This window comes from Tachypleus tridentatus, chromosome 10 (assembly GCF_004210375.1).
Source record: "Tachypleus tridentatus isolate NWPU-2018 chromosome 10, ASM421037v1, whole genome shotgun sequence".
In the NCBI taxonomy this organism is placed as follows: domain Eukaryota; kingdom Metazoa; phylum Arthropoda; class Merostomata; order Xiphosura; family Limulidae; genus Tachypleus; species Tachypleus tridentatus.
The window spans coordinates 89,210,846-89,345,669 of record NC_134834.1 but is presented as its reverse complement, the minus strand read 5'-3'; the positions used below and the strand labels follow the sequence as shown (position 1 = coordinate 89,345,669).

At 33.7% G+C, this 134,824-nt stretch overlaps 5 protein-coding genes across 6 annotated transcripts in view; 1 reads left to right on the top strand and 4 right to left on the bottom strand.

The window, feature by feature from the left end:
• LOC143228396 (ras-related protein Rab-4B-like) overlaps nucleotides 1–5,244 on the top strand; it is a 16,223-nt gene extending 10,979 nt beyond the window's left edge. The window contains exon 5 of the mRNA XM_076459660.1: nucleotides 204–5,244. Coding sequence (XP_076315775.1) covers nucleotides 204–317 — 114 coding nt within the window. The 3' untranslated portion in view covers nucleotides 318–5,244. The remainder of the gene's footprint in view (nucleotides 1–203) is intronic.
• A 5,416-nt stretch (nucleotides 5,245–10,660) lies between these two features.
• On the bottom strand, nucleotides 10,661–11,436 carry LOC143228395 (uncharacterized). The gene is made up of 2 exons (XM_076459659.1): nucleotides 11,404–11,436; nucleotides 10,661–10,960 (listed from the first exon to the last, which is right to left on the bottom strand). Exons 1-2 carry the CDS (start codon nucleotides 11,434–11,436, stop codon nucleotides 10,661–10,663), a joined length of 333 nt encoding a protein of 110 aa, XP_076315774.1.
• Nucleotides 11,437–14,591: 3,155 nt separating this feature from the next.
• On the bottom strand, nucleotides 14,592–38,149 carry LOC143228394 (uncharacterized). The gene is made up of 6 exons (XM_076459658.1): nucleotides 38,034–38,149; nucleotides 36,763–36,850; nucleotides 33,627–33,728; nucleotides 31,063–31,206; nucleotides 30,517–30,612; nucleotides 14,592–30,164 (listed from the first exon to the last, which is right to left on the bottom strand). The coding sequence occupies exons 1-6, from the start codon at nucleotides 38,147–38,149 to the stop codon at nucleotides 29,943–29,945; spliced, it is 768 nt and encodes a 255-aa protein (XP_076315773.1). The 3' UTR covers nucleotides 14,592–29,942.
• A 923-nt stretch (nucleotides 38,150–39,072) lies between these two features.
• LOC143229839 (uncharacterized) lies at nucleotides 39,073–42,574 on the bottom strand. Its single transcript, XM_076462658.1, has 4 exons — nucleotides 42,476–42,574; nucleotides 41,686–41,911; nucleotides 40,245–40,634; nucleotides 39,073–39,186 (listed from the first exon to the last, which is right to left on the bottom strand). The coding sequence occupies exons 1-4, from the start codon at nucleotides 42,476–42,478 to the stop codon at nucleotides 39,182–39,184; spliced, it is 624 nt and encodes a 207-aa protein (XP_076318773.1). The 5' UTR covers nucleotides 42,479–42,574; the 3' UTR covers nucleotides 39,073–39,181.
• A 10,723-nt stretch (nucleotides 42,575–53,297) lies between these two features.
• On the bottom strand, nucleotides 53,298–127,282 carry LOC143229838 (uncharacterized). 2 transcript variants are annotated; one of them, XM_076462656.1, is made up of 15 exons: nucleotides 127,146–127,282; nucleotides 126,056–126,193; nucleotides 105,383–105,555; nucleotides 103,774–104,009; nucleotides 96,968–97,068; nucleotides 73,944–74,182; nucleotides 72,657–72,883; nucleotides 70,259–70,616; nucleotides 65,721–65,784; nucleotides 62,763–62,933; nucleotides 60,399–60,591; nucleotides 56,610–56,758; nucleotides 55,944–56,102; nucleotides 55,189–55,315; nucleotides 53,298–53,718 (listed from the first exon to the last, which is right to left on the bottom strand). In XM_076462656.1, the coding sequence occupies exons 3-15, from the start codon at nucleotides 105,489–105,491 to the stop codon at nucleotides 53,629–53,631; spliced, it is 2,223 nt and encodes a 740-aa protein (XP_076318771.1). In that variant the 5' UTR covers nucleotides 105,492–105,555; nucleotides 126,056–126,193; nucleotides 127,146–127,282; the 3' UTR covers nucleotides 53,298–53,628. The 2 variants fall into 2 exon arrangements, with proteins under 2 accessions (XP_076318771.1, XP_076318772.1); XM_076462657.1 differs by lacking the exons at nucleotides 126,056–126,193; nucleotides 127,146–127,282 and adding an exon at nucleotides 125,699–125,964.
• Between the last annotated feature and the right edge of the window lie 7,542 nt (nucleotides 127,283–134,824).

The window sequence follows — 134,824 nt, the reverse complement described above, 5'->3', positions numbered from 1 at the left end:
AGATGTGAGTGTATTGTGTAAACATTTATTGTGATTTAGACAGTTCATATAATTGGTGACTGTGAGGTTTTTCTTTGGTGCTGTTCATTACGTCAATAACTTTTTTGGGAAAATCTTGATGAGGGAGCTATAACATGTTTTGTACATTTGGTGCTAGAAGTATGCCTATGCTAACGTCAATATTTTGATGTAACTTTTAATTTTTAGGAGAACTTGATCCAGAGAGAATTGGTTCAGGTATTCAGTATGGAGATGCATCTTTTCGGAGATTGAATCGTCAGCAACAACAACAGCGACGCCCTGACTGTTCATGCTAGATGTGTTTCAGTATAATGAAAATTTGAGTATCTGTCACTGTGTTACTAGACATTTATTGGACAACATCACATACAGGGTTTCTTTTCATCTTTTTATTTTAATTGATTTGTTCTCCTTGTAGTTTATTTTAAATATCATAGAATAACAGTGAGTATTTATCATGCTTTAAGCTTCTTATTGAGATTGGCTATATTATAACTACAGACATATATTTTGTGTTACAAGTCACTGACCAAAGTAGATTTGGAAACCCATGCCACATGCATATTAAACTAAGATTTTATGCTTTTAGGTATTGTGATATTTTTGGCGACTTAATGTTAGTTATATTGAATAAAAATGAATGATAGGTACTAAACATTTGAGAATTTTGAAACATTTACCAAATGAAAACTCTAATTCTAGTAAAATACAACTTCTTATTGCAGATTTAGAGTTAGCATTGAAAAATATCATTCCAAAATTTATCTCAGTTCTAACACACAATTAATTTGAAATAGTGTAATTATTTTAGTCATAAACTTTATCTGGTCAAGAATAAAGGGCTTATTTTCAGATACAAGTAGGAACAATTTCTTTTATCTTGCCATATTTGCACAATTTTTTTTTTTTTTTTAAGAATTGGTCATGGTGAAAAACAGTGATATTAGAAGTCAATATTCTAAACAAACTCAAAAAAGTTTATCAGGAAATATGCATTTGCTCTTAAATTACACTGAAGTTTTTTTGCATTCACTGCATATAATTTATCAATGGAAAAGAATTGGAAGTATGGATTTCTTTGTTATCTTAAGTACCTTAACTTGTTTATTAAACATAGGAAATATTTTTTTCACACAGTCATACTCAGGGTTAAAAATGGGCAAGAAGGGGTTTGGTTTGTGTCCAAACATAATTGTTAGTTTATTTTTCTTTCATTTTTGTAGAGAAATGGATATGCTATTTTCTGAGTAACTCTTTCTCCAAATTAGCTCCAAGAAAGAATTAATGTACTGTCTTTGCGTATGTTGAATCATTTAAGAACTAAAAACTTGAGGAGTTTGTAGTTATGATAAAGATATACTTCACTGCTTAAAATCATATTTCTGTTAATATTTGTGTGTGTATGTTACTAGAAGGTATATATATATCAAATTAATTGGATGCTGACATCATTGTTAAAAAAACTCGGCCATGATTGCAAGTTTGCATTTCTTAGCATATGTATAATGGAAAATAGTTGGTTAGTTGTCTATTGACAATACATGGAAAAATAGAAATGTCCCGTTGCTTAGAGAATGTCAAACTGCTTTTATATAATGTTTTTGTCAGGTGTTTCCACTGGTGCAAAAATGTGCAATACATTTTCACTAAAGAAGAGAAACATGTTAACCTAATCTGGTGATGTGTGTTTTATAGTATGCATCTATAAATCTTTTAATTAGAGTAATTACTAGGTTAAGGTTGGTAGAAATGGTATAATTTTCATTAAAGTGCCTCCTTCTCAACTTTTTATTTTAAAAATTAAAAATGATTTTGTTCTTTAAAGAAACAGATTGAAAAGTATGATAGATGTTTTGAATAAACCAAAAAAACTGTTGTTTGAGAAAACAGTTGACACTTCATTCCTCAAGAACACGTAATTAACTGTAGTCTATGGCTGTTATTTCATTGAATGTCTATTTGTAATGATATTGGAAGCAAGACTTTCATAGAACTAGCTTTAAAATTTTAATTATCCTTCATCAGAGTATTTAATAGTCAGGCCTTGAAAATTGCCTATCAGCTACTCTGAGATTAATTCTGGTGAATTACTAATAAGGATTTTATTTCAGTTTAACAGTATTTACACCTGTTGATTTTTATACATTTTTTCACATAAGAAAATCTAGAATTTTGTATTTGCAGAATTTGTTAAAGTTGGACATCATTATATCTTATATTCTATGGTTCAAAAAAAGATTCAGTACATTATTTAACAGAATTTTTTAATGTTGACATGCTCATAGTTTATTCTAATGAACAAAAGAGTAAGTGACAATAAAATATTCTAATGTTTCATATAATTATTTATCAAATATTAGTAATTTAAACAATGTACATCAACAAATTAACTTACAATTTAATGGAAATAATCTATATTTGTGGGAGGTAAATCATCTTGACCAAGAGTATTGTTACCTTGCTTGACAAAGGTAATGGTGACACAATTTAGAAAGGTGAGATCCATTGTTAGTGATAAATCTTGGATAGCTTTTTTTGTGATTTAAAGACTGAAGTGGTGACTGTTGTGATCAGCAAAATAAAGTGTAAAGAAATATATTAGCAAGTGTCAACCCAATTAAAACTGACAGGACACATGAAATGGAACATTCTGATCAACAGTGAAGAAAAATTTGAATTCTAGGTGTAAATGAGTTTTTTGAAACAGTCTCCCAACAGCATTTTGGAAATTTCTTAATCTTCAAGATGAAGGTAATGTTGAATAAAATTATACAGTTTTTGTTTTGTTTTTTAAATTCAAAACTATGTACTATTTAGTATGTTTATTGAAAGTTTCATGTATTTTTTTGTTACTCTGAGAAGAAATGAATTGGAGGATACTTATGACACCTCTCTGATCCTGACATGGTTAAAGTTCTTATGAAAAATTATTTGAATCAGGTCAAAAATGAAGCATCAAAAGTCAAAGTGCTGATTGATACCAATGTTTGTAAACAGTAAAGTAAAGAACAACAAAAGAAATCGAAGAGTTTTATTAAATGGTAAAGGACAAACATATTTGATTGTACTGCAGTTAATTTTATAATTTCATTGATCTACAAGTTTTTGCCTGTCTTGAGAGATGACTGCCCATAAAAGAGATGGGTGAATGGATTGCTGGCTAAAAGGCTTGCTACAATGCACTAGTGGCTTATAGAAAGAATATTCAGTAATTACTGAGTTGTAACCAGCATTTTCCTTTAGCTGTTTAGTAGACTGTAGATTTAAATAAAAGTTTTCATGCAGTTTGACTGGGTAATGAAACAACACTATTATTGTGTGACATTCTGATGAACTTTTGTCTTCCTCAGGTACATTTTTAATGTTTGTTTCTCATTTCCAAGTCAAGCCATATCAAAACTTTTATTTTCTAAAAAGTAGTTTCCTCCTTTTCAAGTTTAAATGACAGAAGTTTACAAGATAGATTATTTATAAATATACCAGTAGGTTATTTCTTCCTATTTTTCTACTAATTAATAAGAACTAATTGTTCGTGAACACTGTATGCCCAATGATAAGAAAGATGATTGTAGAGAGATTCATTGTAACAAGTATCAATGGAGTTTAACTAAACTTAGCAAACCAGATATGGCTATGATCTCTTTCATTCAGAAATATCCTGTTAAAATCTAATAAAAAGCATAAAAACTAACTAGCAATTGACAAAGTAAGATGAAGGGTTTTGTAGTATAATTTTCATTATGTCCAAATTAAATTCAGAAAAATGATAATATTGTACAGGTAGGTCAAGGTAAACTTATATTTAAGATATTAAAATCTGAGGTCAGATTTCCATTGGTGGACAGAGTACAGATAGCCCAGTGTGCACCTTTGTACTGATACAAACAACCTAAGTAGAATAAATTAGTAAGTTGTGTATGATTCTAATTTAGTTGGGTTACATTGAAATAATCAGTGTTTAAATTACAAGATACTTGTGATAATTTTACCAAAAAAACTTTTTTTCTTTCTACAATTGCAACATAAAAAAAGGCGATAAAAGTATAAAACCATATTCCACATAAGTTCCAGTATGTATCGATGCTGTTATCGTAAGAGGTGAGCTTAAGTGAAAATTGATAAAGGGGCTGTCTGAATTTTTATTGACTAAAATCTTAATGTAGTGATTTTTTGGTAACTTTTAACATGTTAATGTTCATCAAGTATGTTGTCCTAAGTGGATCAAAGTAAACAAAACATGCTTTGTACTTGTTTGTATATACTGAACTAAGGAATATATGTAGCACTAAGGATAAGCTTTACATTATTTTGTTCTTAAAACATAAAGCACTGTTGTTACAGAAATAAATGTTCTAGAAATAATTACAACCAGAACATTTTACCTTAATTGCAATATTATTTCCTCTAAGTAAAACTTCTTACTAAGAGCTCTCTTGAGGATGAATTCTAGTGGATGGAACTTCATAAACAAAGATCTAAAAAAGGCCTCAGTATAGAAGTCAAAATTTCAACAAGCAATTGCAGTCTATTAAGATGTATACAAAATTATTAAGATAATCCTTTTAAGATGTATCTAACAAGTGTACAAGTAACTGTAGTAATGTATTGAGTAATCTTGTAAATATTGGAAAGCCTACTTCATAAGTTGATAGTGCTTAAAATATTTGAAGCAATATTCTTAGAAATGTATTCTAAGTATCATAAAATTGTTTTCAACTTGACACTTTGAGTTTAGTTCTGAAGAGGATTTCATTACCATTGTGAATTTTTAGACCTAAATAAATGTTTCGTTATAAGAATCATTATGAAAACAATATAACTTGCAGGTTGTAACATTGGTGAACAAGAGTCATCAAAAGTTGTATTATTTGGAAGCCAATTGTAAATATTTATGATACTATCTGAGGAATAACTGATAGAAATTTCTCAGTTTTTGTTCTATGTTTTTCTTTTCTTAACAATTTAGTAAATTCCTGTAAATATATATATCCTTTTTAAGAGTAATTGATATATTACAAAAACATCCAAAAATTGTGTGTGTATTAATGTGTACTGTTAAAGCTCTCATAGAAAGTTTGCATTTACAATATCATTATAATGGGTTTTCTCTTATTAATTAAAATGTTTAGGATGCAGGTGTGGAAATAAATGTTATGAAAAATCTCATTTTAACTGTACTATGGTTAGTAACCTATGCAGCATTAAAATATTTTTTTGATCCAACTTTCATTCAACCCACTGTTTTTAAATATTGGAATTTATGAAACAAACCACAGAATGCAAACACTGGCAGTAATTTTTATCAGTATTCACCAGTAGTACTTTAGTTCAAAATATTTGACATGATGATTAAATTCCACACAACCAGTAATCAAAATTACATGCTTAATTTCAGAAATACCTGTTTTCTATTTTACTGCACCATTTGTTTGTTCAGTGATATCTTACCTTTCTTAAAGAATTATTTTCCCTCTTTCTAAACACATCATCTTTCAAACTGAATTATGATTTTTTTAAAATAATTATTCACTTGTGAACTTCTTTAGTTTCTAAAAAGGACATTTCCCCATCTCTTATCCATAATGGGATAGAAGTTTAGTTTTATAGGATTATTATTATTAAAATAGCTAAAATTTAACCTAGGAATGGATATTCTCTTGTTTTCATTGTTTTCCCTCTTGGTTTATTTTCTGTCCCTAAGTAGAAGTCTTAGAGAATTTAAAACTGGTTTATCAATGGAGATTACATACTACAACAAAAGCTCTTTGTAGATGTCTTCATATGAACAAACATTTTTGGATTTGTTAATTTCTAGAGATAACCAATAGGATGCTTGCTTACTCTGGTATTTCCAGAACTAGTCATGATGTACAACCTTGATCATGGGTAGCTTACTTTTCATTAAGATTTTCTATAACAAAAAGATCTATCCTTGAACTAGAATAATGTTTCATGGGTTTTCTGTACGTTAATACAAATTTATTAACCAGCATTATCACCAGAGGTTCAAACATCATACACCTTAGGGTACTTTGCAAAATAAAACATAACTATTATAATGTATTTCTTTAAGTTATTCCGGTTTGGTAGCGGACATGGCACATGAATAGTTCATTATTTGATGTTCTATTAATGTACCACCACTAAAGTATTTGAAAAAGTTCAGATTAATGAATTTTCTTGGAGAAAGACAACATTTTTTCTAGCAAGTTAAATGCTAAAAACCAAAAATCGTGAGTGCCTCCAATATTCATTTTTCCTTAAAATATTTTTCAGTTTTTATAATTGGATCTTCTGGCTCTTTTGTAGGCATAGCTCTATCTTTCCACATTAATATCTATTTGTGAGATTGGCTTTTAACTTTTTCTATTTTTGAGTGCATATATTATATCTTCAAGATTACTTATTTCACACTGAGTGTATTTTTATAAATGAGATGTTGAGTCAACATCATCTGTTCTGGTGATTCTGCTCTTTCAACAGTTTTTAACTGTGTTAGTAGTGTGTTATAACAAACAAGAAGCTGGTTCAACATTATCTGTTATGGTGATCCTGCTATTTCAACAATTATTTAGAACTTTATTGTCTGCACAAGCTTCCAAATACTTAAGAGTTACACTATCAACAGATGGTTATAGATGTTTTTGTGCTTTAGAATATGAGAATAATCAAAATGTTAAGTTAATACGTAATGAGAATAGATAAGTATCATGTTACTTAAGAGATGGAGTTTTATCTTCATTTTTCATCAGTTTTTCTTTTTACACTGAAATAATAAACCTTAAATATATGTATATAAATCACATATTTATTTGAAAGTGTATCTATAAAAAACACTGCAAAACAACTGGAACAGCTTCTACCAGAGTATAAATTTATTTATTGCTACATAACATGGATAGAAACAATCTCATGCCAGATTTTGTGATCTCTGAAGATCCTTACAAATTTGATAATGAATAGTCTCAAAATTTTGAGTGTATCCACCATTTATGGGCTTTTTCAACAACAACTTTTGCATTATGGCAGATGATAGTGATTCTAAAATGCATAACTGTTTTGTGTTTTTTTCACATTCATGTGGATACTATGTCTGTTTTTCCATTAAATTGATTTCCAGGCTATTATCCATATAAAAATTTTGTCACTATTTTGATTTTGGATTTAAATTTTATTATCATACTCTTCTGATATTCTAATAAGTATTAGTTTTTAAGATCTATAAATTTGCTAGCCATTTTAATAATTGTACATTCCCACCATTATAAACAAATTGATACACTAAACCTTTAAGTGTATTCTTTTGAGAAGTACATATCAGAACTTTAATTTATACAAATATTTAAAATATAACAAATCACTTAAGTTCAACAGTGCTAAAGCAAAACGTTGCGAGCTTTTTTCTAGAAATTCCATCAATACTAACTTTATTAAGGCCCTCGACATTCATGTACATATATGAAAAAACTGATCCTAACACTGCTTATCTCAGTGGCTTCATGTGACGTCATCTGATAAATTCTATTTCATGCTTTTGTGTTTTAATGATAGAGCTAAGATATGGAACAAACATAGAGACCATTTCACTTTGTCTTTGTTGTCCTCACAGTATTAACTGTTGGAGAAAGTGTATCCTTTAATTCCTCTATAAGGGCAAGTTAGCAAAAGAACTGTATCATGACTATTGTCAGTTACGCTGAATTTCTATCGTGGATTTTCCAAGGTGATAAAGTAACATTTTACTGTAATCTTTCTTTCAAAATAGTTCCAAGAGCAAGACAGTGAATATATTGAACCTTTAGCCAATCACCTAATACCAACAAAATTTGAAAAAAGTTTGATATTTCATTTGCTCTTTATAACTTATTCTACTTATAAAACAACTGCATATTGTACCCTAATTCATTACATTCTAATCGTTTGCATTCTGGATGCTTGATTAACTGAAGTTCCAGTTTTCCCTTGTTTGAGTGTTATAGAAAAGTAGTAAATATACACTGAAGACCACTGACCTGTTATCAGGAATATAAATTCTATTCCCACTCATTTTGGATGTTTCTGTTTCCTGATTAAAAATTTTAGAATCTCCATAGAAGTTAACATTAGATAAAGTTAATACAGTAATATTATATCAGGAAAAATAATTTAATTTGGTTGCATTTTTTAGAATCTACTGGATAATTTTTCAGAATATTCATTCACTTCTACATTCACTGTGCATAATTTGTCTTTTTTTCTCATGTTTTGGTGTGACACATCTCAAGAAAAATGCATTTGTTTTATTTGTCAAATTTGAGATCTCCATTTGTTTTATTTGTCAAATTTGAGATCTCCATTTTTTTTTTCTTTCGTGTTGCACACATTATACTTTTTGTGTTTTAAAAAATATAAAAACTCCTTAAAGGGAAGGTCGTCTAATAAGATGTATTGGCAATTTTCTTGGTAACAGTGAAATTATCTGCACATTTCCTCAAATAATTATTTTTTCAATGTTTTTATAGTTGTCTATAGTATCTCATATCCATAGGGATCATAAATACATTACTTGATTCCCAAATGTGATTTAGATGTGAAATCAATACTGATTTCAGATTTTCCTTTGAATCACATGTCAGAAGCATCATAATTTTATTACACATTTACTGTTATTCCAGTAATGTTTCTTTCAAATTACTGTTCTTAAATTATAAAAATTCAAAATAGCACATAAAATGAGTGAACAATAAAGTTTACTGTAGTTGTAAGTGGAACAAGGCACTATTTCTTAAGCCTTTCATGTGAAAAACTAACATATTCACAGTTTTACACAAACGAGTTTTCTGGAAATGGTATTAATGTAAAATACATTTAAAATGTGAACAGCAAATATATATACATATAACAGTATAGCAAAAAGATGAAAAATTCTGCTATATTGTTACTGTAGTGCTGAATTGCTTAAGTGTAGTCAGAATCACTTTAAGTTGGAGCTTAAGATGAGGATTATCTGTGACTCAGGACATGAAAACAAAAGTTCATCTTTTCCTGTAGTATTTGATTAATTAAAATAAATTTTCTAGAATATATCAATATTTTAAAAATTAGATTATTCAAAGTGCTGTACAACACATTTTATTATTGTACAAAATAAAATTTATTAAACTACACATACATGTTCAAAAGTACTTTATACAGAAAGTTAATTACGCTTTGTATGATTTGCTAATACAAATCTTGTTGCTGCAAATATTGACAGTGGAGGAATAGTTAATAATTAAAGATATACGTATATTTGGTTTAGCACAAATTTCGAATCAGTGCAATACCATGAGGATGTGTTTAGAAAATAGTGAAACAGCAAGAGATGTAAAATGGTAGCATACTAATTTTAAAGACACCTATCTAACAGGTCTGGCATGGCCAGGTGGTTAAGGCACTCGACTCATTATCTTCGGGTTGCGGGTTTGAATCCCTGTCACACCACACATGCTCGCCCTTTCAGCTGTAAGATCATTAGAACGTGATGATCAATCCCACTATTCGTTGGTAAAATAGTAGTCCAAAGAGTAGTTTGCAGTGGGTGGTGATGACTAGCTGCCTTCCCTCTAATCTAACATTATTAAATTAGGGACAGCTAGCACAGTCAGCCCTCGAATGGTTTTGCATGAAATTCAAAACAAACGAAACCTATCTAGCATGCTATTGACAGAAAACTTAAAAAATTATCTTGTATAGGAGCAACGTGAAATTTTGTTTATTTTAAAAAATTGTAAGGAAGTATACATTTTTTTGAGATTTCAAAGTAGGTTTATTTCTCATAACTTTCCTCAAATCGTTCAAGCAATTCACACTGAATAGTATCTAGAAAGAAAGATTAGAACATCCACGTAAAGATATAAGACCACCTCAACAACTTTTAACCATATGTAGAAAGAACTGCCACTACCACTAGTAAAGTTTGCAGCCTTATCCAGAAATTACCCCACCTGAAATATTGCTAAGAAGCTTCATGTCACCCTATCAATTGTAAAGAAGTATGTGTACACCAAGAATACATAAACTTCTCAAAATTCCAAAAAATGTTAGGTCATCAAGAAATTAATGTCGCATTTTGGAACACTTTCATTACTACTCCCACCCCCCAAAACAATAAAACAACATACATCATTTACAAAAGTTAAATGAACCACCTACACATTACATTAGTGTAACCCAATGTTTCTCAATCTTTTCTTGCTCATGGCCCCTTTTGCATTTGATTTATCTCTGTGGCTCCACCCTTCATAGACACTTATGGAGAAAGTTATTTCCACACTGTTGATGTATATTTATAATATTTTTAAATATTTTGTTTGTAACTCACTGTTTACTGATACAAGTAAAAAGTATTCTGTTATTCAGTGTCATTTTATTCAGTGTGATCCTTGAGCCTGATGGAAACCTGAAAAAATTTTAATGTCTTGCAGAATGTTCAGTGATAAGTGAAGATCACCCATCTTCACAACATGAAGATGGGTACATACTTTTGATAGCAAATAACCAATGCGACTAAAACCAGTTTCAACCAGATGTGATGTGGGAAAAGTGGTAAAATACAACTTTCCCTTCTCATTATTTCACTACTTATCCAGAAATAATGTATGTCACGTTTGAATCTAGCTTAGGCCTTTACATAACTCTGCAGTTTGATGAGACATTCTTGTAATGTGATGTCAATATCAACCACATTCATTCCAAATAGATCCACCACCCAAACCAGTATATTCATGTCCAGCAGGTCGCTGAACCAAACTTGCACATCACTATATGAATGCTTTAAATGTTCCACATACACAAAACGGTTATCATCTTGCAGTTCAATGTCAACAGTGGTCAAAAAAGGAAACTGCATGAACTCGCAACATCCAATATTACTCCAGTACAGCTTCAGTTTTTCAAGGAAAGCAGTAAGGACCTCTTTCTAAGATATAAGATTACAGTTTTTTATGTAATTGTGTTTGTTCAACAAATTCAACTTTTCAAAAATATCTGATAGTTAAAATATGTCACACTTATTAGAAACAATCTTTTTCCAAGCTGCTTATCACTTAAAAATGACACAATACTGTCCCAAAGTGCAACAAAACGATGAAGACAATTTCATTTTGATAAGCAACAGACCATTGTAAGCATTACTAGGCATTCAAAATTGTCTTCATTTTCCTTACAAAGTCGTCGCAAAAGACTATTTTGAAATGCATGAGATTTGATAAAGTTGCCAGCCTTTATTACAATGGCAAGAGAGTCATGCAAACGTCCTCCCAAGTTCTTTCAAATCAAATGTCGGTGAACCACGTGGTGTTTGCAAAAATCTTCTGGCTCAGCATTTTTTAAATAAACAATAAATCCTCTGTATCTACCTACCATTGAAACAGCATTATCAGTTGCACGAGCCATTATTTTTTCAAGAAGGACATTGTTTTCTTTGTATAACGCTTCACTTCTTCAAAAACTGTTTCACCTTTGGTGTCTGTTGTAAGCTTTCGTCAAAAAGCAAATCCTTTCTGAGCTGATTATCATCCAAAACCTAACATGTCAACAGTAGGGCTTCATTATCCTATAAACAGGATTCATCAATTTGCAGAGCAAATTTTTAACTTGTAATTGTGTTTTTCAACACTATCTGCCATTTCATCTATACTAATGAGTTGCTCGAAGGAATGAACTGAGAAATTTCATGTGCACTTTGATTCATGACAGTTGAAATTACAACAGATACTGCTGGCAAAATCAAAGATTCATCTCTGTCATGAGGTTTGTCAGCTTTTGCTATTAATTTGGAAATCTCGTAGAATGTAAATAAACCTTCATTCACTATAACTGCTCTTTCACTCAACATTTGTTCTACTGTTGTCCTCGTTTGGAAATTATCATGCAGTTTTTTGACGTAATCTAATGATTTGTCTTTCTATCTTTATAGTGATGGTGCATGATGAGACATATTTTGCATGTAATGCTGTTTGAATATAACAAGGGAATAACACCTCTGTGGCAACAAAAATATCAAATATGTTTATGGAAATGTTTTGAATGTCCATAAGTGTCAACAATGGTTTAGCAAATTTTAATCAGGTAACTTAAATCTTAAAAACTGTGATAAGAGGAACAGATATGTTAGAATTGGCATTGATGCTCTGAAGATGCTTGCTAATTTTAGCCCAAGGCAACACATGCGTGAAATGACCCTGAAATAGCATTTCCCTTGTGAAACATCTGAGGAATATGGAAAAACATCATAAAGAAGGTGTTTGGGTGCCTCACAAACTCTGTGATGACAGTAATTTTCAACATGTACATGTAACTTCATCTCTTCTGGTGCATAATGTGCATGAACCATTTTTGGACAGAATGGATTCTCTCTGTCAATATTAAACACTTAAAACAATAGCACAGTCCTGGACAAAAATTACTTACGAGTTCGAAACCTGGACTCCATTCACAGAAAGTAACGCTTTGCATTTGATGGGAAATCGAAGGGGTAATTCATTTCCAACTCCTCAATCCACAGCAAACTGTCAATCTAGAGATCTACAGTCAGCAACTGGAACATTTAAATCAAGTTCATCATCAGACATGTCATTTACTTGTCAATCAGAAAGGTGTTCTTCCACACAACAATGGAATCCAAATGTGGAACATTTGATGCAACAAAGTTATGAAGTAGGGTTGAAGTGGGAAGTTCCCCCTCCCACCATATTCTCCAGATATGTCACTATCAGATTACCATCTTTTTCATTTACTGCAACACCATCTTAGTGGAAAAATATATGCAAATGTGGAAAGTGTTAAAGACGACATCAAAATGTTTTTGTTTGAAACCAAGTGATTTCTTTAATCAGGGCATCAACAACCTGATTGTAAGATGGAAAAACATCACCAATAAGAATAGAGATTATTTAATAAATGTTTTGTTTTAATATACAAATTGTTCAGTTTTTTTCATCTTGAAAAGAGACATTAATTTATTGATGACCTGATAAAAGTGCACAAAAAATGGAAAAGTATCTTGCATCTCAGAAGATTGTTTCAACATTAGATGAGATGTGGGTATACTTAAATGACAGAAAAAAAGAAATAGTTTGCTACTGACCACAAGGTGAGAAAGACATTTCAACATAGTACAGATAATTTTACAAATTTTTACAGTCTTTTATTGTTATACATTTTCACATAATGGGAAATGTAAATCTCAAAACATGTAGATTAAAACAAATATGAGCTCTTAGTTACTATCAGAAGAATGTAGTAACACTAAGAAGCCAAAATGGTATGTGACTCAATAATGTAAAGAATATGTCCAAGTTTTCTGCCAATGAGCCAAGAAAGTTAAAATGTTCATGTTATTCCTTTCTGTAATACCTTTAAAGTCACCATTGACTTCTGTGTGTACTTGGTTTACTTAAATATGGAAAATGTATGTTTTCCACAAATGACTTTGTTCTTTGAAAAAGCTGGTTGCAATGCATGTTGCAGTATCACAAAATAGTGTATAATTGTGGCTCTCAAACTGAGCATAATTGACAATGTACAAAAACTTCATAAAACAAATAGATTTCAATTATACTTAAAAATAAAATAACTAACATATTTAAATGTCTTTTTTTCCCTTTTTAATCCACTGTTTGTCATTAGTATAAAAATTACTTCAAGTTTTATTAATACAGTTTTTGAAACTCAATAAACTATGTTGACAGATAATGTTGTTGCAAAATTAATTTCCTGTGTGCAAGTCTCTCATGTCTCCCTGTGTGCAAGTCTCTCATGTCTCAACACTTACAAGCAAACTTGCTTTCCATGATGCTCTATCACGTTTTTTTATTTATCCCATTTAATCAACAACAAAAGAAAATCACCATTTTTAAACTGTAAATGTTTATTCAATGGAGAGGTTTATAAATAATGCAGTGAACTAGTCCTGTCATATTAAACATATATATACTGGTTATATTAACTTTTTTTTTTATCTATGTATTCCACTAAAAGATGCCAAAAATTTGTATCCTGTCATTTGTAAGTTCCATTCAAATATTTAACAACTGTTACCATAGAAACATGCAGTTGTATATCATTTAAGTATTACCATATACAGCTCTATGCCTTTTACACTTAAATTTGATATCTATCAAAACGAGTTTGTCCTGAACCCTATGTTACTTAAGATGAATGTTTTGTTGCACATCCTTTGATAAATTTCATTGTTGATTCACTCATTTACAAGCTTTTAGACAATAAAAGTCAATACGTACATGGTTTTCACAAACTGCAATGCAATATAGCCAAAAGGACATCAAATACGTCTAATAAATGATAGTCACGTGTATTTCTGTTTTAATACATCCCAAACGCGTGAAGCACTGCGTTTGATACAAATATTTATCAGTCATATATAGATCTGAATGAAAAAACCTATTAATAAACATATCATTTCAATATGATTCATATAAGGATTAAAACTGTTTTTATCAAAATATTTTCATTTCTTCAGTGAGGTATGGATTGTGTTACTACTTGTAGAAGTTGTTCCATGATCATTGCAAAATATCTTGCACCGCTTTGTTTCGTTTTTTTATTTTCAGATTAACAACAAAGAAATGTAAAGGTTAAATAGTTTAACACTAATACAATGGAATATATTCTCAATGTTATTATGCACTTTAAAAAGCCCTGAAACTGTGTTTCTCAAATGTAGTTATTATGCATGTTTAAAGTCAGAAATAGTGCCTGTTTACAGTTTAAATTTTTGATGGCAAACCCTTCCTTCCAAAGAATAATTAAGTCTTTGCCATGTTTAACAGTCAAGCAACTTCTCTGAGAATTGAGACTGATTATGGAAATTATATCACATTTAAAAAAAAATAAATGTCTTTATATTTTTCAAAATAGCATCCAGTAATAAAACTACATTTCACAACAAAAAATAACAGTAAAACAATCAAATATGAATTTATTTGAGCTAAAACTAGATATTAATTAATATTAAGTATACTATTTCTAAGTTTAATGCATTTTAGTCAAATACACTTCAACAGGCAAAAGGAAAATTTAAAGGATATTAGTGATACCCTCCTGATATGCAAGTCCCATAAATGCACAAATGTATATTTCATCCAATTGATTTACTTTGCATCCAGGGTACACATCTTTTCTAACATGACCACTGACTACATATTGAAGTATCTAGGTCAAATCAAGAGATTAAGTTAAAAGGTAGTTAAACCATTTCATTATTTCAATATATTTGCTGTCTTGTGCTCTACCAGTGTGTCACAACTGACTTTTAGATATGGACTACACAAGACACCAGTGGGTCACAGACAATTATGTTTCAAAGTCCAATTTTTCTTGTGGTGCATGGATTTGGGATACTGAGTCTGTTTCTCAGCACCATTTGAATGTAGCAGTTAATGTGTTAAAGGGACAATGTTCAATTGAAGTTTCATTCAGCATAAGAAGACAAAAAATGTTTTCACATTCCTCCTGAACATTGAAGAAAGGTAGACTTAAATAAATTTTGGGTAGTCTTGCTCCAGAACACAATGATTGAGTGCAGGTGAGTGTGAATATTTGCAGCTTTTTAATTACAAAATTTAAGCATTAACCACACTTTCCCAGCTAAACAATAGTTGTGTGTGTGTTGCATGTCTTTGAAAACTAAATATTGAATAATTCTTTAAATAAATTAATATGAAATTTTTGTTTTGTTTATATAATTAAGATAACATTTTCAGTTTTATTAAACTAACACAATATTTCAAAATTTTTTAGAGTCAATAATACATTAAACTTCATATACAACTCACATGTGAAAGATCAAAATGACAAAAATAAAACATTTAAATGACTGTATGCACTTACTAAGTAAAAATATGCACAATATATATACAGAATTTCATAAAAAATACTAAGTATATCCTAATTTATAAATAAGAAATTTAAAAATAAATACATATTATGCAAGTTTATTTACTTAATACAATTACTTCACGGCATTCAGTAACTCTACAAGTTGGTCATAGCTTAAATGAGGTTTAATTGATAAATTTTCCAGTTCTTGAGAGCATTTTCTCACTAAATCTCCAAGTTCAAAATTGCACAACTTTTTCTGAAAACAGTAATTAATACCTACGGTTTACTTATACACGTTTCTTAATTCAAGATCAAGTAACAACCAGAACAAATAAATTGTATCTTTATGATGAAACAAAGTTGAATGGACAGAAACTGCCTGATGTAGAAATACTAATGTAAAGTACGTCATTTCAAAAGTCATCTACCTTTCGTCCTCAGGTCAGAGTGTCAAATTCATACTCAGATTGTGGTAGGACTTTAGGTTTCAATTTTATTTACCAGGGGTTGGTGGCACCTATCGCTGAAAAACAATCAGGAGTGCTCAGAAGCCCTTCTCTTCATCCTTCTCATGGTTTAAGTTATACTTGGGGGGCAGTATGTTAAGAATTGCCATGAGAAAATAAAATGAATAAAAAATAATTACATAAGATAAGAAAAAAGGAAATAAATTATATGCACTCATGCAGAGGGTGTTCCATTGAGGAGAGTGGCAGAGGTTGTGTCGTAGAAAGTGGAGGACAGAGTGAAAAATTTGGTTGTGGGTGGAAAATGGGAGTACCCAGAGAAAAAACCATTTTCACTAACCAGACACTGAATAATTTATTTGGTTAGCACCTGAGCTGAAAGTAAAAAAAAAATTGGGACATTAAATATATCAACTGTGTTAATGTCAGAGGTTTAAGTTTAGTAAATTATATGGGGACAGATGGGTGTGCCATATTATTGGGGTGTCAGAGAGATCTGTAAACTATTTAATGAGTTACAATCAACTGCATTTTTTGTAGAAATTAGTAGTCAGATTGAGGATTCTGTTCTTAATGTGTAGGATGTCACTAATCTTGTAAACGTAATTAGTAGGAGCTTAGGATGGTTGGCAGAAGGCTATTTTGACTGCTGTGTTTTGTAGGGACTGAAATTTTTTGCATAGATGATCGGACATGTTACAGGACCATACTGCTGTATTCAGTAGTACATCTTATGTACATTTTATAAATGAACATGGTGTTAGGGAAGCATCTTTTGTGGATTCCTCCTATTTTTCCTGAGGTAAGAGACTCTGGTTGATTGTGGGATAGATGTTGTTAATGTGTGTAACCATTTTAATTTTGGGTTGAAATAAATTGCAAGAAAGTTCATGTTCTTGGAAAGTGAAATGTTTGTGTCATATAGGTTAATTTTGACCTTGGGAAGTTTTCTTATTGTTTGTCTAAAACATCTGTAGAATAGAATAACTTGGGTTTTCTTCATGTTGAGTGCCACGTGTCACTTATCACCTCTGTGACAACAATGAGGAAGGTCTGGACTTGCCACGCATCTGCAGAGGGGTTACTCGATGTGCTCCAGATAGCAATGTCGGCAGCATATTGTGAGGAGTGTCCCATGTTAGATTTGAAAAAGCATATTAGTCTGTTTGTGATGATTTTTTCTTATAGTTTACTGAGATTGTTTAGGAGACTAATAGATCTATAATTTGATGGGTCTTTTAATTCTTGGCAGATTTGGGAATGAACCTTCCAGCATGTAGGGTAGTAACCATGGGAGAGAGGATAGTTAAAAAGAATAGCAAGATATTTCAGGATGTCTTCTGACAGGTTTTTGAGAATGGGATTGCTGATGCCACCTTCCCTTGAGGCAGTGTTAAGATGTTTTATATTTACTTTTAATTCTGCTGTTGAGATCAGACAGAAAGTGAGCCTGTATCCAAATGGTGGGTTAATTGTTTCAAACGTGGGTGTGAATAGTGCTTTGTGAGGCTAAAATGTTCTTTACTGAAATTATTGAGGTCTGGCATGGTAAACGATTTTTCAAGGTATTTGGCAAATAACATACATTTGTCCTTATCTGTAGATGGAAGTTCGTTTTGTATTTTATATTATGAATGTTTTGCTGTAGTGCCAAGTGACAGATAGACTTACATCTTGTCCAGAATTTGTAAGGCTGATTTCCGGGTTGATCAATCAACAAATAGAAGTTTTCCCAGTGAGACTCTAGTTGTGTTTTTAATCAGTTGTTTTATAGTGTTTTTCTTATGGTTTATTAGAGTTTTGAGGTGTGGATCACATGTGGTTATGAACAGCCTGAGAGAGAAACATCTATCATTATGTGTTTGTAGATTTCAAGCATTAATTTTCAGTGTTTAGTGTTGATGGTATGGTTTTTTATGGGAATAGTGGCATCTAAGGCAGCTTTGACAGTCTCAGTTAAAGTTTTGGTCATATTATCTAGCATGTCAGGGAAGTTAATGGTTGTGTTTTCTAGATAGTTTTTTTAATGTGTTCCACTTGGCATTGTTGAAGTTGTACATTAGGTGGCTTTTGTAAGTGCTGGTGTTGTGTTTTTGGAATAGGTCAAATGAGATGGGAAAGTAATCTCTGCCAGTGTGTTCATTAACAAGTTAGAGATGTGGTTGCAATGTAGGGGGTGATTATAGCTAAATTGAGGATATTGTCTCCAATGTTTCCATCAGTGTGCATGTGTGTGAGTTGGAAATTGTTAGTACAGATAAAGTTGTTCTTGAGGACAACATTTTTTAGGATAATTCTGTTCTTATTGTTAGTTAGATTTGCATAGGAAGTATTTGATGTTTTGAATTGAGATCACCCAGTGTAACAATGTGGTTATAACTTTAACCTACTGTAGCACATAATTACATGTCAAGTGTAATGTTAGGACTAATGGGTGTGAAGTTTTTGTCGGTAATTTTAGACATAATTAGTTTGTTGTTACATGGTAGAGGGGAGTCAAAAATAGTGACTTTTAAAGAATGTTTGTAAAGTGATACCTCTACAATTGTTAGATTGTGGGATGGTTTTAATTTTGTAGACTGATAAGTTAAAAGAGTAGTGTGTTTTGAAAAGTGTTTCATTTATGGAAATTATGTCCAAGTTTAATTTGTTGGAATGTTCATAAAGTTCAAGCATTTTCCAGATTAGACCACCTTGAATGTTTACATATAAAATAGAAACCATTTTAGTTCACCTGAAGATAGTTCTAGCATGTTTTTTTGTTAATGTTTTCAGTGAGGAAGACTGGATCTGGGTTCTCAAGGTCCAGGTAAAAGTCAGCTGTGAACATATCTGCTTTTACAGCTCCAGGACCACATTCACTGAGCTGGAGAAGCACATCATCAGGATGTTGGTGCTGAAAGTGACCAGACATTCAATTAACCCTTCTTTGATCCTCCTAGGTTTTCTAGAAGTAGTGTCAGTGTGCTGTTGATTAGGGGTTGCTGGAATCGCTTGAAAGCGGGATTGGTTTCCATGTTGATGGGAAGTTCATGCTATGGTGTTGGTGTAAGTTGATGGTCTCGAGAAATTGTTGTGACTTAAACTGGTCTGACGTGGCATGCAGTTGGATGCAGTGGTCCTAGAAGAAGGTTTGGTGTTGTCTGAGGAGTGTTGAATGTCTTTATTTTGAGTTCAAGCACTTGCTGGAATTTAGGGCAGCCACAGAAAGAAGCAGGGATGCCAACCCTGGCAATTACTGCAAGTTGTGTTGTCTTGTGGTTTGTCACATTGGCCAACATGATGAAGGCCACTGCATCAGATGCAATGTGGGGTGGCTTCACTGGCAAATCAGATATGGCCAAAATGTTGGCAGTTGTAACATTGTATTACAGAAGCTGTTGGAGTGGCTTTCATGGGTTCGATAGGATACTTGGTGAACCACGGGATGCTTCTATTCTAGATTAAGTCTTGGGCTGTCTTGTGGTCTTCTACAGAGATCTTGATGAGAGGGGTGAGCTGGCCAAGTTTAAAGTACTTGACTCTCTCAATGCTGAGTTGTTCAATGTTTGCAGAGGCAAGATTTTTCTTGATTTCTTTGAGGGAAATGTCTAAAGCAATTCCCTTTATGATGATGTGAGATCTGGACTGAGGGTCACCCGGAACAAGAATGGTGATTTTTGTCCCTTTGAAAGGAGTACCAGGCTATGGTTGGAGAAGTTTAACATAGTCCTGGGGATGGCAGCATTTGATAACTATGCCACCTTTAATGAGACATTTGACCTCAGAGAACTAAATGCTTGTAAAGGACGATTTAATTTCCCTAGTGATGTCAGGCTGTTTGTATTCTATTGGCATACCTTCTAAGATTATAGCTGGTTGGCTGCATGTAGATATAGTTGACAGTTTCTTGGGAGAATATTTGGCAGGCTCCTGGGTAAGTTGGTTGGAGACTGGATAGGTTACTGTATCACTATCTGCTGCAGAGGAGTTAGCAGGCTTGTCTCTCAAGGTAATTTTCTTCATTTGTTAAGTAGGTAATGACTTTTTGGGCTAGCATGTGTAGTAGAAGAGTGGTTATTGTCGTTGAATTAGTCATTTCTAAAAATTGACAAGGAAAGATCAGAATCTGGTTTTCTTTGATAACTTTCAAGGCACAAGGATGCAGGATTGCAAAGCACTCCTGCAAAGTGAGTGCTGGTCGCATTGAGTAAGTAATATGCTTAGCAATATTACTTAGTAATATGAGCAAGAAGTCCTGACAAGGATTGTTTGCTCAAAATTCAGAGTCAGTACCAAGAACTATGAAGTTGCAGGAGAAAATCCAAGACTGTAGCCGCTGGTAACAAGAGGCAAACTGAGAACCGAAGTTGTGGAGAATGTGTTATGATTAGTTGGTTTATTCATATTTCTGATTGGTGGAGACTTCCTGTAGATTCAACTGATAATAGCCACAGCTTACTCACTTCTAGTCTGGAAATTATTTCTTTCCTATACACAAAATATATTTCTGAAAGGTTCTTCTCTACTCTCACAAGATTAGCTATTCTCATCCAATGCTGCCCTCTATTTTCAAATGTTGTCTTTATATATGCTACAAGCCTTCTGCTCTTTCCAATTGGAATCAAATGATTTCAATGTGTCTCATATAAATCATCATACATCACTTCTTCACCCAAAGGTTGGTTGGTTGATTAGGTGTTTTATGGCACAAAGCAGCTAGACTATGTGCACCAAACATCCAGTAAAAAGTTAAAATTAAAGTAAATTTAAGAAAATTCATAAAAGGAAATTAAGGTAAAACAAAACAGAGTTAAAAAACAACATAATAGCATTAAAACCAATTTTTACATCTAATCTACAATGTTAAGGAAAAAAAACTACTGTAATACAAGTTGTAAAGGACTTTCTGTAGCATAAGTGTAATTATCATAACTTGCCAGGAAGACAAACAGGTAAGTACAAAAACCACCATCAGTCACCTGAAGTTGGCCTTTGCAGTCCTGGTTCCGAGTTGTTTGATGTTATGGCCATTTTTAAAAAGTAATAAAAGTTTTGAAAGACTTATAGCAAAATTTTAATAATAACTTGCCAGGATGACTAACGGGTAGTTCAAACAGCAGCGTTAGTCACCTGAAGTTGGCCTTTCCAGTCCTGGTTTCGAGTTATTTGATGTTACAGTCATTTTCTAATTTCAAATCAAACTAGATGGACTGTGATTCTTAAAAGGGAATCACATTAAAAAAATATAATGTATAAATTAAAAAAAAACTTAAATGCCATTAAAACGATAAATGGCCTTTAAAAAACTAAAAACATTTCCAAGGTTGACAGCATTACCATCACCAATAATATGGTCTAACATTATGGACAAACCCTGGGACAGAACATGTTTAAAATGGTGCCATCATTGAGAGTTGTAAGGCAAGAAAGTTAAATGTGGCTTATAGTGATCTGAGTGTTACATGGAATACACATTGGTGCATCAGTTACAGAAGCATATAGTAAAGATAGTTGCAAACAGCAGAGATGCAGAGAAGGTTCATGAGACTATGTATAAGTTCTGAACTGGGGAAGTGCAGAAAGCTCCAGTGCAGACCTAAAGTCCTTGATGATGAATAGGGTCCAGCATCTTCAAGGTCAAGGTTCTGGCAGAGCCAGAGACCAGTGATCCATAATCGAGTTTTGATCGAATAAGAGCATGATATTTCTTTAGCACAGAACATTGATCTGCTCCCCAAGTGGTGAAAGAGAGAACACAGAGAATGTTCAGTGCTCTTGTACATTTGACCCGTAGCTGCTTGATGTGTGGTATACAGGTCAGCTTAGGTCAAAGATAAGCCCCAAGAACTTTGTCTCACGAATTACATGCAGCACAACTTCACCAACACGGACTTCAAGAGCAGGATGAATACCCTATTAGCAGCAAAAGTGCATGAGAATGGTTTTGGAGAGAGAGAAGTTAAAGCCGTTTGCTGTGGTCCACTTCATTAAATGATTGAGGGCAGTCTGTAGCTGCAGCTCAATATACCTCATGTTCGATGACTGATACAAGACGTGAAAGTTCTTGACACAGAGCCCGCTTGCAACAGTAAAAGGGAGTTATTCAGTGATAACATTAATCTTTATACTGAAAAATGTGACACTCAAAACACAGCCCTGAGGAACTCCAAACTCCTGTGGAAAAGTGTTCAAACCCACACGAACTTAGAATCTCCTGTTCATTAAAAAATGAGCAAATGGCCATGTAATCCATGTATATGAAGGTCTCAGAAAGTGCCATACTTCCATGTTCTATCATAAGCCTTTCTCAATGTCAAGGAATACTGATACAAGATGTTGTCATTTGAGAAAGGCTTCTTTGATTAACATTTCAAGAAGAATCAGATGGTCCACAGTAGAGCACTGTTGTTAGAACCCACACTGGGTGAGTGAGAGGAGGTTGTTTGATTCAAGGAACCAAACAAGATGAGCATTAACTATCCTCTCTAAGGTCTTACAGAGACAGCTCGTCAAAGCAACTGAACGGTAGTTTGAAGAAATCTTGGGATCCTACTCAGGCTTAGAGAAATGTAGAACAATAGCCTGGTGCCAGACATCAGGAAAAACATTCTCCTGCCAGATCCAGTTAAAAACAATCAGAAGAATAGCAACAGAAGCAGGAGATGGATGGTGCAGCATTTTATAGTGTATATCATCAGGTCCAACTGATGTACTGCCAGACCGATGAAGGGCCAGTATAAGTTCCACCGGTGTAAAGGGAAGATTATAGTGATAGAGACAATTAACTTGAAAGGAAAGAGGTGATTGCTTTGCTTGAGTCTTGATGGCTAAGAAGGTGGAGGAAGAAGCAGAAGTGCTAGATATTTGGCAAAAGCTTTCACCTAGAGTATCAGCAATGCTCCAGGTATCAGCTACTTCCTGGCCATCAGAGAGCAAGATCGAGAGAGGGACAGAATTATATTGCCCACTGACTTTTCAAATCTCGTCCCATATGACTTTGGAACTGGTGGTAGAAGATATGCTGGTTGTGAACTTAATCCAAGATTCTTTCTGGCTTTGACGTCTTACCCACCGAGTATGTGCACAGGCTTGCTGGAAAGTGATGTGGTTTGAGAGTGTGGGATATGTACGTAAATTATCTCAGGCCCATTTTTGAGCCTACTGTGCCATGTGGCAGGCAGGATTCCACCATGGATGAGTATATACTGGAAAACGTGTTGAAGATTTAGGAATGCATTGAGCAGCAGCTTGTATAATACAGTCAGTTACTGCTGCCACACAGTCGTCTATTTATGGCTTACAGATGATGACAGGATCAAATTCTGTGAGAGCAGCAAAAGAGGACCAGTTTGCATGATCCAGCATCCATTGGGGCATGCAGGTGGCAGGGTGGCATCGACTACGGCCAGTCTCTTTGAAAATTATAGGAAAATGATCACTACCTCGTAGATTATTGTCAACCCTTCATGAAAATTAGAGAGTAGTGAAGGGGAGTAAATTGAGAGAACAATAGCAGTAAAGGACTGACTAGGTGCATGAAAATAAGTAGAAGAACCAGTACTGAAAAGAGAAAGATTGTGATCAGAGAGCAACTGTTCAATGAGAGCATCAAGGTCTGATTGATCATATGTCTCTCCAGGCAATAGGTAGAGAGAACAAAGAGTGATGGTATGACCCAAAAACACATGGATGTTATGGCCTACAAGGGTGTGGAGAGTAGCAAAGACTGGTTGGGGACATGCTGATCAACCAACAATGCCACCCATCCATGCACTCGTCCATCACACAGCCTGCCATTTCTGTACAAAGAAAACTACCAAAAGGTGACTACTGGTAGATTTCAAAAATGTTTCCTGTAAGGAAAGACACAAGATGGTCGGAAGTAATCAGTGTTTTCATATTGTCCAGATTAGAACATAAACCTCGATAGTTCCATTTTATCAATCATGGTGGCAATTTTTAGTTATGTGTAGACAAATTGGGTGGAGAACCCTTCTGTTTACAACTACATCTTTTTTTCTTTACTGTCTTTATTCGAAGGTCTACTGACCTCCATGGATCTTGCCCTAGTTCAATTGGCCATGTCTTTGCTGTTGGAAGAGGATTCCAGTGACTGAGGACAGGAACGAATGATTGTTTTGCATCTTGGAGTGGGAGAAAATGTATCCAAGGAAATGTCTGAACCCAGAACCAAAGAAAGTGGATCTTTGGATTTGTTGTAATGCATGTAAGGGACAGAGATGGGTGTTGAAGTGAATTTAACAACTTTTTTTTAACCATGGAGATCAAAAGACTTTCATTTGTTTTGAGAATGATTCTTTTGGAGGCACAGAGAGATCTGTCTGCACTTCCACTGTAGTAGTGGAATGAAATGCAGCAGCATATGTCCAAGATGAAGTGGTGGACAGCAACTTTCAAGCCTCAGGATAAGTAATGTTATGAATCATTTCCAAATGCTGCACCTATTTTTCTTCCAACCATTTAGAGCAAGAATGAAAGTAGGATGGGTAAGAGCCATTGCAATTGATACAATGAGGATCCGTTTTACATTCAAAGGCATCATGGTCCTTGCCACCTCAACAAGCACGTCATGGGACCACGACACAACATCTTTGCGTGAACGAACCACTGACACTGGAAACATCTGAGAGGATTTGGAATGTATGGCCATACCTTGCAATTAAGATAACCTGCTTTGATGATGGCAAGTGGACACAGTAATGTAAATGTCAGAATGAAGACAGTGGTCAGCATTATAATTCCATCTTTGCTAGTGGAGATACACCTCACTGCAGAAACTCTCAGCTGGAGAAACCAGCGAGAAACTCTGGCTTGAGGATGGTCTTCAAATACCTCTCAATAATAACTCCTCATGATGAATTCAAAGTAGCATGACCCACAACCTCAATAGTTATATCCCCAATTACCTTTGAATGCACTGTTGAGATGTAGATGTTTCCACCAATATGTCACCAGATTGAAGCTTCTTTACTGACTTTGGAGAGCCAGCAAGTCCCTCTAGTCCCTTCTGAATGAAAAAAGGAATACATTTACCTTGGAGGTTTGTCTGAAAGAGAATGTAGTATAAGAAAATGAGGTACAGGTGTAACAGATGTTGGAGATTGCTGCTCAGAATCTTTCTTCAAGATATGGTCGTTTATCTATGGACTGTTTTTCACTATTTTATTTAAATTTTTATTTGGAGGATCTATAATAAAGAAAGGAATATTTCAGTGCCCATTGACCCCACCCACCATGGAGCCCTACAAGGGGACACACTACAATGCCAAACAAGGACACTGCAGCAACTCCAGGGTTTCGTGAGCTCTATACCCAAACACCAGCATTAGATACAATGCCAAAAATACTTGTTGAAAACATCCAACATTGGTACTTGTTTGACTCTAGCCCAAGTGGACCAGCCGAATGACCCAAGGGGCCACCCTGAGGGTGCCCATCTACAGGAATTCAAGGCCAATGTGGTGTGTTAAGGTTGGACCCATCAACCACCAGGATCCTCTCCTTCCCTTCACAGATCATCATGCATGGCAAACACGTGGGTGGATGTTTAGATCCCAGAGGAGGTGAATTGAAAGAACAGAACATTCCCTCAGAGGTCCTCACACTACATACAGGAGCATGACATACATGATGCATGTGACTATGTGTATATGCCTCTGCTGAACTATTACTTCAAAATTTTGCAGAAGATGAAAGCACTGAAAGAAATTGAAGGGGAAAGGTGGGAAGTACCTATCAAAAATACATTTTCAGTGTAGGAAAATAACTTTCAACACAATACTTCCCTCCACTCATATGATAAGCTATATAACACATTGATAACACCAGTGTGAAAGAATGATGGAAGTTCCCCCACAAGCACCCAAAGATCTGAGGAGGGGAACCTCAATGCTTTTGAATCAGGTGTTCTCTTTGCCCATTCTTGAAACATGCAGTGGAAAAAGAGAGAAGCACATTCAAGTGGGAGATAACTGTGATCTTAACCACCAAAATAGGTGTATGGCATATGTAACTTAATTTCACAATGTAAAGAAGTAGGTAAAACAACAGATGTGTTCCTAGTGTAGAGTGACAAGTGTGAGACAGGCTGTGTTTAGTAAGTCAATTACATCCAAAATCTATGCCATTGAGAATCGACATTCACGTGGGGATAGGATGAAGATCATACCATCTTCACCTCAAATCCAAGAGACCAGGGAGAATCTAGAACTACTCTGACTCCTGAACATGACATGTTAGTTTTGACCTATGGATCCAAGGACCCAACATCCAGTATTGAAAGAATGTCTACATCATACATAAAATTTCCCAACAGCGGAACTGACTGGAACCACCTGAAAAGCAATAACATCTTCATAATAAGATACAATGAGGGACAGCAAATGGGAAAGAACCAGAACAAGCCCCCTTACTTCCACTGTGACTCACAACACAAAAGAATTATGATTGAAGAAAGAATATAAACAATAATAAGCATGTGAAAACTCATGATGATTGGTTTTACTCTAAATTCAGAACATAGCTACAGAGTACAAACATCCACATGGATGTAGGATGAGGGCTCCCAGTTGAAGGAGTTAACTGCAATTTTGTGTTTCACTTTTTTTGTGAGTGTATATTGCATATTGGAGGATAGCATATCATCTACACTCACAGAATACCACCACTATACTCAGCTCTGAATGGTTTTTGTCATCTTTGTGTGGAACCCATTAAAGATGGTGCCTCCATGGTCAACTACCCCAGCAGCTTGGGACTTGAAAGGGGTAAGGACTCCTGTACTCCACTTGAAGTAAGGGGGAGAAAATGCTGTGGAGAGTGGAGGAATGTCATCACATTGAAACCTTATGCTGAAAAGCAGACCATAAGTATTTATTCAGTACAATGTATGACAGTGATGGGCAGCTAACACCTTCTGCTTTACCCACTGTATGATCTGGACAGACACATTATGAAGCAACAACATCATGAAGTTATTCATCTACAAGTGATACTGTAGAACACCCCATCTCAACATCAAACATTATGAAGCCATGGAAGATAAAGTGCAAGTCAATGTGACTGTAGAGTGCTGATTTCAAGTCAAAGAATGCCTATTTTGAAAAGAAGACCACATCAATTTATTCAATACAAAGCAAGGCAAGGATGGGCAGCTGTACCCTTCTGCTTCACCCACACAATCCACAGGTGTTATGGTCTGGAATGGGTAAGTTTATCAAGAAATGATATCATGAGGTTATTCACCTACAAGGATCTTATGGAACACCCCAACTCAGCATTTAGCATTACAGAGCCATGGAAGATAAAGAGTGAGACAACACAGCTGTACAGTGCAGACTGCTATTTGAAGAATATCTGGTCAGGCACCATTCATCACAGAACAAAATTCGTGTATTGAGTAAATGAAGCAAGCACCTATGAAAGGAAAAGAAAGTTGAATATAAACATACTCAGTCAAATTTGTACTAAAACCTGAGGAATGGCCACAGGTGGAAGAAGAAACCATATATCATGATATATATGATATTATTATATGATATCAATAATGGGAGACAAACATATTAAGTGTAGTCCACATACCCAACAGTAGGATTGCCTTCAATGGTTGATGAGGACAAGATGTGAGGGAAAAGATGAGCTTTTGAGTCTAACGAAAAGACACATGGAACAAATTCCAGGAGGAATAAGCCAATCAAATAAAAAGCCGAACGCAACTGCTACTAGATTGAAAGTACTACTCGGAATGTGACACAAAGTGATGATTGTTGTGCATGTGTACCCAATATAATAGTCAGCATTCAAAAACAGAGATCTTGACCTGGTGATTGATATGTGTTACTACAATAGAATTATAAGAATGAATGATTGCCAGGCAATGTATAGCAAGAGGAAGGAAGTGACTCAAAACCTAATGGACTGGGAGAAGCTTGAGAACATTGATATGCAAAGACCTTTTGTCTACAGAACAATACCACAAAGCCTCCTGATGATTGACCCAATCACCCTAGCCCTGAATGGACGTGTCTGAGAAAGATGGAAATTCAAATGAAAATGAGGAAGAGGGATGCCTGCCAATATACCAGTCTTATCTAACCACAAATGCAGATCATCCACTAGGGTAAGAGGAAGGGTGACAAGATCTGAAAAAGGAGTCTGAGCAAGATACCACTGATTGTGAAGAGCCTATTGAATGAATTACATATGAGCACCACTGAGAGGAGTTAGTGACATCATTAAAGACCAAATTCCCAAAAGCAATAGAATCCTCACAAGCAAAATATGAGGAATGTGAAAGGGTGTGACAAACTAACAGTTCATTGGAAAAAAGTTGTAGAGAAGAAGATTGGACACCACTGAGAGAAGTCTCAAAAAAGACACCCAAGTAGACAAGATGTTGAATAGGCTAGAGAACGGCCTTTTCCCATTTGATTAATGACCCCACTCGAACAGCCACTAAAAAGAGGTAATGACTATAGCTAACCATCTCCAGTTTGGCTAAAAGAAGCCAATTATCCACATAATGGTGGAAGCACAACCCTATAGCATGAATATGGTGAGAAAAGCTCTGTCCACCTGGCAGAATTATAAGGAGTAGATGCAAGTCCAAAAGGAAGGGAGCAAAATTAATAACTGTCCCTTGATGAATGAACAAAATATGCAGTTGAGCCTGTTGTCTTATAGGGACATGGGGATGAGCACTGGTGCCATCATCCACAAATCCAAAGAAATGGAAAATAAGCAATCCAACTCCTCATCAATCTGATCAGTTGGTTTTTTTCTGGAAGTGGGATGAGATACACAGACAGAGGATGAACAATATAATGTTCAATCCTGTGGTGAATAAATATGGAGTAATCCTCCACTGGATTGCCAATGCCTAAGATATTAAACATAACACTAGTCACAGTTGTGAATCCTAAAGTGGTAACATGAATTTCTGAATTCATAATGAAGAAAATTCAATCTATAATCAAAAGTATAAACAACACTGCAACAGCATTAAACTGGGATTAAAGTGAAGATACAGTCTTAAGAGAACCTAAAAGTGAAATAAATGAAGACCACTTCATAAATACTGTGATGAAGAAAGCAAAATTTTAGATGTAGAAAACGGAACACGTCTGAGACCAAGCACTGCCAAGCGAGAAATGACAGTTTGGTAAAGGTATATAAATGTAGAGTTACATGCATCACGTGTGTTATGCTCCTATTTGATAGAGAAGTAAAGCGAGTTACATGCATCACGTGTGTTATGCTCCTATTTGATGGAGAAGTAAAGCATGATGATTTGTGAGAGAGATGCTGGAATCATTCAATTCCAACAGAAGAAAGCAGAAGGCTTGTGGCCTGCATTAAGAAAAAAAGTTGCATATAGAGGGCAGTACTGAGTGAGAATATCCAATCTTGTGGAAAGAGGGAAGCACCATATTGGAATCTCTGTTTAGTTAAAGTTTCATTGTGTTAATGTAAAATAACTCTAAATTTTCTTGCCTTCAAATATTTGTCTGTGTCGATGATTTTACTTTCTTCTTGGTTTATTTTATCTCTAGTTGACATGGCGTGTTCTGCAATGGCTAAATTTTGTTTTTATGTCTTGTTTTGTCTTGAGTCTTCTTCCTCGGTATCCAATGTGGTATTACGGGAACATATATTTTCATAAATGACGTTTTTGCATTTCTCATTGGTGTCTGTTTTCACCAGAATGGATCTTAATGCCTTGTAAGAGGTGAGTAACCCATGATTACTACTGGCTGAATCTACAGGATAAACCAACCAGTCATAACACACTCTCCACAATCCACCAGAATACTATAAAGACAGACAAAACTAGACATACACACACTGACCTGAAGATAAAAGGCAAAAACACTTTGAAAACATTGTCCTCCACACTTGCTATTCATTTAACTTAGTTTCATTAAAAATACTCTGCCTAAACAATATACCAAAGAATGTGTATCTTTAATTACCCAAAAATAAGCTATTAAATTTAAGTACAGTTTATGTATTCATGTAAATGATAGTCTAAGTAGGTTGTTCAACTGTACATCTCATGACAACCCACAAATAAATGCTCCAAGTTTTAATTTTTACCTGCAAACATAAATTAAATGTAAGTTTCTTTCAAAATGGTTACAGCACAATAATTTTATTTACTTACTTTAGAATTACCATTCAGCTTTTCTAGTTCAACATTGATACTGTTCATCCTGTGATGTAGATCTTGCTCCTGCAACCTATCCTGTGCACTGTTGAACTAAAGAAACATGCATTGGAAATTTTATATTACTTGCAAATATTTGTCAAATCTTAAATTTCTTCAGTTATTCTGAGTGTGCTATAAACTACTGTGCTGTTGGTAAGCTTATGTTTAGTTGTTTGTTATACAAATATATAAGTGCGTAAGGTCAGTTTCACTTACTTTGCTTAATGAAACTATTTTTATGCAACTGAGATACACACATTATGCATCTCTACACAAAACTTTGTCACTATAAGATAAACATAACTAAATAACTTGCCCCTTTTCAATTTCATTAGTGCAGATAAAATACATAACAAAATGAGAGTTAAATACATCTAAATGCAGAGTACACTCAACAACTACCTCCACATATGATAAAATGTTACTTCTCAAACTACTTAATGGCTGTAAGAGTGGTACAATATGTATTAAAATAATATAAAAGGAAACAGGTAAACATACCTTTTCTTCTGTTTTCTGATAATCATTTTGTCGTAAACACTTAAGTTTATCCTCTATAGATTCCAGAGTATTTTGTTCTTCTTGCGTGTGAACAAATCCCTCTTCTAGAGGCACTGATAGCTGTAATATAGCTTCACTTTCACTCTGAGCAAATAAAAATAGAAGTTGAAACTATTAGTCTTCATGTATTATCAAAAAAAGAAAACAAAAACACCTGAATCTAACCTTTTGGACGGCATAGTAACTAAATATATTAACTTCTTTTATTATGCATGTAATATGTTATTAGTCAGTGTTAAATGATTTTTGAGTAAAGCAACCAAATAAAATCTTGTATACACCATGGTAGTATCAGCCATTTGATTACTTTATAGATATAAAAGCTAAGATGTTACAAATTAAAGAAAACGTAAGATAAACTTAATGTACATGGATTTTAGTAATTTACTTTTTCTTAGGAAGTAATATATTATGAGAATTAGGTAGTTCTTTGGTTTATTTAAAGCAAATATCATTAATACTTCACTTTGCTGTCATTTTATTAATACACAGAAAATAGCATTGATGTGTCATTTTTAAAATACTGCTTGACAAGTCAGAATTACATTGATACTTTAACAAAATATTAGTTATATATGTTGTGTAACACAATAAACTATTCAGATTAAAAACTAGATAGATCCTTACTTAAATAAAATTAGATGTTCAAAATGTGTTACTCAACTTCTCAGCAAATATTACAAACCATATGCAATTACATATACAGTCATATTTCTGTTATGATACATTATGTTGTATATACATTATTACTATTTACAAATACATTTTTAGAAACTTATTTTTCTTAAAACAAAGAATAGTAAACAGAATTAGAGCAAACAATTATCTTTTGTAGTTACAACATTTATCATTTATTGCTACTTGTCATATGTTGATACGCCTTTAGAAATTTTGCATATGGAGGATATAAAATGAAATATTTTTAGGCTATATATAGACACACACACACTCTTCAATAACCATAAAATCATAAATTACTATATAGACACCAAAGAATTCCATTATAATTTTTCATGTTCAATAACCGGACTTTATTTTGGGTTTTCAGTTTAAATAAATATTAAATTTCAAGCAGGCTAAAGACTTAAATTACCAACACAAAGGTTTTTCTTGAAAGAAATAGAGAGACACCATTATATTTGAAAATAATTGAGAAAACCACTTATGGAACATTCATAGCTTTTCAATGATTATTCATACTTCATATATATAATTAAGTGTATGTAAGGGACCATTTCCAGAAATTGAATTAGGTGAGTGGGTCAACTGTCTTTGATTTAGAACATTAATAGTATCTCAGCATATAGGAAAAATAAGAGGTTTCAAGTTTATATTTTAGCTTTTAAGTACTGATAAGTTGAGTTCCTAATTTATACACAAGTACAGAGTTTGTATTTTGCCGTCACAAACATTTAATGTAAACAACTGCAGCATTCAACTTTCCACATGACACAAAAGTCAATGTTTTGGTGTTAGTTTTTAATATGTACTTTTAAATTAAAAAATTAAATAAAGTATAACATGAACATTTGAATTACAATTTCAGTTTGATACCAAACTTAATGACATGAATTCATAAAATAGTTGTTCAGTAAAATTTTGAATGTAAGTCTACAAATAATATTACAAGGCTTTTAACCTGTGACCCATCACAATACTGTTAACACCAATAAAACCTAAGAATCTAAGATTATGGCTACTGGATCAGTAAAATATATGAGCCAACCATTAGGAAACAAAAAGACTAGACTTTCCAGGATCAACTATAACCACTATTATTGTCAATCAAAAATTTAAACTTAATGACCTTTAAACTTATCAATTTTAAATATCATGCACATACAAATTTACATTTTATAATTTAAAGTACTTTTGTATAGATTATTACTGCAATATTCGTTTAGCTTTTAATTATGCAAATATTGCTGAGCACAATTTATTTTCTGCTAGCCTGCTCTGATTGGCCTTGTTTATAACAATCAAATTGTTCACTCTTATGAAATAAGTAATGCCACATCTCATGCTTCCTTTACTGACTCTTAAGTTTAACTACATGAATCTTTGCATAGAATTTCAATAATTTCCATAACAAGTTTCTTTCTTGTAAAGAGTGAGTGATGATTGCAAACATATTTTCATCCAATAATGCTAACAGATTACAAAATGTTTATTTTCAATGTGACCTATTAAAATTTATGTAGAAGTAATAAATAATTTTCATGCAACTAAACCTTGAAAACATATCACCAGTTCAGTATTTAGATTGTCACATATACAAGACAGCATCATAACAAGCACTTTTCCTCACTCTAAAATATAAACTTAGTTTATAAGATATTTATTTTTTCTGAAACATAAGTAATTATTCATAAAAGTACAATGCTGAACATAATTTGATTCTAAGCATATTTTTAACACTAGGAGGAATCATCATCTTAACTTATATGGAGGAATAACTTTCAAATATACTTTTATATTTCAGGAAAAGCTACAATAGTTCTTACACAATCCCTAAGATCTTCAGCAGTCCAGTCTTGCAATAGTTGATCTAATCTCTGGTTTTCTTGTATTGTTGAAGAGAAGAAACCACAAGCATCCCTAACCAGCTACAAGATTTTTTAATAAATCAGAAAATAAAAAGTAACAATCTGCTAATAAACATATAACACAAAACTAAGACTTACAGACTAAATGACAGATTTAGGGGTTTATTCAACATACTGAATAAGCTAATTATTTACAGATTGAACTAAACTGGATTTTTAAACTTTATACTTTTATCTGTTTCCAAATTATTTTTCTTACATCAGTCAAAGGGTAATCTACATTTTGTACATCAAACCAAGCTTAATTTGCATGTATGTGTAAAAATGTAAAGTAGCTAAAAATATATATTATAACACTTGTAAAACATTTATGGTACTAAGACTTTTTTTCTTATTTTTCTTTCAAAACTTTAATTCTCTTGTGGCAAGACATAAAATAATACCAGATTTATAATTCAGAGAGCATTTGAAACCTTTTACTTCAATTACAAATATACCTATGTGTACATCCATACACTACATATGCATACTTGAACAGAAGTTTTCCATTTGTTAGGTAACTACATAAATCTAAATGAAAAACATTCATCACAAATTTTACACTAGTCAAACAAGTTTCTAATAGTCCATAAAAACTTAGAAACTACTGACTCAGTAATAAGGCCAGTAAAAGATGTATGCTGTTACATTTTTAAAGTCAACATTTATTCCATACACATGACTTTACCAACTGCACACAAGAACAAAGAAAATAATTTCTCCAAAGGAAAATAACTTATTTGGTTTACCTATCCTACATGTATTTCATTAATAACTCATTTAACATTGTGAAAAAATAAATTTTTGACACTTATCTTTCAGCCATTGAATACCCTCATTACTACACTTGATCATTGTAGAACTTTTGCATATATTTTCATTAAGACATTTTAAAGTTTTTTTTTTTAAAGAATTAAACCAGAACAGATTTTAATAACACAGTATAATAAATTTTAACTATGTTCTGTAAACATTATCAACATTCCTTATATCAATACATATTATTATTATTGATGAGGAAGTAGTATCATGAAGCAAGAAAAAAAAAAGTATGCGACTGACTTTTTATTATAAATAATTTATTGCTCATTGTATATCTAAAAACTATTTTTTATTAACTTAAAGAGCAAAGATAAACCTTCACTATAAGCAAAGCTACTTCTTAAATGAGACAGTTTCTCACACTGGTATTTGGTGCTATCTCATGCAGCAGCTTAACAAAATAAATATTAAATGAATGAAGAGAAAATTGTCTAGAAATATTCCATCTACCAGACTACCAACTTATGTACTGACATTCAATGCAAATATGATATCTTTTATGAACATATCTGTCAAATATTCAATTTGTTTCTACTATTCCAACATATGTATGTCAATTATATTTCTGAAGTTATTTTGTAGTCTATGAAAATAATTAATTAGTGTACAAGTTGAGGCTCTTTTTTTGTTTGTTTTTGTGTTCACTTTATTAAATGCCTAAGAAATAACTGAGTACAACAATAACAAGAAAACTGATGTTGTCTTCACTATGCAGATTAGCTTGGTTTCATTGGCATTGTGATAGAACAGATAACATTTGTAAATGTTAAACTTTTAACTCTAAATTATATATGTAAAAATGCCTGGTATGGGTAGAGAAAGCACTATGTAGAGGAGTGCACACCAGCTGTTTTTACATGCATAATTTTTCTCTACAAGTGGGTTTTCTCATATCACGGATTTATACCGAGCACCAAAGGCTGATAATTATAAAAAACAAAATCGGTGAGATGAAAAACAAGAATGTGTGGAATAGAAACCTGAAGGAATAAATTCTGCAAACATGTTGTAATTGCATTGCTTTGTTTCCATGCAAAGACATTAACACACATGTACATAAATGACTCAGTGAACACTATATAATGTTTAGAAAATAATTTAAGTAAAAATATATTTCAGAAATTGTTTTATTTGTTTTCATATTTTATTCTTCCTTTCAAGTACCAATGTCATATAGAAAGATACAATTTCTATAAATTACAATAAAATTGTGACAAAACAAGCAACACACTTAATGCTTAAAATAAAATTAATTTTCTTTTAAATGTTTCTACAGACCATCAGTAAGGCAGAGTATTATCCAGGACTTTTAGGTACCAACATTACACTTATTTTAAATGTGAAAACACCCATAACTTGTAATAGGTTTAACTGATGAAATATGTTCTTTATTTTCATAACAGCAAATATTATTTTTTTTACTATTAAATGTAGCTTGTTTTCTTTATATTTTATAAAGTTATTATGGTGGGTTCTGACTTAACTCATACAAAACCATTGATAACTTGGCCAAAAATGAGCTCAACTTCTTTTATAGACTTTACACTGTGTACTACAGGAATTGTATGTACCATATAAAAATAATATCACAATTTTTGAATATTTTACTTTTTCATATTGTAATAGCTTATACAGCCATGTTTGGTCATATTCTGTGAATATTCCTGCAGAATAATTTCAATTTAAAAAAGATCCACATTAATAATCTTGCTTAATTATATTGATACTGGTTCCCAGAACATTTCTTTGAGATCTGATGTATGAATATTTTTGTCAGGATGGAATGTTTCATACTCTTCCAAAAGCAATAAAGTTTTGGTAGCATCATACTATCTTTGAAACACCAAACAATGTCAAAATGTGATTCTGATACATTCCAGAAGTGACTTGTTGATCTGCATATACAAAACTGTTTTTTCTAACATACTCAGCTCTCTGTACTTCCACTAAAATTGTTTAATGGTAAGATACTAAAAAGCAAATTACTTTTCCTGAGCTAAAAGTTACTAATACAATATTCTAATCAGCAGAGTAGCCAAAAGATTTGAATCTAAATAACTATACAGTGTTAAAATATTGCTTGAAGGGCTTTTTAATGTAAAATAAATCTAGAAACTACCAAGAAACTTAGTTGAAATGTATGTGAAAATCAAAATTCAAGTAACACTTGATGCATCTGTAATGTTGTAACAAAAGAAGCATGGTATATTTCTTGTAAGAATACCATACATACCTCAAAATTTCTTTTGATAAAGTTGGTTTCCAAATGTTGTTCTTTGTGTTTTTCAAGTTTCACTCTCTCAACTGTTATTTTTTTTCTTCTTTATTACCTAGTTCATACAGAAAGATAACTTTCTATGAAAACTACAATAAAAATGTTACACAATACCAACAACACACTTAACACAAAGACAAAACTAAATAACAGTGAGCTTTTACTTCTTCTTACAATTTTTTAAAACATAAATAAAGCAGGGTTTCAAGCACAAAAATTAAATTTGTTTGAAATTTGAAGATACCTTAAATTTCTTCAGTTTTAAGTTTCAATCTAAATCATTTATTATCAGGTGGCATTTACTTAAGTTAATATTTTAAATGCATGTGTCACTCTCAGAAACATTTATCTTGAAGGTTAATAACACTATGCAACACAAATTTTGTTCAAGATATTATGTGTTATTTCTTAATTGCTTATGTTGTAAAAGTACAGAAAATGGCCATTATTCCCTTCAAACTTTGCTTTTGTGACCTGGATAATGAAAAGTTATCAAATTAACCTATTTTCTATGTAAAAATGAGCAAATTTGTACATTTTCATTTACATAAGGTCTGAATAAAACAACATGTGAATCAAGATTTGCATGTCTTTATACTAAAGTTATACAAAAATGAACAAAAATTTTGGAAGTCATTTGGTTTTTGAGATTTGCAAATGTAATGTAAATCACTTTCACATATGAGCCCCCAAATATAGTCTCCCATCATGTTTTTGTTATAATGCTCCCAGGTCATAAAAGCAAAGTTTGAAGAGAAAAATAGGTCTTTTACATTTATTTTATGCATAAGCAATTGGAAAATAACACTTTCTGCCCAAGAACAATAAAAAGGAAAACTTTTGTTAAATTGTGTAATTTATTAACTTAATACATGTGTGCAACCTAAAGTTTTTACATCATATATTTTTCACAGTTTACCTTATAAATTTTTCAATACTACTTTTTTCGTAGGAGGAGTTAAGCCTTATTTCCAAAATCACATAGCATAAACATCACAATCAGAAAAATAAACTATATCGAGCAATTGTGATTTACCAGTTAAACATAAACGATTAACAGTTCAAAGTATTTTTTTTTTTTAAAATAAATGTCACAGTGACAAATTAGTAATGACAAGAAAATATAGCAAACCTAATAATGTAATACCTGGCATAACAGAAAACTAAAGATAGGTCAAGTAAAAACATAAAAAACACCAGCATCAAATACAATGTCCACATGTGTTTGCTGTGCATGGTGACTTGTGAAAGGAGGGAGATGATCCTGGTGGTTGAGGGGTCCCACTCTAACACTCTGCTTTGGCCTTGAATTCCTGTAAATGGGTGGCCATGGGGTGGACCCCATAGGGTCAGTCAGCTGGTCCACTTGAACTATGGTTAGACCCCTCAACCACCAGGATCCTCTCCCTTCTTTCATAGGTCACCATGCATGGCAAACACATGGGTGAATGTTTATATCCCAGAGAGGTAGACGGAAAGAACAGAACCTTCTCTTTGAGGTTCCCTCACCATGTACAGGAATCCATACTGAGGAGGCATGGCATTAAGACTAAGCAAGTCCCACAAATGTCTTGAACAAATACATATTATCTATATAACATTCTGTGAACTAGCAAGAGGTTAGTCACACAGTGAGTTGAAAAAACAATAAAGAATAGTTAAGAATGTAGAATTGTTTGCAGTTGGAGAATTGAATCAATGTGTTTTCATGAAATATTTATATGTGTATTTGCTATTGCACTTTGAGTTACATTTGTACTGGTGAGTTAATTTCTCCTTAGTTAACATCATTTTCAGCTTTCTGAAATGTTAAAGGAGGAAGTAAAGTAATTTGTTTTCATTAGATGGATTAAACATTAAATTATTGTTACCAGATTATGTGAAAGACCCAGCTAAGAAAATAACAATGTTACAGCAGTATATCCATAAAAAGTTCTATTTAAAAATACTGTACATAAACTCAGAGTTTTCTAACTTCACACACAACTTATTGTGAGGTATATTATGCTGATAGCTATCATCTTCAGGGACCCGAGTCTGAAAAATTGGCCTTATGCATAAAGCCTGCTTGTTGTCACATACTCCTGTTACAATTATTGAACACAATATAAAATCACCTGACACAAATATGATAATCTATTTATTACAATACACATGTAGCTAGCCAGTCTTGTCACCACTTAATTGCAACTTTCTGTATTCTGGCATCTGTTAAGCTGAAAATGAATGTACTTACTTTTAAAAGATGATTTAATGATTCACAAACAAACCTTAAATTAGTAGAGTGTTGTCTTTAATGTACTGCTCCTGCTTGTTTCTGCGGTAGGACAACATGTCAGCTCCTATACTTAGGTCTTATACATTTTTCAAAAGTTTTTTAACCTAGTTTCAACAGAAACAGAGGATGAGAACAAAAGATTCTTCTTATAGGTTTCAATAGGAGGCCTGTTAGTAAAATCTAATGATGACATTAAATTTTAGTATTTTTAGCCATGTGGAAGATGTTCAAAAACTAAAAAAAAAAGCACTTGTATCGAGCATCAAGGTGGAGAAATTTCTGGCAGACTACCTTTAATTACAGCAAGTGCACAGAAATACATTTGGGTTATTTTAATTTAGGCCCATGTTTATTATACATGGAAATACACTAAAAAAAGAAATTGGATTTTAGGGTATATCTACAAACATACTGCATAAAAGCTAAGAAACATAATTAATTCTAAATAAAAACTGCTAGTTAGGCTACACTTTGAATACTCTGCCTAGATTTGGTCTCTTCACCTAATAAAGAGTAATTGTTCAGAGGGAAACTAACAACAATAATTAAACTGCTAGTTAGGCTACACTTTGAATACTCTGCATAGATTTGGTCTCTTCACCTAATAAAGAGTAATTGTTCAGAGGGAAACTAACAACAATAATTAAACTGCTAGTTAGGCTACACTTTGAATACTCTGCATAGATTTGGTCTCTTCACCTAATAAAGAGTAATTGTTCAGAGGGAAACTAACAACAATAATTAAACTGCTAGTTAGGCTACACTTTGAATACTCTGCATAGATTTGGTCTCTTCACCTAATAAAGAGTAATTGTTCAGAGGGAAACTAACAACAATAATTAAACTGCTAGTTAGGCTACACTTTGAATACTCTGCATAGATTTGGTCTCTTCACCTAATAAAGAGTATTTATTCAGAGGGAAACTAACAACAAGATGATCTTACATAATCAGTTGCCCTCAGTAGTAGTGACAGCCAGAACCTTACAAGATGTTAAGATAAAAAATATGATTTCTTGAAAGATAATGGATGTATTTAAATGTTTTCTTCTTCTCAGAGGTGAGTATACAAGGACAACTTGAAGGGCCATACTGTTCTCTTTACCCATATGCCCAGTTTTCTTAATTAATTAAATGAATGTATACCTTGACAATCAACTTACCTTCCCAGGTGTTTTCTGGTACTGCACCTTCCAAGGTTAAGTATTTGAATGTGTTTTCTCTTTCTTCTTGTGATTCTTTTCTTCCTAACAAATTTAGCTGCTCAAGTTCACTTTTAAACAGTTTTTTAAAGTTTAATCTCTTTTCTTTTAATGTTTGTTCATCTGCCTGTTTCATGGCAAGTTTTTGATCTAGCATCTCTATCTTCAGCAAACCTTCTACAAGTTTTATATCATCAACATCAAACCCATTTACTGAAAAGACACAAATTTCTTTCTTGTTGCTTTCTGTGGCAGTTTTTATAGAAGAAATATCATTCAAACTGCAACTAAAATCACTCTGAATGGTGTAAGTATCATCAGTTATACCAGAAGTGGTATCCAAGTCTTTTCCTGGCAAAGCAATAAAAAGTAAACAAATTAGAAAATATATGAATGTTTTACATAAATTAAAATTACTTCAATTTGCAGATGATAATAAGGTCTTTGGTGTTGCTAGCTGTAAAGAGAATGCTGCTGATTTACAGCAGGATTAAGATCACTTAGTGAATTGGGCATATGAACAGTAAATTAATTTTTATTATAATAAATACAATATAGCGCATGTGTTATCATAAGTTGAATTATAACTACAATTTGGATGTGAATAACCTTAACAGTGTTACGAAAGAAAGGGAATTTGGTGTAATAGTCAAATCAGTCTCTAAAGCCATTCAAACAGTGTGTTATTGCTTATGGTATGACAAATAAGAATTTTTGTTGTATATTCAAAAATATTTAATACAAGTTTTGGAGGTTATAATTTCATTGTAAACTTTATTTGTTAGGCCACATATGAAGAACTGAACAATCATGTTCAGTCATGGGCTTCTTACATTAGGAAAGACATTGAACTCTTGTAAAGGGTTCAGAGTAGGGTTATTAAAATGGCATCTGGGATAGAGTAGTTGTCAAATTAGAAGATATTAAGATACTTAAAATTGTTTTCTTTTTTTTAAAAAAAAGGAAGAGTTAGAGAGGACCTGATTAAAGTATTTAAGAGTGTAAAAGGAAGTGATAATTTTGATGCATCAACACTTTTCACACTTAACAGCAAGAATTACAGAACTAGAGAACATAAATATAGATTTAAGCAAAGTTGAAGCCACTCTCAGCTAAGACAATTTTATTTTCCAAATAGTGTGTTTGGCCTTTGTGATGAGTTGCCTTCCAATGTTGGAGAAGCAGTAAACTGAAGTGAGTTTAAGAAAAGGCTTGATAAGTATATGAATGAGATAAGGCCCGTCTTTAAGATTATATTACTTTAGTTTAGAGGATGGAACAGCCACAATGGACCAAGAGGTTTAATGTTGTCCCAAACCAATGTTATATTTAAAAATAACAACTAGTTCACGAATCCAGCATAGTTTTATTAAAAGCTAAAGTATGTAAGTATAAACCTTACCTTTGATAATTAAATTATGTAATTTATCTTTCACCTGTTCCTTCAGGTAGTATTTTATTTCTTCTGTATTGATTTCTTGTTCAGTTTTAGGTTCAAACATAGTACCTATTATGAATTTTTCAGATGTTTCAAAGTGCTTGTAGTTTTTGGCTTCATCTGCTAAGGCGTACATTTTATCACACTGAACATTCGTTCTGTGCTTCTTTTCTGCATCAGTGTTCTCTTCCTAATGTAATAAAAATGAGAGCACTTAATAAAAAGCAATGACTTTCAAAAATATACATTAAGAAAGTGAAAAAATACGTTTTTACTACAAACTACTTGTTAATAAATGCATATACTTAAGCAAATAAATTTATGTAAACACTCAGCCTGATACATTTCTGTATCAAAAAAGTCATTACTTGTAAAACTCCATCAGGTACTTTTTTTTCAACGCTTTTAAAGTTCCTTAGTTTTCCCCATTTGTGGCCACCCTGTCAAATATAATTATTATAGAAGAACAAACAAAATAAGCTATTTAAAGTTAAGTTTGAGTTATTTCTTTATATGTTAATTTGAAAATAATAATTTAGAATTAGCAAGAACAATAACAGTAGAAGTTAAACTAATCTGTACTCATACTAGTGATACGAATTATGATGGTGGTGTAATATTTTATCATATTATTTACCTTACGTCTACACTAATTACTATTAGTAGTATTTAATCAATGTAAAGTCCATTTCTACATTTCTAGGATTTTTCACAATTTAGGGTTTTACAATACAACAGCTTTTAAAGAACTTACCATAACACAGTCGAAGGTAACTATCCTTTCAACAAAAATATGATAGAAAATTAAAATCTAATGTTTGTTGTTTATAGTTTGTAGCGCTCTCTGTCAAAGTAGTATCCTACAAACTACAGTTTTACTATTATAATAACTTTAAAAATATATTTTAAAAAAGTATTAGCATATCAAGCACACATTAAAATGATACTTATTTAGATACATTCATTCCGTACAATACATAAACACACACAGTTAATAGACAGAAACTTACCAGAATTATATATATGAGATTAACATATATTTTAATCATATAAATTATGTAAATTCGATATTTTCAAAACACATCAAGAATTCAAAAATGTAATCATATTGTAGAATGTAATAAACCTACATACAAGTTTTCGTGAAGATCAACCCATACTCTATAAAGTATTTACGTGGGTGTACAATAGACAGTACTATTATATTTATATAGATTTATTGCTTAACAAATGAACTACAAGAGAACAGGAGGTTAAGACGTTTGATTCTTAATTTGAGGGTCGCGCATTCAAATGTCCGTCGCACCAAACATGCTTGCCCTTTCAGCTGTGGGGGTTATAATGTAACGGGCAATTCCACTATTTGTTGATAAAAGAGTAGCCCAAAAGTTAGCGGTGGGTGGTGGTGAATAGCTGCTTTCCCTCTAGCCTTACATTGCTAAATTAGGGATGGCTAACGATTATAGCCCTCGTGTAGATTTGCGCGAAATTCAAAAACTGATTTTGTTGGACAAGAGCCAAATGAGTACTTGTGTTGGATGTTCTCAGCGGTTGTTGTGGACATTATGTCTGTTGCTGGTTTTTGGATATAATGTTCACAAAGCCCTGACGTTACTGCAATATTTTTTGTTTGTTATTGTAGAGTGTTTCCTATATGTACGACTCCATGGTGCTTTTCTCAAGGCAGGTTATCTTAATTGTAAGGTATGTCCTCTCAGGTGTTTTAGTGTTAGTGGTTTTGTCATTTAAAGGCATCCTATCATGGTTCTGTGACGTGTGCATGTTGTTGTGGCAAGGACCATGACGTCTATAAGTGTTACCTGAACCTTCACTGCGTCAATTGTGATGTTTCATATCCCTTTAATTTTTGTTCCAGTAGTATTCATTCACCATGCTGATGTTCCACATTCCAAGGTAACTTCTCTCTATTTTCCCGGTGTCTTAATGAAACCATTCCAGATTTTACATATTGAAAAAAAACAAAAAACACCTAATCATCATTTCTATTGATATCAGGTTCAGAATCAGATGTAATTGTATCAAGAGTCTCCGTTAGAGTAGGTGCAGGTGCATCAGGTCTACGAAAAACAGGTTTACTAGTAGATTGATTGTCTGCATATTACATGAAAAAATAAAAAGCAGTCATATCCGTAGTTTCTAGGGTCATGCCCGACCATTGAAATTCCAAAAGGCAAATACTCTTTCTTACCTGTAATCTGTTGTCTCAGCTCTTTGATACAAACGGTGCAAACTTTACGCGGAGTCCATGAATTGTCTTGGCTCACAAGTTTTATTCCAAAATACGCTTTTTATGACGAATTTTGTAATATTTTGCCTTTCTTTCTTTACAAAACATCTACCAGAAATGTCCTTTGTGCTCATCTCTGCTGCACAACTGTTAACACACTGTACAAATATTGCTTGATGATTAGTTCGTTGATTATAAACGGACAATAAATTGTATTCAAAAGAAGAAATATTAAACTGGCTTGAATACCTGTAACGTATTTGATACCAGTGCATCAGAACATTAGTAGTTGTTTAAAACGAACCTTAGAAGCTATATCCATCCAATCTTATTGTCTGTACTAAATAACAATTTCTTTTCTATTGCTAGGACTGTGAAAAAATACTGCGTTATTCATTCTTAATTGTTCCAGTTAATTAAGTAAAACACTGCATTACTGCTGGAAGTGAATTCAATATTAAACTAAATTGTGATGGTTGTTTGTATTAAGTAGATCATTAAACTGAATTATCCTAATTATTTGTTTGTTTTTGATGTTAAGGACAAAGCTACACAATAGGCTATCTGTGTTCTGCTCATCAGGGGTATCGAAACCTTGTTTCTAGCTGTACTACTGGGGGCATCGTTATTGTTAGTACTGAACAAAAAACTGTTTGTCCTGGCTGTTAGTAACGATACGGATATCTCGTCAAATATCACACCTGAAAATGCCCTGAATATATATTTCACTGATACGCTAGTTCACTCTGAATCCAAAAAATATTTTTCTCCACATGGTTTTTCATAAAGAAATCTGGTTTGATGTCGAGAAGTTTCATCATTAAATAAATAAGGGAAAATCCCGCTTTACCAGGAAGTAAATCGACATGATCTGGCAATATTTTATTTAACATAATCAGTAAGCTTAGGAAAAAATAATCTGACAGAGGTTGAACTTAAACCTTCAAAAGAAAAAAGAAAAAAAGAAGAAAACACGACGACTTTTGCCCCTGGGTCAAGTTATTTTACTTACAACGATTTTTTTATATATGCTCGTTGCTTGATATCCCCGTGAAAACACAATATGGGGAAAGTTGGTCTAGAATTTAGATTCAGGACATAAAAATACACCGGTAAATATTTTTCTAAGGATTTTTGGGTGAGATAGACACCGAATTATTCGAAAGTGGAGTAGCAGAATAAATTGTCCTTACTGTTGGTAAGGAGAAATAATAAACCACTGTGTAGTGACTGACAGAAGTTCGTGATTGTTCATAGTGTGTGAAATGCTACACGAAACATTCCTTGTTGCTGGTAACGAGTTATACATATGTATATTTATATTATATTATTTAATTGAATGTAGATTGTGAATAAACTGCTATACGAAGCTTTCCTTGTTTCTGTTCACGAGTAGAATATATATACCATATTCTTTAACTGATTGTAAATATAATTTTTTTTTTTTTTTGGAATTTCGCACAAAGCTACTCAAGGGCTGTCTGCACTAGCAGTCCCTAATTTACCAGTGTAATACTAGAGGGAAGGCAGCTAGTCATCACCACCCACCACCAGCTCTTGGGCTACTCTTTTACCAACAAATAGTGGGATTGACCGTTACATTATAACGCCCCCACGGGTGAAAAGACGAGCATGTTTGGTGTAAAGGGGATTCAAACCCGAGACCCTAGGATTACGAGTCGAACACCTTAACCCACCTGGCCATGTCGGATCCCCACATGACATTTTTTTTGTTGCTATTAACAAGTATAATATATACTATATTATTTAATTGAATGTTGATTGTGAATAAACTGCTACACGAAGCTTTCCTTGTTGCTGCTAATGAGTAGAATATATACAATATTTTTGATAGATTGCTGATAGAGAGCAAAATACTACACAAAACATTCCTTTTCCATACTAACGAGTAGAATGCATATTATATTCTTCAATTGAATAACGATTGTAAATAAAATGCTGCACTAAACTTTCCTTGTTGCTGCTAACGAGTAGAATAGATACTACATTCTCTATCGGTTCATTGATAATGAGCAGAGTAACACAGCTGGGAGATTTGATACATCAAATTCTCATAATTGCAAATAGTGATTGTTTTTTGTGGTTGCTGATAATGTATTGATAAAAGCTACTTAATAGACCATTTGCACTCTGTCCTAAGTGGAAAACCGACCTAGGATCTTAGATTTGTAAATTTGTAAATCTACCGCTGTTCTACAGGGAAACATTAGTCATAGAACAAATAATATGCTAAAAACTTCTAAAAGCAATACCCGAGTAACAAAATCAGTGAAACTGGCAAAGTGGGATCTGCTGATTGGTTGTTTGAATGATATATTATCACAATAAGCTTAAAATATATTTTAACATTTTTTTTTAATCAGCCTTATATAAGCCAATACGCTTCATCAGTAAGAGGAAAGATCCCTGGCATCCTGGTTCTGAAAGGACCCCTTCCTCTATATCTCCATAACCCCTTTTTATTTTATATTGTTTAAATTTCTCCTTCTCTCTTTCTCTTCTACCATTCTCCCTTTCTCTCTTTCTTTCCTGTCTTCTCTGCCACATCTTCTCCTTTTTTCCTCTCTCTCCTACCCCTTCTTTTTTTTCTCGGTATGTGTTTTTTTGAGTTTTATTATTATTTTTAGTGGTTTGTGTGTTTGTTAGTTTTTTCTCCACCTCTCTCTTTACTTTCTTTACTTATATCAATGATTCCTGTGATAAAACGTGACGGGCTGCAGTTTGGATCTCTCTGCTTCACCACGAGTTTCATCTTAGGAAGTCCTTTTAATAAGATTTAATCAATTTTCACCGAAATAGCCCAGCTGTCCTGCTTCTCGGCATTCCTGTTTTTTCAGTTTTCTTTAACAAAAATAAATCAAGATTTTACTTTATCCCTCTAGACGGGGTTAATCTAAGAACGCGTGTGAGGCTGAAGAGAAACAACAGTTTCTGAGCGCCTCTTTGTTAGCCTTTTGGGTTTTCCCATGAAGATTTATAAAACCAAAACGACTATCATGACAACTAATAAAAAACAAAACAGTAAGAGGAATATAACAGCACCCCAACAGCAAGAAACTACACGGGCCTAGTAAATAAATATGTCATTATATTATTTTTACTGATAAACCGTAGAGAGCTACTTAAGGGGAATGATATTATATCATGTTTCTTCTTTTTTGAGAAATTATATAATGCTAGTTTGTTTGTTATGAATTTTGGGCAAAGCTACACGAGGGCTATTTGCGCTAGCCGTTCCCAATTTAGCAGTATAGGACTAGTGGCAAGGCAGCTAGTCATCATTACCAACAACCAACTCTTGGTCTACTCTTTGGCCAACTGATAGTGTGATTAACCATCACATTATAATACCTCACGGCTGAAAGGGCTAACATGTTTGGGGGAACTTGGATTCAAACCTACCACCCACAGATTACGATGTTTAAACAACCAGATGGTTAGAAACATTGTAGATATGTTAAATATAATTTCTTTTTTTTATTAGAGACTAAATTGAAAATAGAATTTGTGATGTAAAGTCCTAATATATTTCTGGATTGGTTCTACCCTTTGCTATGGACTACAGTTTCGTTTATTGAAGATTTTCAGTATAATACGTTATACCTCTCATAATATTAAGCGTATAAATATCTATGTGGTTTCGAGTCTGTTTCACTTCACCATATCGTAACCTATATTAACTTAGGTTACTATTTGGTGAAGTAAAACGATCTCGAAACCACAAAGAAGATAGATTCATTTTTTTCAAGATGGTCTGTTGGCTGATCTGTAAAGACAGCAACAATTCCTATTTTCCCTAAACTCTTAACGCACTATTTGATCTGGCAGTTTATATATCTCATCAACAGCGTAATTCAGTTTCGTATATATACTTTTTTCCACTGCGTGTTGACCGATCGATTAAGTGACATTTTTAAGAAGGTGTTTGCACTAATTGTTGATTACAAAGCTTCTGTCCACTTTCGTTTGTGTATGTTTCTTAACTTTTGGTATGATTATGGTATAATCATGTAATTATTTCGTTTTCCACACGTTACTGAATATTTAAAGTAACAGATATTATCAATCACATCAACAGTGCTTGGCATTTAAAATATACTTTACCTCTGATCCTTAGGGCGTGGATTGACCTTGTGGTGTAGCTCTAAGACTTCGGAACTAACTAACCGCGATCGCATTGTAACAGTAACAGTCAAATAATTAGTATAGATGCTAGATGATGTGCTTTTGATTTGATACCTTCTTTCTGACCTTTCGTTCAAAACTATGGATGGCAGCAAACAGCCTTAGCAGTAGACAGGCTTACTATTTTTACCGTAAATAACAACATTCAAATTTCTCATTCCACGGAATCAGAAAACAAACCTTATTTCTTTCTTTGCGTGTTTCAAGTATTTATGCGAGGCTACACAGAAATATATCCTTTAGCCTTCTTTAATGTTTGCCGTGATAAACAAAAGAGAAGGCGACTAGTTAACATCACCCACTATCAACACTTCTTGGGCAAAATCTAATTAAATGTGTGATTTGACTGTCACTCCTTTAACACAGTTCGGCACAGCATACTATCTACTATACTAGTCTCCGTCTGGCTAATAAGATGTCAATTTTTTATATATATTAATTTATAATTTGAATTTTAAAATAAATAATCTACCTATGTGTAGAGTATTTAAATGATCCATTTAACACTACACATAGCCTTTATTCAAATATATCTTTGGACATCAATGTTACCAGTTTGTCTTCCCTGTTAACACGATTCATTTCTTCAGCATTTACATTCGGATATTTCAGGAGGTAATTAATATTCCAATGTCGTGTGCAAAGGAATGCGTTTCTGGAAGATCAACAATTCCATTTCATGCATTTGAAATCTCAAAATTCACGAAATGTTTGATATAAACAAGAGAAAACCATTTCAAATGATCATTACGCTTCATGCTTGACTTATAGTAATAAATGGTCAGAAATTAGTTTTACAGTAAATAATTAAGCTATATTTTTTCATCGTAGTTATGAATTGAACAAAAATGACTGCAGTTAAAAATATGTTACAAAAGACAAGAACACGTTTTGTACATTTGGTTATTTTTAGCTGGAAGAGGGACATTCACAAGCGAACATAAATTTTAAAAGCTTTATGGTGGTAATCTGTAGAAGAACAAAGATCTGAAAAAGTGTTTCTCCGATTAGAAACATGTGTTTCAGGTACACTGACTGACCATTTCCTTTATTTATTTAGAATAAATATCTCTTTGAAATTGCCTGAAGAATAAGAAATGAATTAAAATTAAAAAATTTTTTTGTTGTTGTTTTTTTTTTTTTTCTGAAAAGCATAGGCTCGGCATCGCCAGGTGGGTTAAGGCGTTCGAATTGTAATCCGAGGGTCGCGGGTTCGAATCCCCGTCGCACCAAATATGCTCGCCCTTTCAGTCGTGGGGACGTTATAATGTTACGTTCAATCCCACTATTCGTTGGTAAAAGAGTAGCTCAACAGTTGGCGGTGGGTGGTAATGACTAGCTGCCTTCCCTCTAGTCTTTCACTGCTAAATTAGAGACGGCTAGCTCAGATAGCCCTCGCGTAGCTTTGCGCGAAATAAAACAACAAACAAACCAAAAACTGAAAAGCATACGTTCTGTAACATGTGTATTAACAATAGTAATGGCTCTTCCAAATACAACGAAACGTTATATATACAATACACATGTATATAGCTAACACAAAATCTGTATTATTTACCACATACATGAAAAGAAATAAAACTTTATTAGAACATTGAAAATAATTCAAGCTATTGAAACAGTCGTGATTACCTTTAATATTAGTAAACTAGCGAAAGTACCCAGCTTCGCTCGGGTTATTAGGTTAATTTATTTTAGATGACTATGTTAATGACTCAGTGTGCATATTCGGAACCCATTTTATCGTAAAAGTATAACCCATACACTTTTTTCGCTCCTTTAGAAGCGTCCGGCATGGCCAAGCGCGTTAAGGCGTGCGACTCGTAATCTGAGGGTCGCGTGTTCGCATCCCCGTCGCGCCAAACATGCTCGCCCTTTCAGCCGTGGAGGCGTTATAATGTGACGGTCAATCCCACTATTTGTTGGTAAAAGAGTAGCCCAAGAGTTGGCGGTGGGTGGTGATGACTAGCTGCCTTCCCTCTAGTCTTACACTGCTAAATTAGGAACGGCTAACACAGATTGTGCGAAATTCAAAAACAAACAAACAAACAAATCGTTTAGAAGATGTAGACAGCTAATAAAGGTAACTCCCTCTGAGTTGTCCAGGGTTTATAAATTTAAATAATAAATTTATACTTTCAACACCTAGCCTTTTAATAACAATATTAAGTTATATGATATAAAAACCATTGTTGGAACGTATTATCACCCAAACGAGCTGCCTTTTTCGATATTTTAAAAGCTGTTACCCAGGGAACCATTTTTTTCATACGTATTTTTTCGCTAAATTGCGTCATTAAGAAGATGCGCATGCCCATATGCGCGTGAAAAAGATAAGTGCCAATAACTAGGTGTAAAACATTAGGGTCCACTTAGTATGGGTGCAAAGTTTCAGGTTACTAGATTTATTTTAAGTTGAAACTATAGCGGCCACATATTCTTTCATATGTAGTTTTTTGCTAGCTTCTCTCACAAAAGCGTGCGCATGCACGTGGATAAATAAAAATAAACAGGTGCAAATGCTCAGACGCTACTTATTGTGCGTGCCAAATTTCGAGATTCTATCTTTTTGACTCTTGTACAGCGGTAAGTCTACGGATTTACAACGCTAAAATCAGGAGTTCGATTTCCCTCGGTGGGCTCAGCAGATAGTCCGATATGGCTTTGCTATAAGAAAACACACACGCACAAAAGAGAGAAAAAAACTAATTTTTCGTTCTGGGAAGGAATCAGATTAGTATCTAAAGCAAAAGTGCTTAGCATAGTATTTTATGAATGTGAAGCGTTAACTGACGACATTGACACAATAAAAATTACAAGTTTTATGTAAACATACTTATTGTTTTAAACCAAAAATGTCAAATATTTTTGTAATTTTGCTCTTCTGACATAGTGATTAGTTAGCTTAATGTTTATTTAAAACATGATAAAGACTGCATATTTATCGTTGCTTAATGATTCTCAAACAGACGAGGTTCACACACTGCACGCGGTGCATGGGATTAGTGTTGATGATGCACAATAAAATTATGTAAAAATTGTAAAATACAAGCCTAGTTTTAGCTACTGACTTATTTATTCACACTCATTCTCCTCGCTTCTAGATTTGCCCACAGCCTACGTAGACTTAGTGTTTTCTCTTCAAGTTTACAAAAATCGCACTATATGTTTTTCAATTGTCCTAGAAAACTCCACAAGCAACCACTAGTCCTTAATGGTCGAGTGTTGAAAATATTAATATTCGTTCCTAGTTTGTTTTTAAATTACGCTTGTGTTTGTACATCAAAACGAAGCTTAAATAAAACGTGAGGCTGAAATGTTTCAGAACCATTAGTGTAGCTTACAAACCTATTCAGAGATTGAAATAATGTAGTTAAAATGGAAAACAGAAACATTAGTTTCTTCCACTTGTTAGCATAAACGTAAACTTAGATATAAGACACTATAGTCAATGTTGTCCTACTACATAATATATACTACCATCAGCATTGTCATAAAATTAAGTCAGCGTTATACAAGTTTTTAGTGTGAACAGCCATAAAAAGCAATTTTTAGATGCAATAAAGAACAGTTCGTCTATACCAAACACAACAAACACATTATTACGTAGCAGAGGCACATCCGCGCTCCCATAGATTCGCGTTTTCTAACTTTCCGTAAGTTTATGCATGTTTGTTAAAAACCACAAAATAATGTCCGGAAAATCTTTCAACAATTTTCAGTACGTACATAGAACTTCTTCCCTAATTTTCAAGGAAATCAGATAACCCGAACACTTTTGGTTGTAGTCCTTCCTTTATTTCCAAGGAAACTGGATCATCCAAGTGCTTTCTACTGGTCTTTCTTTAAATTTCATTCACAACGAAAGGAGCTTTACTTTTCAAAGGTGCGAGAATTACCGGCTATCTTCAATCGATGTTTAGCTAATTTTGCGTTGCTTTTGTACTTTCCCAACTTTAAGGCTCTCAGAGACGAAGCGGGTATGTCTGCGGACTTACAATGCTAGAAACCGGGTGTTGATACCCGGGTTGAGTAGATCAGAGGTAGTACTTTACATAGCTTTGTGTTTACTCACAAACCAAACGTTAAGAACATTTTGAATGTTTAAATTTAAAGAAAAAAAGTTAATTAAACCTAATGTCAAAGATAGAATATAGTTTTATGTAGAACGTACAAGTTAAGCTGTAATAAAAATGAGAAGTTTGATAAACGTGTAAAATATATCTTGTTGGTTGTTCATAGGAAATATTAAACACGTGGTAAGGTCCCTACAAGGAACCTCATACAATCACTATACTTGTTTATTTGTTTATTAGAATAAATTGTAATCTCACGGTATGAAGCTATTAAAAGTTTTCTTTTGCTAGAAGGAATAACTTAGTTTGGAACTCCAACTTTAACACAAAGACAACATATATGTGATTGATTAATATTGGTACCGCATTTCTCATAACAAAAATGCATAACTAGATGTGAGGGTCTCTTTTTGTTATTGTATGAGTAAACAATCAATCACACAATTCTTACAAGTCATTCGTTACTTCATTACGATTGTCGTAGGGAATTGTCACAGAGATATTTTATTTACAAGTACCATATGCACTATTTACACACTGAGTCACTTTCCTAAGAACAGTATACAAATTATATTTTGACACAAAATAATTAACGGTAGATCAGTAATAATATTCATAAATATCTATGAAATCAACTGCCAGTTCGTAGTTAAATTATTGTTTATAATAAACAATATAAAATTCACTACTCCTAAGAAAAACATTCCAATTCAATCTGCAATCAAGCTTTGTCAGTCACTTTTTTATTGTTAAATAATTAGTCATATCTGTATTAATCGTTATTTACTTTTTAACTGAAAATGTTCAAAAGTGTAATAAAATGTAATATAAACCTTCTATTAGAATAACACAAAACATTTCTCAACGTTAAATTCAGTGTTATTGAAGAGTGAAAATTTGTTTTATTGACATAATAAATGCAAGTTAAGACTTTAATTATCTGTTTAACTATCGTGGAAAAAACAAACAACTGTACTATTCAGTTACATGTGTAACATATATATATTATGCTTGTTCACACTATAGAAATAAGTAATTTATAGTCCTTGATTCATAACCGTAACCTTTATAAGTTTAAAACATTGTAATTTTGAATTATTGATTAATCAATCAGTCACAGAGATTTGTTTGTTTTCTTGCCTGAAATAATATTGCGAATACTAAATATACGTCTGTTAAGTAATCTAAGTATTGATGTCATTTTTGTGATAGACATACAAACTTTTAGTGTTAAGACGTCCACAACTAATATGTATCCTAAAAAGTACTTTCGCTTCTAAACAATTCATGATGCAACTCAACAACGTATCACCTTGAGAGAAACAAACATTATCACATTCGGTCTCAGAGACCTGAAGGTTCCTTCAATGTTTTAAGTTAGTTTTTTGACCTCAGTAAACGGCTTTTGGAAAGATCCGCTTTACTTGAACTAGCTGAGAAGCCTTCCTTAGGCATTTCACCAATACCCTGGTAATAAAATAAAATTCATGGTTAAAAAGCGTTCTTAACTCTATAGCAACACAAACGAAATCATCTGAGATTAAAACAAGTTCCTACAAAATTAATTTTAAAGTTACCAATTTGTAACGTAACACTTTTTAGTTGAAAAATTTAATAATTATATATAATACACACACAAATATTAAATGCTTTAAACTGTTTTATAAATGTGAACTATTTGTTCAGGTTATTATTTACAGAAAAAAGGATAAATTAATTTTTTGTTTGTGTTAAAAATTTCGCGCAAAGATACACGAAAGCTATCTGCATTAACCGTAAATAATTTAGCAATGTAAGACTAGAGGGAAGGCAGCTAGTCATCACCACCCATCGCTAACTCTTGAGCTATTCTTTTACTAACGGATAGTGGGATTGTATCTCAGAACGTCTCGTATGGGTATTAACATTTTTATTTATAAGCAGAGAACACTACGTTTCGACAGGTGATTTTCAGGTTAACAAAGAAAGAGTTTGCAACTGACCGTTACCGGACTCTTGTCTTAGGGACGAGAGTATAGTGGGATTGATTGTAACTTTATAACGCCCCACGACTGAATGGACGACCATGTTTGGCAGGACGGCTATTCGAGCGTGTGTGTGTGTGTGTTTTCTTATAGCAAAGCCACATCGGGCTATCTGCTGTGTCCACCGAAGAGAATCGAACCCTTGATTGTAGCGTTGTAAATCTGAAAACTTTCCACTGTCCCATCGGGAAACAACGGGTATTCGAACCCACGACCCGCAGATTGAGAATCAAACACTCTAACCATCCGGACACAAAATGTTTGTATTTGTTCTATACCTAATATGTTTGAAGCCCCCGATTGGCTCAACGATTGAAGATTTAAAACACTACAATCCGATTTTGTTACTCCAGGTGGACAGAACATAAACATCCCAATGTGAATATCAAGAAACGTGACTCACTACAAAAATATGAGAGTGTATTATGTACAAAAATATTATTTAACTTTAAAATGGTGACCACACATAACTAAATATACATGTTCGTGTTATCTGCAACCGAAAGTAAAAGTCACTCACGGCCACCGTTAAAACAATTTTCTACATCTTTATAAGATATTTAACGGCCCATTCATAATTTGCTTAGTGTGTGTAGTTAGAATTAAGGATAATGCAAATCAAATTATATCATTTTGCTAACCCTAAGTCAACTTACTTTTATAAATAAACGTTTCACAATAGTTGAGAATTTCTTATATTAATTTGAAAATTGTTTACACACAATATAGCTTAAAAACTACACCAATTACCTGTTTTATGTACTAATGTTTTTTTTAAACCAATAAAAATATCTTAGTGACGTCATGTATCATTCACAACAAAATGAAAAAAAACTTTTTTTTGGTAACTGACAATTAATTATATTCAACGACTATTCAACAATCAACGATGTAAAAAAAATGAAAATTTTACCTTTTTTCTTATGGAATCTAGAACACTACTTATATTTCGAATAGTGTTTCCAGAAACATTCTTGTGTAAGGAACTCTCAAAATCAGGATGTTCCATTAGAATAAAGAAGATTTTTCGTCCATAATACCTGGTATAAACAGTTGGAAGTAAACAGATCATCCGAAAACAAAAATAGAAAACAAACATTTTCATGTTTCAATTTGACAAAACGTAAGTGACCTGACCTATCAAAGGCTCTCTTGTTCATATGTTTAAATTCAGTTTCTCATTCACAGTAGAATATCAAATGACCGAACCATTTTTATGTAAAAAAATCTTTACAGATAACATTCTATTGCTAAAATAATAGACGAAAATTAAAACTAGAGATATTATAATAATTATTGTTACACGGGTTTTGTCTATAAATTATAATTTAAAGAACGTGTAGTTAGAACAAAATATTTACGTTTATCTCCTCATTGTAGTTACTATTGTATCTTAGAAGCATAAAACGAATCATAACAGCTTGGGAAAACAACAAGAGTTTACATTTTATATCAGATTTACTACTAGATTTCACTCCACGTAAAGAATATCGAATATTTATTAAAATAATTATTATTCGGTAAAAGTATAAAATCTTTGTTTGTATAAAATATACTAATGTAATAATTAAGGAAGATATTACATCAGTTTTTTCTTCCTCAGAAAATAAATATTTTAAACAAATTCCTCTTAACGGTTAAATCACAAGATTATGGTTTATTTCTAACCTAGCTAATGGTGAACAATCCATCACAAAGCTTGCAGTTGCTGGCAAAACCTTTTCAGCCACTTCCTTACAGCCTGTTAAACATCTGGCTGAGCCTAATTTCTCCACTGCCATAGAAAGTAACTGAGCCGCTGTCTTCCGAACGGCTGGGTTTCTATGACTAGATATAAAAATTACACTTTATTTTACAAGATTTTTTACACTATTAAAGGTGTGTAGGCCCAATCGTTTCAAATGCATGTATTAGTTTTTTGAAAAGAACATCACAACCTGTCATAATCTGATATAAAGAAAAAAAATTGAAATACACAATTAAGAATTTTTCTCAAGCGATTGCTAACAGTCATTTTTAAAATGATAACTTATAGTTAACAATGAAATTTATACCATTGTCGTTTGTCCAATACACTTTTATTGTCCTCACAGATAACATTAAAGGCCTTAAAAGTAATGTCTTATGGAGAGCCCGAATTTTAATGGATAGACACATTAAAGGGTCATAACGTTATATAATTTACTAAAATGGAGCTTTCCTAGTAACAGTATTGTGTAATTCACATGAGTGCGTGGCCGAATCAACCCAGATCTAGAGGTAATGTGAAGTCCACATGCTGCCATTTGGAACACGCTAGTTTCAGACTACCGTATTAAGTAATCAACTACTAACCTAGCTCCACCTGCTACAATGGCTAACACAGCTTTCTGTGAGGAAACTCCCTCCACTAGATGTCGCATCGTATTGTCGATATCTTCCCGAATGAAACCAACATTCTCACCCGATTTGTGAAGGAGTGTTTTTGTGATCAAGTCCAAATCCTAGCAGAAAGAAACCAGAACTATGTACAAAAATAGGTAAACAGGTTATAATATAACAGATATGTTACAATAAAACAAAGGATCTTTATATAGTTTTTTAAAAAGGTAGATTTTAGTTTAACAATATTCGTCTTCATCAAGTAAAGGTACATTTTGTTAAATGCGTTTAAAAATCATTTGTGGAAAATCAGTAAAGTTACAATAATGTTAATTTTAGCATATACACTTTAAAATATAATTTATAGCTTTGACTTAAATAAGTATTGCAACAACATCGAGTCCGGCATGGCTACATGGTTAGTGCGGCTGACTCGTGATCTCAGGGGCGCTGGTTCAAATTCCAGTTACACCAAACACGCTCGCCCCATTTAGCCGTGAGGACATTGTTGTGTGACGGTCATACTACTCTTTGTTAGTAAAAGAACAGCCTAAGAGTTGGCGGTGGGTGGTAATAACTAACTACCTTCCCTCTAGTTTTAAACTGCTAAATTAGGGACGGCCAAAGGAAATAGCGCTCGTGTATCTTTGAGGAATATTCATAAAACAAAGAAACAGGAATAGCTGAGTATAACAAAAACAAATAGTAATATATGTATTTTCTTTTTCTCATGTGGCTTAGGGTTAATGAAACTGTAGGATTTATTAATAAACTCTATAAATAAATTAAGACTTTCATTACTTCTATTACACCTTCTGTTTGCAAGACTTTTAAATAACTTAGTTTCAGCTGGTTCATTTGAATTGTACACAAGAGTGTTTTACCTCTGGGCTCTGAGTACCTAATACGTCATCACCCGTATATGGCATTTACATAATTACTTAAGTTGTTTAAATACGTAAGCCAATAGATATGAATGAAAACTTGAGACCAGAGAAACTAACACTTACAAAAAAAGGTATAATAAAGCTCGAACATTTATTACTTGATGAGCATATAAGTTTTATTCATAAGTCTCTCTGAAAAACTTAAAAAATTAACTGAAGTGTCAGTTCTTCCAGTAGGTAGACCTATAACCTTGTACAGTTATTCTAAAATTAATAAGAAATCACGTATCAAAACATTAGCTTGGCATGGTTTAGTGAATAGTTTGCCTGGACTGTGAATCCAATGTTTCCTTGTTCGCGTCCCAATTCTCGCAGAAACGATTTCCAAATGTTGCAGCCTTGGGTACACTGTTATTGCGACACTCAAATCCCTCTATTCGGTTAGAAAAGAGTAGTTTAAGATGTTGTCTATGGGTGCTGTTGAATATCAACTTTCCACCTGGTGTAAAACTTTAAAATTAAAGACGACTATACACAAAACTTTTTTTCTGTTCCATATTGTGAAAAATATATAACAAACATTAAACATCGCCTGTATTTTTATCACCAAAAGCATCGCAATTAGTGATAAAAATACTGATATTGCTGGTCGATTAATACATATCACATCTATGTCAATGTCACATTAACATAAAATCATGGGATGGATTTCAGAGAAATGTCATCCAAAATATAAAATGTTTTATAAGAATTGTGTTAGTGACTTATCTGTTGTGTAAGTAGTAGATATTAAAACAATGATTGATTATTTTAGTGTTTCTTTAGTACGGATTGAATTGGATGGGGATTCCTAGCTGTTTTTAGATTGGATTGAGGGAGATAAAAAATTATTAAGGAGATTAAAATCAGCTGCAGTTCTAGTAATGATATCTTATTTATAACTTAAACTGTATATGGAGCTTTATTAATTTAAAATTTAGAACGTCGTGTTTCCTGATTATAGTATGCCTGAATGTAAAGTATAGATGAATGTTTATAAAACTGGTCTATCCATAGTTGTAAGAAATAATTGTGTCAGATAAATGAGGTAATATACCAGGTATGTTGTGTTTATATTAAAAAGTAAGATTAAAGTTATTAGTCTATAGTCTGTTTTGAGTTTTGATTCAACGTTAATCTCATACAGAAAATGTAATGAGATTTATTACTGGATATTATGTTCTCTTGAAGTTGACCGACAAAGATATTGGTCAATTTACGTATCAATCTTTCCCACGTAAGAAAATCAATAATTTATTTTTAATACTGACTATCAAACTAAAGCTGATAAAATTTATGACTAGTTCAGCAGCATTGATTAGATTATTTACTGAAAGCCTAATTGACGATTTATAGTTTCCATTCCGCTGCTGTAGAAACATGTTTTGCGCTTTGAGACCATGTATACGGTCTAATTACTAACATGTCTAATTCTGACCTTTATGATATTGGCTAATTTCAAGGTTTACAGGTAAATATATTTTTGATATATTAAGATCCTTATCTTGAACATCTAACGTTTTTATAACCAGTGAGAAGAATTATTTTAATGACATTAAAACCTCGTATTGGTATTATTGCAGTACACAGATATTAACCGTGAATAAAGAGACAGTGTTTGACAAATAAATAATAGAAAGTTTCTGACAAAGGTTAAAGGTTATATCTTTTAACATGTATGGCAGGCGATTAGTAAATGTGAAGTACTATTCAGAGTTTGAGTTGGAATAAATAAACAAAAGGTCTTGCGAGGAGAAAGTCATGTCCAAACGTAATTCTGAACAAATCTATCAATAGAATAAACTAGTAACATTTGTTATGAGCCTTCCAGTAAAGGCAGCTAATAATTAACTACCCTCTTAGACTACTCTTTTACTAACGAGTAGTGGGATTCACTGTCCCTATGACTGACATGATAAACATGTTTGTTGGGACAAGGATTCGAACCCGCTGCTGTCGGAGTGCGAATCGCCTACCCCAGTCATCTGGTCATGCTAAGCTGAATCAGTAAGATACTCTTAATAACAACATTATAACGATTCACAATGACTTAACTAGCAACAACCGTTAAAATATTTGTGGTCAAATTTATATCTTTTTTGCAACATTAATTCTTTAAATACAGGATTTCTTAGGCCTGACATGAGTTATACAGTCTATATTCGATAAATAGGTTAACACTATAAGTTGTGTGGATTTTTCTCTTTACTTTAGTTAAGGCTAAACTTTACCATACTTTATACTATCAATAAAAACATTTATAACGTTATTATACGATCTAACGTTAGACATTTTCAAAATCTTTGATAAACTTTTCAATACGTTGTTGTACAAAATGTCTATTAAAGTATATTTATATACACGTTTTGGTTACATCCGTTGAAATGAAATGTGCGCGCATGCGCATTTAGATAGTAAGGTGCGAGAGCATTATCAGAACAGACAAAAACTGAGGATATTATAATAGATGCTGAATTATAACTCAACAGGCTCTGGCAACTATTTCGCTCGAATAAAATTGAAAATTTATTTTTTTATGTCAAATTGAAGGTTAATATTCTCCATCTGTCACAACCGTGGTCATGAGAAAGAAGGACAGCAGTTCCTTATTAACTCATTACAAGAAAACTCCACGCTCTGAAGGAATGACGATAAAAAGACGCATGAATAATTCAATACCGGTAGTGACGTACTCAACTTGTCTAGAGTGATTAAATATGATTAACAATACTTGTGACGCAAGGATGATGTCTTGAATACATTATGACGAAGGTAGACGACCAACTGACATCAAGTTATCAGCTAGTCAGGTATTTAGAGTACCAAGCACGCTTACTGTTTCCATGTGACGTTTAAACGTTCGGAAAAGTTCTCCAAGGGTGTTGATTGCCATTCGAGAAACACTTGATCTCAAATTCCGAACTTCTGGCAAAAGAGCTAATACAACAGAATGTAGCTCCACCTGGAGGTCTTGAGGATGATGTGCTGCTAGTCTTTCAATATCGTTCATGGCATCTACCTTTTGTTGCCTATAAGAACAGAAGCAGTTAAACAAACTGTTATGAATTGTAAAGCACAACGCAATCAATCATGTCATCAAATTAAGTTACGTTAACACTGTATAATACAGTATAAAACCATTCACAGCATTTATCTTCCCTAACATGTTAATGTTCACACTGTATACCATGGAACACAACCACTCATGGCATCCATCTTTTGTCACTTGCTAGTGTACACCCTGTACAAAACAATGCACTGTTACTCAGTATAATGTAATACGCAGTCATTCATAGCTCCATCTTGTGTGAATTGTTTTTTAAGCAACTAGAAAGCATATTAACATTTGTATATATATACCATTTCCCAGTTAAAATGAACAATTAAGGATAAATTTAGCTTTGAAACATATTTAAATGGTGAATGCAAGAAACTGATTTTTTGTATGGGAAACTAAATAAAATAGTCTTCAAACTGTCTCACCCACAGTATTTATCAGGTCATCCCATAAGTAATGTCAGAAAATTTAATACAGAAAGTGCATCATCATTTCTGTTTTTCTAGAAGACGTTAATGACTAAAATATGTAGTAGGACGTGTACAAAAATGTTCAGACAAATAAAAGAAACTGACCAAACTACACTTTTTCAGATCTTTAATCAAATAAACCCTTATGAAGATGGATGTGCCTGAGAGAAATATCAGGCATATAATGCTTCATGAGTTTAAAAAAGGCAATAGTGCAGCAGAAACTACACAAAACACTCAAGGTGTTTATGGTGCGGAGTCTCGCAATGAAAGGAAATGTTGAAGGTGGTTTCAGAAGTTCAGATCCGGTGATTACAGCTTAAGTAATGCACAACGTTCAGGTCGTCCTGTTTAGTTTAATGATGACTTACTGCTGGCTGCACTTGATGAAGATTGTGCTGTAACAGTTGAAGAACTATTACAGAAGCTTAATTAAACCCATTCAACAGTTCACCTACATCTGCAACAGTTTGAAAATGTGTCAAAACTTGGAAAATGGGTCTCCCATGAGTCTACAGAAGCCAATCTTAGAATAAGAGTGGACATTTGCACTTCTCTGCACTCTCGTGAACGTAACTCACCTTTTTTGGACATGTTAGTGATTGAAGATGAAAAACGGATATTTTACGAAAATAAGCGCCGCAGACAATGGCTTAGTGCAGGTAAATTGACTAAAGCACAGCCCAAAATGGACCTTCACCCTAGGAAAGTCTTGTTAAGCGTTTGGTGGAATATTGTTGGTGTGATCCACTTTGAATTGCTGCTACTCAATGTAACAACTACATCATACGTCTACTGTCAACAGTTAGAGCGCTTGAATGTTGCACTGAAAAAAAAAGGCCTGCTTCGATCAATCGTAAAGGTGTTGTTTTACAACACGATAATGCACGGCCCCATATAGCAAGGATCACATCTGTAAAAATTGAAGAGCTAAACTGGGAAAACTTCCACATCCTCTTTATTCTCCAAACCTTGCTTCATCTGATTATCATCTGTTTCAAAGTTTGCAGAACAATCTTGATGGAAAAGAGCTTGGAACGCATGACGATGTCAAAACTACTCTCTCTACATTCTTTTCCTCCAAAGCCCAATAATTTTATAGAAGTGGCATTCAAAAGCTTGTGAATCGATGGCAAGAAGTAATTATTAATAATGAAACATACATTATTGATTAAATAACATTAAAAGGGTTTGAAATCTTTTCTACTTTTCTCAACCTAAAAATCGAACATTACTTAAGGGATGACCTGATACATGTAATACAAACAGAATACCAAGCTTTGATTCTGACCTTTAAGATATTGATTGTCTTATTGCAGCCTTTAAAAACCAGACACAGAACACAAGTTCGAGTTCACTGAGGATTAATTAAACAAAATATAGATGTGTTTACTTATAGTGTTAGGCTTATCACACACAAACAACATTTTAATTATTATCTTCATTAGAAAACACAAAAATTCACTATACAATTTTTTAAGGACTGCTCCCTTACAAAAAAGGTGTTTTCACAGCAAGAAAGAATTTTAGATTATTAATGTATTAATATTTAGAAACCGTACTATTCTTTATAATTACTTAGAGATAGTCTACAAATTATTATCTTCGTAATAAAAATTAAACAAACTCTCGGTTCGATATGAAAACTGTATATTGTTGCAGCTGAACTTACCAGTCGTCACTGGTTATTGTTTTCAGTGCATTTTTTAGAGCATACTGTGGATTGGAGAACGGCCCAGTACCGTCATTATTTCCTTTATCACTGAGAGATCCGGAGATCACAGGTACTTTCTTCGGTGTCCTCGTCGGTAAGCTTTGGGATGATACTGCTCTACAGGGTCCACTATGGATGAGTCAGATGTTAAAACAGAAACCTTTTGCTATTGTAAGAATCAGAGGCGGCGCTAAGCACTGGCACACGGGGCTCGTACCCCGAATCCCCAGTCAATGTCTTGAAAAATAAGATTCGAAAATCGTGACATATATCAGAGTGAAACGGCCAAAATCCCCGCTTCTATGGGCACGAACCTCAAATCTTTTAAGCACCTAGCGACGCCTCTGATAACTAATGCATGCAGTGTAAAGTAAAAACATGTCAAAGTGATACATTATGTTTCAGGTTTTGAGAATGCTATATATAAAAAACTCCAAAAAAACCTGCATGGCCAGGTGGTTAAGGCGCTCGACTCGTAATTCGAGAGGTGAGGGTTCGAATCCCCGTCACACCAAACATGCTCACCCTTTCAGCCATGGGGGCGTTATAATGTGACGATCAATCCCATTACACGTTGGTAAAAGAGTAGCCCAAGAGTCGGCGATGGATGGTGATGACTAGCTGCCTTCTTTCTAGTCGGTTCCCTCAAACCAAACAAAACCAAAAATATTATGTCAGTCTGGCTCTGATCAAAGCATGTATTAGCTGAGGCAAACTAGTGAAATAGTATATAATTCGATATGAGAAACTGGGAATAGCAAATTTATATGTCCATGATCATAAAATAGTTACGTGTCTTTTACGTCTCGTTTTGCATACTTATTAATTGTGTATGACATATCAAATTTATTTGTGCAAGTAAATGTCATGAAATTCTAGAAGAATAAAATAAACCTTCAATATACAAAAACCTCAATTTTTCAATTGTTTCTAATGTCATAAAACTTGCACACTATAAGCATGTTTATGTATGGTACTGATTCCAGTTTTGTAAGCAAGTGTGAATCAAACTTTATTGTAAATTACATAGACATTTGTCTTCAATACAGGTTCTTTATCGTTTTTAAACCTATAACGATTGTTTCCCGCTACAAGTTCAATAGCTGCATCACCTTGAAAGTGCCCATTTTAAATTGTAATTTGAAAACTTTATTATTTTATATAATTTCTGTTAGCTTCACTAGATCTCCAATAGATTGTGAAAAGTTGAGAAGTCGTTTCGTTTGAAGATATGAGGTGAACTGTCCGAGTTGTATATCATTTAAAATAACGCTCAGATGAGCCACATGCTTGTGTTCATATTTTCTCTTTCTTTTTGTTATTTAGATTAATGATTGGTTTAAACATATAGTGCACTGTTTTATTGGCAAGCTTTATGTTTCCGCTGTTCAGAGAAACAATAGCCATCACTGAGGTTTTGTCTGCTTGAATCTTTCCTTTTGTTTTTCATTGCGTAGCTTTGGTTGCTTTAGAATTTGTGCTGAAGACTACACAAGGGCTGCAGCTATTTTAGGACTTAACAAACTATTGTGAAAACAATTATTCATCGGCGTCCACAACCAGCTCTCACATCAATTTTATTTGACTGGAGATTAGTGATTGGATGTCAATCTTATAGTGCATCCACATCCGTAAACTGCGAATCTCATTTTTTAAAGCAACGGGGCGTGAACCATAAGTACTCAGACTCACAGTCTAAGTACGCTAAAACCCAAGCCACGCCCACCCCAACTGTTTAACAGAATTGTTATTAACCTCTTCACACGCAGTTGAATGAAACAAATAAACTTCTTTCTTTAAATCACGTGAATGACTGATTACCACAACCCCTTTAATGTGGTTCTATCGTGTAAGAGCTGAAATTATGTGGCACCGTCATACAACGACAGATTAATACTGCTAAATTAAGTTTATGAATTATCCTGAAAAACGAAAAAATTACAGAGTAATTACTCGTTCTAGGTAAATTACAACCCTTACTTATACCTAATTGAATTTAAATAATTTACTGAAAAATATCCATCTCATAAAGTAGGAAACCTTTTGTTGATGTAAAACGTACTGTGTTTAAGTAAAATAAAACATACCATTAACGCGAAAGAAATATGTTATTATATTACGCCCACTTAAAAATAAATAATATTACACTCACTCACTAATATATAATTTTTGACCACTTTAAGGGTGCCTTTGGTGTTCTTCATAATTTATGACACCAGAAATAATGTAGTATGATATTAATTCATAGTTTAATATAGCATAATGTGTAGAGAATTTTTAAAATGAATTTCACCTAAAAATACACAAAGGTTATCTGCGCCTGTCGTCCCTTATTTAGCAGTGTAATATTAGAAGAAAGACAGCAAGTCATCACCACCCACTGTCCACAAGTACACAGTGTATAACTTCTCTGTGTCACTATAACATAATACACAGTCATTCATAGCATCCATCTCCTGTAATGTGTTAGCACATTGTCAGTTTCGTTTGAAATCATGGGATGTTTGGTGTGACGGGGATTGTAACCCGCGACCTTCAGTCGAGCGCCCTAATCAACTGGCCATGTCGAGGCCAGAGGTTTAATTAGTGATTTATTATCATCTTACGTTAAGTGATGTAAATTAGTATGCTTATTTAATACTTATTCGTGAGACGTAAGTTATGGTCTGTTATGTATTGAACTTAGAGCTAACACAGCGTTTTCAAAGAAGCAGAGAGCCAAGTTATCCCAAGCAAACTAAGCGATGAATAAGCAACTCATGGCACAAAGAAGTTGAAAGGTCGGGCACTAAGTGTCTTAATACTACCCTAGTTCGAATGTTGTGACTCATTAAGTTTCGAAATTTTTCTATAGTGATGTTTGTTTTTTTTTAAGTTCTTGAAAAGGAATTCAGCCTCTTATTATATTTTACTTACAAAACTTTACTTCGTGTGCGAGAAGTCCGATTTGAAGACGGCGGTATGGTCCGAGATTTTGCAACTGAAAATAACAGAAATTAAACTTGCATTAAAAAAGAAAGAGTGAAACAAAAACTTGCCTCTAGTTACGAAAAATTAAAAACCAGGCGTAAAAGTATGCGATACATTATCACACGTAAAATATAGTTATTATTTATATTCACCTTTAAATTAAATCATTATACGTGTAGTTACATAATCTTTAATACGCCTTGTGTATATAATTGTTAATTAGTATTTAAAACATACGCAACTATACGAACTTAGTCGCTGATTTTGCTTTTCTTCTTGTCGGGTTTTTGGTCTTATAAACCAATGAGGGTCAGGTTCACCTGGACCTCTTCCTTCTGTCTGTACTATTTGTCTGTTGTAGAATGATGGTGGTGAATCTACAGGCAAGTCGGAGTAAATAGCACTTACTCCTACCCCTTTCAGGGTGAATGTCCATGTGTGTATTAGTTCTTTACTTAATAATAAATGTCAGAGGAAGATAACCGTTTCTTAAGTGTTGAAATGTCAACGTTAAACTAGCGTATGTTTTATAGTCTAGTAATCGGTGGCCTAATGACATTCTTATTTCTAAAATAGATGTTAACTGGAGAGAGGTACTCAGGCCTATTGTCACCATGCATGAAATAACGACCAAGCACACATAATAAATAATCTGTTGGCATTTTTTAAAAGTAATGTACAGAATTATGCAAGAGTCCATTAGCAATAATGGTTTGAATATTTGTATTTTTGTGTATGACTTTTGATGAGGTTTCACAAGGGACTTTGAATGCTGCAGTAATGATTGAACTTTGCATAGTCTGTATTTTGTTTTTGTGTTTACGTGCATCTTAGCCATTATTTAATTGTTTGTTTTTTTATGAATTTCACGCAAAGTTACACGAGGGCTATCTGCGCTAGCCATCCCTAATTTAACAGGGTAAGACTAGAGGGAGAGCGGCTAGTAATCGCCACCCATCGCCAATTCATGGGCTAATCATTTACTAACAATTTGTGGGATTGACCGTAAATTATAACGCTCCCACAGCTGAAAGGGCGAACATGCTTGATATGACGAGGATTCGAATTCGCGTCCTCAGATTGCGAGTCGAGCTCCCTGACCACCTGGTACTTGCTGGGCCACATTATTTATTACACAGGATGCATACGCAAATATAAAGCAAAGTGGATATAAAATCTACTTAACTGAGTAACATCTTACGATAACTTCGACGCTTTGTTAGAGTTTATTCTACACAGTAATTATAAAGAAAATTGGATGTTTAAAATTATTACATCTTAAAAAACTGCATATTCTAATAAACCAAAATCAACCAGAGACACTCCATTAGTAATACGTTTTGTTCAGGAAAGACTGGAAATAGTATAAGGTAATTAAAAACACGTTTCACAGCATGTCTTCAATATGTTTACTGTCATTCCCCACCAGTTTTTGTTAAGAATTAAGCACAAAGCTACTCAATGGGCTGTCTGTACCCTGCTCACCAGGTATACCTAAACTTGGTTTTTAGCATTGTAAGTCTGCAGTCGTACCGCTTAGCTACTGGTGTATTTACTCAATGAAAATATCAAACTTTCTTTGAATGAAGTTACTGATAATACAGACTGTTTGGACAATGTCTCGCAATATGTTACATACTGACACGTGTATTATTCATATACTAAACCTCGTGTTGTTAAAATAACGGGAAAGAAAAGTTTTTTTTATGTTTGTTTTGAATTTCGCACAAAGCTACTCGAGGGCTATCTGTGCTAGCCGTCCCTAATTTAGCAGTGTAAGACTAGAGGGAAGGCAGCTAGTCATCACCACCCACCGCCAACTCTTGGGCTACTCTTTTACCAACGAATAGTGGGATTGATCGTCACATTATACACCCCCACAGCTGGGAGGGCGAGCATGTTTAGCGCGACGCGGGCGCGAACCCGCGAATTACAAGTCGCACGCCTTACACGCCTGGCCATGCCGGGCCCAGGGAAAGAAAAGAAATAAAAAGAATTTTAGGTTACTGGAAAAACTAATGATTTAAATATGCAGCACAATATGGATGTGAAGTACTCTAGACCATGTCCAACATAAACTTTGCGATTTCCAAAGTTCTCAAGTTATAATAATTTTTATACGCGATTTTATTTACAATACCACTGCTAAGTATGTAGTACAAGGCCCGGCATGTTAGGGCGTGCGATTCGTAATATGAGGGTCGCGGGTTCGCATTCCCATCGCGCCAAACATGCTCGTCCTCTTAGCCGTGTAGGCGTTATTATATGCGGTCAATCCCACTATTCGTTGGTAAAATAGTAGCCCAAAAGTTGGCGATGGGTGGTGATGACAAGTCTGCCTTCCTTCTAGTCTTACACTGCTGAATTAGGGACGGTTAGCACAAATAGCCCTCTAGGAGCTTTGTGCAAAATTAAAAAAAAACAAATGTAGTACAATATGGCTTTGTAATATCCTATATCATGTACAAACTTTACTAAGCACAATTTACGTTACTTATATTAAATGTGAATTTTATTCCACAAGATTTAGTAGTTTTATAAGATATAATTATTTTATATATGTGTTGTTTTCTCTATGATCAATTTGTCTTTTCAGAGGTGCTATCTTCAAAAATAAACCAACTTCACTGTATTTGAAATACGTGTACATTTCGTAGAAGCTGTAGTTTAACATAATGGCACTAAATCTATGGGAGTATGTTACTATAGTTGAAATACATATATTTGTTATAGAAACTTGTAGTTTTATATAATAATATTAAAACTTCGAGATTATTTCACAGTAGTGGAAGTACATGTATTTGTTATAAAAGCTAATAGTTTGAAATAGTAACGTTAAGGCTTAGGGACAAAAATCCGGTGTCGAAAATTGGCGTTTTCGTTATTCTTTTTAATAAATTAAAAGCGACAACTTGGAAAACGCTCAATTTGAAAACGTTTACCTGTAAGAGTATTTGGTATTCCTTACGAGACGAATCTGATTGAAAATATAGTGATATATAAAACGGTCGACTAGTGTTACCTTAAGTTTATTTTTATTTTTTGAGACTGTGGGCTAGTGCTAAGGAAATGCTATTGCATTTACATTGTTTTCCAGCAACAAAATCATCACAGTTTTGAAACATGCACGTATTATAAATTAATAAATCAAAGTGTAAAGAAGATAAAATGAAATTATAAAAAATAACCATAGAAAAGTTAAATCAGTGAAATCCGTTTTGAGAAATTAATAAAATAAGAATCATGTGGCATAATAACAAATTATAAATAATACTGAATTGTTCCTTAAAAATTATTATATCAATATTAATTATAAGGAATACTTTTGTTTAACACTAGTACATATCATTTGGCTCTGTTAATTTGGTTGCAATGAAAAACGTGATAGTAAAACTAGAAACAGGTGCTCTTTCTCACATTCTTCTCAGTTCATTTATTATGTATTCAAACAAAGATTTTCTAAAACAACGCTGTTTTTTCAATGTACTCCAGCGTTGCTATTACCACTGAAACTACAATACCATTATTGCATCTATTCTATGTGAAAAAGGCCATTCTCTAGGAGTTTGTTTTCTAGGGGGCGTAACGCTACGATACTGTTGTAACGTGTTTCATCGTTGGAAGGATTTTTTAGGATTATACGTTAAAAACTGTGAGAAGTTGAGTCCACGTAATGGTAACAAATGAATTTATCTATTCGATAATGTTTGATATATGCAACGTTCACTAGTTGACCGAACTTCACAAACAACATTTACAGAAACTCCGAAACTAATGCATGTCTAACTTGCAGGATATCCTCGCTTATCAATCGATAACAATCAAGGTAACTCACTAACTAACCAAATCAGGAACGCACTAACTCTCACTACTCAGCTTACTGAATTATATTAACACTCCTACGAAAAGTGGGGCCTAATAGGCCCCAGAGTAACTTGAAAGGTTATTAATATTAGGCTAATAATTTTGTATTTAAATGAAATTGCCATTTAAATCCATTAATGAATGGATTAACGAGATTTTCACTGTCCCTATTTACTATCTAGCGAAACCACAGCCAGGGGAACGGGCTTGGAGAAATCAGGACTAGAAACATCTTTTCGTAGGAGTGTTAAACTGAATTGCTCACTATATATTAATTACCTATTATTTTTATATAGTACTTGGATGTTTCTTATGTAGGTCTTAACTTACATCAAATCTGCAGATTATCACGAGGTAATAACATGTTCCTTTTAGTAAACAATCATTTAAATTAAAATACCAAACATGTAATTTACAACAATACTAAATATCGTTTCTTATTGACAGTGTAACCTGTAAAGGCTTAAAGACAATCATGATTTCTTTTCTTTTTTACACGAGTATTTAACTCCTAGGTTAATCAATGTGTATACATAATATATTTCAAACTTGAAATTTGATTTAAGTAACCATAAGTTAAAATAATACTATTTCAAGGTATAAAGTAACGTTACAGTTACCTTCTGGAGATAAAAGATTACAAGACTGAGGTGATTCTGAATTTTGTTCTGACGACAAAAACTCCTTAAAACTGTAACGTCTCCTCGTTTTACTATTGCTTGAAATACCTAAACCGTTTCGTTCGCTCCGAGTTCTATTGAGAACAGCACTGCCTTGCTGAATAATTGTATGGGATTCATCTCTGATTTGTTTTTCTTTTTCCTGTACTTCCCTCGCTTGTTCTTTCAGTTCCTGCCTGCTCTTTTCTCTCGCTAGACGTCTCTCTTCTGCTTCTCGGGCTGCTTCTTGTTGTCGTTGAAGTAATTTTTTCCGTGTTATTCTTGCTATAGAGATACCCAGCTGATCCCCGGTATCAAACTGTGTGGAGTATTTCAAGTGATATTTTATTAGTTTCTACTTGTGGTACACGCAAGAAAATAACAATAATGTTGTAACCATGTTTTTAAATATCAAATATTTCCAAAGTCTCCTCATATATATATAGATTTAGAGTAACTTGTTCTTTCTCGCCTGAAATAAATTGTAATGTGCATTCACCATTAAATGAATCAATGTCAGTATTCTTAATTTATATAATAACACTATATAATCAGCCGTAAATGAGTCATGTCAAAGCTGTAATTTAATACAGTGAAGAATAATTTAAAAAAAAGGATAACTGATGTAATATCGTTAATGTAAACTACAGTTTATAATAACATGTTTAAAGTTATATATCTGTCACATGTCTCTAAAATGAATTATTGTAATATCACTTAAACAATTCGGATGCTAAATATATAAAAATTCAAAACATTAACAATTTGAAAATTATAATTACAAAATTCTATTTGAACACCCGCCTGTTTATTTGTTTTGTTTTTGAATTTCGCGCAAAGCTACTCAAGGGCTATCTGCGCTAACTGTCCCTAATTTATCAGTTTAAGATTAGATGGAAGGCAACTAGTCATCAAAGCTCACCGCCAACATTTGAGCTACTCTTTTACAAACGAATAGTGGGATTGACTGAAACATTATAACGCCCCCACAGTTGAAAGGAGAACTTGTTTGGTGTGACAGGGACTCGAACCAGCGACCTTCAGATTACAAGTCCAGCTTCCTAACAACCTGGCCATGTCGGGCCCAGAGTAATTATTTCTGGCTGCTGTTTACTTTCCAAATATATTGCTGCTAGCGAATGAAAACGCTAAACTGTTCTTTCTATTTGGAGACATCAATGTATTTAACGTATTTATTGCATTTAACTAGCTTTTTAACATTTTATATAATATTTCAAATAAATAGAAAAACGAGTTTCTGAGGTGTAATGCTTCTAGCCAGTGAATCTAAGATGTCTGAACAAGGCTTTGAAACAGTAAAGTACCAGTAGGTTTTGTTTTATTATAAAACTACACAGTGAGCTTGCTGCGTTATGTCCATCGCAGTTAGTTAAACCCCATATTTTAGAGTTATAGATCCGTAAACTTACCCCTGAACTACCTGAGAACAACACGGAAAAGAAGACAATCGCTGTTGTTGTTTTTTTTAAAGACAATCCTCTCATTCTCAGCGATACGAATAATAAATATTTTCGTAAAATATTGCATTTCTGTCTTTCGTATAACATTTAAGGCACCTTCCCAATAGAGCAGCGGTATGCTTGTGGACTTACAACGATAAAACTGAGTTTCGATACCCATGGTGGGCAGAACAGAGATAGCTTATTGTATAGCTATGTACTTAAGTATAAGAAAACAAACAGGTAGATATGTTAAACATCTTGAAAAATATGGTTTAAATGTTCTTAACAACTGTCGACTTTTATTCAAGACAAAGCACCACTTTTAGATAATTTGTAATTTTTTAAAAATATGTTATGTTGAACTAATTATATATTTATACATTTATAAATAAATGCTTCTGTTCCATTCTACAATTAATTATGTGCTTAAAACTACCCACTGTACTTTTACATAGAGCAACTATGTTGCTCAGTTCAAGATAGCAGCGGTAAGCGATGAAACATAAGGAATATTTTTGTTCTTGTTATGGCTATCTGTGCCCTGCCAACCACGGGTATCGAAACCCTATTTATAGTGTAGTAAGCCCAAAGACATATCGCTATACCACTGTGGAGATACGAGGAAAATTTTGCAAGCTGTAATCTGCATTACCAAAACTTCTATATTATAAAATCACATCTTTAGAAATATGTAAAACAATAAATAAACTTAGAAAGGCATTTTATTTCACCTAGTAAATGGTTGTTTTGTTTGTTTATTTTTTCTCTCTTGCAATGGAAAGGTTAGAGGGAAGAAAGACTTGAAAAACAGTAAATAGGTGTTTGACTGATTCTACGTTTCATATCATTATAAGTTTTATTTCAAGTTATGTAAAGACTAAATATTTTAAACACACCTCAGATGAACTCGACTCGAAATCGTCTTCATACTCATAATCAGGGGAGACACTGTTATTTTTAGAGTTTTGCCGTAATGTGGCTTCTCTGTTGTCGATATTAGGGTAAACACCCGATAGTGCAGGTTTCAAGCTGGAAATGTTGTTCCAGGCGTCTTTTCTTCTTGAGAGTTCGGGAGAAACGGAAGAAAGTTTGGCCACTGGCGAGTTCGTGGAAGGTATTATTCCTGGAATTGCATAAGGTTTCAATCGATCACTTAATCACAGAAATGCCTAGCTTCTTTATTATAATTATTAATCAATATCTTTATGAACTGTACCTTATACGTGCACATAAATTAAAGAAAACAGTTGTGTACGTCTTTGAATGCGTAGATATTTTAAACCTTATATTTTATATAACCTCATTTAATGCTTGTCAGTGAACCTAAAATATAAGTTAGACATAAATACATACGTGACTACATTTATATTTATATAAATTTGTAAAATACAAAGATACAATACGTTGTTCTTGGTGGACACAGAAGATAGCCCAATGTGGTTTTGCTGAAAGAAAACACACACACACAAAATACGTTGTCAGTAACAAAAGGTTTAAATTGGCACCTTTACTAACACTTGAAGCTGTTTTGATTTGCATTTCGCTTCAACTGTATGGAAGGTTTGGTTTGAATTTCGCGCAAAGTTACACGAAGGCTATCTGCGCTAGCCGTCCCTAACTCAGCAGTATAAAACTAGAGGAAAGGCAGCTAGTTATCACTACTCACTGCCAACTTTTGGGCTACTCTTTTGCCAACGAATAGTGGGTTTGATTGTTATATTATGATGCCCACAAACTAAAAAATGAAGCATATTTGGTATGACATGGATTCGAATCCGAAAGCCTCAGATTATAAGTCGAGTGCCTTAACTACTTGGCCATGCCGAGTCCCTGTGGGGAGGGCTGCTCTCTGTTTCTTCTATTACTCTTAAATATATTTATAGGCTTTTTGACAGTGGTGTAATGGCATTTACCGAAAAGCACCTTAATTAATTGTACAGTTTTGAACACATTATACAGACACATATAACACTGAATATATGAACTTAATCTACTCATCACAAAAAAAAATCTATGCAAATTTATTCCTAAGTATGTCTTAAATTTTGTCTACTTCTATCGTGTTTTAAATTAATTATACGTTCAATTTTCATGCTATTTTAAAATGTTTAAAAGATATTAAAATCATTTTAGATTTTTACAGAATTCATTGCGTCAAAACTGACGCCTTTGTTCATAATTACCTTTCCCAACTACGCCAATTCTGGAAACATTATGCGATGCGACTGTGGCACTGTCTGATGGCCTGAAAGCTGATTTGGAATTTCCCATTACTCTTTTGCTTTCAGCAGAAGGTGTTTTTCTGGTACTCCCGTTTCTAGCTTGAGGTTGATTAAAAACCTTTATTGTTCTGAGAGGCGGTGATCTAACCGAGACTGGTTTACCACTGAACACTGAAGCTGGGTGATCAAAACAGCCTTCTCTGTATAAAATATAAATACAACATATATTTTTCTCAGTGTGATAACTGTCCACTTGTTAATGCTTGACATTTTTTCACACAATACGTTTCCATCAACATTCTTTATGTTTTAAATTCATTTTGAATAGCTAATGCACTTATAATAATTATTCACAGGAATCGCAAATTAAGATAAATATATATGAGTTTTCCAAATTACTATATATAAGTTCACGAGTCACTATGTACATGATAATTTGGCTTAATATATGGCATTTGAATAACTATACATAGGTTCTCTTTATATCTTCTATTATGATCAAATACTGAAACGCTTGAACATACTGATCTAAAAACTGTTTCAATTGTTTCAACAGTGACTGTATCCTCTTTCCAAAACAGCCATATATTTCAGTATCGACTGTATCCGTCTCCAGTAACAGTCAATTGTTTCAACAGTGATTGTGTCTTCTTTAAAAAAAAAACAGCCATATATTTCAGTACCGACTGTATCCGTCTCCAGTGACAGCCAACTGCTTCAACAGTGACAGTATCCTCTATCAAAAACAGACATATATTTCAGTACCGACTGTACCTGTTTCAAGTGACAACCAATTGTTTCGGCAGCCACTGTATCTTTCTGCAGTAGTGGTCAACAGTCAATGTTTCAGTGGCTACTGTACCTTCCTTCAGTAGCCACTAAAGAAGGCGCTAGTAGTTGCCAGAATTTATGTTTTATGGTTCTTAGTTTTAAATACTGTTTTGATTCCTGCTTCTTTTAAATGTTTATTGTCCAAACTAAATTTTTAAACGACACGTTTCAGTTCTGCTTCTCCTATCAACTAATTATACCTTAGTACTCATTTACCCTATGTATTAGTTAGATTTGTTTGTCCAACAAATTAACACGTTATAAATTAGCTTATTTGTTTTACTGCGCTATGCATCTCACAAGTTTTTAACTTTTTGTCCTATTGCATCATATGGTTTTATGGACCTCACACGTCATAACTTAGTTTTGTTAAAACTAATATGTATGTCCTATACCATAAAATATCGTACTGTCTGCACTAATGATATCCAAGTAATTTTGTATAGTTATCTTTTTTGTAGTCGTTTTGAACGTAACACAAGAAAATAACATGTTTCTAATTCTGTTTTGTTTACATTTTTGTCATATTATCAAACATTCTTTCTTCCACTGCTGATGAATAACCGTATAATAATATAACTTGGAATATTTTACGAAATTTATGCAACACTATCTAACTTCTTACAAGACATATTTTTTTTTGTATAATTTTATTTTATTCTAACTATCTCTTGTTATGGCGATATTAAATAAAAAAAATGGAGTTTATTTACAGTTCTTTGCTCGTTCGTATTTCAAACTTCGTTCTTAACTTTTCTTTAGCGCCGATAAATTTTCTAGTATAGAAAACAAACAGGACTAACGAAACGTAATCTATTTTAACAGGTTTTAAAGAAAAACGAAATGATCATACAACACTGCATGACTTTATGACTTTTAATAAAATTGAAGAAACGTAGAGAAGCACCTTCTAGTGAAAGACACACATGAGTTACATTACGTATTAGAGCGTCTCATTTATGAGATCAAGTTATCAGTTTATGGTTCATATATATTTCTTCTAATTTTAAGTATCTAAACAAAAGTATGACAAGATGTCCGTCATATGTTACTTGTTATTAATCTGTTTCTCATAACTAGTTATTCTGATATAACGCAAGATGTCACTTGTTCCTCCAATCCTTTATGTATTTCTAATTCAAAAATTTATTTCCTTTTCCTTTTAGTTCTCATGTTAAAACTAACGTCTCCAATCTCAGGGTTTTACCTCATGTGTTTGTTGATAGTGCACTGTCCTGAAGGTCAGTGAACTGTATATTAAACATATGGAGTCACGCATATAATGCCTCGTAAATTACAGGAGCTGGTCGATTTTTTGTAAGTTAAAATGACATCTATTTCACACACTTCAAAGTATTTCATGTGTTATTTATTTATTTAAACTTTACGACCAGTGATCAACATATTTTAAAACAACAACAACATAGAACAAAGTAATTTTACTCGTTCTAAGCGACACAAAAGATATAAACAGGTAACTGCGTCGTCAAAAGCCATGATAAATGTTTCAGGCTGTGGAGAGGGGGTTAACACTACAGACATACTGGCGCGGACTTTATTGATTTAATATCTTTCATCTTCGATGTTTTTATGTCATATTTATGGTAAATCCCACCGTGAATAGCATATGCAAGTATTTTAGCGTTCCATTAAACTAGCTCTAATAATTACATTGCAACAAAGATTTTTCCAAGAACGTTCTAGGTTCGCATCTAATGCTATTGTAATAGTTTCAGTATAATATGGCTAGACAAAAATTCTAAGAACATATTTTTTTCAAATTAATCCTTACAATGACTGTGGCAAAACAATCGGATTATCTGCTATGTCCACCGAGGGGAATGGAACACTTGATTTTAGCGTTGTAAATCTGACGAATGTTACCACTATCATCCCAGACTTACTACACTAGAAACAGTGTTTCGATACCCGTGGTTGGCACAGCACAGATAACCTTCTGTGTAGCTCTGTACTTAATTAGAAACAAACCCACCGGGGAACGAAAATTAGCGTTTCACATCTCAGTGCTGTAAGCCACCTATTAATCACCGAGTATATAAAATAAATATCTCTTGGCAGTCTCATAACAATTCCTTTTTTTTTGCGATAATCAAGGTTGGAAAGTGAAACAGTTTCTATATAAAAAATCTCTAACAATATTTTATCTTTGTTTGTAAAAGGAATAAAACATGGAGATGGTTACTGGTAAAGTTTTGTTATAATGGTAACTAAGAGTTTCAGATCTTGAACGTGTAATGTTCTTGAGACTCGATAATATTAAAATATTAATATTAATACATATATAGTATATATAGTTTATGAAATTGCAATAACGCCGCTATGATATTACCTCACTTTCTTCTTAATGGTTCCAATAACATGTTTTTATCTCTTTCCATAAATACAGAGATAGAAACCGGAAATTATCTCAACAACTTAACACCTAATATCAAATGTCGGCTCTGCTATAATATTCTGTGCATGTTGGAATCTACTTTGGATAATAACTAGTAGCCACTGCAGCACAGGTTCCTGGTTCCTATTTCTGAAACACAGGAAACATTCTCCTAACAATTTTGTAATTAATTAAGTACGATGTTCCAGACAGTTTAAGGGATAATCGTTTTTTTTCTTTATTCTATGGTTATGATAATGCGTAACTAATATCATTAAATCGTATAAATATTAACTCCTGTGTCCACTTTATGGTATATAAGTAGCAGATGACAGGTCATGCTGCTTGAAACATTACATTTTAATGGTGTACGAAATTAAAGGAAACATAATATGCTCAGACGAAGCAGAGATGTTAAGAAGCCCAAAATTGACAGTGAAGGACCCTAACAAAGACATGTGGATATATCTGACAGGACCCGAACAAAGACATATGGATATTTCTGACAGGACCCTAACAAAGACATATGGATATATCGGACAGGACCCTAACAAAGACATATGGATATTTCTGACAGGACCCTAACAAAGACATATGGATATTTCTGACAGGACCCTAACAAAGACATATGAGTATTTCTGACAGGACCCTAACAAAGACATATGGTTATTTGTGACAGGACCCTAAACAAAGACATATGGATATTTCTGACAGGACCCTAACAAAGACGTATGGATATTTCTGACAGTACCCTAACAAAGACGTATGGATATTTCTGACAGGACCCTAACAAAGACATATGGATATTTCTAACAGGACATTAACAAATACATATGGATATTTATGACAGGACCCTAACAAAGACATATGGATATCATTGGTATTATTTAATAACAGTTGTCTTCTCTTGGCATAATTAGATTGCAGTGAATAGTGTATATGTAGTGTTCGAAGATTCTACTTATTTTTGCATCAAATATCATATGTTTTGCAAAGAGAAAATGATCATAATTCTTCGAGCTTTACAGTTTATTATTTTAGGCAACATTATATATTTGAATAGTTTTAGTCAAGTAGTTCTCGTCTCGTCTACTGTATGGAGTTTGTTAAAAAGCCCGCCAAACCAACGACAAAATTTCAGACTCTTCGATAAGGTGAAGTACACTATAACAAATATTTTATATCCGTTTATCACTCTGTACTGAGAGTATTAAATTAAAGTTCGAACTGATATCTGCCTATTGAAAACACACACTTTTTTCTGCCAAATAACACTTACGAAACAATTCGTTTAGAAAAACCAGAAGTAAGGGGAGAACTTGAATTCGGCAAAAGAACATATTGGAACTAAAGAAGTTAACAAGTTATCAAAAGAGTTTTTTTGCTGCTGTTTTCCTATTCTCAGAGAAGAACTGTTGAGCACAAGATAAGAGAAAATGACTCAAAATTGTTTGGTTTTACATGTTTAAAAATCCGAAGAAACGATTCGAGTTTGTCAACTATTTGAATTTTTACCTCAACTTAATTAATCCCACAATTTAGTGCTAAACGGAGCGAAGAGGTCATTGAGTACATTCGTCGGTTGTTTATAATTTTATTAAAAGCTCTCTCTTTGCACAATATATTTTATTAACATCAGGGAAATCTTTTCGCAGTAACAATTATAAATTAACGTTTTCTGACAAAAGGTTTGTTTTTGTTCGTTCGTCCGTTATTAGCCACAAAGCTACGTAATGGGCTATATGTGTTGTGACATCCACGGGTTTCGAAACCCATTTTTCTATTTGTAAGCCCTCAGACTTACCGTTGAGCCACAGGTGGGATTATAAAAAGCAGAAAAAAACAGATACTTAGGGTGAGAATATGTTGATAAAATTTCCTAAACAAACGGAAATTGCACACGCACACTTATTTTAATTAGTTTGTTTTGAATTTCGCGCAAAGCTACACAAGGGATACTTTTGCGCTAACCGCCTAATTTAGCAGTAAAAGACGAGAGGAAGGGCAGCTAGTCATCATCATCCACTGTAAACTCTTGGGCTAGTCCTTTACCAACGAATAGTGGGATTGATCATCAATTATAACGTCCCCACGGCTGAAAGGGTGAACATGTTTGGTGGGACGAGAACCAGAGCCCATTCACTTTAGAGAAATAAAATTGCAACTGATTTTACGCGCATTTTGAACTTACGTTTACGTAAGTGTGTGTTTTCTTATAGCAAAGCCACATTGGGCTATCTGCTGAGCCCACCTAGAGGAATCGAACCCTTGATTTTAGCGTTATAAATCCGGAGACATACCGCTGCACTAGCGGGGGGCACGTTTGCGTAAATAATTCATAATTTGTGTGTTTAATTAATATATTGTAGCGTGTTAATCTTATTTTTAGAGGATAGATAATCCTTGATAAATGAAACATCCACTTTTGACATGAAACATTTTGTTTGTTGTTGTTGTTTTGAATTAAGCACAAAGCTACACAATGGGCTATCTGTGCTACACCCACTACAGGTATCGAAACTCGGATTCTAGCTTTGTATGTGTCCACAGACATGCCGCTGTGCCACTGGGTGGCGGTTATAAAACGTTATTGGTAAGGAGATAATCAATTGTTAGTATGTAATGTTTTTCAAGTTTCACATCATTACATCATTAGGGAAAACATTTTGAAAAAAGCAGCACTTTGAAACCCATAATGAAAAGTAAACAAGATGAAAAAAAGAGGAATAAAAACATGAAAGCAGAGAATGAAAGGCAGAAGGCACAACGTGGAATATTACATTTATCTTGGTTCACAGAGGTATCTGTAGAATAGGACCACACTGAAGTTGGAGTTCTCTTTCGATTACAATTCTATTCTTTAACCTCATAAAATGCAAAACAAAATAATAGCAGCTGTTGGTTCTTGAATCCACAACGTCTAACGTATTTAATACCCTCCACCCACATTAGGTGCCTTAGTTTTATTTTTGGGATTATGTTTTGCTAGAGACAAAGTTAATAAACACATTTTAATTTCAGTTATTGTTTCAAAACCATCATTGCGAATCCTCAGGCAAGTTTCTTACTGGTTCTTGAGACCGACGTCACCTGTTTAATCACAACTCATTTAACGAAAAATAAAACACAGTTAAGTGTTTAGCTAACACTTGGATAATTTTACTTTGTCTCTCTGATAGAAGGTAGACACTGTTTTCAGTATCAACTTTTGGTTCAGCTCATTCTGGTTCTCTCTGTTCGTACTAAGTTCGACCTTTTACTACTACAAAACACTTAGCTTATTTCATTTTGAAAAGGTATAAAGTCAGTAGGTGTCGCATGTCATTGTTTTTTTTTTAAAAAGAGAAAATAAAATGTTTCTGCTGGCTTAACCCTTAAGAAAAAAGATTAAATAATTATGTCTTGGTGACAGTAGTTATACCCATACTTCAATAAGAGCAAAAGAAATATAACTGTTCTTTATAAACGACCAATTACAATGAAGCAAATATTATGACCATTTTGTTCTGTATTAAGGGAGAATGAAGGAAACTTTGAAATAGGAAATTTTTAATTTAATTGGTGCTTTGAAATAATTTTTGGTCCAATGGCTATAATTTTCCGTATATAAAACCCATGCACTCACAAACACACTGTTTACGAATGCGCCGAACCTAAATGTAATAAAGTATACATTTAACATTACACGCAGCATGTCGATAGTTTGTATATTTGTGAAAAAAGGGGGAATTCTTGCTGTTAAGTTTGTTTAAAACATAATAAATTGTGTTGCTATGTGTTAAGAAACTGCTGTTCTTGTGCGCAGGTTACAACAACTGCCTTGAAGATGGTAAGTCTTTCTCACCTACTGATGCTGTTCAGTGTCGATTTGCACCGTTTCTTTGTAAGTTTTTCAATAGTTTATGCAAAAGAAGCTGATACTTTTAAAGATACGTTTTCATGGTAATTCCTTTTTTGTTTACTCTAAGAAAACATGGCGTCAGACACTTCATAAAAAGGTTTGTTCATTATATTTAAGTTACAACAAACGTATTTATTTATTTTTTGGTTTGTTTGCTTCCTACGTTTTGTAGTAAGTCGTTAAGGCATTCTTATTTACTTAAATAGCTAAACGGATACTGATTTTGGCTTCATGTTGACGTGTTTTGAACGTAATAGTAACTAAATACATGTTTTCCATCATGTACAGCGGTTACAATATTGTTGAATGGTTTTCAGAACTCTTCACATCATTAGTGGCTTCTTTTTATCAGATATTAATGTTAGTTATATAACACTCTTAATATTTATTACATACACACACCACTACAGGGGCAGTTTAGTAAAAAATTAAAATTATTTGAATGGTAAGTTTCTTCAAATAAACAAAAATTATCCTGCTGATTACAACACTGCTTTAATAGCATTTTTAATCGCCAAATGATTAAATTTCTTGAATCAAATCAAGACTCAAAATCACAGTGGGAAATTATTTACATTGTACAGAGGCTTAAGTGTTTACTTTTAAAACGGTTTTGAATACGCAAATTAGCAAATCAGATGACAATCGCAGCTGACATAAAGTCTAGATGGAACGGAATGTAGCAACTATATTCTGACATTGTTTGGCATTCGTAGAGAGTGTGATGTCACTGAAAACTGATCACTTCTGGTAGAGGCATGTGAAAGCCCTTTAACAAAATAACAAAATAAAAATCCGTTCTGATTGAGAATTCAGAATTTCCAAGACGGATATATTCCTTGTACTTATTGAAATTGGAAACCAAAGGAATTTGTATCAACTTGGGGCCTCATGTCCATTCAGTAAAAGGCTTGCAATAAGTCCTACCCAAATCATGGGAAACAGAGTGTGACATCTTGTAGCAAATATGGCTCCAGAGCACCAAGTGTTCCAACATTACCCTGTATAATCAAGAAGGTGCTTTGTCTGGAAGAGCAACATAAGTAACGTGTAAACAAATTATTTCTACGATATTTCTGTTCAGTTGTTGCATACCTTAAGAAGTTGGTGGATAAAAGGGGTATTCATGCTATTCCATGCAAATACGTGTTATTTAAGTGAACGGACACAACGCCTATAAAATTTTTGTGCGATAAGAGTGTTGAAGCAAGAGCTGAAAAACCGTTGACCTCGTACTTTTTTATAATCTGTCAAATGCATGCTTTAAACATGACAGCCTTACGAGAGAACCTTTTACAACAGAAACAATGCTGCAAGGTTATTGTCAAGATGTACGGTTGTCATCTAGCGTATGACCGGATGTGGTGACATGGATTGCAACTTCTTGGTTAGGCTCCAAAACATTTCCAACACTTAAATATAACTGAACTAACTATACGTCACTAAATAACTGATAACATTGTTTTCGATGACATAAGGAAAACTTGAACTTACAGAAGGTCATTATTAAATGCAATCTCCAAATCATAAGTGAATCTATCATTATGGAATAAGTTATTAATTGGTATGGACCAATATATTACTGTGCAGTGCTACCTCTTTGTTACGTACTTTAGTTTCGTCAATAAACGTTTAAGAAGAAAAACAGGTTTGCCTTCGTTTCTATGGATACAAACTATGCACTCTAACGTAAAATGCCAAAATGGTGCTTCTATTTGCTGGGAGTTAGATGCAACGTTTTAGTCAGAGAAGAAAATGTCAGAATAACATTTGCCTATTTGCAATATTTCTGTTTAAAAATGACCATTAAATATTTAACTTATTGTGTAGATTTATTGGAAGTTCAAATACGAATTAAAATTCAAATATTTTTGTCACAGTAATTTATTAACGCCCTTTATATAATCATATACAATCTATAAAAAACTCATATTTTTGCGCAAAACTCACAATGGGCTACTGCACTTTGACCACCTTGAAGGACCAAACCTCAGATTATTAGCATTGTACGTCCTTAAACTTAATACTAATTCACAGAGAATCAAACAGCTCATTTTAAGTGATACTGAAAAAATTTTTGATATCTGGTGTTTCCCAAAACTTTAGTTCTTCAAACTTGGCAACCTAACTTTTGATTCAAGTTTCCTTTGAACCGTGTTTTTGATTTTCGTATTTATTATTGATGTAGTTCGAAAGCGAATCTAAACCTTTAGTAATATTTTTACCTCTCCTTATAACTTTCTACATAGAAATGCATTATATAACAAGTGAATGGTTTAAGAATAATTTATGCCATTTAATTTATAGAAGGCTGCAAAATTTAACACCTTTTTTTCTAGACCAAACAGCTGGAATTCTTTGCCTATGTTGTTGAGGGAAAAACTAAACAATTGGGCTCTCTGCAGTGCGATCACTACAACAGGGATACTACCCCGATTTCTACTGAACATTTAAGACCAAATGCTGTTCCCGTTTCATAGTTTTCTTTATTTTCTAAACTAAAATACATTTGGCTATCGTACAGCAGCAATTATCACCTCTTTTTACAACTTATATCTTTTTCGATAAAGAAAAGCCAGGCATGATCTAATAATTAGAGTGCTCTACTCCCAGTCTGGGGGATACGAGTTCAAATGCCGTTACGGAACGTGTTCACTTATTCAGCTTAATCTCACTTTCTTATTGGTCAAAAAGAATTCTAAGTGTTGGATGTGGAAGGAGTTTAACTGTCTTCTCTCTAATCCTGTCACAATACTTATAAATTATTGACGATTAACGCAGAGAGTCCTTGAATAGCTATGCGTGAAAGAAACAAACGAAACACAGAATGTATGAATAAACTGACCAGATAAGAATTAAACAGACGGAGTGAAATATTACGTTAATGGTGGATATAACATACTACAGATATATTTGTTAAGCCGCTGTTTTGAGCTCAGACATGAATAATACGTGTGTCGTAACACGCGAGGTTAGTTATTTGTTTGTTTTGAATTTCATTTAAAACTACACGAAGGCTGTCTTCGCTAGCCTTCCATAATTTAGGAGCGATAGATTATAGAGAAGGTAGCGAAATAGTCAATAGCATCTACTGATAGCTCCTGGACTACTCTTTTTTATACCAACAAATAATGAGATAAAGTGTCACGTTATAACGCCCCTACGTTTGATATGGCGAATATTTTAGGTGACGGGGGTTCAAACACTAACTCCAGGCCATGCCAGGTTCCGTGAAGAAAATAGGGTAAATTTTCCTTTTATAAAGTTGTTAAAGTGTTACCAAGAGAGTCTCTATGAATAAGAGAATTCACGACTAAACGTTTCCTGATTTATGTATTATTTAAACACGAGACCCCAGAAAGGGTGTGGGGAAGAAGGGTAAGATGTCACCCATAAGAAGGAACAAAATTTGAAAATTATTTCTGGGAAAGGGGGGGGGACCGTATGCACGTCCATATTTTTCATAAAGTACACAAAGCATTCTTAACAGTTGCTTAGTTGTACTTTTTGTTTTCGTTTACAATGGCTCCAACCAGCATACACATAATGTTTTATTCTATCTGTTAAACATTGGGGTAGATTTCAGTGAGGAATATATCCTGTTGAAGCTTATTAAACTTAAAGAATATATCCTGTTGAAGCTTATTACACTTAAAGAATATATCCTGTTGAAGCTTATTACACTTAAAGAATATATCCTGTTGAAGCTTATTACACTTAAAGAATATATCCTGTTGAAGCTTATTACACTTAAAGATACATCATATATTTTTTTAAACTTCGACGTTTAAACCTAGGTTTGAGAAACTTGCAGTAACCTAGTGAGAAACAGTAGTTTTTTTTTTTTTAAATACGTATGACAGCGAGTAAGGTAGCCATGTTTAAGTCTTGCAAACCGATACTCTTTTAAAATGTATGTGGGTGGTCCTTATTTTAAGTGGGAAACATGTTGATCACAGTGTCTGTTTGAAATGTTTACATATCAAATAGTTTACCACTAATGAGATAACAAGAAATTTCTTACGAACTATACGACATCTACATGTAACAAATAAAATAAAATAATATCCAGTCAGCTGGTTATGACTTCTATGTATACTTTCTGTAAACAAATTCAAATTACCTTCAGGTTCTGGTTTCTATACACAATCTGTTTCTTTTTTAAACAATCTCACCACACAGCTTTTATACAGAATCTGTCCAAAGAAATAAAACGACTTATCAGGAGGTGAATTCCATATAAAACCTGTGTAGAAAAATAAAACGACCGCATCATGATTTTGGTTCCTATATAAAACCTGTGTAGAAAACTAAAATTACCTTTTCAAGTTATGGTTTCTGTTTATAAACTTGTAGAAAAATAAAACGTTGCCATCAAATTATTGTTTTTAAAATATAGAATCCGCGTAAAGAAATATAATAACTTCACGAGATTGCGATTTTTGTTATACGTAGAACCATATTCAAAGAAATGAATGACCTCACTATGGTTTTAATTCCGGGATACTTTCTTCCTATGGTATGCCATACTGGAAAATGCCAAATATTCCAGTGGATTTAACAAGCTTAAACCGCATTCAAAATTGTTAGTTTAAGGAAGCTACTGTAAAGAACTCCGAGCAACTTTAATAACATTTAATATAATTAAAATGTGGGATCAACCAGATTTCGTTATAGGGAGTTTATTTACGTAGTTTTACAATAACAGTAGAAGATTGAATTATAAATAAATACTGCTTATCCAGTATTAGTAAAAACTGTCTTCTCTATTCAAGCATAACGTGATAACGCAAATTTCTGTGTTACGAATATCCCAACAGTTTAAACAATGATGAAGAAAACAATGAATGTTTTGTTTGAATTAAGCTCGACAGAGGGTGTAGAGGTATACTGTGTTACTAAAATTGTATGCTGTTTTATATCAGTAGTTAGTTTAGTTGAATATGTATAACTACTTTAAATAAATGAAAGAACGTTAAATTGTTCTAACTTTTTTTCAAAACGTAAAATTAAGTGTATTATTATAAAACTTAAATTAAAAAAACAAACTCTTGTTGGCAGTATCAACATTCTCAATCCCAAAACTAAATCTAAAAGTAATTTAAAACACGAATAACTAACCTTTAAAAGGTGATTTCTTAAGATTTCTGTTTGAACTTTGATCTCCTCAAACAATATTGTACTGAATTAAACTGGAGAAAACAGATTACGACGTAGCAAGTATAAATACAAGTATACCACTGAGACTTTAATAATAATACGCATGTTTTGGCTCACGATCACTTTCTCGGAGGCTGGCACGTGCTACTTTGTTCACATCACCATGGCAGCCTCGTGAACAACAAAGCGTATAGAATGAGAGAAGAAGCAATAGTATTGATTACATACTAATCACGATAAACAAATATACAGCAATACACACCGTTTCATTTATGATTAATTTATTTCTAATCTCACCAGAGATAAAACCGATAGATAAGGATAAAATCCAAAGAGAATAACAATTCTCAATACTTTTTTCCAGCAATTTTTGTTGTTGTTTATCTAAATTCACAATACAAATCACAATATTATTTTTGTAGTTAAAATTAACATGTTTTAAGGAAAGAAATTAACGTCTACAATCAAGTAACACATTCATATGTTGTTTGTTTGTAAAGCAAGGATGCATAATTTACTCTCTGCGCCCTATACCCCCACTGGTAAGTGAACCTCAGATTTTAGTGTTGCAACTCTGTAGCACAAAGTTGCTCAATGGGCTATCTGTGCTCAGCCAACCACAGGTATCGAAACCCGGTTTCTACAGTTGTAAGTCTGCAGACATTCCGCTGTGCCGTAGAGGGGACCCATAAAACTACTCCTGATCTACTAGATATATATATATATATATATGTGTGTGTGTATGTAAAAGTGCAAAATGGTTACAGTTGCATGGTTTGGAACATTAGTAACCAGAAGTGGAAAATTAGGAATAAACATAAAACAGCTTTAAAAAATATGAACGATGAATTACATTGCATCGTCACTGTTACCAAGATGGCTGAGGGCACAGGCAACACTGGTGTCCTCCTGTGGTCAGAACACAGGAAGCACTGCTGTACTTCTGTGGACGATTACACTATCTAGCATTTAAAAACAAGTTTTACAGAATTATTTAAGTATCATGACATTTTAAATTTTACAACAAATACAAAATCAGTATTAAGACCTGAATATCATAAAAAGGAAGAAAAAACCTTTATTCTTTTCTTTGTTTTGGATTTCTCGCAAAGCTACTCGAGGTCCATCTGCGCTAGCCGTCCCTAATTTTGCAGTGTAAGACTTGAGGGAAGGCAGCTAGACATCACTACCCACCGCCAACTCTTGGGATACTCTTTTACCAACAAATAGTGGGATTGACTGTCATATTATAACGCCCCCACGGCTGTAAGAGCGAGCATGTTTGGTGCGACCGGGATTCGAACCCGTGACCCTCAGATTACAAGTCGAAAGCCTTAACCAGGCTGCCTTTATTCTAAAACATTTACCTAAAGCCATAATTTTATATATTAGGATTTCAGCAATAAAACCACGATGTATCATTACGTTTCGCCAATTATTTATTTAGTTTTTCTTAGGGCAAAGCCATATCGGGCTATCTTCTGTGTCCACCGAGGGAAGTTAAAGCCTTGATTTTAGCATTGTAAATCAACACACTTACCGCTGTCCTAGCGGGGTACTCGATAGTTAATCTATTAAGTTATAAAATCATGTAAACATTTTATACGACGTCAGTCCTAAACGTATAAAAATACCGAAAATATGTGTCATGTTTTCTCAACATTATGCTACAATTATGTTATATGTATTGACAGTACATTACAAACACAGTTTATAAAGTTAAGATTTTCTCGCGATGAAAAATGCAAATTCTAGTTCATTAAATTTTAATTATTTAATCGAAAATGGGATAACAATTCTGTTTGGTTGATTATATTTGTGAGATAAAACATGTATGGTGTTTTTAACTGTGAAATCTACTTCTATATAGATTTATTATATGATATTCAAAACTCAGTTATATTTCATGAGCTTCATTTCCTAAACAAGGAAAACCACGCTTGCTAACAACAATTTTTTGTTTATTTCTGTTTTCTCATGGTAACCTGAAAGTTCACATTCTCAAGTTAGTTGTGCAGCTTTCACACGGAAATACTGTGGCCATTAAAATTTAAGTTGTTTAAATTAAAACTACTAGATGGCAGCGCGACAAGTTTTTTTTTTTTATCTTTGGTTCTGTATTACATTTTGATGTTATATATTTAGTGCTTCATTGTCTGTGGTACCAGCTTAAAATTATGAAGAAACGACTTATTTAAATACAGTAATTTTAGATCGTTCTATAATCCTAACGTTTATTCCACATTGTCTTGTTCAGTTGCTCATTCACCATAACCTATTGTTATTAATCATTCGTTCACCTACTAAACAAATCCAGTTGAATCTTAAGATAATTTTATTAAATATAGCATCAGAGTCATTCAGTAACATTTTTTTTTTGTATTCAACAAAATATCGAATCAAATGAAGAAAATTATTCAAGGTTTAAAGCAAACATTATCAAACATTACTCACAATATAGACTTGCTATATTATGTACATTTTTATGATTTGTCTTTCTTTTTGTTCTGACTGTGTGATCTTCTTTTTCTAATCAAAGAATACCACATACTAGATGCCTCAAAATCCCACTAATAAACTAATAGTCAAAAAAGTTTAAGCGATAAAAATACTAAATATGAACAAATATATATTTAACGGTGTAAGTTGCATAAATTTAAAGAATAATGACACGTTCTGTTTGTTTTTTAATGTCTCTCGTTGTTACAGCGGTAAGTTTACGGATTTACAAGGCTAAAATCAGAGATTCGATTCCCCTAGGTGGACTCAGCCCGATGTGGCTTTGCTGCAAGAAAACACACAAAGATGTTATTAAATGAAAATATTATTTAAATTGTGAAAAAAAAAAACAATTATGAAGTGAGACTTTTTGAAAGACAAGGATATATATTAAGAGAAAAAAAGGCCTAAAATTATGTTCTTAAATAATAATTGTAGAAGAGAAAAAGCTGAGCAAGAGTTTGTTAAAAAAGGGCTGAAGTAAGGCTTCTTGAGGAACAAGTGTTTATACGTTAAAGAAAAGTATCTGAACTGGAAATTCGTAAAAAATAATCTTAGGTTTATCTCCACTAATCAGTTATTAACTTGCTTACGTTAAGCCTAACTTGGAGTACACTGAGGTTACAGTTTAATTTCTCCTGAGATTCTTATAATTCACGTACAAATTATACTACGTGTACTTCCACAGAGTTCCTAAAGTGTTCCGTTTCAAGAGAAAATAAAATACAAAATAAGAGTAACAACTACTATTTTATCGCTTTTATAATCAATATGTCATGTTGTGTTGTAGCATACAAAGTGCATAATTGTTCTCGTAATTCATAGCATACACACGTGTTACTGACGTCACGACAGCACATATTGCAAAGCTAAGCGTCCCTTATGCAAAGTAATTTTAGTATCATATGTCTGACTGACAGACGATACATTACCGTACAGTGGTGCGAGTGGTTAATACGAATAAACCCTCAAGACTCTCTTAGGCCTCTTTTGGGGAAGTGACTGATGTGAGAAGTTTAACCTTACTTACACATATTTACAATTTGAAAACAGACATTATTGCGATTTTTAGTATTTGTTTAATCCTGAATAGCAATACACTGTCTAAAGAAAATATTTTGTTTTCAAATAATTATATGGATGGTTTATAAAGGTGACAGTCAACTCCGCTACTCAGTTTAATGACCCTGGAAAATCTATTATAGCGGCAGATATAGTAGCTGACTGCCGTTCCTCTGGTCGATATTACAAAATTCGTTCGTGAACCTTAAGAGTCATGAGCTTATAAGATGTCGGTGAGGTAGGAAATTTGCATTTTTAATATCTGTATGTTTGTATGAGGACGAACTCTTAAGGTCATACTTTTAGACAAACAATATCATTGTGATTTGGAAAACGCTCAGGTATCAGGTAACAGTGAAAATATTTGTTTCCAGTCTTTGTCAATATCATTAGCTCATGATGGAAAATGTCTGGTCATATCTCCCAAAAACTTTGGGGATATATTTCATACAACAAACTAGTCAGCAGTTATTGAGAGTCAGTAAGGATTAGTTAGTTACTTAAGCCGACAACTTGTCAACTCCTACTGCTTTCCGCTGTCTTCCCAAATTCAAGTTCACTAAGTATCAATGTAAAAATAACTTAATTTTTGTATATATCTATGTCATAGTTATATCATCTTTAATGAATGAGTGTTCAAACAAATAGTTCGTATTATGATAAGAGCTGATCATCAAAAATATGTTTGATGATTTGCAACAATAGCAATTCTTTCACGAATATAACAATTTTTACATTCGTTTATAACAGATATGAGAATGTGTTATAATATAATCAACTTTTTTGATTACTGAATTTATTTTTTTGGTATTTTTTTAAAGAGGTCTTTGGTTATTTAAGGTGGTGTTAGGAGTATAAATAACTAACGATACACCTGATAGGCATTTGTTCAATATACCGTGATGGAAATTTCAGCTCCAGATAGCTGCGCTTGTTTCAAGTCATCTCCGTCGCACCAAACATACTCGCCATTTTAGCCATGGGAGCGTTATAAAGTTACGGTCAATCCCACTATTCGTTGGTAAAAGAGTAACCCAAGAGTTGGCAGTGGGTGGCGATAACTAGCTGCCTTCTCTCTAGTCTGACACTGTTCAGTTAGGGATGGCTAGGGCAGATAGTCCTCATGTAGCTAAGAGCGTAATTAAAAAACAAACAAAACAAACATTGTCTCAGGTCACGCACTTTAAGCTTGACCAAATTTTTCTCAAGTGAAAGAGTCCTGGGTGGGAGATTAACTATTATAGAAACTGTAAGAGAAGTTGTTTTTTTTTCTATTTAACATTATCTTGTAATAATTATTAAAAATGTAGATGTTTGGAATTTTACTAATGTACCATGATTTATATGTAACATAACCCTAATTTTATATCTAAATATTGGGGATTTTTCTTTCCACAACTGGCTATTATCAATGAAAGGCTGCTGGAGTTGAGACGTTATGGATTCAAGAACTAATCATGTCTGATAGAAGAAATATCTCCAACATTTTCTCTCTCTCTCACTACAAATATATATATGTATGTATGTATATAGACAGATGGATAGAGAGAATGAAAGTAGAGAGAGAAAGAATATTAATACTGAAGGACTGCGTTAAAGAAAGCAAATCCAAACCTCTGACAAATATTAGTTTGTTGCAAACAAAAATAAAAAAATACAAAACGCTACACCAATTTAAAGGATCCCCATGGTACAGGGTATAACGTGAGATATTAAATACACCATAGGTGAGTATATTTGGAGGTGACTGCGAAAATAGGACCCATACTGCGGTGGAGATACATCGTTTATTAGTCTTAACTTCGGCTCGTTAATCTCACATAAAGAACAATTAAATAATGAAATAAAATAAAGGAACAGAAATAGAAATTAGGAGAGCGAGATGTGGGCACTCAAGCATCACAACGTTCCACATCAGTATTACCCTGCAGACAGCCGTGAGGAGGTGATTGATCTCCAAAGTAAAGGAGGAAAATAAATAATAATTAAGAGCAAAAAAATAAAAATATAAAATAACTATAATGTACTACCACTTGGGGTTTAGTAAATTAAATACACTTACTTCCTGTAGTTAGCATTCCAGCCCCCATTATGTTTGTTTGTTTTGAATATCGCGCAAAGCTACACGAGGACTATTTGCGCTAACCGTCCCTAATTTAGTAGTTTAAGACTAGAGAGCAGGCAGCTAGTCATCACCACCCACCGCCAACTCTTGGGCTACTCTTTTACCAACGAATAATGGAATTAACCGTCACATTATAGTGCCCCCAAGGCTGAACGAGCGAGCATGTTTGGTTTGATGGGGATTAAAATCCGCAACCCTCAGATTACGAGTCAAGTGCCTTAACCCCTGGCCATGCCGGAACTTAAGTTTAGGGGTAAGTAAGCAAAGCATTAGGCCCTTAGTTAGTGCATTTGTACAAGGTTCACTGAATGTAACGTCACCAAAGTTAGAAATCACCTTGTTAGGATCTGTAGCATGTTTTGTGCGACGGGAATTTGAACCCGCGACTTTCAAATTACGAGTTGAGCGCCTTAACACACCTGGTCATGCTGCCTCCCCCAATCCCAATTATGTTTGTAAGACAATAATGAGTAGCCAAGTAGACGGATTATACTAGTATGAAGGGACCCGACCAGTTGTCTAAATAAACTACTATAACTCCTAACACCACCCATTAAGTCTATTGTAACTACCAATTTTTATACTCTAAATAAACCTTTATATGCGGTAAAGTATTCATCCACATAAAGTAGTGCCAAATTGTTTAATTACCTTATTCATAACCAAAAATAATTATCAGAAACTTTTAGTTAAATTTCTTTAATTTTTATTTCTTTATATTTATTTAATACATTTTATATTTATTACAGAAAAATTTAATAATTTTATTTAAAGTTTCTTTATTAAATCCTTTGAATATTAATTTTCGTTTTAATATTGAAACATTAATAATAAAAGATTTGGAAATGAAAATTGATTGTTATGGTAGACTTAATGGATGGTGGTTTATGTATATATATATAGACAAAACACAATTTTATAATTTATTGTACTGTATTGTAATATTATGACGTAATTTTCTCTGTCTCATCTAGTGTGATAGCTATTTAACGAAAACTAAAAATTAAATAACAAAAGTCACTTCCTAACAAGCAGAACAGCTCGAAATATAGGTTAATACATAACAGTTCCAACGATTCTACCTCTCCACACGTGGCTCTTTTAACATCTGTTTCTTCACGCATCCCTTTTATTTTCACTCGTCTTTCTAATAACTGCTTCGCGTGATTTATGTTATAAAGTCCTCTTATTCTTGGTATAACATTAAAATTTAAATATTTAAATTTGTAGAAGACGTTGTAAAAAGTACAGTTAGTAAGAAAGTCATAATAAAAATCAAAATGTTTTAATTCCATAAAGTAAGAACTTCAGTTAAGAAAATATGTTTTAGAACGATATGTATCACTATGAAAATATATGTACATAGAAAGAAGTCGATAAATTGCCGTTCCAATGGCAGTTACCCATATCTGATGTTATTTCAAGACTACGAATGTGTGCAGAATAATTTATAATATTAATTTCACTCTGTGGCACCTACGTCTGGACACGATCAATTTTTAACTCTTTGAATTCGCACAGTTAACTTGATTCACTGTCAAATGGCCTAGCCAAAACCTAAATTCCCATAGAACGTAGAATAAATTATATGTATCATATATTTTCCTTATTCAAATTGAAATATAATCACATATACAGGTTTCCAATGCATGATACGATACTAGGAGACACAAAAAGACAAGACAATTTCGTATAAAGATGATGCATTTTTTATGTGACCATAACATAAAATAATAAAATATTTACGATAACTCTCCCAGTTCAAAATAACCGTAGAGGAAAACTTCTGATTGCAAGTGTCTACTCGGAATTACTTCAATTGTTTAAGAATATTCTCATGTGGTTTTGTATGCATGAAATATTACATAGGCCTAAACCATGCGGGAATTCATAAGTTCAAAGAACTGAACAGCTATTGTTTGGTGTCAAAAGATACTTAAGTGAAGATATTTTGATACTACTTCCCATAAAACGGGAAATAAGTACTAGTTCTTACCTCTCTCTCTGTATAGGTATTTGGGTATGGATGTTTATCTACCCAGGAGGGTCAGGTTTCGTTAACCTCTTCCTCCTTCTTTGAAATTTTGATTTCACAACTGTCAAGGGTATTTATATATGTAACACGAGAGCCAGAGTAACCCGCACTTATTCAGGGCTCTTTCAGGGCAGTGTCTATGCATGATCTATAGAAACATTTGGTGCAAATAAAACATTTCTCTTATAGTTCCATAGATTATTTGCATTTTCATCAGTTAGGCATTAACTAGAAAACGTTTACATAAAAAACCCTTTCAATGTTTAGTAATTAATCCCTAATCTGATGTGGAGTCTAGTTAATAGGTGGCTTTTTTATTTTATCTTATTTTTATTATTTATTTAGAAAATATATATTCACTGGGGAAAGGTGCTTAGGTCTCTCATCATCATGTAAACAATACCTGTCCAGCTCGCTTACTAGTTAATTTTTTCTCCAATTTTTGTCAAAATAATTTATTGTACTATGTAGGAGTCTATCTGCTATTGTTGCTATGTGCGCGTATGTATGCATAAATTCAAATGATGTTGCTCTGGGTACTTTATAAGCTGTTGTGAGTAATGTATTTTGTATTGTTTGTAGTTTTGTTTGAAGTAGTTTTTTGCTTACACTTATCCATGCAAGTTCTTACCTTAAAAGTTCCTTTGTTTAATTTGAAGTTCGCACATAGCTACATTAGTGCTACCTGCGCTAGCCGTCCCTAATTTAGCAGTGTAAGGCTAGAGAGAAAGCAGCTAGACATCACCACTTATCGCCAACTCTTGGGACAGTTTTTACCAACGAATAATGGGATTGAACGAAGCATTATAATGCCCCTACACCTGAAAGGGCGGGCAAGTTTAGTGTGATGGGGTTTCGAACCCGCGAACCTTAGATTACTAGTTGAGAGTCCTAACCACCTGGCCATGCTGGGCCTGGTTGAAATTGCATCGTTTTTTTTTTCTGATTTTCTAAACAGTCATACCTGATACTGTGGGAATAATGAATTTGTGGAATATTAGTTATTGATCGTAAATTTTTAAAATTACATTTTTCTACAGTTATTCTATTAACTTGATAGTTTTGTGTAACGATTGTACGCTGTTTACTTGGCTGTTTCAAAAGTATGAGCAGAATGTTACACAAGGATTAACTGCGCATAACCATCCCTGTGAACCGATAAAGTATAGACAATGCAGCTAGTCAATTGCAATTACCGCTAACCCTTGAATTACCTTTATATGGCGGAATATTAGGAATTGACCGTTCTTCTTATAACACATTCACGGCCCCAAAATGCGAGGTGCGTTTATTGTTGTTTTGATAATTGGGTTGCAATCAGGAACCCTCTGATTCAATGTCCTAGTACACTAACAATTAGGCCACTCCCAGCCTACTATAAATAAGCAGACATATGGCTCAATTAGAGGCAGTCAACATTTATCACTTATGTAAGTGTTACGTCATTATGTATTAACCTAAGTCTTATTTACAACAGTTAACCGTCGTTTACCTATGAATGACGCACCACATGTTCGTGTATAGACCTTTTATAAATAAATGTACCATTTATGTTTCACTACCTTCAGGCAATTTATTTTACACATGCAATTAGGCCTATTTGTGCAACATATGAATTCATCCATCGATGTATTCAGAAGTAAAAGTAAAGGAACGTTTCGTGTTAGATACAAAAATACATATAAATATACGTATTTTAAAGCCAGACCATTATGTGTACCATTAATTTATATTCTTTAATTTTCATAAATATTAAGATATTATCATAAATAATATAACTTTCAAACATTTGAATAAAATAAAACGGTTAAAACCCGGTGATTAAACATTAAAGTATTGCATATATAATGATGAATAACAGGACGACAACAGTAACAACGAACTTTTGACACGTGTACGGCCAGTACAGTAATGTTTAATTCTTGGACGTTTCGGAATATACGTATTCCATCTTCAGCAAGCTATATTGAGTATGGTACGTTATTAAGTAGAATCATTTATAAAGTTTAAACGCTCTATTAAAATATTAAAAATTGAGCATAAAAAATGGGTCTGAAATAAGGGATTCTGTTCCCCTCGGTGGACTCAACAGGTATCGCAATGTGGATTTACTACAAGAGAAACAGACAAATGAACAGAAGATAATGAAACCATATTGTACAGGTACCTAAAACTGACTTATTTTCAGTGAATGTGTGTTACAATTTAAATTTGGGAGTTGATTTATGATCGATAAACTTTCTGTAACTAAAAGTTCAGAATTTGATGATTCAGTGAGATGAAATTTGTAATCATGTTGGTATGGTTGTTGTTTTCACTGTGTAAACGAATTGTGCAGTCTGGTGAATTTGTTAAATTTTAACTCGCTTTTCTTGATACCACAATATCTTTGTAGGTGTAATTGGCGTATAGTTTTGTCTGTTTTGTTTTTAAATTTCGCGCAAAGCTACTCGAGGGCTATCTGTGCTAGCCGTCCCTAATTTAGCAGTGTAAAACTAGAGGGAAGGCAACTAGTCATCACCACCCACCGCCAACTCTTGGGCTACTCTTTTACCAAAAACGAACAAAGAAAACAAATCAGGCGGGTTTCAGTCTTGCACGTAACGTCAAAGAATTAAATGTTTGTTACTGGACATACATGTGTCACGTGTTTGTTGTTACTGTCGTAGTGTCCTGTTATTCACCATTAAACTTCAACTTCCGTTGAAAGAATCTATTACTCATATACACACACACACACACACACACACGTTATCACTTAACTGCCATCTACCGCATTTAAAACGAGTTATTGGTATATATACACAATTACCAAATTATGTGTAACAAACCATATTATTTACAGGATGAATAAAAATCAAATACATTTAATTTGCAGTTTCATCACTTAAAAATAAATATAATAAAATTGAGAACAATTTTAGAAAGCTCAATATATATATATACGTATATATCTAAGTGAAATTTCTATACTGACTGTTTCGTATCGGATGATCTACAATAAGCTTCCAGAGGTGCACAACTTGGCAGCCAATCAGAACTGTTTTCTCCAGTAGAACAACTACTCTGGTCATAAGGCTGTGAGAAAACAAACGTATGTCAATGAAAACATACTGAAATTTAAAACAACCCTTTCTATTCTGCTCAGATTGCGAGAGTTCTTGGATTTAGTTTTAGACATAAGATTGAACAAAGAAGATCGATGAAGTCCAATTATGATTGATTATATAAAATACACGAGACGTTAATTTTAAAATAGTTTAAAACGTTAAAAAAACATAAACGAATATCCATTTCCTTTTCATTGAAATAGTTATTAAATATATCAAAATAAAACATGGAGAGAGAGAAAGGGGGTTTTACCATTAAAGGTCACTGCAAATATATTATTCATGCAGTTGAACAAATCTTATTCTAAATCTAGACTTTACTTCAATCACTAAAATTCAGGAAGTCTGAAAGTTTATTATGATAAGAAAAAGTTAGAAGCATATTTTCCTGTCTTTGCTACAAACCAGTTTTTATTTTACCTCTCCAACGAAGGGGTACTCTAGCCACTTTGAGCTAAAGAAAATACGGTTTCTATATTAAAGATTTATCTTCGCATAAGGAATGTGATAAAAGACTTGTTTTTTTACTGTACAGTTGGCCTGGTATGGCCAGGTGGTTAATTTATTCTAGGGTGTGTTATAAGTGACGGCCAATCCCACTATTCGTTTGTAAAAAAGTAGCCCCAGCGTTGGCAGTGGGCGCTGATGACTAGCTGCTTTCTCTTACACTGCTAAATTAATAGAAAGCCCTCGTGTAGCTTTGTGCGAAATTAAAAACAAACAAATACTGTGTAGTTTTGGAGATTCTGGGGGAGAGAAGTTAACACTATATTATGAATACTTTTTCTTCCATAGTTTACAATGTCTACTGAATTGATAGCAACTGAGTGTTTGATATAATTTTGCTTCTCATGCATGTTTAATACTGAATCAGCTTCTACAAAATGTTTAATTGTTCAGTTAACGTCTTATAATGTGTAGTGATTAAGGAGAACAAAGTCTGGTGGTTATCTTAAAACTATATTTTATTGTTAAAATAGAAGTTATTGGGGTTTATTATTTTTTGTTTATATATATATATATATAACAACAGTCGGAGATGGCTACAATAATAGATGGTTTAGTGAACTAAAGCTGTCAAAAAACACGCTTAACCATCTCCTACCTCAACGGCCCGATATGGCCAGGTGGGTAAGACACTCGACTCGTAATCTGAGGGTCGCACGTTCGAATCCCCGTCACACCAAATATACTCGCCCTTCCAGCCATGGAGGGGGTCAGTCCCACTATTCGTTGGTAAAAGAATAGACCAAGCATTGGCGGTTGATAGTGATGACTAGCTGCCTTCCCTATAGTCTTACATTGCTAAATTAAGGACGGCTAGCGCAGATAGCTCTCGTGTAGCTTTGCGCAAAATTCAAAACGTACCTCAAAAAACAATCAATAGTTTGTTTTATTTTATTGAGATGGTTTTGGACAGTTTGATCCTTGTTATTGTTTTGAGGATAATGTAGGTAAAACGTACGTTTAAGAACTTTATGTTAGTGTTGGCTCACTTCCGATATACTGTGTGTGTACAGAAACGAATCTTCTCCATTGTTTCTTATTGTTATTTAAATACACGGAGTATTGGAGTATTTGTACTACAACGATTTATAGGTTTTCGCTTCCGAGTTTCAAGCAGAGTTACACAAGATTTACCATTTAAGAGTAACTATCATTATGACCTGATAGACTACAGGAAAAACAGCTAGGCAAAGGCACTCATAGCCATCAATTCATGGGCTACTCTTTTTCTGACCTAATAGTCGAATTTGACTGACACTCTTATAGCGCACTTGTGCCCCTTCGTTCTTGAGATAACAACTCGCGAATCATGAGTTTTGGAATTCACAGTTCGGACATCATATGAACTGTACCATACCCAGTTTCTAATTTATACAGATGTATACGTACTCACTTAGTAGCGTCTTCAGTGTGTCACAAAAAATTCATTGAAAGACTGGTATTCGTTACAGTAAGTAAAGATATATTGAATTTTTCCATAAATGGAATTTTTGTTTGTGTTTTATTCTATCAGATATTTAATCTCTTATTTGAAAAAGAGAAGCGTTTATCGACTACTTGATTGTTTTCTTGTATGTGAAGTTACTAAGCACGATTCTTTCGAAAATTATTTTTCAATAAACCTAATCTTACATCAGTTTAATTCTATGTTGTTATGAAATATTTTTTTCTGAGGTTCAAAATCGTTTTTTTACTTTGATCAAAACTCTCAAACAATGCACTTTATTAAGTATCTCTCATGTTGATAAACCTTGAATTATTGTGTCATCTGTTCACAAAATACGCAGTATTAAGTTTTCTAACATGAGATTTATAGTATATTGTTAAAACTATAAAATTCATTTTAAGCTCAGAAATTAAGTGAATAGTTTCCATCAAATATTATATACATTTATATAAACTGACTTTAAGAATACATAGAATACTCAAGAGCGACGCGAGGATCTGAAAAGCTTGGGGAAGGTGGGAGAATTTGTGATTCGTGATTTATTTTCATCAAAGTTTTAATACACATACCATGTGTGATGGAAATGTTTCTATACGTTTGTACTATCGACTAAATCTTCTTCTACATTCACATGATAAAATAATGTTCTTTCCATTCCGTTTTTTCAGGCCTCTCTACGTTGTTAAAGTCTGTTACCACGTGTAGTCATATTCTATCTGACAATTGTGCATTTTGACAACAGGTCTGGAGCGTAGTTTCAATTACAAAATGTTCATTCATAAGCTGTCACCATTCCTACTTCCTTGCTATCTGCAATCCGACTACTGTATACGGACAAGAATTTTTCAATGATCAGAAGTCTGGCAACTTCACTAGTCAATCTTCGCATGGAATAGCATGTATACTTACCTCATTTTTTAAAGTTTTTTGAAGTAAATTATGGTTGAACAAATATGCTGTGGAAGCAGCTTGTATTAAAATAACACTATTCTGACGGAGACCTTTCTGGATTATGTCGTGCAGAAATCGGCCGGTGTGAGGATTGGTCATTCAGAAAGTGGCATGAAATAATTCTATCCTGACGTCTTTCATTTGGTTACCAATGTGTGGAGAGGATCCATCCTGGAGAAAACTGTGTATCATATTCATTTGCTATAGCATAGTAATTAAACTGTTTGTGAACATTTGTAGTCCACGTACTGATGGTTATTTATAAACGTAGGACCAAGAACAAAGTCATCTGGGAAATCACAACACAGTCTCACATTAGCGTCGTAGACAATTGCAGAAAACATTACATGTGGATTAGTTAGCAACCAGTTGACGCAGCTACCTGTGTTACATTTTCAAAAATGGCGAATTGTGTTTCATCAGTCCATACGATTTAACAGACCATTAATTATAAATTTATAGCTTTACCAAGAAGCCCCTGCCCAATGGCATAGCTAGAAATTGAGTTTCGATACCCATGGTTGGCACAATACAAATAGCCCATTGTGTAGCTTTACGTATAACTACAAACAACGACTAAAATTTGCCAAGAACTGCAAAGCAAAATCAATGCATCAGATTAGTTCAGTTTCTTCGAGTCATTGACCTTTATACTGTTTTTAAGGAACTATCTGCAAAATTAACGAAAGAGATTCACGAACCAGTGAAATTAACAAACCCAGACATCTGGTGACATAAAGTGCACTGATTCACCAATGTACCATTCTTCTAACTTTTTCTGCTGCGGGATGGCTAATTTCATTGATAGTTTCACTGGTTGACAGTGGTCTGCTTCTACGTGTATTATAACAAGTGCGGCCTATTGGAACAAGGCTCTCTGCGGGTGTTATGTATCCTACACTATTTTGTGAGAATTATCTCGACATTAAATCAATTGGTGTAATAACATGTTACTGATTCAATTCTTTTCACATTTCTTAATTTCATGTTGGTTGAATGAACTGAACTTCGATAAGCTTGTGCACATGTAGTCATGTGAAAAACCACAGTGGCGCCTTTGGTAGCAGCATATGAAAACAGATTTGCCTTATATCCTTAAAAACCCTATGTTGTTTTACCTTCCCACTACGTGTCGCTTGTGAAATATAACGTAAAACTTTCTTTATAGTCGCACTACATTTTGAGAGAAGGCTTAAATAACATGCTTGTATTAAGATATATGTGTGATTATACAACATTGAAAATAAATGTTACTCTTTTCGTTACGTATACTTTGTTTGTTTGTTTCTGAATTTTACGCAAAGCTACACGGGAGCCGTCCACAATTTAGTAGTGTAAGACTAGAGGGAAGGCAGCTAGTCATCACCATCCACCACCAACAACTCTTTTAACAACGAATAGTGAGAATGACCGTCACATTATAACGCTCCCACTGCTGAAAGAACGGGCATGTTTGGTGCGGCGGAGATTCGAACCCAAGACCCTTGGATTACGAGTCGAACGCCTTAAACAGCCGGCCATGCCGAGCCCGTGACGTCTAATGATATGCTCATAGAATTGCATGATTTTCTAAGTTATTCGTTTGACAATTAAGATAAAGTTAATATATATGAATAGAAAAGTAGGCTTCACTTTATTGAATTCATTATACTAGAAGTATATAATCCCCGATATCTGTTGCGAGGTTCATAATTCACAAAAGCCTCATTCTACTGATCAAGCTCATCCATTTCACTAATTACTCGTCTCCTAAGGGAGGTTCTTCGCAAAAACAAATCTCGTTAGGAAAACCAACCGTAGTACCTGAGCACGTGTGCTGTGCTTGATCGCGAAACCTGGGAGAGATTAAGAATACGGTTTCAAACACAGCGTTTCCCAGGAGAATGCAAGAGAAACTCGGAACACAAACGTTCAGCCACTTTTAAAACCTTCTCCCAGCTCCCTATTCATGACCTTCCAAATATATTTTATTTCTTCTTGGTATATTCTTTGTAGGTAGGCCGTACGGAAGAGAATAGAATACTGGCCCTTCCCGAGCCTTCCTGCTAAGTTTGGGTTTGCTAGCTCCAAAATTATAACAGGAATTAGCGGACAAAAACACACAATGTGAATTAATATGGCTTTGTAAGGTATGAGAAAGACTAAACTCATTTTCACGTAAGTAGTTTTACTAACTAGGTTTATAACTACACGCTTAGGAGTGAGCTTTATGCTTCGAAGTGATTTCATTCCATTCATAAATGTATCTGTTTTTGGTGCAATTACATATTTATGATAACGTCTTTTGAGATCATGATCCAATGAAAATTAATGAAAGTATACATTTTTTGGTCTAATATGTGAAATGGGTAGAAATGCAGGTCTAACATTTTTAGATCTAGTGTGAAAGAAGCGAATGTTTAACTGAATGGTACAAATTAATAAAATATTTAACTTGGAATATAATGGGTCATACTCGTTTGAGAAACGATAACGTGCTCTGTGCTTCTTGAAAGTTCCTTGCACTAATATGTGCACCGAGTAAATTGTGAGTCAATAACACGAGCTAAGAATGCTCACAATTCTGTGTATAAACAAAGGGTGACTTCTGTATAAATTAAAATTTGATTGAGCAAGAAATGATTTTTAAAGATTTAACAATAGCTTAAGGTAATGGTGTGTGTGGTAGGTTAGTCAATTGTAATTAGGAGAGTATGAAATGATGATGATAAAATAAGTGCAGCACTCACGAAAGAGGTATCTTCAAAATAATGGTGTATTTCAATTGATGAGGTGAATCCCTCACGACCAGTCATAGTCCAGCCTATCCATGGTGATAGCTTAATCACAGTAGATACGCCACACCAGGAGTCTCATGCCATATGACAATGCCCATAGGACCACCTCTTGTCCAAGGTAGCTGCATTATCATTAGAATTCATCCAATACGATCGCACCAAAAGGACGGCGCCATCTTCTTGAAGACGCCTAAACCACCACGAAGAGATTCATTCAAGATGGCGGCGGCTCCCATAAGTGGTTGCCACCTTAGATATTAATAAGAAGTGACGCCTAAGGTCACAATTCCGATATAATCCAAAGTAACGTCATACGCCTGTGTATTAACATGAGGTCAAGGTCACCCCAATTCCGAATGAAACAAGTTTCCTGCCCATATTTCTTACCGACTTGCCTATTCTGGGATGTTACCATCTACCACTGTAAGAAGAAAATACCGATAATTTCTAAACTAAGTATTTAGAAATGCCTTTTTCTAGTTTTGTAAATGTTATATGATTGTATATTAAATTAAAGCCCACCAGATTAATTTTAAATTGAAAATGATACACTAGGGGCGCTGTTGTTACTATAACTTGAAATAATATTAAAGTACACGCTAAAAACGTTGTTGTTCTTCACAATGGATTATATGGTTAGTAAAACCAGATTTTTGGCATCTTAAGGATGCCGAGTTACAGCATGGGGATGTTGTTACAGTAATTTAAAGTAACTTAGAAGGATGCTAAGTAATAAGATCTTGATGCTGTTGTTAAAGTAACGTAGGTTGATACCAAATGGATAGAAATAAAATAGTTCCTAAACTTATTTACAGTGTGTAAGTAATAAGCTTATGAATTCTGGATCCATTAGAGTAAAATTCAAACAAAGTATTAAAAGCTCTCCGTACTGGAGCTATCAGTAAGAAAAAGCTGAATGACAGTTATTTCTAAATCCAACCGATACCAACATTTAATGTTTATTGGTTACATGTTTCAAACTCGTTCTCACCATTACACACGATTCCAGTTCCTCCACTTCTTCAACATCAGAATCGTCAGTTAGCTCAGCTGCCCGGCTCCACACACCCTGTCGTGACTTCCCCGAACTCCACAGAGAACTCAAAACAGGGGTTGTCTTCTGTGGGGTTCGAGGTCGGGCCAGCCACTGGTTACGACGCTTCGCAGACACTGTTCTCGCCAGTGTCGGTTTCAGTGGAATCGGTGAGTTTTCTCCAACAGACAACTCTACAGAAATGTGAAAAAGACGTCAGAGCCAGTTTGGTTTCATGGAGTATAATACAGCAAGTAGTATTTATTTAATGTAAAACGTGTGTATATTTTATTTTTTGAAAAGGTTTAAACGTTTAAATTTACATCTTTAGAAAATGACTGTCTTGTGATTTAACGTTTCTTAAATTAAAACTAAGTGTGTATGTGTTCTAAACACATTTTCAAACTTTTTATTTGATATCCATTCTTGTATCTATAAGATATAAAATAATTCACTGAAGAGTGTATTGTTGGTAGTATTATGTAAAATATGCAACTTATTTACTGAAGACAATATTGTTAGAAGTCTTATCTATAAGATACAAACTATTTCACTGATGACAGTATTATTGGTTGTCTTATTTAGAAGATACAAACTAATTCACTGGTTACAGTATTGTTGGTTTTCTTATCTAGAAGATACAAACTAATTCACTGAAGACAGTATTGGTGGTTGTCTTATCTAGATGATAGAAACTAATTCACTGAAGACGGAATTGATAGTTGTCTGAAATAGAAGATACAAACTAATTCACTGAAGACGGTATTGGTGGTTGTCTTATCTAGATGATAGAAACTAATTCACTATTGATGTCTGAAATAGAAGATACAAATTAATTCACTGAAGACAGTATTGGTGGTTGTCTTATCTAGATGATAGAAACTAATTCACTGAAGACGGAATTGATGGTTGTCTTATATGGAAGAAACAAACTAATTCACTGAAGACGGTATTGGTGGTTGTCTTATATTGAAGAAACAAACTAAATTAGGGCTCGCGCAGATAGCCCTCGTATAGCTTTGCGCGAAATTCAAAACAAACCAAACTCAACGGTTTTATTTCGTAACCATATCAAGGAATTCACCATAAAGGTTGAAAAAAACTCCAACATTCAAGTGTAGTTGTATAGTATGGAACTAGTCCTGTATTAATTTTCATAAAAAGAACGTTTGGTGCACGTGCAGGCAAATTTAACTCAAGCGTATCAGTTTCCAGCAAAGGGCGAGGCAGATAAAATGGAACAACTAAAATGCCATAAAATTCTCAGTTTTTATGTTGCACATCAATATGCAGATCATATCTTCAGAACTTACATTGATATACTTTTCTGCTAACCCTTGTGAACAAGCACGTTGTGTGGAATAATTAATAACTATATGTATTCATGAAATGGCCTGATAGTTTCACCGCACGTGTGATGTCGTACCATGAAATTCATCTTCTACTAAGCACGCATAAGGTGAAAACTTGTGTTGAAATTAACGTGTTCTATATACATATATATTATACGTTATATACTGAGTAGAGAAAACTATTTAAAGAATATATTCCGACATATTTGGCTCACCTTTCATACATCTCTGTTTCATTTTCAGTCCAGTTACGGTTGGCTTTTGTTCTTTTTTTCCGGTCCACGAGAGACCGCCACTGTAGTAGCGAGAAAGAAATTGAACCATGAAGTTCGTAGAGCAGAGTAGAACTTAGTGATACCAAGAAACAACTGTAGTTGAAATACAGCACCTAAGAAAACAGAAAATAATGAAAGACTGAGACAATTTCTTATAATGAAAATCCTTATTTTTTTATAATATTTAAATGAAAACTGTTTGTTTTATTTTTTGAATGTTGTGCACAGCTACACGAGGGCTATCTGCGCTAGCTCTCTGTGATTTAACAGTTTAATACTAGAGGGAAGAGGTTACTCATCACCATCAACTCTTGGGCTACTCTTTTACCAACAAGTAGTTGGAGTGACCGTACATTATATCGCCTCCATGGCTGAAAGGGCGAGCATGTTTGGTGTGACGGGGATTAGAGCCGGTGACCCATAGACGAGGAGTTGAGAGCCCTAACCACCTAGCCATGCTGAACCCATTGAAAGCTGAAAGAAATAATATAATTCCTTTTTTACATCTAGTATTTTACATCAGCAACTGTCAGAATAGTACATACTTGATAATAAACCTCGGGTGCTAGCCAGTTCATTAACTTTGACTGCTTCACCCTGAAATTACCGTATTTGTTTTCGTGTCTGCAAAACTTTTCCTTTTGAACTCCTTGCTTTATATTTTGCATACACACTATGTAGGGCATTTATATGGCGAAATTTTTATTTATTCAGTACTTATTTGAACAACCAAGCCTGTCGTTATAGGTTCTAACAAATAAGTTTTAGCCACATTCAACATTGCCTTCATTTTCTGTCACGTATCACGCATTACTGAGTGGAACACATATGGCTGTGGATATAAAAGTGTAAAGTTATAGTTGCATGTTCGATAAATACCTTTCTTTCAGCTGTAAGAGCGTTATAGAAGTAACAGTGATTATAGTTATTCTATCAGAGCCGGACAAAACTAATCTCGTAACGGCGGGAGCTGCTGACTGGTTGTCATTTCTCTGATCATTATAATAAACTTAGATACCACTGTACTTTAGCTCTAGGTATCTTTTTAAGCATTTTTTGTATGGTAGTTTAGTCCAGGTACTTATGAGACACAGTTCAGTGAAAATATCAAGACCTGAAGTACATTTTTGTCTTTTATAGCTTTGTCCACACATCTGTCTTAGACAGCCTCTAAGGAACACTTATATAAGGTTAAAGTTTCCAACAGTCTTCGATATATTAAACAGACGAGAAAAGTTAATCTTATTAAATCTGTAACTGAAAAGTTAAGGAAATTCACCTTATTAATTATTATTAAACAAGTTGAGATAGTTCACGTTATTAACTATATTTTTAAACAGGCTGAGAATATTCATCTCATTAAATCTATCTGACTTAATTTTATCTGTACTTTTAAATTCTTAGTGTTTCCCACTGAGTCAGTGACGACTTTCAAATCTCAAATCTGAGATGGGGAGAGCTCAGATAGCCCATTGCATAACTTTAAGATGAAAGAAACAAACAAATTATTAGTGAATGACACGCTGTATACAGTTCGTTTTGTTAGTCAACTGAATTATGATTGGGTTGATTTTTGTGATTTTATTGTTATGAAACTGAATTTTGTGAACCAAATTGCTAAATAATTGTTGCGTTATATTCTCCTTGGTTTTATTATGAACCGGATTAGGATTTGTTTTACGTATATTCAGAATGCTAAATATTTAGATGGTTTCTGTTTTTTATTATTAATCAATTTCAACTCGTGCTCAATAAACACAGGTCTGCAATGGTTTTATTGTTCTACAGCAATTCCTGTACGTTTAATCCGAAAACAATATCCATTTTTCTTCATCAAGTGCAGATTTCTCACAAAACGTCATGTGCATTTTTACAAAAATAAATCATTTTAATCGAAATCGGGTCAAACTTTGTTACCCTTAAAATAAGTTTTCGCTAGACCAATCTTTACATCAGATTCTTATTTATCGTTTTAGGACCCACGAGAATCACACTGCTGGTATATAAACCGTTAATAAGTCGTAGCATGACGTGTCACTTCTGGATACTTTTTCTTTATGAGTACATTTCACTTTTTTTTTTCAATATTATGTATTCGTCATTATGACAAAACGAGATTATGTAAATGACCCAAACAGTGGTGACATATACACATCTGTACCTGTTGTTCATTCTGTTCTTTTGAAGGAAACGTACGAAGATCTCGGACTTTTTCTTGATAAGGTCAACTACAAAGAACATGGTTAGCTACTTCATGGAGACTTAAAAATCCTTTGTATGCTGTTGGGTCAACAATTCCGTTAGTCAAAGTTTCCATTTTTTTTATGTGAACCAAACAGCAGAGCACGAAATCAACACTAAATAAAGAAGCATTGACCACATAGAGTCAGCCTGTTAACAGGATCGAAACAAATTGAACGTGAAAGCTTGGTTGACACAAATAAAGCTGTTACCTCCACTTAACATAAAGCTGGGCTCTATGAAGCAGTTTGTGAAGGCCTTAAACACAGATGGCGACTGTTCCAAATATCTATGCAGGCAATTCCCAGCCTTTTTAGAAAAGAAACATGAAAGGAGGAAATTTTGTTGGGCTTTGGATTAAAGGACAATGAAGACAGTTGAGGATATAGTATACAGTTTATTGTTCAATATAACAAACAAAGTGAGTTTACTGTCGAGGTAACGTTACGCAAACCACGAACCTTCGAATTCACAGTCTGGCATGCTAAATAATAAGTACGTCAAGCCTCACGTCTCACTTGCGTGCATTTAGTTCAAATAGAAAGTGACAATTTTCGACTGCTTGATTCTTCAGTGCTTAATGTCCGTTGAACATGAAGTCAAAAGGTACGATTAATAGTTTTTCACCAAACGCACGTGAGACTTAGTTTGCCATCAGAGAGGCAACTGAATTACGTCTGCAAAGTTACGAGTGACTTGAACTACAACTCTTAAAACGAAGATTAACTAGATAACGTAATCAGATCTCAGAAATACTTAGTTCACATGGATTGCGATCAATTATTTTTACGAGTGTTAAGAATAGCCCTGTGTTATTGTATTATTGATAACTCTTAATGGTGCTAAACTGCAAACGAACACTATGAATTTATTTTCAGGTAACCCTTATACCTATATAAATATACAGCAAAAATTTTAAATGTTTTTCAGCAAAAGCGAGTACTTCTATAAAAAGTGAAACAAAATGCTGATAAAAAGTAGTCAACGTACAATTACCTTGCAGTATTGTTTGTTTTGAATTTCGCGCAAAGCTACTCGAGGGCTATCTGCGCTAGCCGTCCCTAATTTAGCAGTGTAAGACTAGAGAGAAGGCATTTAGTCATCACCACCCATCGCCAACTCTTGGGCTATTTTTTACCAACAAATAGTGGGATTGACCGTCACATTATAACGCCACCACGGCTGAAAGGGCGAGCATGTTTGGTGCGATCGCGATTCAAACCCGCGACTCTCGGAATACGAGTCGAACGCCTTAACACGCTTGGCCATGCCGGACCTACTTTAGAGTAATAAAAGTTAGTCCCTATTTATTAGCGTGCAGTAAGATGTTACTGATACACGTTGTTGATTCACCTGAAACCTTTGTGTGTTATACCAGTTACTAAATAGATAAATAGGTTGACAGATAAATGTATGAGACAGATCAATATTTACAAAGTAAATAGGCTAGGTTGGAGATATAAAGATAAAATACATAGCGTAGATAAACTGATAGTCATATTTATCATTAATCAGTTTGGGTAAATACATGAATTCATGTTAAACCGCTAATTAGTAGATAAGCTTTAATTTAACCTCTCTAATTTATGCATTTGTGCCATTTCACTTTCATCCTTTCTACGTCATGAAATAGTGTTATGTTAGCAACCCTACATCGTGACATATTGTCGTTTTAATCTAACATCCCTACATTATGACATAGTGTCGTTTTAATCAAACATCCCTACATTATGGCATAGTGTCGTTTTAATCTAACATTCCTACATTATGAACCAGTGTCGTTTTAATCTAACATCCCTACATTATGAAACAGCGAAGTTTTAATCTAACGTCCCTATTTTATGGCATAGTGTCGTTTTAATCTAACACCCTACATTATAGCATAGTGTCATTTTAATCTAACCTCCCTACATTATGTTTGTTTGTTTGTTTTTGAATTTCGCACAAAGCTACTCGAGGGCTATCTGTGCTAGCCGTCCCTAATTTAGCAGTGTAAGACTAGAGGGAAGGCAGCTAGTCATCACCACCCACCGCCAACTCTTGGGCTACTCTTTTACCAACGAAAAGTGGGATTGACCGTCACATTATAACGCCCCCACGGCTGGGAGGGCGAGCATGTTTGGCGCGACGGGGATGCAAACCCGCGACCCTCAGATTACGAGTCGCACGCCCTAACGCACGCTTGGCCATTCCGGGCCCCTACATTATGGCATAGTGTCGTTTTAATCTAACATCCGTATATTATGAACCAGTGTCGTTTTAATCTAACATTCCTACGTTATGAAACAGCAACATTTTAATCTAATGTCCTTACTTTATGTCATAGTGCCGTTTTAATCTAACCTCTCTACATTAAATATAATGTTGTTTTAATCTAACATCCCTACATTGTGAAATAGTGTCGTTTTAATAGTGCTTCCACGAGTCAGGCACCAAGAATTTTGCAGAACCTAATTTTTCAAGTCATTCAGGTTCGTTTGTTTATTGGTTAGGCCTGGCATGGCCTAGCGCGTTAAGGAGTGCACTTCGCAATATGAGGGTCGAGGGTTCGCGCCCGAGTCGCGCCAAAACATGCTCGCCCTCCCAGCCGTGGGGGCGTTATAATGTGACGGTCAATCCCACTTTTCGTTGGTAAAAGAGTAGCTCAAGAGTTGGCGGTGGGTGGTGATGACTAGCTGCCTTCCCTCTAGTCTTACACTGCTAAATTAGGGACGGCTAGCACAGATAGCCCTCGAGTAGCTTTGTGAGAAATTCCAAAAAAAAATATGTTTATTGGTTAACACTTTTACCAAAACCTGATTGGTAAAAAAGTGGGCGACTGCTGCACTATTTGTGCAAACGGGATCCATAACTGGTCACAAATCATATATCGATCTAATATTGACATTCAGCGAGTAAGTATACTGATCTTGTATTGATAAAGCAACATTAATACAGGAAAAGAATAAAATGGCTTGTAAGTGCAAAGGGCATGAGAGTGGTACTTGTGGTAAATGCCCTAGATGCCAGTGTGGATGCAACGGTTTAAATCCAGAGGTCAAGATTTCATGAAAAATAAGTGTGAAACAGCTGCAGGGCAAATTGAAAGCACGAAAAAAGAAAAAAGGGACTGATTTGCTATTCCATTGGACAGTGATGAATATAAAATGTCTAGCGATACCTCTGAGAATCCCTTGTCTTTAGTGACACCGAAAAAATGATATAGATCATCCAATAACTTAAGTGCAAAAGCAAGGCGTCATTTTAGTATTCCTTCATGGCACGGAAACAATGTCTGTTAAATTCGTCATTTCCTTAGTATCAAATCTACAGCGACATCAAACTTCCCAAATGAAGAAGCTCGACGGAAGACATCATGTGTCACTTATCTTGACAAGAACGATCGATTGCTTGCGTTCTGTACAATTGTATAAAGGATTCTATGCACTATATTACTCCAGATATTGAGATTGTGTTATAAACGTGATTGGAAACAACATTTATAAGAAATCTAATAATACAAAATTATTCTTACCTGTCAAAGATGTGCAACAAGCTCTGCTAGAAGAATGTATTCATAGAAAAGTTATACTTGCACTGCTTTGTTAGCCGATGGCATTCAAAAAAGTGAAAGAGAGGTTGAAGATTGGATGACAAGCCTTTGAAAGAGCTGGATAGCACTTTCGTCGACTGAAGTTTGAGTTTCAGCTAGAACCTACAGTACGATCTGTCTAACATTACTTTAAGTGAGTTGCACTGAAAGCGGTAGAGTACCATTGATCAAAGTCTTCGTATTTATTGTGTACACCAAGAACAAGAGCGGGAACAAATAGCCATGCAAGAAGACAACAGACTATGGGTGATCTTAGATAAGAAGCCGAAAGGGTAAATCAACAACACAAAACCACACGTAGAGAAAACAACATTAAAAATACGTAGTAAAACAAAAAAATCATGTTTAATTTTATTGTATTTTTGTATTCATTACAGTCAGTTAAAGTCGGGCTTTAGATTCATGTTCTGTTCAATAATATATCTGTCTACCAGAACTAAGATATCTAATCATAAGGGATTTAGGGCCCAGCATGGCCAGGGGTATTCGACTTGTAATCTGAGGGTTGTGGGTTGGAATCCCATTCACACCAAACATGCTCGGCTCGACCTTTCAGCTATGAGGGCGTTATAATATACGGTCAGTCCCACTATTCGCTGGTAAAAGAGCAGCCGAAGAGTTAGCGGTGGGTGATGATGACTAGTTGCCTTCCCTCTCGTCTTACACTGCTACCTTAGAGACGACTAGCGCAGATAGTCTTCGTGTAGGTTTGCGTGAAATTCAAAAACCAAGCATAACTAATTTAATTAATTATGTTTAAAAAGAAAAGCTGTCAAGTGTATGTGAGATGCTTTAGAAGAAATAATAGATCTGAAGTTTTATATTCATATAAGTTTAATTAAAACACGCAAATGATGGCTACTTCAAGAGCTAGTGTGCTTTCTTATAACAAAGCCACTGCAGGATATCTACTGAGTGTATCGCGGGGAATCGAACACCTTATTTTAGCGTTGTAAATGCGTAGACCTACCACTGTACCCTTCAAGAGCAAACTTTAAACTTTTTATATGGTAACAAATATATAAACAAATACATTTACATAAAAAATAACGCAGTTTTTCTTTTTTTTTCAATCTTCCATCATGAAAAAGGGTCGTTTCAATCTAGCATCCCTACATTATGAAACAGCGTAGTTTTAATCTAATATGCATACTTTTTGACATAGTGTCGTTTTAATTTAACATTATGACATAATTGTTCCTCATTTTTATTTTTCTCTTCGAGGGCTTTGACTTCTATTTCTAATATTGAACTGTATCGTTTCTTACATATTAAATGTTTTGCTTCGTACATTATTCAGTGATATTGCAATGCCTAGCGCATATCTTTGTAACGTTGTTTTAGCAAAGTTAGTGATATGAAATTTCATTAATAATTAAATTAAGTAAAAGAAAAGCTAAACTTAATAACCAACTCATGAGAAAGCAGTAATCTTTCACTCTCCTCTAAATATCAAAGTAAAAGTACACTGTCGATGGTTCACGCACTGATTAATCAAATCTTCTCGACTAACAAACTAACCCTAAAATGTACTGCAGATAAAACACAATAAAACAAACGATCGATGTGAAGAATTGTTTCAAAAGCAATTATGGAAAGTTTTTATAGACTTTCTGGATGCAACTTAATGAGTATAATCAACCAAGATATTTTAAGCTTTTTATATTTTACATTGTAAAAGTAAAAGTCTTGTCTTTTATTGCACGTTCATTTCAATTTGATAAGAACTCACACAACGTTATTTCATCGTGTGCTTCAAAAGGCACGTTTTGAACAATGTATGTTGAATTGTATGAGAATATGACGCTATGAATCTTTAACCAATTATAGAGCAGAAAGTTGGAACAGATAATTTTGATTTGTATACGTATATAATCAGAGGGTTGAGTATGCTATCTTAAAAATATTTTAAGTTCGGAAATCAACAAATCACATGACAGCCACATCTATCATACAGTCACGATGGAATTGTATCTAATAGTATATCTTGACATTGTTACATGTTTAGTAACTATTGTATTACTAGCGAAAAATTGATTAATTTTAGGAAAGAAATAAAACCGTCCTTTCTGACGCAAAATATTCATATACGCAGGTCATAAAGATGAATTAAAATCGGGAATTTAACATTTAAGACGAGAATATCCCTTGTACTTAATGGCATAGGAAAATGAAAGAATGTGGATCAATTTGGGGTGTCAGGACTTTTAAAAGGAGCCCTGCAAAAAGCAGTGTCCCAACTGTGTTTAGCAAAATGCTGTAAAAGGTGAGAATTCATGAACAAAAACGTAAATGCCTACGTGTACCAGACAAGAGTAAGCAACGTTATCAAGAAAAATCTCTGTCTGGAAAAACGACACAAGTAGCTTTCATGATTTATATGGTCGACCGTTGCAGCTGGAGAATGAAACGGATATGAATGCTGTTTATTACGAGACATATCGATCGATTCTCCAGATATAGCATTTATCAATTTCCGTGGGATTGGACTGTTGAAATAGTTACTAGGAAACTATCATTCTTGTATATTATAGACGTCTTACGGAAAGCAAGCAGAGAGTACCGGTGTAAATTGGAAATTACAGACGTACAACGGAAACTACATTATAGGGCTATTGTCAAGATGTACAGCCAGTAAATAGGAAACGATTGGAACATGGCAAGCCAGGGCTTTAACGACGTGATGAGACTTTAAAGTAGTTTTAATATAACACCCTTAACTACTGCATCCATTTTTTTCGCACATATCTATTTAACCATCTATTCTGAATTTCATTTTGATTCAAGCTGTGAAATATCTTTCTTGTTTGAAGTTATTAAGTATAATCGAAGTGCTTAAAACTGGATTTTTTTTAGCCTTAGGAGTACACGACTCTACTAATTTTTAAAACTAAAAACTCATTAAAATAAACTAATATTCACACGGGTAAGTAAAAAAAAAAACAGTCTTACTTAATGATTTTGGTTATAACATTATTCTGGTCTACTGTACGTTTCATGGGTAGTCCCAGTGTTTACACATGCTTAAAGAAAGAGATTTCACATTTCACTCTCTGTGAGAAACAGCTATAAAGTTATACGAGGTCTGTTCAAAAAATACGTGGACAGACGTCATAAAACAAAATGTACTTTATGTAGAAGTTACAGGTCTGGGACCCCTTCAAAGTACTCTCCTCCCCAACGCACACACTTATCCCAACGGTGTTTCCACTTGTTGAAACAGTCCTGGTACGCTTCTTTTGTAATGTCCTCCAGCTCCTTCGTCGCATTTGTCTTAATCTCGGGAATCGTCTCAAATCTTCTTCCTTTCAAGGGTCTTTTGAGTTTGGGGAACAAGAAAAAATCACAAGGAGCAAGGTCAGGTCAGTAGGAGGGTGGGAAGAACAGTGATCGAGTGTTTGGCCAAAAACTCACGAGTTCTGAGGGCTGGATTTCGCAGCAACGCGGTGCATCTTTAATTTTTCGGTCACAATCTCGTAGCAAGATCCAATTGATATCCCACACTCTTCAGCAAGCTCCCTGACAGTCAGACGTCGATTTGCCCGCACCAGGGTGTTGATTTTGTCGACGTGTGGGTCGTCAGTTGACGTGGAAAGACGTCCAGGACGCTCATCATCTTCAATGGACTGTCGACCATCCTTAAAACGTTCATGCCACTTGAAACATGCCGTATGCTTCATAGCAACATCACCGTAAGCCGTGTTAAGCATAGCAAAAGTTTCAGTCGCAGATTTTCAAAGTTTAACACAACATTTCACAGCAAGTCGTTGCTCCTTCAGGTCATTCATTCTGAAATCCGCCAAACGAAAAAATCGCACTTCACTTAAAACCACGTAGCTAATACACAAATGAAGATATCTGCAATCGGGAAATGGCGTCGTAATCAGCTGATCTGTGCGAACCTAGCGACACCAAGCGGATTCCCCTGGAACCAACTGGAGCCGCGCAATTCAAACAGTCCGCGTATTTTTTGAATAGCCCTCGTAAGCATGCCAAGCAAATGCGCGTTGTGTAGGCTGTGGGGAGAATCACCACATTACACAGTGTACAAAACAGAACCCCAAACCCAAATGCTGCAATTGTGGGGAAGAACACACGGCAAATTATAAAGGTTGTCAGAAATATAAATCCATTAAAACACACTTATACGAAATTAAAAATCCCAACATGAACAAGCCGGCACCACCACGAACAATTAAGGAACCCACACCTACCACTCCAGCACCACAAAGTACAACTACACAAACAAACACTTACGCTGCAGTGGTTAAAAATTCATCATCCCGACAGGAAAAACCATTACCAAGTGAAGAGGAAATACCAAAACCACCTCAAAATACACAAGCAACAACAATTGAAACAACACTGACATCTGCCATAACTTCCACTTTCTCGGAAATAATGGCAGAATATACAAACCCCACAAACACCAACAGTCTCACAGACATAATAGTTAAAATCATATTGAAAAACATACACAAGTTCTTGCCGCAAATTTTAACCTCCATCATAAACTATACTAAACATGGATAACTTCACAGTTCTACACATCAATATTCAGGGTGCTCTTGCTTCCAAGAAACATGAGATTGAAGATACAACAAACCCCATAAAACCTGATGTAATTATAATTAGTGAAACTCTCCTATATAACTACCATAGATTTAAATTAAACGGCTACTCCACTATTAGACATGACAGGAAGGATAATAGAGATCCAAACAGAGGTCTTTTATTATTGTATAAGACTGAACTTATAGTTCAGGAACTTACTATCCCTTCCAGTAATGAATCTATAATTATTAATGTAAAAACGCAAAATCATACAGACGTTACTGTGGCGGGCATCTACTGCTCGCCTAGTACAGTGTTAGATGTAAATCTATTGAATATATTGTATAATAGCAACTGTAATCTTATTATTATCGGCGACCTAAACAGTAAACATATAGCATTCAACTGTCGTAGTACAAACGCAAATGGCAATTTACTTTTTCAATTTTTGGATGAATCAAACATGACTTTATTAAACGATGCAACACCGATACATATCTCGTACACACACGGCACCAGTGAAATACTGGACCTATGCCTGTGTTCGTCAAATATGAGTCGCAAATTCGTAAATTTTCATGTTGGTCACGATATAGATAGTGACCACCTCTCAGTTTGGTGTATCTTCAATCTCACCCCCCACTTAAATAAAATCATAGTGAGAGACCAACTGAACTACAAAAAGCTAATTGGCCAGTTTTTCAAACTATATTAAATGAAACCTTACCTCCAGAAGTACTAGATATTGCCGCGGACGCATCAGATATAGATGCATACTGTCATATCATCTCTGAGTGTCTAAAACATGCAGCCAACAGTTCGATACCGAAACAAAAACACTTCACAACAACTCATTCATGGCAACCACATAAAGATATAATACACTTAATTAAAAACAGACGTATACTCCGCAGACAGTACATTCAAAATCGCAACCCCACACTTAAAACTCAGATAAACACAATAAGGAATAAAATACGAAACTTAATCAGACAACAGAAACAAGAAAACAGGGACACCTTCTGTTCCGATCTAAATCACAAAACTGATCCTAAACAATTCTGGACACACTTGAAAAGATTTACAAATACAGGAACAACAAACACAATATATCCACCACTGGAACTGGATGGAGAAACAGCATACACTAACACAGAAAAAGCCGAGATATTTAAAAAACACCTACAAAACACGTTCAAGACACATCAGGAACCAGACATGAACAGATACTTTTATAATACAGTCACAAACTTTATTGATCAAAACAGAAGCATTTTTGCACCTAAATTTCCAGTCAACACTATTACACACCAAGAAAAACAAACTTGTGGAAAACAAACTGGGGCTTTATTAAATCAGGTATTTTCGAATGCTACAATACTGTATAATAATAGTATTACAGCCACTCTACGTTCATCATATGTTCCTGAAAATCTAAGGGGCTAGGTCAGATTAAGAACGTAGTATCAAAAGATATAATAGGCCTAATACTGGTGTCTTATGACAATTATAATCACTTATAATCATGATTAGCAAGGATGTAAACGAACGGTTACATCATAAAATGTAATTGTCATGAAATTTAGTGACTCGAGAATGACTTTAGTCTTTTTTAATATTTTTGTTATGAGAAAATCTGGTAATAGAATAAATACAGAATTAGTCACTATTAATATAAAAAACATCATGAGTTGTCAAAATGGAAGAATGTAATATAATATAAAATAAATTTTAAATTTCTAAAATGAACACTCTTGAACACCAGTTCAAGTAATGAGGTGACCGTGAGTTGTGTTTAAAGTTCGGTCTATGGTCTAAGTTTGAACGTTGAGGATTGACATGGAAGTTATATTCTGGTACATGCAAATTGTCATTTATTTTATTGTGATTTAAATAGTTGAAAAGTTAAGACGCTAGGTGACCAGCGGTACCGCTGCGAACAGGTAAAGAATGTTCTATAAATATGTTATCTATCCTCCTTAGGGTCTTATATAAATATATTTTTTTTGCATTGAATGCAGCACGTTATATAATCTAAAGACCAGGTGGAGTGTTTTTTCCCTTTTTATAAAATAAAGATATTGTCGTCAAATCATTTGTTTAAAGCAAACTTCAGCTACATAATTATATTTGAGCCACATGTATTCACATCTCCTACAAGAAAAGCCCACTGAGGAGAAAAAAATTAAACGGAGAGCTAAACAGTTCAACAGTACGTCCACTGGAAACCTGACGGAACCCTCAAATTTCTCTTCGTCAAAAGTAAGCAAAGAAACGGCAAGAAATACAAGGATGTCATTTAAAACATTCCATGTTCCATTAAACAGACCTACATCAGAGGAAGTGGAAGATGCGAAGATACTTTGGGGCTAGAATAAAATAGCATAAAGGCTGTACGAGAATAAAGAATTCTGCTCTGGTAGAACATGCCCTATAGACTAGACATTAAAAGTAGACTGAAACAACTGCAGACTCATTGAGTCAGCTAAATTCTGAAAAACAAGGAAAAATCAAAGAACCTCCATTCATCAACACTATGAATCCAACATTAAACAGAGGCTCAGGCATAAATCACTGGTTGAATTGAGACTCGTCCACCAATCACGTCATGTTTACTCCAATCGTCATAGATACTATATAAGCCCTTGCAAAAAACTGTTTCAAGTAGCAAGCCAGAAGAATAACCATTCTCTTCTAGAATCACTAAAACTATTTCAGGAAGTACAAAATAAACAGAAAATCAACCAGTCTAGAGCGGAGAGAAGAGAAGTCCAAATTCCAAAGCACTCCTGACTCTAAACCATGCCCATCTCGACACACGACGACGGTGTAGAAATCCTGATGAAGAGAAACGGCCGTTTCTGATCACCCCCTCTTATCTTTCAAGCTTCTTTAATATAAAACTAAAGTAACATCAAAAATCAGAAGTCTTTCGAAATGTTATCCTTTCCCTCTAAGCTATTATTTTAGGCTAGCCAGTCTTTCAAGATTTTGTTTTCGAGTATTATTACACTAGGCAGTTGCTAACTATTTAAACATTATGTTATGCTCCTTTAGCTGTTCTGTCCTTTGTATAGAACACTGCATTTAGCATCTTCTAGTGGAGAATCATACTGTAATGTGATAAAAAAATTTACAGTACGGCGTGGTGTTAAATTTGATGAGTGGATGTCTGGTTTCCAGTGTGTTACACTTATGTATATTCAAACCACGATAACATTCATTGTTATTGTGTATATCTGCAGATGATAGAAACTCCAATCAATTCATATAAATAATAAAGTTGCGTGCGAATATGATACATAACGTTTAATTTCAAACCTCTTCCTTATAGAAACCGCATAGAGTTGATCGGACTAGAAACTTAAAACAATTTTACAGTTTTCTGGCTATTAGTATATCAAAAACTATGTATTAGGTTGTCGAGGAATAAATGTAGGAATTCTCACGATGACATTTAGAAGTTGAATATTGAGTAACTTATCGTTGGTTCGTTGGTTTAATCCAAAGTTTGTTGCTTACAAGATGTCTTAATTGTCTGATGTTTCAATTCTAGTCAATGCACGTTTTGCAACCCCCAAGGCAGCATGGACAAGAAGAAATTTCGTCTGATTTTCCTCTACTACTTTAAACATGGACGAAAAGCTAGCGAAACTACACGGAACATTAACCACACATTTAGCTATGAATCTGTAACAGAACGTGCAGTTCAGAGTTGGTTCCAAAGGTTTCGAAATGGAGATGAAAGTCTTGAAGACCGCAAAGGTCGTCGAAGGAAGTCATACTTAGATGAAAACACATTAAGGGAAGCATTTGAGACAGACCCTCACAGAACAGTAAGTGAGCTTGCAGAAAAGCTAGGCACATGCAAATCAAGCATTGCCAACCACCTGAGTGCGATTGGAAAGACAAAAAAGTTGGATAAATGGGTTCCGCATAAGCTGACTGAAGATCAACAAACTCGGCGTTATGAGACCTGTCAAGAATGACGCTTCAAAAATTGAATGAATTTAGAATCGAAGTTCTGCATCATCTACCTTATTCCCCAGACATTTTCCCTACGGATTTTCATTTTTCAAGCACTTTGATAACTTTTGAACAATAAACGCTTTCAAAACTCAAATAGCTGCAGAAGAAGCTTTTAAGGATTTTATTGACCACAGAAATTCTGATTTCTACTGCAGAAGCATAAACAGCATAGTTACACATTGAAAAAGCATGTTTACAACACTAATTTATACTTTTCCAAACTTTGCAGTTCGAAAACAATATTTATTTCTTGACAACTTAATAATTTAAGTTGAATAAAACAAAGTTTAAATTCAAGTGGCAAGGCATTATTGTGAAGATAAGAATTTCGTTCAAAGCCACAAAATGGTTAGCTGTGCACAGAAATCACTCATTTTGAAGCGACAGACAAGGAATTAGACAGCAGTTAACTCCGTTAGCTTTTAGTCTATTTTTACCAGATGGATGAGTGTAATTTGACCAACTTTATAATGCATCCTCGACTCCAAAATGCTGAGCGTATTTTTGAGGCAAAAATATTTCGAAAGAAGAACCTTCGGAGTCACAACCAATTAAGTTGACCTATAAGACATGTTAGATTAGCAAAGACAAGAAACCCGTATATAGATTCAGTACCTTGTTTATGACAGTGTAGACGTGAAGAATTTGAGAATGGTCCTGGAAATATCGAAACGATTGCAGAAAAATTTCTTTAAATATTTTGAAAGTTTTATTATTTATTCTACTTATATTGACAGGAACACAGGAAGTGTATTTTGTACATCTTTTCTTTATATAACTTATAACATTGATTACCTCACTGAATATCCAGTTCCAACAAACCCATTTCTCACTCTCAAAAGTTCTTTCAATATCTTTTACATGTTACTTTAGCTTTAACGCAAAGCTACACAGTTGGCTAAGTTATGACCACTAGGAAAAATCGACCCTCGAATTTACGAATTGAAAGTCTTTAAACTTACCACTAACCCAATGGGGTACCTGTTACTTCTTCCCATTTAAACTATAAAATTTCTAAAATCAATTTTTACTAAAAATATAGAGACCCATCTCGCCTACTCTTTCCCAACATTCTTTAAAGTAAAACTTTTTAAATAAATTTTACAAGCTTCTTTACATCGGCCCGACATGACCAGGTGGGTTATGGTGTTCGACTCGTAATCTGATGATCGCAGGTTCGAATCACCGTCGCACTAAACATGTTCACCCTTTCGGCCATGGCGACGTTATAATGTTACGGTCAATCCCACTATTCGTTATTAAAAGAGTAGCCCAAGAGTTGACGGTGAGCTACTGCCTTCCCTCTAGTCTTACACTGCTAAATTAGGGACGGCTAACGCAGATAGCCCTTCAGTAGTTTTGCGCGAAATTTAAAAACAAACAAAAATTTCTTTATATCTTTACGGACAAAGTTCCTAGAAACAACTAACAATAATCGTTTGAAATGTGAAGTGCAGAAACTTTTATTTTAAACTAACTTTTAAAGTGCAAGTGATGTAACGAATTAATTCAATGAAGAAATTAATACACGCACCATCTTATTGTCTAGGTGATATGACACACACACAGATTCAAGGATGCTCTATATTGTAACATTCGGAGTATTTAATAACATTTAAGCTAAACCTGGTTATATTAGTATAATGCATACTTTGCGTGCTCAATACAGTTAACATTCATTACAAGGTAACTAGCATGAAATTTCAATTATACTGTTCTCCTAGCAACAGAAAAAGCGGACGAGTGCGTGAATACTAAACTAAATGAAGAAGCTCGCAAATGAAACTCGTTATTATAGATCAAGATTTTTATTAACACATCCTACAGATACGTCATTTATACAAATGAAAGCGAAATGAAGTTTTGTAAATTAAGAATATTCATAAGAATTTATAAATTATTTTTCAAGCATATCAAATCAAATTTTTTCAAGATATATCATTTCGTGATGCACGTTTAGCCTAGAGATTTTGTTTCACTATATGAATTTCGCACTCCTAAAGTTTTCTGATCTGTTTAAAGTAAACAAAAAAATTAAGCCCAGCTGACCGCTTGTACCTTTCGTGCTAAAATATAGAAAGCAGTTCTTAACTGAATAAAAATTTTAGATTTTTCAGAATTTAATGTATACCTTTACTCGTATATACTGTAACAGCGATTCACACTAAACTACAGTCCGTTGTTAGATCGACGGTACGTTCACGGAGACACAACGCTAAAATCCAGGTTTAGATTCCCTGCAGTGTGTAGTTTTGCACCAAGAAAACAACAATTACACTGTTAAAAACTGAGGTGAAAGAAACATCAATTGTAGTTGAGAAAGCGGCCAGTCTATGGTCAGTCCTTAAGAAATGAGGTTATACCACTCTAAGTCGAAACTATTAATAGAAGCAGTGGGTCCTTTCTTGTTCAGCCACTGTGGAGATTACAGGACCCCTGTGATTATGAACCGTTATAAACTCAATTATGTAAAATAGATGTACAAGGTCGGAAAGAAAGAGACTTGTTTAGCATGGATTTGAGAAAGAAATATAAGACACAGGAGCTAAATGTGAAAAATGGGAGACAGAAAGATGTGAGAGAAAACGAATAAACCCAGTAAGAAGCAAAACCTAGTTCTAAATCTTGCGCTTTTCATTTTAGAAATAAACAAAAATATTATGTTTAAGTTGATGTAATTCAATTTGTTAAATAAATAAATACAACTTTAACTTAATAAAGAGCTGAAGGGAAAAACGAAATGTGAGTATTGCACGATTATAACAAAGTGGTGTCAGAAAGAGTTTGCAACATACACTTGTTTGCTAAAATCATAAAAATATGTTTCATTAATAATCGTCTTTAAGTCTTCCTTCAAACTGTCCTACAGTACTTACGGAAGTCACTTTGATTTTTATTTATTCATACAATATGCTGTTATTAACGTTCGAAACTTTTACTTTTGTATCTAAACGTAACATATTCTGGAAGTGATTTATATTACGGTCATTGAAAGATTAAACATGGAAAACATCTTTTTCTGGTTGTTTTGGTACCATTTAAACCATAATATTCATCTCTCTATAAAATGCGTAAAATAAGAATCGATTTTAGGTAAATTTTGTAAATAAACCATATGTGTTCGTACACATTTAGGCTTGACCACGTTTTGTCGATTTGCGCTACTCAGTTCGGTGAACTGTAATTTTTTCTTCCTTCCATTGCTTAAGCGCTTTAATTTGCATCCGAGTAATTTATATTATAGGCAGTAAGAGCAAACCATTTTCTCGATATAATTATATTTGTATATTTACATATTAAATATTTAGCGCGCCCTCAGCCAGCTCCTACTCGTATTAATAGTATTATTGTATTGCAAGTAAATAATATTTCAAAGTGTATGAGGCTTGTAAACGGGAAGCATATGCGGAAGTTTCTTTTTTATTCAAGTTCCCATTTCAAACCTGAATATAAAGTTTATATATTTTTAAACATGGTTTTTACTGGTTTTCTACTGTTTAATTTCTTACGACAAAGTTTCTTATGTTTGAGCTCCTAATATTTCTTGGTAGCTATGAAATACATAAAACAAACACGGCTTGTAAAAATGCATAAATCCATGATTTTTTTCTCAACTATTTATGAAAATTTTAATCACTTTCAGAAACTATCTATATTAAATGTTTTTGAATAATTTCTATTGGATGTTAAAAGAGTATTAAAAATAGTTATCTTTGTGATTATGTCTTCGAAATTTCATACATTAGCAATAGCAAAAAGGCATAGTTTGCTCATTCAAACTAACCCTGAAATAAAAAACAAAAACACTAGTGTACCAAATTAACAACCGTAAAGTAGGCTTAGTTCACGTGAGGAATATTACTTTGTGCTTATTAATAACTAGAAACACGTCTATCGGACATAAGAAATATTTACAACTTTAGAATAAAAAAATAACTTCATTACTCTTAGAGCATCAAGTAACATATCCATTCGTAATTTTAAAGTAATAGCCAATGGCACCCACCACCAACTCTAGGGTTACTCTTTTATCAACGAATAGTAGTACTAATATTCTCACACGGGCATAAAGGCAACAAAGGGCGACAAAATTCGATTCCACTATCTACAAATTATAAGTCGAGCGTCACAGCCGTACTAGGCCAATTTTGAAAGGTTATGGTAGATAGTTCTAGCGTACCTTCGTACAAAATACAACACACAACAACAGAACACAGTGTTACTTGATGCTCTAATTATAAAAAACACGTTTTAGGAATTCTCTACCGCTACCTAACGTGGATAAACCCAAAACTTCGAAAGGAGTTACGACAATTAATGTTCTGTAAATTAGCAAAATTGTTTGTTTTAGTTTTTTCACAGAAATTTATAAATTCTTTTTTTTTTTACTTTAGTTTTAACAGTTAGATTGCAGAGCTGTTTACAGTAAATCAAGTTAAAATATTAATCAACCATGATTATAAAAACAGCCACCAGGTGTGAACAATTTTTGAGGAATTAAGTGATATTAAAAAGTGTCTAAATCCGAATGGTTCAAAAATAATATAATAAATAATATTATGCATAATTATTTAATAAGGTCGAAAGTATTAATCAATTAAATATTAATATTTGAAAATAAACAATTGTAGCATCACTATATGTGAACAAATTTATATTAAAAGTACTATGGAAATTTTTCGTACAACTTATCCACAAGTTGATTTAAAACTAGTTTTAAACTTGAAAATAGAATATATTTTTACAGGTATATGTGAATAATTTAATATGCAAATCATTCAAATATTTATTATCATACACGGATTTAAACGTCTTATATAATCATATGTATATAGGTTCAATAACCCTGTAGATGGTTAGAAACACGCAAAATAGTACATGCAGATTTATTGACGAATAGTAAGTAAACTGTATGGGATCACGTGCTTGATATGATATTGTCACACATCTCAGTGTTTTTAACTTTTTTGCGATCTAACGTGAAAAGAAATATTTTCGTACATAAAATATACATTGCTGATTAATAGATTAAAGTCAGAGTTGAGCGAGATACGTTTAGCAACAAATTATTACTAATGATAGTTCTATGGTGGATTAGTTGTAAGTTTACCGACTTACAACGCTAAAATCTGGGATTCAGTTCCACGTGATTGACTGAGTAAGATAGCTTTGCACTAAGAATGATAACAACAACTTCTACTGATATTAATAATGATAAGAGTTGTAGTGGAGTAAATAAAGATAGAAATATCTCATTAGGAAATAAGCAAATGACATCCACTACTATAGAAAACTTGGTCTATTTGATTATTTAAATAGTGGTTGATTTCTTCAGTTCTAGAGTAAGGTCTAAAGAACTTCTTAAAATTTGTCCACGTTTAAAGAATATTCAAACCCTCAACTTCTTGAACTGTGTTACGTTTAGCAATTAATCTTTATTACTTCAAACTTGTATCCAGTTTTTTGTATTAAGTCAGTTAGGTCAGAGCTCAAATTAACTTTTCAAAACAGTTTCTGCATAATCTCTGGATAAAGTGAATGTTGCCCTTACCTATAAGAAATCCGTGCATCTGATAATATATCTGTTATTCTTAACATTTTGGCTGAAATAGTGAGCTCGTGTTGGAAACAAAGAAAATGAAGCACCTGTTTCTTAGTAAATATCTTATTTATTGATTTGCAAAAAATGTAAGGCTATGGCTAGTTTTTGCGTGTATGCCAGTAGGTCAGGACAATCTAAACACATAAGACGTGTTATCATTTTAAAATTGTTTTTTTATTTGGCTGATATAGGAAACTTTTAAAAGCTATAATAATATATATATTGTATATTTACGAACCTGACTACTATGAAATACCTTGAAGAGAACAGACGTATAGCTGTTTACCATTATGGTAGAGTACGAATATGCTTAAATGCTTGTATAATTTTCATAGGTGGCAAGTATCCAGAATATCATGAGCTAAACGCGAAAACGGTAAAAAGGTGGACACGATTGCAGTTTCGTTTTTCAGAGAGTAAATTAGCAAGCCTGCTTCTACCAGGTTGACTACAGATAAAACAGTTTCGTAGTCATATTTCACAAGTCTTCTGTCGTGAAACAGCTAATCTCTTCTCTACGAATAAACAAGTATAAACATAACTATTTTGTATGCAAACATCACTAAAAAATAGCAAAAGAATGTGTCATTCTTACCAGGAGCTGAAACGTTCGTCTATGAGAAGAGGTGAACTTTTTTTAGGTTACTTCATAACCATCGTGAAACTCACTTGTTTATTACGAAAAGATGTTGTAATGCTTCACCGATGCTCTTCTCGGAATATCGATTCTGATCTTTAAGATATGAGAACAAACAACAGTGGTTCAGTTAACATAAGCCAAGTAAAGTTAAACTAAATAACATATACGGTGTAAATTGAAAGAGAGCTAATTCCTGCCTCTACGGAAAAGATTTTAACGACGTGATTATAAGGGCTTTGTAACTAATTGTATTTATATATCTTATTCTAACGCTCTTCAATAAACAATGACTGCACCAATCTTCGCTAATCCTAGATCAGTACACTAACTATTGTATTTTATCCCCCTACTATCAAAGTGATGTAATTATCTGGTCTGTTCACGTTTTGTGCTAAGATTTCTTTTTTAAGTTATCTCACGAGGATAAAGATATAGATAACATATTCTGTCAACTTAACCAAACAAAACATTTAGTTAGTAAGCTTCGCGTATCATATTTTCTACGTATAGGTACTCTTGGCTATCTTATAGCATTATAAAGGTCAAAACACAAAGTTACAAAACATTTAGAATATAGGAGATTTCACATGGAAACAATAACCGCGCAATTCTGAAATAAATGAATTCAAAAAAGGTTAGCAAATAATATTACTAATCGAAGCACGTAATTCTACGAAGACACATAATAAGTATTGTATGTAAACTTAGGTGCAGAGTACAATCTTATCTTATCTCCCTTAAGTTGATGGTATAAAAATGGAACATTTATCTTACTTCATAAGAACCATGCATACATATACATGATACAGACAGATGTGATGTAGTACAGAATGCTTTTAAATTTTAATTTTTTTAATAATTATACTTTCTTGGTTTCGTTGTCACTAACTAATTAAAGTCAATTTATCACAGTTTACTGCCCAAATACGTACATCGTATATGGTTATAACAGTTCTAACAGCTGAGCTTCGGGTAAAAATATACGAAGACTTACTAATCAAAATGTGGAAGAGTATTGGTTTTACATCATATACATGTATATTACCATGACTGTCGGCACATCAGAAAAACCGTCTATCAGGCTGGCACATCACTGCTGTTCTGAAAATAAGATTAAATAATAAAAACTTTTCATTGATTTACTCCACCTCTGATCTCTTCTGTACACATACAACAACCTGACCTAGAATACAGCTTCTGGACACTATAAAAGGTTTTACTTTCAATTACGACCAATACACTGGCGTTGTATCTAACATAAGGAGCATGCGCAGTTTCCGAGCATTGGTTAATAAAGACTGTAATGCGTGAACGCGAATAATAGAAAGACACTATGATTGTGTGCTAAAAGCACTCGCTTCTCCAGTTCTGGCGAAGCCCAATTATTATAGCTTAAAACAAAAGGAAAGTTCACGTAAGTATAGAGTACCTTGCTGCCTATCATGAACTATTAAGGTATAACACTTTTTTCTTAGTTTCACTGCAATCCCAAATTTTCACACTGGTAAACATCGTGTAGTTAATAATCATATAACAAGCAAAAATAATCTACTTCTTACTTTCTCATAAATGAATATCGACTACTAATTTTTAACTACCTTTTAAGGAATCGTTTTAATAATACAAGATCAGCTGCCGGGCTAAGAAAAGGAAGAATTTTTCACACATTTTCTAAAACATAACTCATAAATAAGTGGTATTTAATTTTTCACAACCAAAAATTATTACATACCAAATCATAGTTTATATTTATTACGAGACAACTAGAATACTCGTACAAGTCCTAACCAGAAAGAACCAGCAGTATATGATTCATTGATGTCGCTGATGGAGATCAGTGCATAATGACAAAAAGTTGCTACAAGGAGTTGCTGGAACACAAACAGTTTTCGTTTACACTACACTATTAAAATAACTTTTCCTTAAAAGCTCTGTGTGAATTACAACGTGTATGAGAAGCTGTACATATACGGTGATCATTAGAAATTCTAGGCCCGACATGGCCAAGCGTGTTAAGGCATGCGACTCGTAATCTGAGGGTCGCGGGTTCGCATCCCCGTCGCGCCAAACATGCTCGCCCTTTCAGCCGTGGGGCGTTATAATGTGACGGTCAATCCCACTATTCGTTGGTAAAAGAGTAGCCTAAGAGTTGGCGGTGGGTGGTGATGACTAGCTGCCTTCCCTCTAGTCTTACACTGCTAAATTAGGAACGGCTAGCACAGATAGCCCTCGAGTAGCTTTGTGCGAAATTCAAACAAACAAACAAACAAACAATTAGAAATTCTTACATGTCGGGTGTGGCTCACTGTTTAGAGTATCAGAGAATTAATTAGAAAATTCACGATTCGCATCCCCTTACCATGAACTTTAGTTCCGCCGTAAGTTCTCTTTAAGATTGAAGGTAAACTTCTACCACTTGATTAAAATTAGCCAAGATTTGGCTAGGGATGCTGTTAATTGGCTGTTTTCTCTCTGGTCCACCAGCTTAAAACTTAGAACAGCTAGTGGAGATAATCCGAATACAGCTTTATGTAAATATCCGAAACAAGCGATCATCTTTACGTAGCTGGATGGGTTAGTAGATCAAATATAGGATAGAATGAAATTAACTTAAACTGTAACTGTAATTCAAACAATGCTAAACAAAAACAAGTTAATATACACATAAAAACAATATGGTTATTCCTAAGATTACAGAAGCTCAGAAACTGTTAATTGAAATATGCGTTATTTGAAACCTTATTGCCAGATTTGAATGTACTGATTTACTTGTGGAAAGTTTACGTAATTTAGAAATGTTGATTTCACAAGTTTATTTGCTAACAGTATTAATCGTAGGATGTCTGAAAGAAAAGTCTACTTTTCTATATACGTAATTGCACTTATTTAATATAAAGAAAAAATTATTAAATTATCTTCAGTTATTTTTGCGCTTTTAAGCCAAGGTTAAAATTCAGAACTCAGATTCAAGGACGTTAGTTCAATTCCGAAACGTCTTAGAGAAATAAATAAATACACTTGCCGTGTACACTAACGCAGATTCATAGTCTATACTACCAAATGTCTCTCCTAAGAAATTAATGAATAGTCTGACATAAAATCAAACTTGTTGAGACACATTACAAATGTTATTATCAGTCAGTACTCAGCAGAAGCCAAGGGGGGAAGTAATGTTTTATATCAAGAATTGTTGTTTCCAGTGGCACAGCGGCATGTCTGCGGACTCGCACTGCTAGAATCCGGGTTTCAATAACCGTGGTGGGCGGAGCACAGGTAGCCCATTGTGTAGCTTAGTGCTTAACTTCAAACAGAAAAACAAAATCTTTGAATCAGTCAGCAAAATTTGTTTTAAACAAACAAGTTTATGTCGTCACTACTAAAATATCAATTCTGTAAAACATTCTCTGTCTCCACATAACGGTATATCTGGGTATGTGTACTACTAGAAATCGAGTTTCCATACCCGTTGTGGGCAGAACCCTTTGTGTAACTTAGTATTTTATAACAAATAATAACTATATTCGTCGCCTGCTAGGACAACGTTAAGTCTATTGATTTACAATGCTAAGATTAGAGGCTCGATTTCTCTCGGTGGACAGAGCAGATAACCAGATGTGGCTTTTGTATACTAAAGACCACAAAACATTCTCAATGAACAATGTAAGTAACACTATTACGTGTAGTATTAATAAATATAATGTATTTATTTATATTGTTTTCTTTCAAATCATATATGTTTCAAAGTTTAGTTGTGTTAATTACCTTGGGCTAAGAACTCGAATTTTTCTTGGTTTGAATTTAATTTAAACATTAAGTATACACGTTCTACTCTCGATATTCTTAAAATATTTTTCACCACATGTTTATTAAAGTTGCAGGTATTTTGTGTATTTATTACTATCAAAATACTTTACAAAATAAGGCGAGTTTTACAAAAGCTAATTCAATTTTAATTTTACAGTAATGTAAGAAAGTACTGTCATAACTCACAAAACTAAATGATTATTTATTGATACAACATGCTAACAAAACTAAATGATTATTTATTGATACAACATGCTAAGAAAGGGCTGATCTTCGAGAACTCTTTTGACATCGTTCCAAATACACGTTATTACACTGACATTACTGCACAGATACGTTTTGTTTTTTATTTACATCCTACATATCCATTATCTAACTGTAGAATGGCAAGTGTTAGTGTAGGTAGTAACCATAATTTAATAATACATGTTTAATTTTGAATCAGATGATAAAAATCAGGTCTTTAATACTATATTGTGTCATAGATTCGACTTTTGAATGATTTTGAAATGTACATGAATGAACTGTATAATCCTCAAAGTGAAGCTCAGAGTTGAAACCATGATTTCCTTTAAAATAATAAATGTATTTGTTGACTATTCCATTAGTCCATTCTTTCATATTTCGTAGAAATGTACTAATTCAGAACATTACTAAGTATTCGCGCTTTGCAAATATAGTAACAAAGGCAGATTGGTAAAGGGTATCATTTGTGGAGTACCTTAGAGTTTATGTTAGAGTAACTATGGGTTACGGTCAGGTATCACAGGTACTTCACTATTCTGGAAGCTAGGAGTAGAAATCTACACTTTCTCATGTTTATAAACGACTGCACCAATCTGTTCTGCAATATCCAAAGCAGTCAAGATGATTCCACCTGGCATTAGCTACATATCTGAATTGTGCTGATATCAGTCACCTGTAAGGTACGTGAACCACAACTCTCCTCTTACTTTTAAAGGAATGGCAAAGGACAACATGGATTATATCATTAGGCATTTCATATAGGTCAATGTAATGTCTGACTCTCAGTTTGGATGGCCAAGCTCTCAATATCATCGAACATCTGAGTAAAGTACAATGGCAAAACTGAGACATAGTCACTGCTGCTTTGACGCAGTTGAAAACTAAGTTATTTTTTATGTGGAATTCAGTGCTAAAAGGACGGATCTTTCCAAGAGCTTGTGCATCTATTCAGATCTGTACCAGCTACTCAGAAAATTATACTCAAATGCTAAAATGACTTATCCATGTGCGAACTTCACTCCTTGCACAATAAAGATGACCATTATTTTACATTGTATCCAGTCTTTGTCTCTTCATAACACTGCAGTCAACTCTGAGGGAAACCAGCGTAATCTGATATCATACCTTTCTCTCAGTGCTATAAGGTATAGTATATTAATAAGCCTTAGAAAGCTCAAACTAAGATAATACTTTCATGTTCTAATAGGAGTTAAAGGACATTAAAAATAAAATTGTATTTTGCTAGAGGGAGAAAATAATTTTAATAACTTCCACTAATTACGGAACTGCAATGTGAAAAATGTATTTTTAACTTAAAAACGTTTTTATAACACTTTATAATCAAATAATAACCTTTAATATCTTGAGTCTTTATTTTTTCAGTATGGTTAAACGTATTTTGTCAGTAGAGTTAATTGTATGAAATAAGACAATATCATGAGCTTCTGTTTCTGCATTAACAATAATAAAATGATATCAGCAGTAAAATGCTGGACTACAATAACTCTGCTTAAAATATAGGGTGCTTCATGTTTATTATTTTATTTGAAATGCTTGCTTAAGACTCTGTATTACAAAATAATATATACATAAGTACCTTCTTAAAGCTTTACGTTTAATAAATACAATTGTGCTTTAAGAGTAATCTCACTTTCCAATAAAATACAGCATCAGAGATGTATGCATTATGAAACATATAATGATTCTGGACTACAAGATTTAATCACTGTCTGAAGAGAAATGACCATAAATACAGTTTTGTAGTTCACCGTGTCTCTCAAGAGTTAAAGCAGGGTGAGGTGAAAATACACAGAAGTGTTAAGAGTATCATAATAATGCAAACGGTACATGTAAAAATCAGGAGTGGCATTATAACCTAATGTATAATCAGTCACAACATTTGTTTAAAACGGGCTTCTAAAACAACTAGCATATGTTGCACCTATATGAAAAAAAAGACATAGCAACAGTATGCGTACTAGTTTGTACACTGGTCATTTCCCATGCTATTGTCATCTAGAATGATGAAACAGTGTAAACCTTCACATGGCACCAACATGACCTTAGGTAACCTTGCTAATTGAAACTAGCAAACGTTAAACTTGGTGAATAAGGAAATCGTTAACAAGAAAGGAACTGTGAATTTTTTACTGAACAATACTCCAATAAAACATAGTTACCAATATACAGAGGAGCGTCATCTTTCATGAAAACAGTACTGTATCACATTTAATTGCTGCATCAAGAGGTTCACGACGATCTTGAACATTGTAACATCGACTTTGCATGCATGTAGTTTACATGTTGATGTGGCTTTTCAAAAAGCTACAGTTCGATAACAAAGCCAATTGTGAAATCACACTAATGTCACCTTAGCACCACGAAAATTTGTAATAAGTGATACATGGGAAGTGGCTTCTGATGACGATATGCAGTTGCATGTGATGATACGTCCAGAAAGAGTTAAGTGTAAATACACCACTCAATAAAATATTGACAGGCCATTGATAACCAACTTTCAGTCTTCTCAAGAAATGCAATGAAAATCAGCCAATCAGATTAAGTCCATTTTCTTTATTACTCAAACATTTAGAAAATTGTACAGAAACTTTTCTAAAGATGACCAAACAGCTTTATGAACAGTCGAAATTAGAAAATCTAGACACTTACGTGAAACAATGTCCATTTTTATTGGCTATATCTCCTGTGGTATGGCTGACCTCAGTGATAATTACAGTAGGTATTTGTGGTCCGCTAGTATTTAGTTTATTATGCAATACAACCTACTTTTCGAATAAGCAGCACAACATTCAACATCATCATTATACTTATGAAAAATATGAGAAAGAAATCATAGTAACGCCCCTGGTGAGAACATGTGACAATTGTGGCTTTACATTGAAATGGTAACCTAAATTATCTTAGGCAATTTCACATTCCTATATCTATAATTTTACTTGTAATTTTTTGTGGCTAGTCAATACTCACTTACGAAGTGAAATTATCCTATAAATGGATAAATTTTTTGTGTTCGAATCGTGCGGCAACTGTTTTATTTAGTATATGTTGAGCTAAAATTGGTGAAACCTTTATGTATAGATCGTAACGTTTATGGTGCATTTATTCTTGGGATCAGATAATAATCCCAATAACCCGAATACTTTCGGAAAGTGAAATTTCCTTTTCAGGAGTAAATGCGATGTAAAACAATTAACTTTCCAAAACGCTCATGTTATTGGGATTATCTTCTGATCCTAACGTTTTCTTGTTCATACTGTGTGGTTTAAAATACTTTTGTGATTGAGGGTTTGGTACATGTGGTTTACGTTTTTCCTTTTTTGAATGATAGGCATTTCTCTTTGAATTTTACACGTTAATTGTATTGTACATTCAAGCCCATTTATGATCTTAAATTTGGTATTAGGTCCACTTTATTTTATACTATGAGGTTGAATATTGTATTTTATTGCTCCTTTAAAAGAAATAAAAAAACTTAATAGTAACACCTCGTACATGATTCTCAAACTTTTTAAACGCCCACCATTATAGTGTACCGCCTATTCTTCCAAACTGGCAACACTTAAGTTTAAAAGTTCAATATTATTACTAAAAGTATTGACTCTTTTTTAGAAGTGGTCCCCTAATCTTTTTAAGAAACTAGTATGCCTTGAGCCAATGTTATTGCGGCAATGCGGGCGTTTAATGCTGAACCTTTATGAAGACTAGATCTCCCCGCATTATTGTGTCTAACGTGAACCAAAAGGTTTCATGTCTAAAATATAAGCTTTACCTTTGATATTAAAATAGTATTTTCCATTTGAAATATTAGTACTCAAGTAGAGGATCTTTAAGGTGTTAAATTGGAGCGGAACAATCCGGAACAGTCTTACCTACAGAGGATTTAAACCATTAGCGTTCTTGTTTTTCTAATTAGAATACCAAAGTGGTTCACGAAAAACTCGGCCCGGCATGGGTAAGTGGTTAAGGCACTCGACTTGTTCTCTGAGGGTCGTGGGTTTGAATTCCCGTCACACCAAACATACTTGCTCTTTAAGCGTTATAAAGTGATGGCCAATCTCACTATTCGTTGGTAAAAGAGTAGCCCAACAGTTGGCGGTGGGTGGTGATGACTAGCTGCTTTCCCTCTATTCTTACACTGCGAAAGTAGGGACAGCTAGCGTAGATAACCCTGGTGTAGCTTTGCGCGAAATTTAAAAACAAACGAAAGACCCTCTACCTCTTTCAATATCTAAATGGAATCACGTTAAACCTTTGTTTCTTGGACCGTTTCCGATTTCATAGGCATAAAAACTACGTAATATGCTCTTTGTATTGAGAGCATTTGAAGCTAAACATCATTAGTTGTTAGAATATAAACAGAGACATATTTGAACAAACCACAACAGCTTTATTTACGAGTTCGATCCGGCATGGCCAGGTGAGTTAAGGCGTGCGACTCGTGATCTGAGGGGCGCGAGTTCGCATCTCCCTTGCACCAAACATGCCCGCCTTTTCAGCCGTGTGGGCGTTATAATGTACCCAACAAAAAAATGGGTAAATAGCAAGTACGTTTACCATCTTTGTTGTAGAACCAAATAGTTAAAATAGTCAAAATTTGATATATTTCAAATGGAATATTTTGGATTTATGTGTAATATTACCATCAGAACCGAA

Excerpts from the sequence above, each read along its gene's own strand:
- LOC143228395 (XM_076459659.1), bottom strand. The coding sequence starts at position 11,436 with ATGGCTCGTGCAACTGATAATGCTGTTTCAATG. Across the intron at positions 10,961-11,403 it reads CTGATAATGCTGTTTCAATG|AAAGAGGTCCTTACTGCTTT; the intron begins GTAGGTAGATAC and ends CTTATATCTTAG.
- LOC143228394 (XM_076459658.1), bottom strand. The coding sequence starts at position 38,149 with ATGGGGTCCACCCCATGGCCACCCATTTACAGGAATTCAAGGCCAAAG. Across the intron at positions 30,613-31,062 it reads ATCAGAAAACAGAAGAAAAG|TTCAACAGTGCACAGGATAG; the intron begins GTATGTTTACCT and ends ATGTTTCTTTAG. Across the intron at positions 30,165-30,516 it reads AGCTGAATGGTAATTCTAAA|TATTCTGGTGGATTGTGGAG; the intron begins GTAAGTAAATAA and ends CTGTCTTTATAG.
- LOC143229839 (XM_076462658.1), bottom strand. Across the intron at positions 40,635-41,685 it reads ACATAATTTAATTATCAAAG|GAAAAGACTTGGATACCACT; the intron begins GTAAGGTTTATA and ends TTGCTTTGCCAG.
- LOC143229838 (XM_076462656.1), bottom strand. The coding sequence starts at position 105,491 with ATGGTTCAATTTCTTTCTCGCTACTACAGTGGCGGTCTCTCGTGGACC. Across the intron at positions 74,183-96,967 it reads AGATCATCCGATACGAAACA|AGAAGGCTGTTTTGATCACC; the intron begins GTCAGTATAGAA and ends TATTTTATACAG. Across the intron at positions 60,592-62,762 it reads ACAATAACCAGTGACGACTG|GCAACAAAAGGTAGATGCCA; the intron begins GTAAGTTCAGCT and ends CTGTTCTTATAG.